This window comes from Euleptes europaea, chromosome 1, assembly GCF_029931775.1.
Source record: "Euleptes europaea isolate rEulEur1 chromosome 1, rEulEur1.hap1, whole genome shotgun sequence".
NCBI lineage: Eukaryota > Metazoa > Chordata > Lepidosauria > Squamata > Sphaerodactylidae > Euleptes > Euleptes europaea.
The window spans coordinates 13,883,310-14,026,269 of NC_079312.1; the positions used below are offsets into that span (position 1 = coordinate 13,883,310).

General features: G+C 45.8%; 5 protein-coding genes and 2 non-coding genes across 7 annotated transcripts; 3 read left to right on the top strand and 4 right to left on the bottom strand.

Annotated features, from left to right (window-relative positions):
• The first annotated feature begins 12,217 nt into the window (after window positions 1-12,217).
• LOC130493536 (zinc finger protein ZFP2-like) lies at window positions 12,218-23,026 on the top strand. Its single transcript, XM_056867315.1, has 9 exons — window positions 12,218-12,250; window positions 13,826-14,013; window positions 16,339-16,393; window positions 17,551-17,631; window positions 18,268-18,474; window positions 18,982-19,004; window positions 19,607-19,719; window positions 20,685-20,717; window positions 21,663-23,026. Exons 1-9 carry the CDS (start codon window positions 12,218-12,220, stop codon window positions 23,024-23,026), a joined length of 2,097 nt encoding a protein of 698 aa, XP_056723293.1.
• A 9,706-nt stretch (window positions 23,027-32,732) lies between these two features.
• On the bottom strand, window positions 32,733-36,459 carry LOC130488505 (zinc finger and SCAN domain-containing protein 31-like). The gene is made up of 3 exons (XM_056862180.1): window positions 35,749-36,459; window positions 33,946-34,072; window positions 32,733-33,608 (listed from the first exon to the last, which is right to left on the bottom strand). Exons 1-3 carry the CDS (start codon window positions 36,457-36,459, stop codon window positions 32,755-32,757), a joined length of 1,692 nt encoding a protein of 563 aa, XP_056718158.1. The 3' UTR covers window positions 32,733-32,754.
• Window positions 36,460-42,141: 5,682 nt separating this feature from the next.
• LOC130493538 (zinc finger and SCAN domain-containing protein 2-like) lies at window positions 42,142-47,241 on the bottom strand. The gene is made up of 3 exons (XM_056867329.1): window positions 47,218-47,241; window positions 43,972-44,092; window positions 42,142-43,007 (listed from the first exon to the last, which is right to left on the bottom strand). Exons 1-3 carry the CDS (start codon window positions 47,239-47,241, stop codon window positions 42,142-42,144), a joined length of 1,011 nt encoding a protein of 336 aa, XP_056723307.1.
• A 1,812-nt stretch (window positions 47,242-49,053) lies between these two features.
• On the bottom strand, window positions 49,054-50,103 carry LOC130493548 (uncharacterized). The gene has a single exon (XM_056867340.1). It carries the CDS (start codon window positions 50,101-50,103, stop codon window positions 49,054-49,056), a length of 1,050 nt encoding a protein of 349 aa, XP_056723318.1.
• A 6,391-nt stretch (window positions 50,104-56,494) lies between these two features.
• On the bottom strand, window positions 56,495-88,810 carry LOC130493559 (zinc finger protein 721-like). The gene is made up of 7 exons (XM_056867351.1): window positions 88,037-88,810; window positions 86,182-86,311; window positions 85,280-85,474; window positions 83,899-84,482; window positions 73,262-73,346; window positions 71,692-72,732; window positions 56,495-57,807 (listed from the first exon to the last, which is right to left on the bottom strand). Exons 1-7 carry the CDS (start codon window positions 88,808-88,810, stop codon window positions 56,570-56,572), a joined length of 4,047 nt encoding a protein of 1,348 aa, XP_056723329.1. The 3' UTR covers window positions 56,495-56,569.
• Window positions 63,172-63,243, top strand: TRNAM-CAU (transfer RNA methionine (anticodon CAU)). Its single transcript has one exon. It is a non-coding gene; the product is annotated as a tRNA-Met (tRNA).
• TRNAE-CUC (transfer RNA glutamic acid (anticodon CUC)) lies at window positions 64,592-64,663 on the top strand. Its single transcript has one exon. It is a non-coding gene; the product is annotated as a tRNA-Glu (tRNA).
• Window positions 88,811-142,960: the final 54,150 nt, after the last annotated feature.

The window sequence follows — 142,960 nt, forward strand, 5'->3', positions numbered from 1 at the left end:
TGGCCACCGACACCATTTTTGAGGAGAATTCAACCATCTTGAAATTGCTGTTGAGGGTAGCGCGGTGGCATCAGGCGATCTTGCCCCCCTCCCCATGCCTTTTTAACACTGTGGTGGGCCTGGCTGGTACAGCACAGAAGAGGAAAGCAAGATTGCCTGTTGCTGCCACGTTGCATGCCCAATCAGGATCAGGCTCTCACAGCAATTTTTAAATGGCCAAATTCTCCTTTGAAATGGCATCAGTAGCCATGGCTAGATTCTAATTTGGCCCTGAATCTGTGGCATCCTCACAAATATATTTTGGATATACTTTGGCGCTACATGTAATAATCTCTGTTTATGATATTTATTTGTTGCCCTCCTTTCCTCAGAAAGGCTGACAGAACTGGCATCTGTAGTGATTACTTTTACCACACGGCAGCCCAATCCAGCACAAATGCCTATCCTTACAGGCATGCCCTCCCTTATCTTTCTTCTCTTACTTCTCTGGCTCTCAGGGCCAAATTACGCATTCAGGTTGTAACAAGTTGGGTTCATTCTCGTGTGAAAACAGTGCTGGGAGAGTTATTTCAGCAAAAATGGGAAAATGGAGGCCGGGGGGTGAGGAGGGGAATAGCCCTTCCTCCCCTCACAACAGTATTCTGAGCCTGTTCAGACTCTCTTTTTAAAAGCCATTCTCCGAAACTGCTGCGTGGCTGTAGGGAATCTGGACCCAGCGCATTAAAAACACACACAAGCAGTTCAGGCTCTCCTATTCTGACCCACCTCTGTCCACCATTTTGGTGCTTGAGGTGGGAAAGGCGGTGCGTGATGCAAAATGAAATCAGTGAAAGCTCCTCTGGAGGGAGGTTTGATTCTCAAAAGTTCATACCCCAAATATCTTGTTCAGCTTTCAGATTACTGAAACAAAGGATCTTAGGGCATCGAGTGGCAAACCTTGTCCTCATCAGCGTGCAGGGTCTGCTCCCCATCACAGCTTGGTATTCATCTGACACTTGGAGCCCTACTCTCCTACTTCTCCCATTTAACTTCTCCACAACTACAAAGGGCCTTCATGATAGTGCGTCTGAACATCTTTCCATTAGAAATCCTTTGGGGCAGATTTAAGAACATCCCTGTGTGCAATTGGACTTGCCCACGTTCGCAGAACCTGTGTGTGTTAAGTGCCATCAAGTCGCTTCCAACTCATGGCGGCCCTATGAATGAAAGTCCTCCAAAATAAGAGAAGGAAGGGAGCCTTGCTCAGATCTTGTAAATTGAAGGCTGTGGCTTCCTTTATAGAGTCAATCCATCTCTTGTTGGGTCTTCCTCTTTTCCTGCAGAACCTACCAGAGACAAGAACCTACGTGCGGCTCCACTGTGTCTATTATGAGTCTCTACGGGAAGCTCATATTGAACTGCTGATAAAAGATATCTTATATCTCCCTGCAAAAGACAAAGTGGCTCTCCTTTTGGATGACTGGCACTCTTGTACCACGGAGAAGGTAGTAAAGTTTCTTTTAGCTGCCATGAGAATTCAAGGAATTAAGCGGAACTTACCCAATGGCTACCATGAATGAATTTTATTAGTTGTATTTTTATACACTAGATATCAATTTTATGGTTGTCATTATAACCAATATGCCAATAAAGGTATTGATATCTTGTTCTCTTAGGTGCTACTGGACTCAAATCTAGCTATCCTACTGCAGACCAACACGGCTACCCCCTGAAACTATCTTCAATTCTCTTGAAGCCTGAAGTACCAGGTAGAAACAAGTCAGGCGTACTGAGACACACACCCGTCCTTCAAACCCAAAGGAAATGAATTCTTACCCACAGAGGTGACATTTTCATAGTTCTCCTGCATAACGTCCCTGTACAAAGCTTTCTGGTGGGGGTCCAGGAGAGCCCACTCCCCGTCGGTGAAATGGACAGCCACCTCCTCAAAAGTCACAGGCCCCTAAAACACCAGAGAACCCCGTTCAGAAGGGAAGGGAAGAAAACGAGGCCTCAGTTTAGACTAGACCTCATTAGGTCTTTCAGCGTCAAACCCGTTGCGGCCGCCCCATTGCAAGCTTTCGAAACAAATGAAGTACAGAAAAATAAAAGACAGTCTTTGAGCAGCTGCAGAGTGTTGTTCACTGAAAACTACACATTACATGGGAATGGGTGGAGGGAAGGCCCAACAATTGTTTTATTAGAGAAAAAGCAGTGTCAAGGAGAGTGATATTGATCACAGGAGTGACAGGAGGGAGGGGAAGCTTAATTTTGTCTCTGCCATCCACTATTCCATTCCAAATCAAGCTCCCTCAAGTTGCTTCTCTACGCCCCCCCCCCCGCCGCCGCCGCCATTTCTGGCATGGCTTCAAACATGTGTGAGGAAAATTACATCACTGAAAGTCAGCTACAAATCAAAAAGCTGTAAGCCTGAGGAATAACATATGTTACAGCTGCTAGCAGGATGTTTCGAGTTGCCGTCTTCAGATAAATAAAGGTTATTCTTTTCTTCAAATATGAAATGTGCTGCTTACATAACACAGCTGTTCCAGATGGTACTGATTCTGCATAAAGAACGAAGACGTTCCAGAAATCTGTCTTTGACAGAGGCTGTTTCCACACGGCATCAGGTGAAACACAGCATCCCCCTGCTATATTTAGGAGTTTCCACATGATGCTGTGCCCTTTCTGAGCGTGGCTTGTGGGTAGGGTTGCCATCTCCAGGATGGAAAATTCCTGGAGATTTGAGGTGCAGCTGCACACAGTGGCAATCAGTTGCCTTGGAGGGCTAGCCATAGAGTCTATGTATAAATACTGAAATTATAATTTATTGGAAGCGCTATGTAAAAGTTAAAATTATTTAAAAGCATTAAAATAGCACAATGGCATTTCCTGAGGTTGATAACTGTAACCTCATACCCAACGCGTTTCGGCCTATGGGGCTTTCATCAGTGGTTAATTAAAACCCTTGTTAAGCCTGCACACATTTACAGAAATACAATAATAAATACAAAGAGTTCAAACCCAACCAGGCATGTGTATATGTTGAAAAATCTATTCCCAATTATTCAAACATCTGGTACAATAGGTTCTAGTTGTACTTTACTAGGTTGATACCTGCACACATAGTATATGAGAGATATATACTAACCAGTACTACTTTGTAGTGCAAAGGCAAGACCACCCAACTTGGACTAATCCAGAAGAGCCACCCCTCCCAGATTCTGAGCCCACAATCACCTTCTCCCTCCCCAGTCACCCCCTGCAATCTCCCTTACCTGGTCCAGCTCTAACCCAGCCGTTTCCCTTCCATATGTTCGGCAGCAATGGAGAAATCTTAAGTAGAAGGATGACTTTCCTTGGCAGCCTGGAAAAGACATTTTGGAAAGCATTTCTTCGTTCACAATCCCGCTGCTCCCCTCTGCTGGAGTCCAACAATGAACTCACAAGGCAGTTTAGATAAATATGGGAATGCAAAGCCCATTGAAATGCTATTGAAATGTAACAATATCAAACCTGATGTAGGTGCAGGCGAGCAAGCACAAAGCAGGCAGAAGAACTCCCTAAACCCACTGGAAATAACCGTAAAATTGCCAACGATCAGGCATTCCCTTCATAGAGAAAGTTGTAAGAATCTTCCTGTTTAGACCTCCAGGTGGCATCTGGAGTTATTCCAGAATTACAATTGATCTCCAGATAGGGTTGCCAGGCTGAGCCTGGCAACTAGTAGGATTGGGAACAGGGACATCACTTTTACCATAGAGTTTCTGGCAACTCCTAGAGTTACCCTATGTCACCTGTTCTTTTTTTTTCTTTCTGGAAGTGACATACTGACACAACACACCAGTGTGTTGTTTTTGTTGATCAGGGAAAAGGCACAGGGAGTAAAAAAAAAATTAACTCTCCTCTCAGTAGGTTGGATCCAAGCCAATGTATGGAATTCATTGTGGCAAGGTGGCCACTGGCTTAGACCGCTGTAGTGAAACTAGGCTTACTTTTCCAAAAGGAAGATAAACCCATGCACCTGGGTGTTTTGATTTGTGTCTTTGTTAAAGGAACACAAGGGGGGAAATGTAGACATTTGTCCCAAGGGTTTGGGAGGCTAGCAATGACCTTGCTGGGTGGTCAAAAAGGACAAGAGTCCAGTAGCACCTTAAAGACTAACAAAAATATTTTCTGGTAGGGTATGAGCTTTCGTGAGCCACAGCTCACTTCTTCAGATACCTGAAGAATAACAGGTATCTGAAGAAGTGAGCTGTAGCTCACGAAAGCTCATACCCTACCAGAAAATATTTTTGTTAGTCTTTAAGGTGCTACTGGACTCTTGCCCTTTTTGACTACTGCAAACAGACTAACACGGCTACCCACTGTGAATTATCTTGCTGGGTGGTTTGCCAAGATTCTTCGAGGTATCTCCTCTGGGCTGTCTGAACCTCACTTCTGTTTCTGACATGTTGTTTCTAAACCTCTGAGACACGTCTAACCTCAACAACGGCTTTCAAGATGTCAGCTTCACAGAAGGCACGTTCTATCAATAGCGGTGGTTACTTGTAGGGCAATAATTATTATTAACCATTGCTGATGTCAGGCTTCCAATTTGTTACCAGCGTATATGTTAATCATTATGCTTTTGTATTTAATAAATAATAAGAAATAATGTGGCTTGGCTGTAAGGAATCGGCATCCACAGAAGTGACCTTAACAGTCACAGTCCATATAAATTCATCGGTGACGGGCGTGTGTAGGCAGGGAGAAAATATTTGTATGTTCTTACCAGATAAGAAAGTTGGAGTTGAACTTAAGTCATTTCCCAGCTCCATTTGCAAAATTTCTGAGGAGAGAAAGGTAAGGGAAAGTAAGAATCCAGGTCCTGTGTATCGTTTTTTAGAACTAGTTTAATTATTTCTAAATCTGTTATCTGTATAATAGCTAATGGTTTTATAAAACAGACCCATGTTCTGCCTCCAAAGATTATTGGAATGACTTAAACAAGGGCATTGGTATGGTGGGCTCCTTACTCAGATGACTTTCAAACCTGTTCCAACCACCACGGCTTTTGTAAAGACTCATCTACTGGATTAGATCATTGGTCCTTCCAGTCCTGCATCCTTGTTTCCAACCGTGATCAACCAAATGCCCCCAAAGCAAAATATGAATAGCCTACTCTCTGCCTTCCAACATATGCTAATGAGAGGTATGCTGCCTCTGAATATGGAAGTTCCATTTAGCAATCACAGCTAATATCCTTTGACAGACCTCTGCACCAATAAAGGCTTTCAGCTAGGGTTGCCGACTCCAGGTTGGGAAATTCCTGGAGACCTGGGGATGGACCCTGGGAGGGCAGGGTATGGGGAGTGGAAGGACCTCTGTGGAGTATAATGCCATAGAGTCCACCCTCCAAAGCAGCCCTTTTATCCAGGGGAACCGATCTCTGGAGATCAGTTGCAATTCCTGGAGATCTCCAGGCCACACCTGGAGGTTGGGTACCCCATTCTCACTTCAGGAATACTTGGAAATGTCACTGGCAGGGTTTCTACACTGTCGGATATAGCATTCTCTAATATCAAGTCCCGATCTTTCACTGTTCAGAAATGTTGAACATCCGTTTCTTTAAAAACAGTAAAACCACACTGTATAAAATAAACACTTTCCTGAAGGCTACAAAACCTGTGATGCAGTGTGAGTGTTAACTCAATCGACCTAAAGTTGAAGCGCACAACTGTTAAACCTGAAAGCGTGACCACGCAGGTAAGACCAGCCAGTATCCAAAAGGGCTGGCAGAATTGTTCAAGGATGGAAACCTGGATTACAAGACAGAAATCTACTGAGAGATTCCATTCTTTCCTCTTCCTCTAGGGAGTGTCCTGTGCCCTTAGATTCAACCTCCTAATGGCTGGACTCACCTTTAAATGCCAGCAGCATGTTTTGTGTGACAATCCTTTTCTGAGAGAAGTGCTTTATCCTCTGTTCCAGCTCCACAAGACCCATTTCAGGTTTAGGGACAACCCCATTATTCCTGATGAAGAAAGAGAGGGAAAGGTAAGAACCAGTCCCACTTATTAGTTAAAATATTTATACCCAGCCCAGTCCATCTTGGGTCCCATTCTGCCACACCCCTAGACTGTTTTCTGTATGGATACTCTTCCTTCACCTTCCTTCCCAAATTGGAAGAGGTTGGGTTTTTTTAGAACACCATGTCTATGCAACATCATCATCCAATCATTTGCCTTCTGGATTTTCACCTGCTTCATTGAGATCTTTCCCAAACCTGCTTGTGTATGATCTTTCCAGGAGAATCGTAGTATAAAATCAAGGTTGACTACAATAGTGGGAGGAAGGATGCTGCTTTCAGGCCCCCTGGCCCACATTGGCATAGGGTTGCCTGGTCCCTCTTCGCTACTGGCGGGAGATTTTTGGGGTAGAGCCTCAGGAGGGCGGGGTTTGGGGAGGGACTTCAATGCCATAGAGTCCAATTGCCCAAGCGGCCATTTTCTCCAGGTGAACTGATCTCTATCGTCTGGAGATCAGTTGTAATAGCAGGAGAGCTCCAGCTAGTACCTGGAGGTTGGCAACCCTACATTGACATCAGTTTTCCTTGGTATCCCCTCACATTTTACACCCTCAACCTATTGGTAGGCTTTTTGGCCAGTATTTTTTACAATAACACTAGAAAGCCAGCATGGTGTAGTAGTTAAGGTGTCGGACTAGGATTTGGGAAACCCAGGCTCAAATCCCCACTCTGCTATGGAAACTTGCATGGTGACCTTGGGCCAGTCTCACACTCTCAGCCTCGACCCTGGCAAGTATTTGGATGGGAGACCTCCGAAGAGTACCAGGAGCTTGACGCAGAGGCAGGCACTGGCAAACCATCTCTGAACATTTCTTGCCTGGAAAACTCTAGGGGGTCGCCATAAATCAGCTGTGACTTGACAGCAAACAAAAAAAATCCTTACACTATAGCAGTGATGGCGAACCTTTTAGAGACCGAGTGCCCAAACTGCAACCCAAAACCCACTTATTCATTGTAAAGTGCCAGCACGGCAATTTAACCTGATTACTGAGGTTTTAGTTTAGAAAAAAAACTCATACGTTAACATCTTATGCTCACAAGCATAAAATGATTCAAACAAAGTAAGGAAAGCAATCCCAAGTGCTTTAATTGATTTAAAATTATTTGGCAGAGAATTCCACGCTTTAAGGATTTCATTTTCAGAACTAACTGTACTATCCTTTGTCATCCATAAAATTAAAATTAAATCATGGCAATGACTGACAAACACCATTTCCCCCATCTGCATTCTCAAAACTCTGCAGGGGGGCTTATTGTTGAGTTGTGCATCTGAGTGGCAAGTCCAAGGCAAAACCTCTCTTTCACAAATAGACACCCCCCCATGCAGTTTTGAGACTCTGGATGGGGTAAATGTGCATCTCAGTGGCAAGTCCAAGGCAAAACCTCTCTTTCACAAATAGACACCCCCCCCATGCAGTTTTGAGACTCTGGATGGGGTAAATGTGCATCTCAGTGGCAAGTCCAAGGCAAAACCTCCCATTCACAAATGGCCAATAACCCCTGTCCTGAGCCCAGGCCTCCCCGGGCCACCTCGGGACTTCCCAGACACCGGCGGGGGCTAGCCACCACCCGCGGGGGGAGAAAAGGAGTCAGGACGGCAGGATAAAAGCCCCTCCCACCTGTCCTTTTCTCCACCCGCCGACAAACCTCCACAGTTGGGCGCCTGGCCGGGGGGGGGAGGGGGGCGAAGCGCCGACGACACCACCCCCAGACAGGAGCCGACCCCCACCACCTACCTTTCCCCCGCAGGTTCCCCAAAGGCAAAAAGGGCAGACGCCCCTGAACCGGCCCAACTGAAGAGGGGTGGGGGGCCTTCTGGCAGGCGGGGAGTCCAGCCCCCCTGACACATGTGTGTGTGTGCACGCGCGCACCCTACTCCTCCACGTGGGCCCCTCCAGAGGGCCGCGGGGGACAGCCGGCCAGCCGGCTGCTGGGAGTGAGAAGGGTGGCTGGGCGGAACACCCTCCGGGGGGGCGGAGGGACACCAGACGCCGAAGGAGGCGCGACAGCGTCAGCGAGCGGAAGCGGCGACGGGCTCCCCTCTTCCGGGCAGCGAGAGGCGAGGAGGCCCGGCTCAACGGCCGGGGAAGGAGCAGCGGGAGGCCCTGATGCGCGCACCCCCTGCAGGGATTTCTCCCCCCACGGCCAGGCCCGGGAGTGGAGCGGGAGGCAGCAGGGAGGGGGGGTTCTCCGCCCCCCCTCGGCTCTGGGCAGGGGGGGATCGGGACCGAGGCTGGGGTGGAAAAATTCGGCAAGGAGTCCAGGAAAGGGGGGCTTTGAACCGAGCGGTTCAAAGCCCCCGCGGCCCAGCTGGGCAGCCGCCTGCCTACAGCCTCCCCCATCCGGGGCGGGGCGGAGCCGGAAAGTCCAGCAGCTGGGAGGAACCATGCGTGCCGGCAGAGAGGGCAACGCGTGCCGGAAGTGGCACGCGTGCCATAGGTTCGCCAACACGGCACTATAGCAACACAGAAACTACTGATTTATTTTTAAAGGTGTCAAGAAGCCCTTCGGTGGCATGGTTCGGAACGGCAGGAACAAGAAGGGTATTTATTCATTCATTTACTCCATTTATACCCTGTGTTTCTCTCCAATGTGGCTTACAATATTTTATCCTCCATTTTACCCTCACAACAACCCTGTGAGGTAGGTTAGGCTAAGGGAGAGTGACTGGCCCAAGGTCACCCAGCAAGCTTCCATGGCAGAGTGGGGATTCGAACCCAGGTCTCCCAGAGTCGTAGTCTGACACTACGACTTCTACACCACACCAGGGAGAGCATGGAGAATACCCCCCCAGTGGATGCTTTGGTGAGAGTGAGAATGTTCTGCATTGGCAATAAGCACACAACGGAGAACCGCTAGCATGTGGAAGCCGCCCAAACAGCTACCTGCTCCAGTCCAGGGAAGTTCCAAAAACAAGCCAAGCAGAGCAACATGCGTCCCGAAAGACAGAAAACATACCTGCTCCTAGTCCTTCTGATGCTCTAGAGGAGACATGGAGAAAGAGAGAAAATCACAGAATGGAGTGGTAAACATTTTGATTTCGCATTAATGGCCAGACTAACTCACTTGCTAAAAATGAACTCTATCGACGAATTTATAATAAAATGGCAACCATTATATGATCATTACTCACGTGCCCTGAATACCTATTAATAACAAAGAGTTTAGAGAATCATTTCAGAAATTATTCAATGAATGTATATAACAAGGTTTGCATGTTTAATACGAATGATGCTATTTTGATATGATGATATCTTAGACTGTGTAAAGCTCGGAAGACGAATTAGATTTGCTTCCCCCCCATCCCTTTTTCTATTTTTTGTATCCTCTTATTAAAAACGAGAGAGAGAGAGAGAGAGAGAGAGAGAGAGAGAGAGAGAGAGAGAGAGAGAGAGAGAGAGAGAGAGAGAGAGAGAGAGAGAGAGAAGAACCTATCAGACATGAACTAAAGACCTCTGTACCTTTCTAAGTGCCTGTACTTACAGACAATGGCAGGAAACCTTGTCAGTTGTACGACCAAACCATACTACACTTCTAATTCAGACTAGATTCAGGAAATTGTTTTTTTTTTTTTTTTAAGGCTGAGATGTTAAATCAGATTAACTGATTTGAAACCTTGGCATCAATTTAAAGTGTGCCCCTGATAATTTGGTTGGCTCTAAGCGATTTTCTGGGCAGTACTTTGCTGTGAAGCTCTTTCTGACCGCTCTAGGAGCTGCAGAAGTTTGTTGCTTCCACTCACGCAAGACTAGTACCTTCCAAAGAGCTGAAAAGCACCTAGCCTCAGAGGAAAGCCCTGCAGAACAGCGAACCGCCTCCCATGATGGACAAAGAGGGTAGAGCAAGGCTACAGAGCCAAGCCACTGATTTTATATGGCTGCTGATGTTCTAGTTATTACTAGTTATTGCTGATTTAGTGTTGCAGGTCTTTTTAATTTGTTTTGATTCTTTCACAATTTGGGTTTCATATTGTTGCAAACCGCTTGTGGCAGAGAGTCGGCATAAAAGCGCTTTAAATTTAAATAAACAAATTTGTAAATAAAAGTTCCCCAGATGTGTTAAGGTTTTTCACCTTTGCAGGTGGTCTCCCACGGTCTTCTGCGTTCATGCCAGGTAGTGAGGTCTTCTCGCCGCTTCTGGAAAAGCTCCCATTTGACCTCGCAATGATTTCTCCGTCCAACAACTCCAGTGTTTTCAATGCGCATTTTTCTTGTTCTTCAATGAACTCCCGCAGCTCCTTCCACTCTTGGATGATAATCTTCCTCTCAGTTTCCGTCTCTCTCTGCAGTCACAGGGGCAAGAGTTTGGGGGAACTTACCACAAGAGGACAGTTTAGTGCCACTGAATGGTCACGATTCTGTGGTAGCATTAAGGTTGCCAGGTCCCTCTTCGCCACTGGCGGGAGGTTTTTGGGGTGGGGTTTGGGGAGGGGAGGGACTTCAATGCCATAGAGTCCAATTGCCAAAGCGGCCATTTTCTCCAGGCGAACTGATCTCTGTACTTTGGAGAGCAGCCGTAATTCCAGGAGTTCCCAAAGCCCCACCTGGAGGTTGGCAACCCAGACGAGCATCCCGAACTCTCACAAGATTACTTCCTCTCATGAGAGTTCAGCCATCCTTTGGGCCAGGGGTCCCCAACGCCATCAGTGAAAGATTTTTGGGGCGGAGCCTGAGGAGGGTGGGGTTTAGTGAGAGGTGGGACTTCAATGCCATAGAGTCCAATTGCCAAAGCAGCCATTTTCTCCAGGGGAACTGATCTCTATCAGCTGGAGATCAGTTGTAATAGCAGGAGATCTCCAGCTAGTACCTGGAGGTTGGCAACCCTACTTTTTGAGCCTGTGAGCACCTGTGGAATTCTGACACAGGGTGGCGGGCACAGCCACAAAACACAGAAAAACCCAGGTTCAGGGCAGGAGAGGGGTAATTTAAAAAAATACACCAGGGAAGAGGAATGAGATAAAATAAAATTAACACAGCTGCCACCATAGTAACAGTGGGGGTTACCGCACTTTGTATTCCCAGCGATGTATTAAGAGTTTGAAAATGTTATAAAAAACATCGCTTTAAAAGGGCTTTTGGATACCACGGCTTATAAATGTTTGGAAGACGTCTTCACAGCTAAAGGGGCCAAACAAAGTGCAAACAGTATTTTTTATAACGTTTTCAAACTCTTAATACATCGGTGGGAATACACAGAAAGTGCGAACAGTATTTTTTATAACATTTTCAAACTCTTAATACACCGCTGGAATACAAGTGCGGTAACCCCCAATGTTTTAAATCTGCATAGCCAATAAGATTTTCAGTGGCCACTTAGAAGCCCTGCTGGGTAAGAGCCCCAACCGACCCCACCCGTTTCCTAAAAACACTTTGTGGGCATCAACAGCAGGCAGCATGGTACCCACGGGTACCACATTGGGGACCCCCTACTTTAGGGAGCGACAGTGGTATTCTTCCGAATCTGCTGTCTGCAGTGATGGCCTCACCTCTCCTCACCGAGGAGCCGGACCACGTTTCCGATCTATGAAGCTGCATGGGGACAGGTGGAGATTAAGCCCCCTTTTTTTCTCCAGCTCTACGCCCCTGATCCAGATCAATCCCCATCAGTGACATTTTTCCAAAACGAATTTACATGTCTAGAGTTCGAATTGTGAAACTTCTGCAGTGACAGAATTTCGGAAGAATGCCCCAGGGGCTTTCGTTCCAAATGGATTCTGGATACTTACCAAAAGCGCCTTGCTTTTTCTGAGATGTCCTTCTTTCATGCCTTCTCCTTCTTTATCCTCGCCGCTTCGTCGCATCTGCAGGTTCAGGGAAACGCAACAAGAAAAGAGCTTTCCCGCCTATATCCAAATTGAATTCTATAGCTGAAACAAATCACTCTTGTGGGAACCAACGCTAAGCACACCGGGGCCGCAAAATTCTGTTCCTCACACAAAAAACGTTTGCTGGAACTGAAGCCTCTCTAAACACAAGCAGGTGCAAAACCTGTTTGTCCTCATTCCTCGTGGGCATGGGGCTCTCTCAAATTCTAAAAAAGGCATTCAGAAGTTTTCAGGGGCTTTGAGAAAATTCTCCCTGCCCGGCCTCCTGTTTCAAAGGCAAAGGGGGGAAAGATGCATCCCACCTTTGAGAAGCCACTCCCGTCCCTCAGTCTTTCCCTCTTGGAATGAACGCAAACAACCTCTTAGCCAGCATCTGCGTGAGCCAGGGGTGTCCTCACCTTCTCTTGCAAGGATTGCATCACCTGGCAATTGCAGAGTTTCCTCCCTCCATGGCTGCTTGTAAATACAGCGTTCCTACAGTCGGCACGGAGATTACCGCTTTTGTTTTCATAATGCATGTAACATCAGAGCCTCCATGTTCAGAGGCAGTGTACCTCTCAATGCCAATTACTAGGAGACACCATCCTGCTCATAAACGGGGTCGCCAATTCTGGCCTGGGAAATTCCTGGAGATTTGGGGGTGGGGCCTATGGAGGGAGGAATTTGGGGAGAGATTTCAACTAGAATCTATGGTACACCATAGAGTTTGCCCGCTGAAGTTGCCATTTTCTCCTGGGGAACTGATCTCTGCAGACTGGAGATCAGTCGTTCCAGGAGAACTCCTGGCCCCACCAGGAGGTTGGCAACCCTACTGATGGGCCTTCCTGGGGTATCTGACTGTCCACTGTGGCGTATACTGGACTAGGTGGACCATTGGTTTGATCCAGCAAGGATGCTTTTTTCATTCCTCCTTTGTTTTTCTGAAGATTTAATTGGACAGGCCAGGACTTAATTATGGCCTCTGGTCTTTTGTTTTACCACTGAATTTACTCACATTCCTCCTGTCAGACTAATAAAATCCCAATCGGCTTTTAAAGAAAGAAAAAATCCTTTAAAAGTTCTTTTTGATTGTTCTGCTTACATCCTCTTTTTAAATAAATAAAATGCTTGCTGATCAAAGTCACTCTCCACATGCTCAAGGGCACACTCCTCTTAGATACTAACTTCAGAGGGTCCAGACCTGTGTTTGAAAACAAACTGGGGGGGGGAGTGTTCTAGTTAATTACGCAAGTCTATGAATTTCTAGTAGATTTCCCCAGGATAGCATGCAGCAGTGGTTAGAGCAGCAGCTAGGAAACGGGTTCAAATCCCCACGCTCTCTCAGTATAATCCACCTCACAGGGGGACATCTTTATTACAGCCAAAGGCAAGCATAACATCAAAAATATACATCCTATGATAAAACTATACAGCTCCTGCTTACAGCATCTCATCCGTGCTGATTAATCTGAAGATTTACCCATAAAACCTTTATTCATCATTAATGCCTTCCTTTTCCAAGACATGAGAGCAGACTTTTGCTACTGAGTGCGAAATAAGAGTCACCCTGTCTTCTTGCAGATATTCTACCAAATAAACCTCAGAGGTGTAAGAGTATACAAACCGAGATAGCAGGGGAGTAATTTAAAAGATTTCTGGCATCATCATAGTATTCACAATGAATCAATATATGTACTAGCGTCTCCACCACATCCATAGAGCAGGAACATTTACGTGTCTCTCTTGGGCAATGAAGAAACCTTCCCAAAAGTACAGCTGACGGAAGGGCATCAAATCAGGCCCTAGAGGAAGGTACCTTGCAGGGTTGTTTTGAGCAGTGGAGAGACGCAAGTTGTCCACCCTGAACGTGGAGGAAGGCTGGGGTAACAATAAGACCGAGCTGTAGTTAGGATGGCTCTATTGAGATTTCCTTCTCCTTCTCCTGCCCCTTCCATACCTTTTGTTCCTACAAGCTGAAACAGCAGAAGGAAGAGAAGCGGCAGATGCCCTCCGTCCTTTGTCTAGATGTCCTCCCCCAAGCCTTAGGGATGGGGGCGTCGCAGCAGCAGCATCATTTGCTTCTGTGGGGGCTCCGGATGCGGCTGGAAAAGTTCTTGGACAACTTGCTTCCCGCCGAACAGCACAAAGAAAGGAGCGATCTGTATCCAAGACCCCAGGATTTTATACAGCCCTCTGGTGGTTGCAGGGCACACTCTGTGTGTGTGTGCAGAAAAGGGCAAGAGTCCAGTAGCACCTTAAAGACTAACAAGAATATTTTCTGGTAGGGTATGAGCTTTCTGGTAGGTATGACAATTAGAATGTCTAATTCTAAGCTGTATCTGAAGAAGTGAGCTGTGGCTCGCGAAAGCTCATACCCTACCAGAAAATATTCTTGTTAGTCTTTAAGGTGCTACTGGACTCTTGCCCTTTTCTACTACTGCAGACAGACTAACACGGCTACCCACTGTGAATTATTTGTGTGTGTGCGTGTGTGTGCCCCCGCAAATCACAGCTGATTTATGGTGACCCAGTAGGATTTTCAAAGCAAGAGACGTTCAGAGCTGGTTTGCAAACTTGGAGCATGAAATTGACTTTTCAAATGGTTGCCAACTCCAGGTTGGGAAATTTCTGGAGATTTGTGGGGGGTACAGTCTGCAGAGGGCATGGTTTGTGGAGGGGAGGAAGAAGAAGAGTTGGATTTTATATGCCGACTTTCTCTACCACTTAAGCAAGAATCAAACCGGCTTACAATCGCCTTCCCCTTCCCCTCCCCTCAACAGACACAACAGCGTTTTCAATGCAAGAGACGTTCAGAGGTGGTTTGCCATTGCCTGCCTCTGAGGATTGACCAGGGACTTCCTTGGTGGTCTCCCGTCCAAATACTAACCAGGGCCCACCCGGGGCCCACCCACCCTATTAGCCTCCGAGATCTGACGAAATCGGGCCATCCTGGTCCAGCCTGGTCAGGGCAGACAATAGATTACAATAGTAGAAAAGAGCAAGAGTCCAGTAGCACCTTAAAGACTAACTAAAATATTTTCTGGTAGGGTACGAGCTTTCGTGAGCCACAGCTCACTTCTTCAGAAAGCTCATACCCTACCAGAAAATATTTTGGTTAGTCTTTAAGGTGCTACTGGACTCTTGCCCTTTTGTATTTGGAGAAGGATAATTCACAGTGGGTAGCCGTGTTAGTCTGTCCGCAGTAGTAGAAAAGGGCAAGAGTCCAGTAGCACCTTCAAGACTAAACAAAAATATTTCCTGGCAGGGTACGAGCTTTCGTGAGCCACAGCTCACTTCTTCAGATACAGCTAGAATGTGAATCCACCTGTCTTTAAGTAGAGGAGAGTGAATCCAGACAAGCATTAGTATGTAAAGGTTAACAGTATGTAAAAGTGAACAGCAGGCGTGATGGGATTAGGGGTGGTCTGCAGGAGAGTCTGTGATGTCCAGGGGAGAGATGGGTGGGGAGAAATCAGCATCGGTAATGAGCCATGAATGGATTACAAGACCAGCAGTTTGCAAAATAAGATCGCAACAGATTTGACCAGGGATTGGACTGGGCTCGCAGCAGAAGTCAGTAGCAGAGGAAGGACGCAAGAGATAACTTAAAAAACCCAAGCAATACCCAGACCAGCCACTAGGTGGCTCTGGCCGCGTTCGCCTTTCCAGGAGGCGAGTTTTGCGCCCACTCCGCGGCTGCCTCTATATGCATCAGCCTCACCCAGCGGGGCTGGTCCTAATCTAGGCAAGATGCTGCATCCGGGGGTCGGCAGATAAGGGACTGGGAAGGGGGGGTGGAGCCTTGCAAAACCCTGACAGCCCCCGGGAAGGGGAGGGGGCGTCTTCGACCCATTGCAATTGCTTGCACTTCAGCCCTATGCCTCGCGAGAGCTTAATGCAGTGCAGAGAGCCACGGATGGGGGGGCTTTAAAAGGTTTTGGCAGCTGCCCCCTTGGTGATGCACGACGTGACTCGGGACGCGGGAGGGCAGGGCTGAGAAATGCAAGCCCGGGACCCTGTTTGGGAAAAGATCCTCTCTCGCAGCCTTCGAGCAGCCGAGAAATTAGCAACCCTTTAAAAAGGAACCGATATGTGACGGTGGCACCTACGCCCCCTCTGCCTTTCGCTCCGGTTCTAGGATCTGGGAGTCGTTAGGAAGAGGAGGCAGCCTGTCCATGCTCAGAGGCAGCCTCGTCCGCCACTGGTTCCAAATCTGAGCCCGGGAAATGAGCAGGCCACTCCAGAGAGGCTAGATAGAGCCAATGCAATTGTCCCCCCTTTACATCTTCCTGTGACCCGCTCAGAAAATACCCTGCCCCAACTGAAATTACCCCACCGTGCTTGGCTGCAAACTGGCATCATCTACCTGCTTAATTTTGGGTCGGCTCCCTCCCTTTGAAGAGAAAATGGCTGAAAGAGAAGCAGCTCAGGTATGGGAATCTTGGGTGCCAAATCACACTTTACGTCTCAAGGAATATTCTCGCAGATGTTTTGCATGTGAATGTGGGATACGTTTGTTTGCCATTGCTTGCATCATGCAGGTATCCTTATCAGGAAGGCGGGGCTGGTTCTAGGGCTAGCTGCCCTTCTACTGTTTGTTTAGGAGTCTCATGTGCTGCTTCTATAGGGAACCTATCTCTCTTTTCTGTCTCACTTGCTTCTTTCCACCCATATGTGGGGAAAGCCGGTATGTGTAGTGCAGGAGTGGGGAACCTTTTTTCTGCCAAGGGCCATTTAGATATTTATAATATCATTCGCTGGCCATACAAAATTATCAACTTAAAATTAGCCTGCTGTACTCTTGGGCAGCCCTAGCAGCTCCATAGATAATGACTCTTCTTCAAGGCAGAAAAAAGGTTCCTTTTCTCGGCAAAACAAACACATCCGCCTTGAATAGAGGCTATTCCTGTCTGCGGGAAGGGGCGGATCACCAGTCTTAGATCCTTCTGAGCTAGAGATCTGCCAGGATCCACAAAGGGCCAGACCAAACGCTTTCGCGGGCCTTATACGGCCCCCGGGCCTGACGTTCCCCACCCCTGGTATAGTGGGTACAGCATTAGGCTGGAATTGATGCTAGGTGGTGAGAATGTCAGACTAAACTGAAAGACCCAGGTTTAAATCTTCACTGTGCCATGGATTTTGGCTGGGTGATCCTGGGCCAGTCGCACACACTCAGCCTAACCTACCTCACAGGGTTGTTATGAAGATAAAATGGAAAAGAGGAAAACAATGTACACTACCTTGGGGCGGCACAGGGAAGAAATGTGGAGTATGTCAAGTGTTGTTTTTTCATCCCTCTGCTGATAGGATGCTTTCTTTGGAAAATCTTGGGAAAGTCATGCTCTGTCAGCCTGACCTGCCTCATAGGGTTGTTGTGAGGATAAAATGGGAGAAAGTATTTACCCTGAGGAGTAAGGGGGGGATGAAGTGGCATTCAGTAGATAAATAAGGATCTTCAAGGTGGCCATCGAAGATATAACAAATCCAAAATCAAGCACAAATTACCCACATTACTACAAAGCTATCAAACCAGTCCGTAAACCAGCTCAGAGACCACAATATTTCACTTAATATAGTTGAAAGGCCTTCTAGAACAAGAAAACATCTGACGGGACTCACTGGAGGTCAGCAACCAAGGTACTTAGAATGGTGCTGATTTCTCCTAATTAACTTTTGCTTGCTTTTCCATCTCCCTCAGACGCCACAGGATCACCTGCCCTGCCTGACAAGCAAAGGAGACATCAAAATGCAGGAAGAAAAGCAAAATGAAGACTTCTTGGTAAGTGTCTGAGGCCCGCCCCTTCAGGGATGTATTTTGTCATACAACACATTGGGTGCTAGGGCATTATATTTTCAAAATAAAATATAGAAATAATTCACTCATGGAACTCACTGCCACAAGATACAGTGAATGCCTTTCGGTGGTGGAAAGTGCCGTCAAGTCGCACCTGACTTATGGCAACCCTGCAGAGTATCCAAGGCAAGAGACATTCAGAGGTGGTTTGCCGGTGCCTCCCTCTGTGGTCCTCCTCAGTTGTCTCCCTACCCAGTAGTGACCACGGACAACCCTGCTTAGCTGGTGTGATCAGGCTAGCCAGGGCCATCCAGGTCAGGGCAAATGCCCCATACATCGCTTTATAAAAGATTAAACAAATTAACAGACGATAAATAGCTGAAAGAGCTATTTTCCATCCTTGCTAGAGCCAGGATATATAAGCCATGATAGCTAAATGGAGCCTCCATGTTCAGAGGTAGTGTGCCTTTGAATATCTGTTTATGGTTTTTTAAATAATTGATAATTATAATCAGTTTTTAATAACTGATAATGATGGCAGAGCATAGAAATCTCAGCATGGGCAATCTGTGTTTTTCCCACTGCTGAGCTTAGCTCCCTCATCCTTTTTTCTCCTGACAGAGGGAAATAGAGGCTGAGAGGGAAAAGGCTGTCATTGACTGGAAGGAAATGCATGACATTCTGGAGGAACTGCAGCAGCTTATGCTAGGCTGGCTGGAAGAGATAAAGAGCTACATTGTCCACCAACAGAAGGAGATCGTCAGGTTTCCTAGGGAGAGCTGCCGTGTCAAGGGACTGGGAAGAGAGAAGAGACAGCAGCTCCTCTTGGTAAGGAATCGACCAGGGGTCCCCAACGTGGTGCCTGCTGGTGATATAGCACCCACCACCACCTTTTCTGGTGGCTGCTAAATGTTTTTAGGAAGTGGGCAGGGCCAGGTAGGGCTTTTGCCCAGCAAGGCTTCTGATTGACTTTTGGAGATTTGACTGGCTGTGCAGATTTTTTTAAAAGTTGCTATGACGGCAGCCGTTTTGTTGCTGCACCCACCATGCTGTGTCAGAATTCCAAATGTGCCCACAGGTTCAAAGAGGTTGGGGACCCCTGGAATAGATGCTTCAAGGCTGTCTGACACACCTGGTAAAGACTCACTTTGGCAAGCAGATGGCAGGGAATAGTTTTGCTCCTGTAAAGACTGCTGTGCGTACAAAAATTTTCCATGGGATCCAACCCATTCTACAGTGTCCAGTAAATCAACGAATGAAATGCATACACAGTCACACAAAAAACACAGGGAGTTCCGCCAGTTCTTAATTTATCTGCTTTCTCTTTCCTTCCAGGATGAGGACAGCTCTAAGTGCAGGTGAGTCCAGTTTAGTTTTTGTTGTTCCTCCTACTTTGTCTGGGCTTGGAACGGCTATTTAGCTGAGATAGCTGAATGGAACCTCCATGTTGAATAGTAGTCTACCTTGGAAGACTACCTGCTTGGGGGGTGAACTACAAGGGCTGTTTTCTTCCTGGCTTGGTTGGGGACTTCCTTGAAGCATCTGCCTGGCCATTTATAGAACCTAGATTTTTGATGAGATGGGAAGGCTCTTATTATGCTTCTCAGTGGTTTTAGAAGCCTAGACAAATTTATAGAAGATCAGTCAATTGGACATGGTGGCTAAATGGTATCTCCATGTGCAGAGGTCTCAGGCAGGAAAGGTATTTCTCATCATCTACTGCCTGGTCTTTTTTAACTGGAGATGCCAGGGATTGAACCTGGAACCTTCTGCATGCCAAGCAGAAGTTCTAACACTGAGCCATGGACCTTTCCCTAAATGAACCTGCCTTTAGCTCAGTTTGGCCCTTGGGTCTCACCCTTTTCACTGGAGATGTTGGGGATTGAAACTGGGACCTTCTGCATGCCAAGCAGAAGTTCTAACGCTGAGCCACAGCCCCTCCCCTTTTTCTCCTTTGCAGAGATGAGATGTTTTCCTTGAAGCCTCAGGTAGATTTGGTGGATCTGAAGCAGAGACTGAACGCTTTCTCTCAGAAAAGGGCTGTTTTGCAGAGGACGCTGCTGGAGTTCAAAGGTAGAGGGGACACTGGCCACCAATATTTCTCCATATGTCTGTAACAAGTTAGGGGACAGAGCCAAGCTGTGGTGGGTGCCTCAGAGATGGACCTGAGGGAGGGGCAAACATCCAAAGCCCTCAAGCTCAGCAGAAAACAACCTGTTCCTCTCTGGATTCTGGCCTCTACTGAGGTTCTGCACCCCCTTGCAGAACCAGCATGGAGTAGTGGTTCAGAGCGGTGGACTCTAATCTGGTGAACCAGGTTTGATTCTGCACTTCTCCACATGAGCGGTGGACTGAGATGGTTTCCTCACACTTGCACATTAAGTCAGCTGGGTGATCTTGGGCTAGTCACAGCTCTCTCTGAACTTTCTCATTCTCACCTACCTCACAAAGTGTCTGTTGTGGGGTGGGGGAGTGAAGGAGATTGTAAGCCGGTTTGATTCTCCTTAAAAGGTTGAGAAAATTGGCATATAAAAACTAACTTTTCTTCTTTCTTTTTCTTCTTCTTCTTCTTCTTTCTTCTACCTTCTACTTTCTTCTTGTTGTTGTACCTGGAGATACTGAGAAGCAGATATGTGATTTGGGAGGCCCCTCGTTTAAATTTTGCCTTTGGCCTCAGGCTAGGCATGCTTTTCTCAGTCCCCCAAATGCAACGTGGGGGACCCCTTTTGGCTTGCCTTGCAGGGGTGTTGTGAAATTACACTGTGAAATTGTTTTGAATTCTGAAAGCAACATAGAATCGGTCAGACCCTGAGACCAGATTCAAGGTAATCCATGGAGGCTGGCTTTTCTGCCTCACAAAAACATTCAGCTGTGACGTTCCCCCGCATCTCACCTGCAGTAAAGCACCCCAGTGGTAGGTGTTCATCAATTGAATGGGCTGTTTGTAAGAACTGGCCCTTCATTTATGTTGCTATGAAGAATCCAGAGAGGAAGAAATCCAAGCCTATGTCCATCTCTTTTGTGCTTTCCTTCTGCAGAGACTCTCCGGCTGGAACTGAAGCTCTATGGAGGTACCTTGTTCTGTAGAATATCAGCAGTGTAACAGTTTTTATTCCCCAAATTCTTCTTCTTCTTGATGAACAGTTAAGAAAAGCTTGGGATGCCCAATTCTAGCAACAATGTTCCATTTATATAAGGAATTTTGATTTCTTACAATCATAGATCAGCCGAGATCTGACGCAGAGATAGAGTCATCAGCACATCTACATACAATAAAATTTCAGAGCCAAATAATAGGCTGATTTCAATAGCACAGCCATAATTAATAAAAAAGACTTAGCCAGCTGCTTCTGTGATGAGCGTATCAAGGCACCTTAAAGGTGGTTTCATTAGAACTCCCTGAGAGGCGGAGGAGCAACATGAAATTCATCAAGCCTGCCTGGAAAATTTGATAAGATCGGAGTTAGAGACCCAATGATATACAGTAAGACATGGTTGACTGTTTCAGCCATATCCAATTGGCAGGAGCAAGCATGTTGAGGATAAGGGATATGTGAATATCTCCCTTATGAAATTGCTAATTGTAACACATTAAAGCAGGCTACAGTGAAGGTTCCAGGATTTAGCAACTCGCTATGCAGAGGCAGGCAATGGCAAACCACTTCTGTAAGTCTCTTCCCTTTAAAACCCTACGGGGTCACCATAAGTCTGCTACGATTGACAGCACAGTTCCCTACCATCAGATAAGTCTATGCCCATAATTTGTCTACTTGAAGGGCTATATCTCAGATTCTATTTATATAGAGTTTTTGAAAGGGGGAATGTTTTGTACCAAATCTGGTCCTCTTTTGTTTTATATCGCAATGGCAGATCTAACACAAATCATGATGTAGCCTCTCAGTTATGTCATTCATGCTTCTACATATCATGTGATTTTTGTGTGTGCGCGGGGAAAAAATATTGTCTCCAATGTCTAAATAAATAATAAATTGGAAATTCCCTCTTTCCTCTCGCAGGAGATGGGCAAATAAACGAGGTGGCGGATAAAAAGCCTCACATAGATCATTCCGAGCGTGAGGAACCCCATGAGAGGCCAACAGGAAAAGCCATGGAGATCATTCCCCTGCATCCCAAAATGCAAGATGCTTTGGACAGCCAGTGTAGTGCAAAGAGAGAGCCAAGAAACTGCCTGAGCAACGGGGAAGAGAATAAATCTTGCCAAGGAAATGACAGGGACCTTGACAGAAACATAGCTCAGGAGAGGGCACTGGGGAACAAGAAACAGAAGATGTGCGGAGAGTGTGGGAAAAGCTTCAGCCAGAGATCTCGCCTCATAAGGCATCAAAGGATCCACACTGGCGAGAAACCGTACAAGTGTTCGGACTGTGGGAAGAGTTTTTGCCAGCCATCCGGCCTCATCGTTCATCGGCGAACCCATACGGGCGAGAGGCCGTACCAATGCTGTCACTGTGAGAAGAGCTTCAGCTTGAACTCTAACCTCATTGCACATGAGAGGACCCACACAGGTGAGAAGCCCTTCAAATGCTCACACTGCGGGAAAGGCTTCAGTCAGCGGTCGGGCCTCCTTGCGCACGAAGGAACCCACCGGGAAGAGAAGCCGTACAAATGCACGGACTGCGGGAAGAGCTTCTGTCGCAGCTCGGATCTTATCGTCCATGTGACAACCCACACGGGGGAGAAGCCTTATAAATGTTCGCACTGTGGGAAGAGTTTTAGTCGGCGGCCAGACCTTATTGTGCATGAGAGGACCCACACAGGAGAGAAACCATATAAATGTCCTGACTGTGGGAAAAGTTTTAGCCAGCGGTCAGGCCTTATAGCCCATGAACGAACCCATGTACAGGAGAAACCGTGCAAATGCAGAATTTGCAATAAGAGTTTTAGCCATAGCTCTCATCTCGCCGTACATGAGACGACACATGTGGAAGAGAAACCATTTAAGTGCCTGGATTGTGGGAAAAGCTTTGGCCGGAAGCCGGATCTCGTAGTACACCAAAGAAACCACACTGGGGAGAAACCGTACGAATGCTCAGATTGTGGGAAATCCTTTAGCCAGAGGCCAAACTTGAGTGCACACGAAAGGACCCACATGGGGGAGAAGCTGTACCCGTGTTCGGATTGTGGGAAGAGTTTCCGCAACAGCTCCAACCTCAGGTCCCACAAGCGGACCCATATTGGGGACAAACCATACAAATGCTCGGTCTGTGAGAAGAGTTTCAAGTGGAGCTCCAACCTCATTGCCCACGAAAGAACCCACACGGGCGAGAAACCCTACAGGTGCTTGGACTGTGGGAAAAGCTTCAAGTGGAGCTCGGATCTTATCAGACACCAGAGAACCCACATGGGGGAGAACTCTTGAAGGGTCCTAATGTAAAGAAAGCCTTTTAAAGTGCTTTCACACAGTGACTTAGAAAACCCAGATTTATTTGTGGGGGAGTAACTTGTTCATATGAGTATTGCCGTATGTATGTCATGCGCAGAGGTGCCTTTTTCAAATTAATGTTGTGGCCGTCGAATTTAAAGAAGAGCCCTAAATTTGGCTTGTTTATTTCAAACCGCTATGTGAATTTTTCGCCGTGCTCATCTCTGCAGCTTCTGGCCATGTCTTTCACTTCTTCCTCTGCTTTCCTCCTTGGATTCCACACTGCTCTGGAACACTCCCTAAACTCACTGGTTCCTTGGTACGCTTCCTTCATTCTACTTGTGGAAGGAAAAATAGGCCTTCTCTTGTGGACAAGAGAAAGGGGAATGCCTCTTCTATAACGGTGCCTGCCTTCTATTATTTATTACAAAAATACAAAAAATAACCTATGCTGAAGGATAATGAAACCCAAATCAAATGACCAACACAATGGCCAAAGCAAAATAATATATTAGAAGCAATGTATTGTGCAAACAAGCCAAATCAGAACAAGCCAATGGAAATTCTTAAGCACTATTAAGTAACTGGCTATATAATAAATTGTGAGGTGCTACACAAAGATCAAAACATAACACAATAATTGGGCATTTTATCAAAAACAAAATATCATGTAATAGGCAGCCTCATGTATACATCCGTCAAAGCATCAATATAATGCGGTGAGTAACAGATAAGTCCTTAATGATGAAAAACAAAGTATTTTGTAGTCAGTACAGAGATTACAGCTAGTAGCTATTTACAGAGCTTATAGCATGTAGGCAGTGAAGACGATAACTTGCAGCTTGAAGCTGGTAGAAAAGACATGGGACTCAGGATTGGTCCACCATTTCAATAAAGCTTCCTCAGTCCAAATAGAAACGCCTTAATAGTCTGCTCACATAGAGTATAGAGAGTCTGTTCAGCAAGATGCATGTATAGTAACAGCTTCTCTTCTTCACATTGCTTCTAATATATTATTTTGTTTTAGCCATTGTGCTGGTCATTTGATTTGGATTCTATTATTTATTGACACGCCTTCTATAAACATTTTTCCCAAATTGTTCCCCAATTAAAGGGCATCTTTTTACTTGACCCAAATGCTTTAATCAACTGATTAATCAATAAAATTTGAAACTAGACATTAGCTGGTTTGATGGCGGAGAGAGAATTTTTGTTGGTGGATGACCAACTTCTGGGCGTGAGCGTTTGTATCTCTCTGTATCAGGAAATTATGTTTAAATATTCCATGCTGCTCCACAAACTTTCCCGCTTGCTCGCTCTTTCTTTCTTTCTTTCTTTCTTTCTTTCTTTCTTTCTTTCTCTCTTTCTTTCTTTCTTTCTTTCTCTCTTTCTTTCTCTCTTTCTTTCTCTCTTTCTTTCTCTCTTTCTTTCTCTCTTTCTTTCTCTCTTTCTCTTTCTCTCTTTCTCTCTTTCTCTCTTTCTCTCTTTCTCTCTTTCTCTCTTTCTCTCTTTCTCTCTTTCTCTTTCTCTCTTTCTCTCTTTCTCTCTTTCTCTCTTTCTCTCTTTCTCTCTTTCTCTCTTTCTCTCTCTTTCTCTCTCTCTCTCTTTCTCTCTCTCTCTCTTTCTCTCTCTCTCTCTCTTCTCTCTTTCTCTCTTTCTCTCTTTCTCTCTTTCTCTCTTTCTCTCTTTCTCTCTTTCTCTCTTTCTCTCTTTCTCTCTTTCTCTCTTTCTCTGATGGACCAAGAGACTGATATGAGACAGCTTCATGTTTTCACTACTTCTGGGCTTGCTGTTCTTTGGACGAAAGGGTATCAACATAAAAATGTATTTATTTATTCAAAACATTTATTAGCCGCCTTTCTACATTGCAGAAAGCCAAGTGGCTTACAATATAAATAAAACAACAATTATTAAAAAAAACACACATAAAAGACCACAATGTACTTTATTGAGAGCAGAACCTGGGTGAAGCCGTGCACTCCATAGCCCCTCAGATCCCGAGGAGAGAGAAATATGGCGCACTAAGGTGCTTTGTTTCCTACCCACCATTCAGCTCCATCACTTTGACTCTCAGTTCCAAGCTCTGATGGGCGTTTCTTCACATTCTCACATGTATCGGCTGCCTCTCCCCAGCTGGTTTGGTTGGGGGTATCGTTCTCTGAGTTCTGATGAGTCCTTGAACAAGAGGTCTGTTGAGCAGTCTGAAGCTTATCGCTGACCCAAAAGTCATTCTGGGCCCTCAGATCATGCAGGGGTCTTCTCAACATCCTCCTTCCTTTCCCCCCCCCTTCATCCCCTTTTTCTTCCTTCCCTTTCCCACCTTCTTGACCTATTTCTACCATTCCTTCCATGTTGTTTCCCCTTTCCATCCCATCCCATTATGGTTGTTCCCTGCCCCTATGTCTTCTCTGTCTCCATCCTCTCTCCCTTACCCCGGACTGAGGGATATCGATAGTGGGCATCTGATACACAGCCACCTGGAAGTAACGTGCTCCCTACAGTGGGGCGAGGTGCTGTCAGGAGGAGTTGTTCATTTAGGAATGATTTTAGACTGTTAATTTTTACAGTACTATATTGATATGTTGTATTGTATTCATTTGATGAGCCTGGTTTCCAACAATAAATTTATTATTGTTGTTATTATTATAATTATTAACTGTGCACACTTTTGGTTGTACAAGTTAGGCCCTTCCCCATCCACAGCTTTATAGGCAAATGTGCCCTCCCCTTCCCCCCACATATCCAATTTGGGCCACAGATAGGAACCGAAGCAGAGACGAGAAAATCGCTTGCCAAAGGCTACTCAGGGAGTTCATGGCTGAGGTAGTTGGGAGCTTTAATTTTTATCATATATTTAATTAATTTATACCCCACCTTTCTCCCCAGTGGGGACCCAAAGCGGCTTACATCGTTTTCCATTTTATAATCACAACTTAGAAGGTTTTAAGAGGGGAGTGGACATGTTCATGGAGGAGAGGGCTATTCATGGCTATTAGTTAAAATGGATACTAGTCATGATGCATGCCTATTCTGTCTAGTATCAGAGGAGCATGCCTATTATCTTGGGTGCTATGGAGCACAGGCAGGATAATGCTGCTGCAGTCGTCTTGTTTGTGGGCTCCCTAGAGGCACCTGGTTGGCCGCTGTGTGAACAGACTGCTGGACTTGATGGGCCTTGGTCTGATCCAGCAGGGCCTTAACAACCCTGTGAGGTAGGTTAGGCTGAAAGAGAGTGACTGGCCCAAGGTCACCCAGCAAGCTTCCAGGGCACGCATGGGGAACCTGTGTTTTCTGGATCCTAGTCCGACACTCTTAACCATGACACCACATTGGCTTTGCTGATTACAGCTTGATCTCTTGACTATAACACGATGCTATTTATTTTATTTGGCCACCTGTATCTTCTGCAGGGTCCAATCCAGTATGGATCCTCTCATGTACCAGAAGTTTGGCCCGCTGAGAGCAGCTCTTGGCACAATAGAAGCACTTGTTCGGCTTCTCACTAGTGTGGATTCTCATGCGGGTCACGAAGCTCCTGCAAACTGGGACAAGAACAGCCTCTTCAAAACAGGAGACAGCGATATTCCGAAATGCGAGCCAGCGTGATGTGGTGGTTAAGAGCAGCGAACTCTAATCTGGTAAACCGGGTTGGTCACTTAGAGGAGGGCAGGGAGCTGTTCCTGTTGGCAGCAGAGGCTCGCAAGAATGGGTTTAAATTACGGGCGGAAAGGTACTGGCTGGATATTAGGATTATTATTTTTTACATTAAGAGTTGTTCGACAGTGGAATCGGCTGCCTAGGGAGGTGGTGAGCTCCCCCTCACTGGCAGTCTTTAAGCAGAGGCTGGACAAACACTTCTCAGGGATGCTCTAGGCTGATCCTTCATTGAGCAGAGGGTTGGACTAGATGGCCTGTATGGCCCCTTCCAGCTCTATGATTCTAAGACCTGAGTCAGCCCAGTTTGACACACTACCCATTGCACCCCTTTGCCTCTCAGTACATTTCCCCATTGCAAAAAAGGAATGTTACACGTCTTGCATTTCTGCCCCTTCCATAGGGTTACCAATTCAGGCTTGGGAAATTCCTGGAAATTTGGGGAAGAACCTAGGGAGGGTAGGGTTTGAGGCAGAGAGGGACCTCAACAAGGTATAATGCCATAGAATCCGTGCGCCAAAGCAGCCATTTTCTTCCTGGGAACTGGTCAGTTGAAACTCTGGGAGATCTCCAGACAGTAGGCAATCCTACTGCCTTCCATGCAACCGTTAAAGAGCTCAGATTTAAAAAGAGGAAATAATGCTGTCTTGAAAGCTAGTGTGGTGTAGTGGCTGAACTAGGTCTGGGTTCAAATCCTCCCTCTGCCATGGAAACCCACAGGGTGAGTCACTCTCCTTGGGCCACTCACAGGGCTGTTGTGAATTTTTTTTTTAAAAGGAAGAGGAGAGGACCATTTATGTTGCCTTCTGCTCCTTGGAGGATACAGATGTACTTACACAAATAATAAATAAAATAATTAAACTACTTCGGAAGCGGGGTGGGGGGGAAATGGGACTATCAGATTCAGTGCTCCAGCATTTGGGAGGCTCTGCAATATAAACCATCAATGCCCTGAATGTTTTTTTTTATTCCCTCTTTTCTCCATCCTTCCCCCCCCCTTCCCCGAAAATGGCTCTTTCGTCCTCCAGTGCACCTTTAAAGTCACCTCTCCTGGCAAGCTCAGCCCCCCCCCCCCCAAGATCCCCAAGGAAAGGGCAGGAGGAGGACCGGAAATGGCTTCACCGGCTTCTCAAATGTCTGGACCTCTCTAGGCATCAGATCGAAACTTTATCGGTGTAACCCCTTGCCGGCGCGTTCTAGCCGCCTTGTCTGATATTTAGAGGAGACGGGGAGGAAAGGAGGGGTGTTAAACCATCTCCCTCTACTTTAGGCGGTGTTGCCAGCTTTGCAGCCAGCCCCATAGCTGCCCCTTCAACAGCATTTTTTAAAAAAGTGATCATAACTTGTATCCCTACAGGGGGAAAAGTTCAGCAGCTGTTTTCTGCCGCTCCTGACCGGGTGCAAAGTGCCCAAAATCTGCCCTGATTGGTTAATTGGTGGTTACTCCTGCCATGTATCTGCATTTTGCTCAGTGCAGTGTTTTTTTAAAAATACTCTATCACAATATTGGTAAGATTTAAAAAAAAGAAGCAGCTAAAACATCTGGGAGAATATACTTTGACTTGACTATTTCCAGAATAGCTACATTTTAAGATGGCACCAGTGAAAAAGCACTCTACACAGAGGACCCTAGATACACTGGCTTCTGCCCATCAGGGACAATATTTTTAATTTCTTTTAAAATGTTTGTTTTTCTTCCCCCGCTTCACCTCTCGCTTCTTTTCCTACTTTTCATGTTCTGCTTGCCAAAAAAAATGAGATTTTCTGCACTCTGTCCTAATGCATTGCTCATTGGATGTCCTATTCTTTGGATTGTGTTGACGACTACAACCTAACCCTCCTTGAGCCTCAGTGAGAAAGGCAGACGATAAATAACATCAATCAGTCCCTGGATTTGCTTGACGTAATGAAGATACACAGATCGATTGGGAATAAAGTCATTTTAAAATTATCATTAAAACATATATCCTTACTAAAGCATCAATTAAAAAAGAAAAATAGCTTCCCTAGGTTGGGATTTTAAGATCCATCATACAAACTTAAGACCTGATTAGCTTACCTTCAGAGTTATGGCAGGGCATTACTAATATTTCCAAAGCACCCTATGAATATTAGAAATGCCTATTTACATAATCCAGCACTTTTCAGCCCTCTTCACAAGATACAGAGGACACAAGTACAAACCGTGTACAGTACATGCTTGATTTTGTTTATGCACATGCTTTGAGCAATTCATAGAATCATAGAGTTGGAAAGGGCCATTCAAGTTCCGTCCAGTGCACGCACAGCTGAATATGTGCTATAAACCACACTTTTATCCACGTACTGGTGCCCAGTTTCAATTGCAAAGTGAATGCACGTTGGCTTTATTACACAGATGTATGTACATACATGCAGGATGTATGTGTGTTCACTGTAACATGGGAACAAGGCTTTTCTCTCCAACAGTAGCCAAATGAGACTGGAAGCTCATAAGCAGGTGTGAAGGGTTATCCCTTGTTTTAAACATCCACTCACCAAAGGCATGTTCTGAATGTGGAGGTTCCATCTAACTATCATTGATGGCCATGAACTGGTTTAATCCGTTGGAAAACTCTCTTAAGCTAGCAGCTTTCGCATACTGGGTTCCCTAAATTCAGGAAATGTAACATAAAGAATGACTCCCTTTTATGTGTCTTGAAACTGTGGCTAAGCAATTCCACCCTGAGCTTTAGTGTTTTGAAGGAGAACGATTCTGGAAGAGAAATTGCTGTAGAAATGATGATATATCAGTTTCAAAAGAACAGATGATCTATCCATTTCAAAAAAGTAGATGTTCTCTTATCCAGCAAGAGAACAGAAATGGCCTTTGGTTAAAGGCAGACTCATTTATCGCAAAACATGGTCACTTTGTTTGGAGGAGGTTTTTAAAGATTTCTGGCATTTTGCTGTTTTGCCCTCTCCCGATTAAGTGAAAAATTATTACATTTTAAAACACCATAAGGACTTCATGACTAATAGCTTTTCAACCAACAGTCTATCCCAACCAACATTGGATGAGCCTCTGTGAGGTCACACAGTGTAAGGGCCGAGGGGGAAAGCTAAGCCATAGAAGGTTGACCTCTGCTTGTCTCAGGCACCAGGATATCAGTTTAGCTGCTGGAAAACTTGCATGCAAAACCCAGGAACAGAAGCAGCAGCAATGCCCTGGTCAGATAATGAATTTGGGAGGCTGAGAAGTGAAAGCGAGTGAACTGTGCACGTTTATTTAGTACATGATTGCATGAAAATTCTTTTAATAGTGCATAGATTCTCTTTTGTATTTGGTTAGCAACATCAAGGCAGAAAAATTGTTTTGTAGTCCTGGTTTGAACATGGGCTGTATTTTTTTAAAAAAGTTTGTTCATAAGTAAACTATTTTTTATCTAGCAAAAGCAAGCGACCAGGGCTGGTTTCCAAGCAAACTCCCTATAAAACGGCTTACAGCAGGGGTGTCAAACATAAGGCCCGTAAGGTCCCCTTGAGACCTCTTATCCAGCCCGTGAGCCAGCCGAAGCAGCCACACATACCCACTCTCGATCTGGGCTGGCAAGGTATGGTCCGGCCCGACCAAGAGGCATTTACGTCATATCCGGCCCTCATAACAATTGAGTTTGACACCTCTGGCTTAGAGTGTTGAAATTCAAGGGGCGCCCCCTCAGCTGTCCAAACGTCTCAGAGAAAGGAATGAGATCTCTCCTTCTGCCATGGAATTTGCAAGTGCAGATGTACGGGTGTGAAAGTTGGACCATGAAGAAAGCTGATTCATTTGGAATGTGGTGTTGGTGGAGAGTTTTACTAATACCATGGAGTGCCAAAAAGACAAATCAGTGGGTTCTGGATCAAATTAAATCTGAACATTCCCTAGAAGCTAAAATAACCATACTGAGGCTATCGTACTTTTGTTGCATTATGAGAAGACAATAATGCTAGGGGAAATTGGAGGCAACGGGAAAAGGGGAAGACCCAACATGAGATCAGTCGTAATTCCAGGAAATCTCCAGGCCCCACCGGGAGGCTTGCTTTATGAGTGTTTAATTTGGGTTAATTTAATATACAATTAATTTAATATACAAAGTGATATTTTGCTGCATTCCTAAAAAGTCCCCTACATATGTAACCATGCTCTCCTTGTGTATGAGAGATGCTCTCCTATGTCTGATTTTCCTGCCTTCGTCATCTAACCCACCCACCCCCAGTACTCAACAATTTTACCCAGGATTCTCTTTCATATGAAACTGCTTTGGACCACATCAAACCATCCATCCTTCTAGCTCATAACTGTTTCCTCTGATAAGCTCTGGATCTCAGGCTGAGAAAGACCTTTCCAGAACTTGCTGCCCAGTCAGAGTTGCCAGGGAGTGAACTTGGAACCTTCTGCGCGCCAAGGACATGCTTTACCACTGAGCTAAGGGCCCCCTTCCTCTCGGCTGGATCTGCAGCCATTTTATGATACAGCCAATGACAGACTCGTTAGTATGACAGCTGATGTGTGCCAAAGGTCCCATGATAGCATGTGGAGTCTGTGAGTGCGCACACACACATCGCAACCTCTCTCTGGGTTGCCTGAACCCTGGACAGAGGGCAGGTTTCCCCTCAGCACACTGTTCCTCAAGCAAGACAGTTTAATTTCCCCCAGGTAGGAAATTTCATTTTGCTGAGGCCCAGGCATGCCAACCTCCAGGTACTAGCTGGAGATCTCCTGCTATTACAACTGATCTCCAGTCAATAGAGATCAGTTCACCTGGAGAAAATGACTGCTTTGGCAATTGGACTCTATGGCATTGAATTCCCTCCCCTCCCAAACCCTGCCCTCCTCAGGCTCCGCCCCAAAAACCTCTCATCAATGGCAAAGAGGGACCTGGCAACACTACTGAGGCCTAAGCCTGCTCAGTCCCCAGGTGCACCCCCTAACCATAGAGAACCCAGCCTGCCCCTTTATTTGCATAGCCTCCTCTGGAATTCGGCTGATTGGTCCGGTTGCAGCATGTCAGAATGATGGAAAGTGGCTTTTGTTTACATATGCAAAAGAAGATGATTTAGCTCTGCCTCCTGCCAAGGGCGGTTCAGCTCCCCTGGGCCCTAGATTCCTCCAGTTACCATCTTCAGTGGAAATTAATCTACACCCCACCTGGATATCCAGCTAGGATGAACACTGATATCTAAATAGGAAATCTCCATGTACAGAAAGAGTATACCTCTGAATTCAAGATGCTTTTTTTTTGGGGGGGGGGGTTAAGGAAACAGACCTGTTGCTTCATATCCTGCTTCTGAGTTTCCAGAAGTGTCCAGCAGCCACTACTGATCACAGATAATGGGACTCGGTGGAGTATGGTCTTCTGCTCCAGGAAGACAGATATTATCAGATAAGCTCACTTTTCAACTAGATCATAACATGGGCTGAATTTTGGTTTCTGAACACACCAGAGCGCTCGCACGACATACCTCTGTGCACGTGATGAATGACAGTCACCATGCACTCAAGTGGCTGTGTGAATAGTTCCCCCGGATTACAAATGCCACAGAATACCAAAAAATGATTATATGGCTTTTGAACAGATTCCTAACAAATAACATTCTACCCACACCTCAGTCAATGCTAACAACAGACCATGTGGTAAAACTGCTCTGGGACAGACTCCAGGGAGGGAATGTTCACATGCTCCTTCCTCACAACAAAAAAGTCTCTGCACATAGAAAGGTAGCATTTCAAGACATTAACTTTTCTCTTTGCCATCTAGATTTCCATGTGCAAGATTTTTTAAATATTTAGTGAAGTATTGAATTATGTAATCCCCGCTCGACTGAAGTGGTACAGTTTAAGAACAGTTTTGCCATCAGATATGCTTTACGCAGGCTGGTTCTGATCCATTGATTGCTACAAATGAAGGTTTTAACTATGCCAAAGCACAGCAAGAATCTTTCCCCTTCCTAGGAATTTTCTGATCTTTAATAATATGCGACCACACCATGTTTCTATTACAGTCAGAATTTTTTTTTAAAAAAATTATATCTTATGCAAATTATTTTTTCCTGTGTAAAATAGATTGCGTTCAAGAAGGCAAACTTGTCTCCACTTGCTGAGCTTGTACAGGACTCCCCTCTTGTCCGGATTCGCTTAAGTTTAAGAAAATTAGATAGCCCACAGTAGCTTTTCCGACAGTGTTGATTTTTATATGGCTTTTTCGGTGTGACGTAAGGCCTGCCCGCTGACTGAATCTTTTCCCGCACTCGGCGCACTTGTATGGTTTCTCCCCCGTGTGAATCCTCACGTGGGTCATGAGGTTGCCCTTCTGACTGAATGTCTTCCCACAGTCCGAGCACTTGTAGGGGTTCTCCCCGGAGTGGATCCTCTTGTGGGCGATGAGGTTCCACTTGCGATTGAAGCTCCTCCCGCAGTCCGAGCATTTGTATGGCGTCTCCCCCTTGTGGATCCGTTTATGCCCCGTCAGGTATCGTTTCTGATTGAAACTCTTCCCGCACTCAGGACACTTGAACCGCCTGTCCCCTGCGTGGGGTCTCTCATGCGCAGCGAGGCTGGAACTCTGAGGAAAGATTTCCCCACAGTGCAAGGATTTAAAGGGCTTCTCATCTACGGGCTTTGTTTCCTGTTTAAGAAGGCTTCCACTTGGTCTGAAGCTTCCTTCACCATTAACACTCGCTTTCAGCTCCTCGCAATTGTGCCTTTTGTTTTCTTTCTCGTGAAAGTCACCCTCCCAAGAGGGGAGAGCTTCGGATATCCTGTTTTCTGCGTCCTTCGCCTCCTTAGTTGCTGCTCCTGGCTGCCCCGAGACCTTCGTTCCTTCCTCGTAATGCTGGAAAACTAAGCCTATTCTCATGGATGCGTCATGTGGTTCTACCTGATCAGAACCTAGCTGACGAAAGGAATCTGCAAACGGCCCGTTGCCTGAAGGAATAAAAACAAAAACTCAGGACAGTGAGATACAAAACCTGACCGGCATAATTCTCTCAACTGGCAAAAAACCAATGGTGGTTGGCAACCCTACAAGAAGGGTATTTGCAGGCGCCCACAGGCACCACGTGGATCCCAAAAAGGTGGGGACCCCTGGTCTATACCATCCACACTGACTTAATGGCCAGGATTTCCAGGTCGAAGCAGCAATACAATTCCAAACAGATTTCAGGCCTAGGATTTATGACGTTTTCAGAAAAGGGAACATTTTTTCTTGGAGAATAGGTCAACTCTTATAAATGGAGCTGCCCTCCACATTAGAAAGCCTTACCCAGAGCACTTCCTTCTTTGCTCAAGTCCTGCTTGGCTACTCTGCAAAGTTGCCGGTTCCAAGTGTTTGACAGAACCTGGTTTGTTTCGGAGGGATTCACAGCCCCCTCTGTGAAAGGTACAGGCACCTGAAAGGATAAATGGGGGGGGGGGAGAGAAAAGGGGAAAAACAAGAAGAAGAGTTGGTTTTTATATCCCGATTTTCTCTACCTTTAAAGAGTCTCAAATTGGCTTACAATCCCCTTCCTCTCCCCACAACAGACACTTTGTGAGGTAGGTGAGGCTGAGAGAGCACGAAGAGAACTGTGTCTAGCCCAAGGTCACCAAGCAGGCTTCATGTAGAGAAGTGGGAAATCAAACCCGGTTCTCCACTACATCAGGGTTGTCATACGGCCTGGGGGCTGGATCTGGCCCCTTGAGAGCTCTTATCCGGCCCGCAAGCCAGCCAGGGCAGCCCCCAGCCAAATAAAATACTATAAAAACATTATTGTTTTAAGCATGTTTGTATTTTAAGTAAAAATTACAGTAAAAAAATAATATTGTTATTTATCTTTTCCTTTGTCTTCTATAAAGTTTGTATCTCTGGTACCTGGCATTTAATTTTACAGTCCACATGGCCTGGCCCGACCCAACCAAGTTACATTTATGTCATATCTGGCCCTCGTAACAAATGAGTTTGACACCCCTGCACTACATCATGCTGGCTCTCTACAACCCACACATTTCAGGTAATGGCCATGATAGAGCCAACGGCTACCTAAGTGATACTTTGGGGACTGTCACTTTTCACTTACTTCTTTGCATAGGGGAAAATTAACTTCTGGAACTTACTGCCACAGGATGTAGTGATGGCCACAAATTTAGATGGCTTTAAAGGAGGATTAGATAAATCTGTGGAGGATAAATCCAATAGTGGCTACTAGCCATGATGCTAACTGGAACCTCCATGTTCAGAGGCAGTGAGCCTATGAATACCAGTTGCTGGAGGAGGGGACCATAGGGGGAGGCAAAAGATGCAACATTTTGAAGCCAGGAGGTAGGGTTGCCAACATCCAGGTGGGGCCTGGAGATTGGCCGGAATTACAACAGATCTCCAGACTACAGAGGTCTGTTCCCCTGGAGGAAACTGCTGTTTGGAAGAATAACCTTATGGCATCATACCCTGCTGAGGTCTCTCTGTTCCCCAAATCCCACCCTCCCCAGGCTCTACCCTTAAATCTCTAGGAATTTCACAACCCGGAGATGGCAATCCTACATAGAGGAACACCCCCACCCGCCCATAACAATTATCACTTAGGTAGCATATAAAACAGTACTGCTTGTCACATCTATGGAACTGAGACATTTAACTGCCTTCGTTCCTTATAAGTAAAACTGCAAAAATATCCACTACTTGTGAAATAACCACAAATTGCGACACCCTATGGTACCTTAGCACTTAAGTTTTGTCCTCTGGGAGGTTGGAACCTACAAATCACGACCATGTCCATGTGGTTATTTGGAAACATCTGAATACACTAGGGTTGCCAACCTCCAGGTGTGGCCTGGAGATCTCCCCCAAGTTAGAACTGACCTCCACACTACAGAGATCAGTTCCCCTGGACAAAATGGTTGTTTTGGAAGGCAGATTCGATGGCATTATACCCCACTGACCTCCACCCCCTTCCTCAAGCCCTGTCCTCCAGCACTGACCTCCATCCCCCAAATCTCTAGGCATTTCCCAACCCAGGGCTGGCAACCCTAGAACACACCCTCACGAGTCTTGGACCTCTTGGGTTCTTCTGGGCAACCGGCTCTCTCTCACCTGTAGTCCCCATCTCTTGCTGTCTCGCCGGCCCATCAGGAAGTCCTCTGCCAGGGCCACAGCCTGGGCGCAGCTCTCCGGCCCGTTCTCCCGGACCCAGCTCTGCATTTCCAGGGGCAGGATGATCAGGAACTGCTCCAGGACCAGCAGCTCCAGGATCTGCTCTTTGGTGCGTCTCTCCGGCTTCAGCCACTGATGGCAAAGCTCCCGGAGCCTGTCGCAAACCTCCTGGGGCCCTTTGGCCTCCTGGTAGCAGAACTGCCGGAACTGCTGGCGCCGCAACTCCAGACGGACGTTGCCCTCGTTCAGAACGTCTCCCTTCGCTTTTGCAAAGGAGTCCAAGCTCCGGTACACCTTGCGGCCTTCTCCGCCGAGGCCTGGCAGGGCTTGGGTCACCCACCCTCCTCTCGACCAATGGGGGGCCTCAGTGACTCCTTTGAAGGAGGCCTGGAAATCCTTTGAGTCGCTCCCTGGCGCGGTCTGAGGCAGTGGTCCCAAATCAGGGGCTTGCACACTCTTGAGGAACTCCTGCCATTGGGCCTCCCAACGCTGCTGCAGCACCCCTTCTTCCGGTTCTCGCTTCACCTGGGGCGGGGGCCCTTTGCTGAGAAAGGTCCCGATGCTTCCAACATGCACCACCTGCGGGCCTTTCTTTGCCTCTCCCTGCATCCCGTCCCACGGTTTGGTGCCGGCTGTCACCTGCTCCTCCATTTCCAGACCTGGTGCCGTTCCCGCCTTTGCGTTCAACCTCTTTGAGGGGCAGCACCCTTGAAATTTCACTCAGCACAGGGCCTGACGTTGGCGGTTGCCTCATCCAGTGCCAAAGGGTGGGCGACGCCCTCTCAGTCTGCAAGAGGTGTTTCTTCTGATAGCGGGAGAGAAAGGAAACATGGTGGAGACCAAATCATTAGAATGACAAGCTAGAACTGGGGGTTTGGGGGTTCAAATCCCCACATGACTGAGTGTCCCTGTGCCAGTCACTTTCTCAGCGTATCCTTCCTCACAATATTTTATATTGTTTTATTGTATTATTATATGTTGTGAGCTGCCATGAGCCCGGCCTCGGAGTGAGGGCAGGATATAAAATGTTCAAAAATAGAGGGTGTTTTTTTTTTAAAAAAAATAACAACCACACCTCAAAGGCATCAAATGTCACAGCTGCACAAAACTGTACACAGCTGAGAGATGGCATAGTACCATGTCTCAGTTTCTGCTGGGTAGTTCAAATCCCCGTAATACTAGCCTCCTTTACAGGGTCATTACAGTGCTTTACCACTACATTTCTGCATCTGTTAAAGCAACAACATCCAAAATGGTGTGGTCAGGAAGTAAGGAACTTCTAGTGTCCCATGAGAAATGAACAAATTAAAGTTAAAGAATGCACCAACAGAGGAGGAGGCCTCTGCATGAGTTACTGTTCTGGCTTTGCCTTCTTCCAATCAGCCTCTGCTTGAGGGCTGGTCGTTTGCTATGCATCAGCCATAACCATGTGATCCCATCAGCCCCACTGCAGGGTCTGCCAGATGAGGGTATCTGGTGCAACTCTGTACGAGTCGCTCTAGGGCTGCACCTTTACAATCAGACTGGCAAGTACTGACGAGGGACTCATGCAGAACACACGGGGGGGGGGGGCAAACGCTTCAGAGGACCACCAATCCTTTCTTCTACACACTCGCGAAGTAAACCTTTACACTTCACAGTGGCTCAATAAAGCTCATACCCTGCCAGAAATTTTGTTAGTCTTTAAGGTGCTACTGGACTCCTGCTCTTTTCTACGGCTAGTGACAGACTAACACGGCTACCCATCGTGATCTGTCTCCATGGAAAGCACCATATTTAGCCGTACAGAATGGAAATCCCATCAACCTTGTAAAGCGTCTCTGCTTAAGGATAGATGGACGTGCACTCCGGCTGTATCTGAAGAAGTGAGCCGCGGCTCACGAAAGCTCAATACCCTGCCAGAAATCTTGTTAGTCTTTAAGGTGCTACTGGATTCCTACTCTTTTCCACTTCTTCCCGTCAGCGAAACCTGAAAAGGAGAGGCTATTTTCCTCCTCCAAAGTTCAGGAAACAACTGCGTTCAATCAATGCCCACATTACTTATTTATTTTTTAAAGCTGGCAACCCATTGCCAGAACCTTGGGCGACAAAAAGACTGCTGTCTAAAAAGAAGAGTCTCTCCAGGCTTAAACTACTCAGCTTTGTTCACGTTATGCAGAAAGTTCAAGGTGCAATCCTGACTCCCGCTCTTCTTTGCATTCGCCTGGTTGCAAAAGGTTATATATATATATATATATATATATATATATATTACTATTATATATATTACTATTATTTATATTTATTTATATTATATTATTATATTACTAAATATTACTATTTATATATATATATTTGGTGGGGGTAGGGGCAACAGCCGCCAAATTTGGGCTCAGATCCACTTCAATCCGCTCCTTCCCTCCTCTGATCTAGCAAGTCTGGCTGGGCCCCTCGGCTATCTTTTGCAAACATCCCCTTCCCCCATACCAGCGGGGTCTCTGTGCGCCCCTTTCCCCCTTGCAATGGATTTTAGCTTTAAATAGCTCTCCACCCCCGGGAAACTCACCTCTTGCAGCAAGCTTAGCTGTGCAAAACACCGTGCATCGCCTAAGGGGGTGGGGACGGCTCCAAAGTCAGTCTCCTCCCCTACCAGAGGGAGGAAAAATACTATTTATATATATTTTAAAACACTTTCCCACCCGGGCTTCCTTAGGAAGGGGGACCGAGGAAGTGGTTTCATTCCTCTGACATTTCCAGGCCTTGCTAGGAAGTTACAGCTCAGCTCGGTAGGATTAACCTATTCAGCTTCCTCTAGCTCTGTTATTTGATGTTGAAGAGGGACGTTCCTAGATCTGCAAAATTCCCAAGTAGGACCAGCTATTCCCAAATTTCCAAAATACCCTCCCCGAATTAAAGTCTTGTATCATTTAGTAGCAACCTGAGCATTTCCATAGTGCCGACTAGTTTAGTTAACGTTCATTTTAATTTGTGCAGTGTTCAATTTAATTACTTCCACCACAATTTTTAAAAACTTATTTTTTATACCCCAACAGATCACAGGATATAAAATCCCTGCATTAGGTCTAGAGCATGCTGAAGACTTGGACTGGGGAATCGTGATCCATCTTTTGCCAAAATGAGCACAGTAAATTGTGTTTGTAATGTCCAAATCAATGTATTACAAGGCAAATTCAAAAAGGAATATCATCAAGAATGCACTTTGATTACTTTATTTATTAGTGATACATTCCTTGATGAGATCAGATGCCATTGTTCTTTTCCTCACAGTATCTTCTTCAGGCTGGTTGCCAACTGACCAGGACATACAGCTTGGCCTGCTCCTGTGCTTCTAAGAAGGGTTTGTTGTGCAGAAATGAGCAGGGCATTCAGTTAAAAAAATTCAGGGAGAAAGCAGTGGGAGAGTATCTACTTTGCATGCAGAAGATCCCCAGTTCAATCCCCAACAAAATGGAACCTCCATGAACAGAGGCAGCATACCTTTCCTGGGGGGGACAATCATAAGGGGAGGCTTTGGCCTGCTTGTAGGCTTTCCAAGTGGCCTCAGGTTGGCCACTGTAGGAAACAGGTGCTAGACTAGATGGCCTGATCCACCCAGCAGGGATTATCTTATGATACAGTTGGCCAAGAATCTGGAATTCGGCTTGTTTGGGAGGGTTTGCTGTGAATCAGGTCCAAAGTTTGGGGATTTTATTATATCCAACTGAGCAAACATTGTCTGGGTTGGGGTACCAGCTGAGAGTTGTCCACTCCTAAAGTAGATTATTGTACTCAGAAGAACTTATGAAGTCAACTTACTGGGTCAAACCATTGGTCTATCAAAGTCAGTGTTGTCTAGTAGGCGTTCCAGGGTCTCAGGATAGGGTTGCCAGCTCCATCTTGGGAAATACCTGGAGATTTTTGGGGCGGAGCCTGAGGAGGGCAGGGTTTGGGGAGGGCCTTCAATGCCATAGAGTTCAATTGCCAAAGTGGCCATTTTCTCCAGGTGAACTGATCTCTATCAGCTGGAGATCAGTTGTAATAGCAGGAGATCTCCAGCTAGTACCTGGAGGTTGGCAACCCTATCAGGAGGAAGCCTTTCACATTACCTACTACCTGATCTTTTTTTAAAACTGGAGGAACTGGGGATTGAACCTGGAACCTTCTGCACACAAGGCAGATACTCCACCACTGAGTCACGGACCCATTCTGGCAACAACATGCAGAAACTCAGGCCTGGAAATTCTAGCTAGTTCAGAGTACAACAGCCTGGCTGTTAAGATGTATAGATGGGAAGGGATGTACTTTGCCTGCCTTTAAGTATCTCCACTGCCTGCTAGCTTGCTTATGAGTACAATCAAAGCCGGGCATTGAAGTACCTCCCCTCCCAAACCCCGCCCTCCTCAGGTTCCGCCCCCAAAACCTCCCACCGGTGGCAAAGAGGGACCCCTTCAATTGTGCGTATAACCTATAAAAGCCATGTGCTCTGTGTCGGATGGATGTGCCCATCTCCATTCATGCAAGGAGATGCCACTGGTGGTTTTTGGCTCACCCAGCTGAAAAACATAAAACTGTTTTCCAGGATCAGATCAAAGGCCCACCTAGTCAAGCAAGCAACCACCCAAATGCACCCAAAACCCACAAGCAAGATGTGAAGACAACTTTCCTCTTAGGTCATTCCAAAAACAATTGGTGTTCAGAGGTAGACCATGGTAGTTTTATCTAGCTACCATGGCTAAGAACTATTCACAGACAGAGTTCATGATACTTTTTATTTATTTATTAAAACACTTTTACCTGGCTTTTCCTCATGATTCAAGGGAGCTTACAATAATAGTTTAAAAACATTTCCCAATTAAAACCAAAATAAAGTTACAAACCCCAAATCTCTCTTTTCCTAATCCCCTAGTGAATATCATTAGTTAATTTCCTTTTCTGTTTCTATAGTCAAATTTCATTGGGGTGCCCACCCCACCCCCCGCCCAATTTCTAATAATATGGGAACAAACAATCTCTTCACCTTCACTTTCTCCAGACCAACCATAATTTTCATTCTAACTGCTTATTTTCTAAACCCCAGTCGCTTCAGATTTTCCACACAGTACTGGTTTATGAAGAAGATTTTTGGTTACCTTATTTTTAAAAAGGCTATATTGACAACTGAATAGCTAACGTAAGTCATAGCGTGGCTTAAGTGTACTTTGAAAGTAGAGTATGTTTTATACACGCACACAAAGATTTTACACAGAATAGTTTATTTAAAAGAAAAACTCGATCGATAATGCAGCATTTCCCCAGGCGCAATGCGATATGGCCTCTCTGTACTCCAGAGTTATGTCAGGTTCCTAACTGAATGCAAGGTCTGATCAGGCTCTTGACATAAGTTCAGGCCAAGTTCTGGCCACAAGTCAAGTCTTTGGTTCCCAGGGTTTTGAAGCTCCTGTGTATACGGTACTTTCGTTTGTGCCACAGCTGCAGAATGTTTTGTCTCCGCTCATGAGAACCACTATCTCGCTGTTGCCTAGCAATGTTTACCTTATTCTTCTGCACTAGTGTTTTTAAGCAAGTAACCTCCTAGAGATCTCTAATGCTAACCTTGCTTGCCTGTGAGCGGTCAGTTCTTTAATTTGCCTGTTAGTTCCTAATAAAGTATTACTGCTTCAGATCTACCTGTCTGGATGAGTTTGCTTGAGGGATACTAGAAGCAGATAAAGTGGCAAAACAGATAAATTACTTTAAATTTGGTATGGGAAAGAGGTATTTTGTCACACTAACACATACCTACCTTGATATATCTAATTACTAGGACACTGTATTTTATAAATCTCCTTAATGAGGGTGGGAGGAGAACTTTAAGATAATATGGTGTTGGGAAATGCCATCAAGTCCCAGACAACTCATGGTGTCCACTCATGGGGCTTCCTATTCAAGAGACAAAGAGGTGGTTTGCCATTGCCTGCCTCTGCATAGCAACCCCAACTGCCTTGGTAGTCTCCCATCCAATTACTAACCACGGCCAACTCTGCTTAGGGTCCAGGATCGGATGGGAGCGGGCTAGCGTGGGCCATCCAGGTCTGGCCAAAGAGAATGTAGCCATAAAGAATTCAGCACACTCAGCTCAATGTCCATCCATTAACCTATTAGACAACCAAACTTTCCTGGGCCCAATTCTCTCGCCTTGACTTGACTGACTGTTCTCATCCACCAGGTAGGCACAGATTGGACTAGCAGTAACAACTCTTGGCCTGGACCCAACTGGCAGCAAAGACAGGCCAAAGCCTCACCTATCGCCACCTCCTGTGTTTCTGCCAGGTTAAGTCCTAGCCAAACACTCCCTGTGAAGTTGTCAGGCCTGTATTAGACAGTTTTTCTGACTCCCGTGTGAGTTTTTTCATGCGAACTAAGGCCCGCTTTCTGACTGAACCTCTTCCCACATTGAGTGCATTTGTATGGTTTCTCACCCGTATGGATCCGCATGTGGGTCACAAGGTTCCCTTTCTGATTGAAGCTCTTCCCGCACTCCGAGCAAACGTAGGGGTTCTCACCCGTGTGGATTCGCTCGTGGATGACAAGCTTGGACCCCTTGGGGAAGCTTTTCCCACAGTGGATGCACATGTAGGGGTTCTCTCCCCTGTGCATCCTCTCGTGGATCATCAGGTAACACTTCCGGTTGAAGCTTCTCCCACAATCTGAGCAGCTGAAAGGCCTCTCGCCCACGTGGGTCTTGATGTGTTCCCGGAAGACGGAACCCTGGCCAAAGTTTTTGCCGCAATAACAGCATCGGTATGGGGCCTCCCCGGCATGGGCTCTCAGATGTTCCTTAAAGCTGGAGCCGTGGCTAAAGCTTTTCCCACAGTGGGTGAAACTGTTCACGTTATTCTCTCCCAGGCGGGTTCTCTCCTGTCTGTGATCAAAGCTGTTTCTGTCATACGACACGTGTAGTTTCTCTCCAGTGTGAACATTCTGGGGTTCCATAAGGTCAGAAGATGCAATTTTTACCTCAGAGTAGGAGACGGCTGGCTGTACTTTAACTCCTTTCCCCTCTTTTGCACAGAAAACAGATTCCTCCACATCCCTCTTCTGATGGTTTCCCTGCTCACTCATTCTTTTCTTATTGTTCTGGAAGTTTTCAACTGTTCCCAAAGATGCCATATTTAGTTTTGTTTGTTCAAGGTCTTCCCGACGCAGGGAAACCCTCTCATTCTCCCACTGCTGTCCATTACCTGCAGGAATTTACATACATTTTACTTGTTTTATTACATTTATAGCCTGCCCCCTCCCCGTGTCCTTTCTTCACAATGGCCCCACATACTTTCCTGAAGCACCTGGCTTTCCTGAAGAAGAATCATAGAATCATAGAGTTGGAAGGGACCACCAGGGTCATCTAGTCCAACCCCCTGCACAATGCAGGAAATTCCAAACTAACTCCCACACACACACACCCAGTGACCCATACTTCATGCCCAGAAGATGGCCAGGGTGCCCTCCCTCTCATAGAAGGTCACAGAATCAGCATTGCTGACAGATGGCCATCTAACCTCTTTTTAAAAACCTCCAGGGAAGGAGAGCTTACCACATCCCGAGGAAGCCTGTTCCACTGAGGAACAGCTCTAACTGTTAGAAAGTTCCTCCTAATGTCTAGACGGAAACTCTTTTGATTTAATTTCATCGTGTTGGTTCTGGTCCGACCTTCTGGAGCAGAAGAAAACAACTCGGCACCCTCCTCTATATGACAGCCCCTCAAGTACTTGAAGATGGTTATCATGTCCCCTCTCAGTCTTCTCCTCTTCAGGCTAAACATCCCCAGCTCCTTCAACCTTTCCTCATAGGACTTGGGTCTCCAGACCCCTCACTATCTTGGTTAGCCTCCTCTAGACCCATTCCAGCTTGTCTGGAGAGTTGGTTATATATGCCGACTTTCTCTACCACTTAAGGGAGACTCAAACCAGCTTACAGTCACCTTCCCTTCCCCTCCCCACAACAGACACCCTGTGAGGTGGGTGAAGCCTGGGGAAGTGCCCATGGGTGCCAAGGTGCCTACAGGAGCCATGTTGGGGAACTGCTGTAAAGACTCTTGCAGTGTAAACACAAGCAACATCAGCTTCACCTATTAAGCCCTGCTCGTGAAACTGAAGGTGGCATGAGCCTACCTTTCCAATGTCCCAAAATCACAGACCCTTTACTTACTTGGCACGGCCACCCCTTCATCATACTCCTGCTTGGATTCCCTGCAGGTCCAAGCATCCGGCAGCAGAACCCGGCCCGCCTCAGAAGAATCTGCAGTTGCCTCCACATATGACACCAGAACCTGGAAGTACAGGAAGGGGAAAAATCATTCAGAGAGGGCAGTGCTGCAACTAAGGGCCGGGGTTCACCCCAATGTGCCTGACCCTTGTCAGTTGATCCCCCCCACACACACACATGCAGTCCAATGGGACAGAAACAAAGGGTGAGGTATCATTCTCATTCAGGTTAGGGCCGCAGAAAGAGAGTTCCAGTGGATAAGGATCTGGAGTTGTGCTCTGAAAGGGCTCTGGGTCAGTCATTAAGGTCTGGTTCCCACATGGAAGAGAAGGCAGAGGGAGCTATGGTTCAGTACTAGACCAAGGGCTTTGCCTGCAGAAGGTCCCAGGTACAATACCCAGTATCTCCAGCTGAAAGGATTAGGAAGCAGGTGATGAAGAAGCTTTTACAAAAATAGGGCAGTAGACATACGATAGCAGCAATCTACAGCAGCGAGGCTTGCTCTTTGACATGTCACCTGTGGCTTTTCTGAGCACCATTCCCAAATGTGGCTATTGCCCTATATTATAGAAGAAGAAGAGCTGGTCTTTATACGCTGACTTTCTCTACCATTTAAGTTAGAATCAAACCTTCCCTTCTCCTCCCCACAACAGACACCCTGTGAGGTTAGGTGGGGCTGAGAGAGTGTGACTAGCCCAAGGTCACCCAGCTGGTTTCGTGTGTAGGAGTGGGGAAACAAATCCAGTTCACCAAATTAGCATCTGCCGCCCATGTGGAGGAGTGGGGAATCAAACTCGGTTCTCCAGATCACATTCCATCACTCCAAACCACTGCTCTTACGCTGGCTATAGGAAAGTGGGCAAGGTCTTTGCTCCATGGGCCTTGTGTTAGCAGGTGGTTCTTATTATATAACAGCTGCTGCCAGAGAAACAGGAAATCCAGACTGAGATGTAGGCCTCATGCAGGGGTGGATATCAATGTGCCTCTTCTGGTTGAGGGTAACTTCAAATACAAGACTCACCGTAAAAGACAATAATGGTAGAAGAAGAGTTGGTTTTTATGTGCTGCCTTTATCTTTTAAGGAGAATCAAACTGGCTTACAATCTCCTTCCCTTCCTCGCCCCACTTCAGACACCCTATAAAGTAGGTGGGGCTGAGAGAGCTCTAAGAGAGCTGTGACTAGCCCAAGGTCACCCAGCAGGCTTCATCTGTAGGAATGGAGAAACCAACCCAGTTCTCCAGCTCATGTGGAAGAGTTGGGGAATCAAACCTGGTTCTCCAGATTGGAGTCCACTGCTCTTAACTATTACACCACACTGGCTCTCAGGCAGGAAAAGTTGAAGGCAGTAGGAAAAGAGGAAGACCAGGCATGAGATGGATTGACTCAATCAAGGAAGCCACAGCCTTCAGTTTGCAAGACCTGAGCAAGGCTGTTAATGATAGGATGTTTTTGGAGGTCAATAATTCATAGGGTCTCCAAAAATCAGAGGCAACTTGAGGGCACTCAACACACACGCAAATGCAAAGACAGCTCTCCATGTGCTGCAGTGAGTCCCACTGACCTATGATGTTTTCGATATTCTCCAGGATACTGATTCTGCCAATAAGGTCATTTCTGTTGGACCGCCTATCAGAAACGGGCTCCTACTACACTTTCTATACCAGTTGCATTTTCTGACGAACATTGTTTTCCAGTCACTCTGTGACCACAATATATGAGGAACATTTAAACAAAAGCATGAACTACCAATACCACTGAGGAAGTAGAGTCCCGACAGTTGTCCCCTTTCAGTTTCTTTTAAAGGGCATTTAAATACTCATTCCTAATACTTCCCGCAACTTCAAAATCCATGTTGTGGTGAAACTTTAAAAGGGGTATTAGGACATTCCAGGCATTAAATCAGCAAGTGGATGATTGGTGCTCATGGGGAGGAGGGGAGTAAAAAATAGACCCATGTGAACAATCAATGCAGAGTATTAAACATGAAGAAATATAGCAGAGATCACCAACATGGTGTCTGTGGGCATCACAGTGCCAAATAACACCTTTCCTGGCACCTCCAAAGTCTTCTAGAAAGTGGGCAGGGTTAGGTAAGATTTTTGCCAAGCTGGCCTTCTAATTGGCTGTGCAGGTTTTTAAAAAAACTGCTTTAGCAGCAACTGCCACCACACCTCAATGATCTTCACTGTGTGACTGTGGGAAGTTGTGTGTAAGCAAGAAAATATTTTTGAGAGTAGTGTTCATTTAAAAAGGCAACCTGTTAAGCAGAGCTTCTTCCTGAAATGTTGAACAGCTCCTATTAGAGCTTCACATAATTTCACTCCATGACATTTTGTAGTTGGCTCCGCCTCCTGAGGCAGCCATTTTGTGGCTGTGGCCACCACTCTGTCAGAATTCCAAAGGTGCCCCCAAACTCAAAAAGGCACCCCCCCAAATATAGAAAACACTCTAAAATTGACATCTCTCTCTCTCTCTCTCTCTCTCTCTCTCTCTCTCTCTCCGAATAATGCTTACCTGGAAGTGAGCCATCCCCCTGAATAAAATGGGACTTACTTCCAAGTAAACATGTATAGGATTGAACAACAATTTGTGTCCTTTGACTTTCTTTCGCCAAGAAAACGACAGACAAGGAAGTCCTTCTTCACCCAAAAGGGGGAGGAGGCGGAATGTTACGCTGACAGAAGAAGGGGTTACTCATCCGACAAAGATGATTGCAAAGGGGTAGCCATGTTAGACTGTCGCAGCAAAATAAAACAAATGTCAACTGGCACCTTCTGGACTAGCAACGTTTATTTCAATAGGAGCTCTGGCAAGTGACTGCTCGCTTCCTCACCTGACAAAGACAATTCTAAAGAGACCTGTTGGAACAGAGAATGTGGATGAAATTACAGACAGACTACAGCCCAATACACAATCTGGACTGGTGATTCTGTGCAATTCAGAAAAAAAGAAAAGACGTTAAAGAGCCTGTTAAATAACCCGTCATCGTGGTCTTCTGCCAATTGCTGTGTTCGGTGAAGGACGCCCCTGATTTTTGACATTGTTTGCACTTTGACACCTACGAACAAAGAAGAAGCGTCACATCAAATGATGCAACGGGCGATTGTCACTGTGAAATCCGATTATGATATTTTTGCAATTATGCCATGCGCAAGGGTTAAAAAGGAAAGCATGGCGCAGTGACATACCCACGCTTCTATATCCCGTGTCATTCTTGGTCAGTAATATCGCTGCTTTATCGCCATTCTGGTTTTGACAATGCCTCTGTGGCTCCTGCGGCTACTACCGTGGAAGTCAGCGAAGATCTGCCGGGCATTGGGCAGAGTTTGGACAACTAACAGCTTGCCATAAAATAGTTCTCCTCCTGCGGGGAATGAAGAGCACAGAAATGTTAATGGGAAGGTGTTGAACCACAAAACAGCTGCCTCTTGACTACACCGCAGGGCCCACAGGAAGCCCTTTCTCTCAGCTTCAGCCCCTCCAACAGCCAACAGGGAAAGGATACTTTAAAGATTGTATTTCCAGCACAGTTTTTGTAACGAACTCACCGGCAACATTTCCATCCAGAGGGGCGTCATCAGCCACGGCTGTCTTCATGGCGAATGAATGAATAAAAATTATATGAAGCGCAAGAGAAAATACACCCCAAGAACAGAATTGTGGAAGAAGAGAAGTGCTTCATGAGTCACAGTTTCAAACACTTTCAGCACCAACACTGTTCGTATCAACTGGCTACCTATGAAGATTCGATAATGTCTCTTTTAAAGTACTTTCTGTATACAGGAGCTAAATCTGTACCATGTTGCAGCTGTCTATGAGAAGCCATAGAAATCAGTTTCTGGGAAATCTGAACAGGAAGCCAATTCAAACGGTAACAAAAAAATGACCATCAAAAAATGCAACCAGCGTAGAAAGACGGCAGAAGTCTGTTCCTGATGGACACCCCATCTGAAATGACGTCACTGCCAGAAAACATTTTTAGCAGATCTTGTGTTCCTTTTTTCCAGAGGTAGGAACTACACAATGTGTTGCGGAAAGAACAGATTCCCCCCCCCCAAATACTTTCTGTCTTGTAGACTTTGCATACTACACACTTTCAGGAAGGATCCATAAGCAATCTCCTTCTTGTGCCGTGTGAAGTAGGCAGCACACAGCAGTGGCCTTTCCTTCCTGTTCACATAGGCAAGGATAGGACCCAGGGACCACTCGGTACGAGGCCGGGGCTATTGAAACCCTTCTTCCTCTGTCACAGCCCAAGTGAAAACCTTGGTCTATTCTAGCTCAGTCTTGACCAGTCTGACCACAATAGGTTCTCTAGTGCCTCAGGCAGAGAAAGGTCTTCCCCAGCACCTGAGACCCCTCAACTGGAAATGCTGAGGATCGAACCTGAGTCCTCCTGGATGCCAAGTAGGGGCTTTAACCACTGAAACTAAACTACTTTCAGTCTGTATTTATTTGTTTATCATTTGTATTTATATCCTGCCCTCATTCCTGGCAAGCCAGGCTCAGGGCGGCTCACAACATAATTATAAAAACATCTATTAAAATCTATATTAAAACATACTTTAAAATTCATATTTCATATTATAATACAACAAGATGGTGTTAATTCCAGCTACAGGGCAGTCCTGATCAGCAGTGAGCCCCAAACCAGTTGGGGGAGGATGGGGAGGCCAGCAATTTGTAATAATGGAAAGACGTGCGGCTACCCTCAGGTGTAGGCCTGGTGGAACAGTTCTGTTTTGCAGGCCATGCGGAACTCATTTAGGTCCCGCAGGGGCCTGATGTTACTTGGTAGACTGTGCCACCAGGCCGGGGCCAGGGCCAGTAGTGTAGTGTAGTGTAGAGATGGCTTCAGGCACAGATGCCCTCCTTCTGTCCCACACAGGATAGCAACAATCCTTGGGTCAGCCCCAGGTCCGGTATGAGATGATCTCTCTAATTGCCACTTGTGTTTGGTCAGGTTTGAATTTTCAAGACTTCGGCTACCCCTCTGGATTGTCAGCGCTTGGACTTTGCAAACATCAAAGCAACTCTGAAAAAATGACGAACATCAAAATCCACCTCACCTCGGCCTCATATTGTGGAGTCTGCAGCTCTTCAAACTCATTAGTGGTCATCTCTCTTGCCTCTTGCTCCCGCTTCTCAGCCTCTTGCTGACCCTTCAATGGGAATTCCTCAGCCAGGGCCACCGCCTGCGCGCAGGACTCGGGGCCACATTCCCGGACCCAGCTCTGCATTTCCTGGGGCAGGACGGTCAGGAACTGCTCCAGGATCAACAGCTCCAAAATCTCCTCCTTCGAGTGCCTCTCCGCGTTCAGCCACCGACGGCAAAGATGTTGGAGCTGCCCATAAACCGCTCTCGGCCCCTCTGCTTCCTGGTAGCAGAGCTGTCTGAAGCGCTGACGCTGCCTCTCCCTCACGACAGCCTCTCTTTGCAAGATGGCTGCCTTCACCTTCCCATAATCCTCTCTGTCTCGATCACTGAGGCTGCTGAAGGCCTGCTCGGCTTCACCGCGGAGGGCTGGCAGGAGGAAGCTCACCCACTTGTCCCGAGGCCAGCGGCATGCCAACACAACTTGCTCAAACGAGGCCAGGAAAGCCTTGGCATCGTCCCATGGCGCCGGCTCCTCACACTTCTGTGCGTTCCCGCACTCAGAGTCAGAGGCCTGCAGTGTCCTCAGAAACTCCTGCCACTGGGCCTCCCAGCGCTGTTGCAACCCCTCCCCTGTGTCGCATTTCACTTGCTCTGGGGCTGCTGCTGTCGGTAACTGTCCAATACTCCTCACGTGTACAACCTGTGGGGCGTTTGCTGTTCCTCCAACACCCAGCCAAAGTTTAGAGGCCACTGTGACCTGTTCCTCCATTTCCAAGCTTCGGGTTTTCCCCCTCACTAATTGGAAGCTTCCTGTCACTCTCCAGTCTAAAAGGGACTTCAGGGGCAGCAGGAAATTCTCCAAGTCAACCAGCAGGAGGCGGTGGCGGTGCTCCACACTGTTGCTAGGATCAAACATGAAAAGCGTCAGAACTGCTGTTTCGTGACAGTTAGAAGCGTCAGCTGAGCACTTTGTCATCCTAGGTTCAAATCTCTCCCCCGACACAATAAATCCATTTTCTAAAGCCAAAATCCACATAACACTTTTCCTACTAAAACCAATCAAAGTAACACAAAACAGACTGCAAACTTTCGAGTTCTTCAGAACATTTCCTCAGGCTGGAGGAAGGGGTGGGGGACACATCTTTCTGTCCCAGTGTCATTCTGCATCTTTATTAATTTATTAATGAATCCTAATTCAGCAACTTCATACCATTATTCTGCCTTGGACATTCTTTAGATCGGCAACAGCATGCCCTGGAAGATTAAAACGATAATTTGCTGGTTTCTGGATGGCTGCTGTGGGAACAGGACTCAGACTTCTGATCCACAGAGCTCTTCTGATCTTAAGGCTAACAGTATAATCCTTTTCAGATTTCTAAACCCTTTGAAATGGTTAAATCATAGTAACTCTGGAAAACCCTCTCTAAAGCAGCCATTTGTAGTTAGAGCACTGGTTCCCTACCAGGGGTCCGTGGACCCCCAGGGGTCCGCGAGAACTAAATTAAGGTCCGCGAAACAAAGTTATAAACCCATAATAAATTAATATTTTCAATTAAAAGTTCTCTATTATAAAAATATATATTCAAATATTATTCTAAGTTTAATGTTTAACTAACAGTTATGATTAAAGTTTACTTTCAAATTCTCGGAATTTTTATTTTGAACCTTGGGGTCCCTGCACCGAACAAAAAAGTCCTAGTGGTCCCTGGTCAAAAAACGGTTGGGAACCACTGGGTTAGAGGCATTGATTTTTGGGTGGTTGTTGGGTTTGTTTTTTGATTGGTGGGCAGGGAGAGTATAACAACTACAACTACAATAATAATTCATTATCATGTATAGTAGTAGAAGAAGAAGACTTGGTTTTTATATGCTGATTTTCTCCACCACTTAAGGAGGACTCAAACTGGCTTATAATCACCTTCCCTTCCCCACAACAGATACCCTGTGAGGTAGGTGGGGCTGAGAACTGTGACTAGCCCAAGATCACCCAGCTGGCTTTCATGTGTATGAGTGAGGAAACCAACCCATTTCACCAGATTAACCTCCTCTGCTCATGTGGAGGATGGGGGGGAATCAAACCTGGTTCTCCAGATCAGAGTCCACTGCTCCAAACCACTGCTCTTAACCACTACACCAAGCTGGCTCTCATCTTTCTCACTGTAACTCAAGATATAATTACAAATATAATAAAAACTTTTTGATCAATTGGTGAGGGGATTACAAGATATGATAACATTTGAATCTAATGGTGAATATTCCTAATAAAATAAAACAATGCAGTTGGGGTGGGGGAAAAGAAAACAAGCAAACATACCTGTTCAGGGCAACAATTCCCATAGGAAAAACTTTATCCCCAAATAAAAGTGCGCTTCTGAGAAGATCCATTACACCGCAGAGTGGCCGAGAATGCCCTCCTCAACAATTACTGCTAAATCCTGGAAGCTTGTAAATAGACCTCAGATAAAGGACTGGAGGGAAAAACTATGGGTATATATGTGGATGGCTAAACTAACAGATTCCCTGCATGGGAAGGATGTAGAAGAATTTAAAATTATGTGGTTAAAAGCCTTCGCATATTGGGATAAGCTGGCAAAAATGAATTTTATTGATACAGGGAACAAGTTGTAGATACAATTTGGGAATATAAATTATTGTTAAAAAAAATTATTAACAAACTGTTTAGACACTTCTCCAGAAGTTCAACACGGTGGTGGGAGGGATTAAAGGTACATTGGTGGAGGGAGGTGGAAACAAAATGGATAAGATGTTTGTAATAAGAATGTAAATACAATGTAATGATTGCATTTTGAATTTTTCTTAACTTTTTTATAGATATAGATCATTCTTATTATGTAGTTTCCGATATTGTTATAATTTTTCTTTTGTATTTGTGTTTGTATTATGTTTTTTTTTTCTTTTTGTTTAAAAATTTAATAAAAATTAAAAAAAAAATCCCATTTTGCTCATGGATTTGATCACGCCTTTTTGTTTTGTTATTTTAAGCCTCAAATCTGAACTGTACATAATTGCCACCGTTTCTTTATTGCTTTCACTGGATAACAGAACTGATTTGCGTGGGTGGGGGAAGATTTAAGAGGGGAGGAAAGTTAGTTGGGCTTCTCTCCCACCAGAAAATCCAGTGTTTTCCTCCCTCCTTTTTGCAACCAGCCTAATCTGCTGCTGCTCTTTCCATGGTGTGTCCCCCCCCTTGCCCCCAAATGCCCCCCAAAACTCACCTCCCTTTGCAAATTTAGCAGGGCACCAGCCCCTCTCCCCGGGGGGAAGCTCCGGCCGCAGCGTCGAGCAAGCGATTCAAAAGTGAGATTCCCACCAGGAAGGAGAGGGAAGAAAGGGCACCGGAAGTGGCTTCACTACACGCGTCTGTGCGGCACTTCCTACGCCCACCCGGGCGCAAGTCGGTGATTTTAACCCTTTGGGAAGTCTCCTAGCCAGTGTGGTTGCGTGGCTTTCCTGCAGAAAGAAGGTTTAATGTGCCACTAGATCTTCAGATTCTTCATTTTATGCTTCCTCTTGAGTTTTCTTGCCCATCTTTTTCGTTTCTGTGAGTTTGGTTTGGCATGGATTGTGTATGCATTGGTGCTTGTAGGTTATCCGGGCCGTGTAGCACTGAAGGACAGTGTCTCTCAGTGTCAAGTGTGTAGGAAGAGTAATATATAGTCAGAAGGGGGTTGAGTGTCTCTCAGTGTCAAGTGTGTAGGAAGAGTAATATATAGTCAGAAGGGGGTTGGGTTTGAGTGTCTCTCAGTGTCAAGTGTGTAGGAAGAGTAATATATAATCAGAAGGGGGTTGGGTTTGAGTGTCTCTCCGTGTCAAGTGTGTAGGAAGAGTAATATATAATCAGAAGGGGGTTGGGTTTGAGTGTCTCTCAGTGTCAAGTGTGTAGGAAGAGTAATATATAGTCAGAAGGGGGTTGGGTTTGAGTGTCTCAGTGTCGTGCGTAGGAAGAGTAATATATAGTCAGAAGGGGGTTGGGTTTGAGTGTCTCTCAGTGTCAAGTGTGTAGGAAGAGTAATATATAGTCAGAAGGGGGTTGGGTTTGAATGTCTCTCAGTGTCAAGTGTGTAGGAAGAGTAATATATAGTCAGAAGGGGGTTGGGTTTGAGTGTCTCTCCGTGTCAAGTGTGTAGGAAGAGTAATATATAATCAGAAGGGGGTTGGGTTTGAGTGTCTCTCAGTGTCAAGTGTGTAGGAAGAGTAATATATAGTCAGAAGGGGGTTGGGTTTGAGTGTCTCAGTGTCGTGCGTAGGAAGAGTAATATATAGTCAGAAGGGGGTTGGGTTTGAGTGTCTCTCAGTGTCAAGTGTGTAGGAAGAGTAATATATAGTCAGAAGGGGGTTGGGTTTGAATGTCTCTCAGTGTCAAGTGTGTAGGAAGAGTAATATATAGTCAGAAGGGGGTTGGGTTTGAGTGTCTCTCAGTGTCAAGTGTGTAGGAAGAGTAATATATAGTCAGAAGGGGGTTGGGTTTGAGCTGAGTCATTGTCCTGTAAGTATCAAGATAATGTGCTAATGAGGGTGTGGTATGTTAATATGGAACCATTGTATTCTGAAGTGATCTGTTAATGTGTGAAATCCAAAGCTAATCTGCACGGCTATTGTGGACTGTAGTCTTTGTTAGTCTGGAGGTTTTCAGGACAATGTGTATAGTATGCATTGTTTCAATTTTATAGAATCATAGAGCTGGAAGGGAACACAAGGGTCATCTAGTCCAACCCCCTGCACAATGCAGGAAAGTCACAACTACATCCCCCACACACATCCCAGTGGCCCCTACTCCATGCCCAGAAGAGGGCCAAGGTGCCCTCCCGCTCATGAACCACCTAAGGTTGTAGAATCAGCATTGCAGACAGATGGCCATCTAGCCTCTGCTTAAAAATCTCCAGGGAAGGAGCACTTACCACCTCTCGAGAAAGTGTGTTCCACTGAGGAACCACTCTAACTTGCTGCAAGCCTGTATTTATTTAGAAAAGTCTGAGGAAAAGTAAAAGCCCAAATCATCGAGACCCTACCTTTACTCACTACCAGTTTTACGGTAGTGCCTAACAGGGACTGATATACGATGGTACTGGTTTTGTGCTGTTCAGTGTAAAAATCATACTAATTCATGAAACCCCATGAATTCTTCACATAGAATCATAGAGTTGGAAGGGGCCTTACTGGGTCATCTTGTTCAACCCCAGCTCAATGCAAGATCAGACTCTCTAGCAACCCTGACAAAGGTTTGACCAGCTGCTGCTTGAAGACTGCCAGTGTTCAGTGGGCCAGAAGGCAACAAATAGGGGGAGCACGAGGTACTCTGGGAAACCCAGGATGCACCACTTTTGGTTCTGCAGAAAAAATAGGGCTGCCAACTCTGGATTGGGGAATTTCTGGAGATTTGGGGAGGTGGAGTCTGAAGAGGGCAGGGTTTGGGGAGCAGAGGGAACTTACAAGGGATACTATGGAGCCCACCCTCCAAATCTGCCCCTCTCTCCAGAGGAACTGATCTCTGTAGTCTGGAGATCCAACTCCCAAACTGGAGTTGGCAAGCCTACTAACACGATACGCAAGTCTGTGTTTCTGGCCTCACAGGTACACCACTATGATGTGACTGCAGGGATCAGCTCAGTATTTTGTTAGCCAAAAACTGGCAATGACCTACCTTTCCCTATTTCCCCCCCTATTCCATTCAAGACCTTTTCAATAGCCATGACTGAGGCTATCGTACTTTGGTCACATTACGAGAAGACAAGAGTCACTGGAAAAGACAATAATGCTAGGAAAAGTTGAAGGCAGCAGGAAAAGAGGAAGACCCAACAGGAGATGAATTGACTCTACAAAGGAAGCCACGGCCCTCAATTTGCAAGACCTGAGCAAGGCTGTTAAAGATAGGACATTTTGGAGGACATTGATTCATAGGGTCTCCACAAGTAGGAAGCAACTTGACAGCACTTAACAATAGCCATGATAGCTAAACAGAACCTCCATGTCCCCTGCAGTATACCTTTGAACATCAACTGCTGAGTGGGGAAGGGAAAATAGAATCAGGGAGAATGCTTTGAGCCTTTAGCATCCTCACCTGTGGGCACCAATACACATGAAGCTGCATTATACTGATTCAGACCATTGGTCCATCAGGTTGGGTTTGTCTACTTAGACTGACAGGAGTCTCTGGTAGAGGTCTTTCACATCACCTACTACCTCATCTTTTCAACTGGAGAAACTGGGGACTGAACCTGAGACCCTCTGCATGCCAAGCAGGTGCTCTGACACAGAGCCATGTCTTCTGGGAGCATTTGGCTGACTACTGTGGAAAACCAGCACACTTCCTTTTACATTGTTAAATAATGGTCAGGCGTTCCGTTCAAGATGTCACAGGTGAAGAAATACACTTTGCTTAAACAAGAGGCTAAATATCCACCTCCCCTCACCTCCAGAGTGGCTTCTCAAAGTGAAAACTCCAGAGGGGTAGCTGTGTTTAGTCTATTGTAGCAAATCAAACCAGAAGTCCGGTGGCATTTTTGAGACTAACATTTATTCCATGGGACTTCTGTTTCATCTCTCTAAGGAAACCCGTTATTCAGACTGAAGAACCATATCAGGCCATGTGGGTTTATATAGAAGATAGTAGGACAGGGATTAGTTCCATTGGATCACCTGACTCCTAGACTAGAAGGACTTTGCCCAGAGATACATGTTGAGCTGAAATGGAAGCAGAACTCATATTTGCGCTCTTATTCTGAACATATGAAGCTGCCTTATACTGAATCAGAGATCCTTGGTCTATCAGAGTCAGTATTGTCTACTCAGACCGGCAGCAGCTCTCCAGGGTTTCAGGAAAATGTCTTTCACATCACCTAGTACCTCATCTTTTCAAATGGAGATGCTGGGGATTGAACCTGGGACCTTCTGCATGACAAGCAGATGCTCTATCACTGAGCCACAGCCCCTCCCCATCCTCTATCCTGTCCCTCTCCCTACACCCTCCAGTGTTATGGTAAGATGGGGACTTCTGACGTGGAACCATGCAAGGTGAGACACTAACATCCACACCCTGAAGATTATTCCCCTTGAAATAATAGCCAACGTTCAGAAGCAGCATAGCTCTGAATACCAGTTGTAAAGGAGGAAGGGATGGGTGGTTTCCTTCCTGCTCCTCTTCTTGGAAGCATCTATATGGCCACTGTGGGAAACAGGATGCTGATTTATGGTTTGATCTATGGTCTTAGCTTCTCTACCCCCTTAATATTTCCTTTTGAGAGAATACATCCTTAGGATAGTAATGAGAACGACAAGGAAGGAGAGGGAAGAAAACACGTGTTGGGGTCTGGATTCCCGAAAGAAATTCCTCCCACTTAAAAAAAAAATACACAGAACAATTAATGACAACTTATGTAATTTTAGTAAGTATGCTGGGTCCCTTTTAATTCTGCCTCCCACAGTCAGTCTGGCATCTCTCTTATGTGGGTTCGTGCATGTGAAATGAGGCTCGACCGCTGAGAGAAGCGTTTCCCACAATCTGAGCACTCATGTGGCTTCTCGCCTGTGTGGACCCTCTGGTGCCTCATGAGGACCGAACTCTGACTGAAGCTCTTCCCGCAGTCCAAGCATTCATAGGGCTTCTCGCCTGTGTGGGTCCTTCGGTGCGTTCGGAGACTCGAGCTGACAATGAAACATTTCCCACAGTCTGGGCACTTATAAGGTCTCTCTCCTGTGTGGGTTCTCTCGTGGGCCACAAGGTTTCCTCTCTGCACAAAGCTTTTCCCACAGTCTGAGCACTGGTAGGGCTTTTCCCCGATATGTATCTGCTGGTGTGTGAGGAGGGCGGAGCTTAAACTGAAGCTTTTGCCACAGTCTGAACATTTATAGGGTTTTTCTCCTGTGTGGGTCTCCTCATGGACTATGAGCCTGGATCTGTGAATAAATGTCTTCCCACACTCGGCACACTTATGCGGCTTCTCTCCCCTATGCGCTCTCTCATGGGCCACTAAAGTCGACCTATCGACAAAGCTTTTCCCGCACTTGGTGCAGCAGTATGGTTTTTGTCCCGTGTGGGTTCTTTTGTGGACAATGAGGCCTGACTGATGAGTGAAGCTCTTCCCACAGTCCAAACACACAAAGGGCTTCTCTCCCGTGTGGGTTCTCTGATGCGCACCGAAACTGGTTTTGTGGCGGAAGAGTTTCCCACAGTCCGGACACGTGTACGGCCGCTCTGCCGTGTGCAGCTTCTGATGTCTGTAGAGATGTGAGCTCAAACGGAACCGTTTCCCACAATGGGCGCACTGAAAAGGTTTTTCTCCCGTGTGGGTCCTCTCATGAGCAACAAGGTTGGATCTATAATGGAAGCTTTTCCCACATTCCAGACATTTGTGGAGTTTGTCAATGATGTTTGTTTCATCACATGGAATGAGGAGAGAGGTCTGACCACATTCAATCCCATGCCCGATCCTCTGGTGCTCATCTGAGTCACTGCAGTCTTTGTAGACCACTGGACAGGAAGAAGATTTCTCAGATCTCTTCTCTGCTGAGTTTCCAAGTTGACTTTCAACATCATCTCCTGGCTGAGGGAACAAGGTCATTCTCTCTTTGGTACATCCTAATGACTTCTCTTGCTTTTTCTCATGCGGTGGCCTTTCCTGTGGTGTAAGCATGTCTTCTGCCTCATTCCAAGACCCATAACCTGAAAACCATAAAATCACAATGTTAACAGAAGATGAAGAGGAAGCTCAGTTACATGACACCCCCAACTTCATCCTGGGGGCTGTAAGATCAGCCGATGAAGGAGACTGGTTTCCAACATGTGCAGGGTCTTTTTAGTTGTGGCTCTACTGCTGTGGAATGTTCTGGAACGTAAGAAGAGCCCTGCTGGAGTGGACCACAGGTCTATCTAGTCCAGGGGTGGGGAACATCAGGCCCGGGGACCATTTAAGGCCCGCAAAATCATTTGGTCTGGCCCTCTGTGGGTCCTGGCAGATCTCTAGCTCAGAAGGATCTAAAACTGGTGAACCGCTCCCTCCCGCTGCCAGGAATAGCCTCTAATCAAGGCAGATGTGAGTTTGTTTTGCTGAGAAAAGGAACCTTTTTCCCCCTTGCAGAAGAGTCATTAGCTATGGAGCTGCTAGGGCTGCCCAAGAAACTGTGTTAACCCTTTCCCACCCGGGCCATGGAGAAACATATTCCCTCTGTACTACAAGAGGGCTGGGGATGGAAGTGGTGACAATGGAGGAGTTAAAGGAGGCAGGGCCAGAATGCGAGGGGGGGAGTGAGTTCTTAGTCAGTGTGTCCTTATTTCATCTCTGCAGGCGGAGGCAGCAGGAGCTGGCTGTAGAATCCAGCCCCGACCATGCAGAGAAGAAGCAACTCCGGCGTGCGGCTAGATGGCTACGGCCAGCTAGTGCAATGCCCGGCTGGTGCAACAGAGTGCTCCACCGATTGGATGCCTGCCTGCTTGCCACGGGGGGATTATCTGGGGCAGATGCCTGTTTGGGGCTTGGTTGGCTAATCTTTAAGTTGGTAATTTTGTACGGCCTGTAAATGATGTTATAAATATCCAAATGGCCCTTGGCGGAAAAAAGGTTCCCCACCCCTGATCTAGTCCAACATCTTGGGTTGGAACCCAACTAGATGCAAAGACTTTCACATGCCGAATGTGACCTTCCCACCACTGCCACAGCCATGGTAGACCAAAATGTCCCCTGAATTCCTCTTTCTGGGGGTTCCCCTCCCCTGCCTCAAGAAGGAAGAAGTGGGAAAATTGTCCTCCACAGGCAGAAGTCCTTGCAACTATAGAAACGTCTGGCCTGGATCCAACCCTCTGTTTTTAACAACAAACCACCAGATGCTTCTAGAAGGTACACAAGTACGGTATGAAGACAACAGCCTGCCCTTGTCTGACCTTCCCATGGGTATCCAAAGGCATACTGCCTTTGAGCATGGAGGTTCCATTTATGGCTCTCAGCCAATGATGGATTTATTCCCTGAAAAGGGAGACATGCTTTTATTGCAAAATGCTGTGGAGCTACTGTAGTGAGAAGAACAATACACTGTATGTGAGAGTTTGTCATTTTCTTTCACCGTACATATTGAAAGCACAGCCTTACTGTTATTATTACTGATGTGAATAATCGCAAGCCACAGCCTAGGGCATTCAGTATTCCTTCACTGAACAGTGCCTAGTGTAGCATTATGCAATAATATTTATTGCACCCTCACTTTCTGTATAATCTTGTTTTTACCTCACTGTCTTTTAATTCTTGTATTCCAGTTTTTTCTATCATTGATGATATACGGTAACTTATTCTGGTTTTTCACTGCACTATTTTCTAAGCTTCGCATTTTACCTTGCGTCTCAGCAAGCAAGTGGACTATAAACATGTTAAATAATTATAATAATTATTAATATGATGGGTTGCAAGCCACATACAGTTGTGTTCCATTTTATTTCATTGTACATAAGAAGAATGTTGGTTTTTATATGCCGACTTTCTCTACCACTTAAGGGAGACTCAAACCGGCTTACAATCACCTTCCCTTCCCCTCCCAACAGACACCCTGTGAGGTAGGTGAGGCTGAGAGAGTGAGACTTGCCTAAGGTCACCCAGCTGGCTTTGTGTGTAGGAGTGGGGAAACAAATCCAGTTCACCAGATTAGCCTCCGCCGCTCATGTGGAGGACTGGGGAATCAAACCTGGTTCTCCAGATCAGAGTCCACCGCTCCAAACCACCGCTCTTAATCACTACACCATGCTGGCTCTTAAGGGCAAATAATAATAGAAGCACCAGATTAACCCTTATTGTTATTATTATTTGCCCTTAAGTCACAGCTGACTCATGGCGACCCTGTAGGGTTTTCAAGGCAAGAGGCAAACGTGGTTTTCTACTGCCTGCCTCTGCATAGCAATCTTGGACTTCCCTGGTGGTCTCCCATCCAAGAATTAACCAAGGGCAAAAACGCATGGTTGCTTTATCCTCCTTTAATCCCTGTTTCAGCCAGGATTCAGCCTAGATCGAACACATGTGCGTTCGATCCTGGCTAAAACAGGGATTAAAGGAGGATAAAGTGACCATGCGTTTTTGCCCCAAGTCAGGATACCCTTATTATTACTTGCAAAGCATCAGCTCAGCTTCCTGCCAGTTTCCTTCACTGTGCGGAGTTGAGATATTATTATTACTTGCAAATGCACCCTGGGCATGCTCCACTCCATGTATGCATGGGAGGTTTTGCTTTGGATTCGCCGCTCTAGATGCACATTTTCCCCATCCGGATTCTCAAAACTCAACAATAAGCCCCCATGGGATGGGGAAAATGTGCATTTGTGTGTGTGTTAAGTGCCGTCAAGTCGCTTCCGACTCATGGCGACCCTATGAATGAAAGTCCTCCAAAATGTCCTGTCTTTGACAGCCTTGCTCAGATCCTGCAAATTGAAGGCTGTGGCTTCCTTTATTGAGTCCATCCATCTCTTGTCGGGTCTTCCTCTTTTCCTGCTGCCTTCAACTTTTCCTAGCATGACTGTCTTTTCCGGTGAAATGTGCATCTACAGAGCGGCAAACCCAAGGCAAAACCTCCCATGCATCTCAGAAGGGAATAAACGCCACCGATTTCGGTGGGGGCTTGCTTGCGGGTAAAGATGCACAGGATCGGGGCTGCCTTCGCTTCAGTTTGGAAAAGAGGAGATATGGGGGGAAAGGGTGGGGTTAAACCCGGGTCTTTCGGCCCACACCCACCTCGCCGCCGCCGCTGCTGCTTGAATCCCAGGTCCGAAACAGACTTTTTAAAAGGGGGGTGATGGCAGTGTCTTGTTCGGGATCCTTCTCGGCTCTTCCCGGTTTCCTCTCCCCCACTTTGCACCCTCAACTGGCTCCAGCCCCTTCATGCACTCAAACCCCACATCATTCACATGGGATGAAGGGGGAGATCGACCCGGATTTTGCACGCATCTGACCTCGGAAGCTCAGCGCCGCGGATTTCCCTCGGGCCGGCCAAAAGAGAGCAAGCCAGCCGCCTCCGCCTCCTCTCTGGAGCCCTCTGCTGGCCGCCGCTTAGGCAAAGCCGCCCCCTTGGCTGCGTTCCGACGACCAAGCGGGAAGCGTGTCTGACCCCCATCCCCGGCCTTCGAGGAACTTCAGTGCTGCTGAAGCTCAAGGGATTCAATGCAAAGTGGAGTTTGCTGTCGGAAGACTTGGGAGACGCTTGCTGCAGATTCTTGCGGGAACGGAACACGTCGGAATCTGCCTCCTCCGGTTCTCTCTTTCCTCCAGTCCTAGGGAAGTCGGTGTAGCAGGCTGGTTATTAATGCTTTGCAGAGGAAGTGGTTTTGTGTGTGTGTGTGTGTGTGTAAAAGAAACGAGAAGAAGAAAGGAGAATCTGATTTGGGGATTGAGAAAAGTGGGCAACCACAAGATCCCAAGACATCAAGCATGGTTACAAGATCCCAAGACATCAAGCATGGTTACAAGATCCCAAGACATCAAGCATGGTTACAAGATCCCAAGACATCAAGCATGATTAACAAGATCCCAAGACATCAAGCATGGTTACAAGATCCCAACACATCAAGCATGGTTACAAGATCCCAAGACATCAAGCATGGTTACAAGATCCCAACACATCAAGCGTGGTTACAAGATCCCAACACATCAAGCATGGTTAACAAGATCCCAACACATCAAGCATGGTTAAACAAGATCCCAACACATCAGGCATGGTTAACAAGATCCCAACACATTAAGCACGGTTAGACAAATCCCTAGAATATATTACTATGGCACAATTAACAGAATACATGAAAGATACACGAAAGAAAGAATACACGAGAACAAAATCATGAGAGATGGAGATCCTTTTATGAATTTATTAAAAACACCAGACAAAAGATCTAATTAAATCAACTTACTACTAGGGGGGAAAAATTAATAATATGGAAGACGGTATTATAAAGAGGGATAGATATTGTTAGATATCAACAAAATGATATGTAAATAATATTATTTTCCCTTTCCCTATTTTTTATCTTGTATATCAACTTATAAATGGGAAAAAATAATAAAAAGAGAAAAGTGGGCAACCCTTCATACACTTCGGAGGGCAATACCAATTAGGGAGGGGCACCACACCTTCCAATTTTGTAGTTGCTGGTGAAGCATGGTCTCTATTTGCCCTTTGGGGAAATGCCCTTGTCAATTTTTTCATAGCTCAGATCACCAAAGTTGACGTCCTTCGGGGATCAGCTTCCAACCTGAATTTCTAAAGTTAAAACTCAAAAGCGTGGGGTGGAGTCAGACACGCTATACCTAATTCACGAAAGCTCATACCCTGCCAGAAAATATTTTTGTTAGTCTTTAAGGTGCTACTGGACTCTTGCTCTGTTCTAATGCTATACCTAGCGTGCATGTGTGTAAGGGCAGCACGTAAACACGAAGGCCTTGTTTGGTGCTCAGCCTGACCCATTGACTCATTGAAACCACGATATATTTTGAACTTTTGAGGCTTGTGTTAGAGGCATGGTTCTAGCCTTAGGTGCAAGGGATCCTGGGTTCAAGTTCTGGCATGCCCATGTTGATCATTGGGAAGTGGGGTCTATACCCCTCCTCATGGTGAGGCTGGACGGTGGGTTCAAGTTCTGGCATGCCCATGTTGATCATTGGGAAGTGGGGTCTATACCCCTCCTCATGGTGAGGCTGGACGGTGGGTTGGCTGTTCCTAGCCAGTAAGGGAGCCCCAGATATCTTCCTTTACCCCGTGACCCACCAATTTTGCTGTCTAGTGATCTGGGAAACAGTGCAGATAGGCCAACCTTTGCACAATGCTTTCTCCTCTGCCCAATTTTTTTAAAAAGGCTCAGTGAGGGAGAGAGTTAAACCTACTTATGTAGAGGAAAACAGATTAGTATTCTGTTTCCCTCACCACTCAGCCACAGACAGACACGTCCAAAGATATCCCTGCGGGCATTCAAATCACCATCTGGCTAACAGCCAGATGTGCTTGCTGATTGCGCCGCAGAGTCGACAGGTTGACAGGAGCCAGAGGAGTTCCTCCCCAGCCAGCCAGCGGAGTGCCGCAGTGGAAGCGTGCTGGGCCCATAACCCAGAGGTCGATGGATCGAATCCATCCTCTGCTATGTGTGGGGCTTCTCCTTTTAGCCTTCAAATATTTCCTTCTGCTCTTTGCCACCCTAAGGCAGCAATTTGCAGTGACGCAGAGGCCTAGACCAGGGTCCATGATGAGCATCCAGGAGTGCCCCCCATTCCCAAGCCAGGCCTGGGAGGACTACTATCGGTGAGAACATACCTGAGACTCTTGTTTTGCTGCCTTCATTTACCCAGTGGGTAGTGCAGAAAGGCTGGCGTTAACTAGGTTGCCAGGTCCTGGCCACGTGGGGTGGGGGACTTCCATCCACGTGGTGATGTCACTTGCCATGTGCCGAGAAGTGACATCAGCATGTCACAGGCAATGCTGTGGCATTTGGGCAAAACTATGGTTTAACCATAGAGTTTTGCCCAAATGCCAGTGTGTCCCCCGTGATGTGTTAGAGTCACTTCCAGGCACACAGGGAGTGATGTCAGTGTGTCGAGATGCTGCCAATGACACCGTCCCAGTTTCCTACCATTTCCCCCCTTCTAGCCAGCTCGATGGTGGGAAGCACCTGCTGGCGGCAGGGGATGCCCCACCGCAAGCAGAGGCTTCGTAAGCTTATGACGTTTTCATGACACCTTCTCCTATGGCAAAATAATAATAATAAAATAAAATAGAGACCTGGCCAGAAAAGTCTCTGCCTGTCCCAGGTGGTCTAGTGCAGGGGTCCCAACGCCTTTCCTGGTGCCCACCAAGTGTTTTTAGAAAGTGAGCAGGGCAAGTGGCGTTTTCTCCAGCAACTCGCTGTGCTGATTTTTTAAAACGTTGCTTAGGCAGAAGCAGGAGCCCCGTGGTGCAGAGTGGTAACCTGCAGTACTGCAGTCAAAAGCTCTGCTCACGACCTGAGTTCGATCCCGACGGAAGTCGGTTTCAGGTAGCTGGCTCGAGGTTGACTCCGCCTTCCATCCTTCCGAGGTCGGTAAAATGAGTACCCAGCTTGCTGGGGGTAAAGGGAAGCTGACTGGGGAAGGCACTGGCAAACCACCCCATAAACAAAGTCTGCCTAGTAAACATCTGCCTAGTAAACAGCATTTTTAAAAAATGTTTAAACACTGATTTTGTTGAAAGTACCAATAAATATATCTTTAATTTTATTGACCATTTACATTTTTATTCCTATGAGTGGTTGTGTAGGTAGGGGCCCCAGTGCACTGCTTTGGCCGGGGGTCTATAAGGCTGTTAAGATGGCCCTGGCTTTCACCGCCATGGCCCGAGTTCGATTCCTGACCAGGGAAGATTTTTGCCCAATGCTGGTGGCTTACCCATCACTTGATTTCTCTACATGGTTGTAGCCTACCAGAAACTGGGGCACAGAAAACACTTCTTTGCCTCTCTCCCTGGTGGTCTAGTGGTCAGGATTCAGCGCTCTCACCGCTGCGGCCCGGGTTCAATTCCCGGTCAGGGAAGGGGCATGTGTCTCGTTTTTCTTCCTCTCTTGCTTCTGCTGATGCATCATCTAGCTTTCCACACAAAAAGTCCTAGAGCAATTGATACTGCATCAGTCTTGTAACCTAACGGTCCTGAGTTCTAGCCTCAGGGAACAGACAGCCTAGCGTGCTTTTCTTGTCTGATTATTGAATTCCTGCGGTGTGGGAGTGGTAGAAAGGGTGTGAGCGGCTTGCCAATTGAGGGGTACGATCCTTGTTTCAAAGCAAGCAGCCTGTGTTCGAATCCCAGACAGGAATATGTTCATGATGTGTAGTGAATGTGGGTTGTCCCTTCTGAAAAAACCTCTGCCACAGTTTTTGCAAACCCTTCTCATGGTCAGCCTGGCCACTGGGGCTGGGAAGGACTGTTGGAAAATCTCCCTTCTGTTGACAGTTGTAGCTAACTGACACTGCCTCTCTCTAGCTCACTTTCTCAAGCCCGTTACACAGTTTTTATTAAAATGAGATAAAAGTTACAGAAGCCTCTTTAAGAAAAAATGATGTTTGTTTTGAATGATTTTATAAATATTTATTAAAACATTTTTTTCTTGAACACTTGATACGGGTGCTATTCAAAATTCCTCCACATTCATAGAATTGGCTGTTAAAGAGGTAGAATATTCTGCACCTGGGATATCAGTGCTGGGATATTACCCCTAAAGAAGCAAGTGGGTTATTTTCCTTTCCCCCCTCCCCAACAAGGACTAACCAGGATAGGGGGCTTCTGGCCAGAATCACTGGGAAGAAGTGTGATGCAGAAGCTAAAAAGGCAAATGAGATCTTGGGCTGCATCAACAGACGTATAGTGTCCAGATCACGCCAAGTGATGGTATCGCTTTACTCTGCTCTGGTTAGACCTCACCTGGAGTATTGTGTTCAGTTTTGGGCACCACAATTTAAGAAGGATGTAGACAAGTTGGAACGTGTCCAGAGGAGGGCAACGAGGATGGTGAGAGGTCTGAAGACCAAGTCCTATGAGGAAAGGTTGAAGGAGCTGGGTGTGTTTAGCCTGAAGAGGAGAAGACTGAGAGGGGATATGATAACCATCTTCAAGTACTTGAAGGGCTGTGATATAGAGGATGCTGCCGAATTTTTTTCTGTTGCCCCAGAAGGTCGGACCAGAACCAACGGGTTGAAATTAAATCAAAAGAGTTTCCGTCTAGACATAAGGAAGAGTTATCTAACAGAGCGTTCCTCAGTGGAACAGGCTTACTCAGGAAGTGGTAAGCTCTCCTTCCCTGGAGGTTTTTAAGAAGAGGCTAGATGGCCATCTGTCAGCAATGCTGATTCTATGACCTTAAGCAGATGAGAAGGAGGGCATCTTGGCCACCTTCTGGGCATGGAGTAGGGGTCACTGGGGGTGTGGGGGGGAAGGTAGTTGTGAATTTCCTGCATTGTGCAGAGGGTTGGACTTGATGACCTTGGTGGTCCCTTCCAACTCTATGATTCTATGATTCTAAGTGGACTCCGAAGACTGGCTTAGCTCTACCTACCAAGAGGCGTTCTGGTCCAACTTGCTAACTGCTGCACCACAGCGTGATTTTCTCAGGACGGGGAAGGTCAAAGGGCAGCAATTGTCACCTCATTCTCTTCACAGAATCTCTTTTCAGCACCTGAGGCAAGCGCCAGACCTCAGTATTCTGTTTTGTCGCAATGCACCTGTGATTTCTCTGTAGCCTGAGCACATTAACCAAAAAAAGGCAAGATATGAACTTAATAAATAATCATCAATAACCAATAACTCACTTTAGGCTAGAAAAGAGCAAGAGTCCAGTAGCACCTTAAAGACTAACAAAAATATTTTCTGGCAGGGTATGAGCTTTCGTGAGCCACAGCTCACTTCTTCAAATACTTCAGATGGTATCTGAAGAAGTGAGCTGTGGCTCAAGAAAGCTCATACCCTGCCAGAAAATATTTTTGTTAGTCTGTAAGGTGCTACTGGACTCTTGCTCTTTTCTACTACTGCAGACAGACTTACACGGCTACCCACTGTGAATTATCTTCACTTAGGCTGTAATAGAAAGGAAGGATCAGAAGGGTTTTTCATAAAAGCAATTATTTGAATAAAAATAAGCATACAGTGGGAAACCAGTGTAAAAACTCCTTCCAGCTAAATGTCCAAAAGTATGCACTGTCAGGAAAAAGGGTCCTTTTGTGACACAGGCCAGGCAGTGATCCCTTTGCTGGTTTGCTTTCTCCTGGGGCCTCTCAAACACCCTTTTCCCATCACCTTAGGCAGGCAGGCACCGCTGCACAATTTTGCTCTTGTGGACAGATGCATCCCCTAACTCTTGCTGACCGACGGCAAGCGGGTCTCTCTGTGTACTATATCCGCCTGAGGCTTACCAAACATTTCTCATTTGGGAAGGAGAGAGCAGCTGTCAGCCAACTCGAAAAGGGAGACTGTTTTTCTCCTAACAGAAAGATAAGACTGAATTCAAAATGAACGCTACATTTTTCAATGGAACGACACCCCTAAGATGCAAATATAACATCAGAACAAAGAGGCACCCTGCAGCAAACTCCTATCCTGGAGCATCTCGTATCCTGTGATCACTTCACGGTCGAGAGGGAAGCAATTTAACTTCCATCTGGAACTGTAAGAGGGAGTTTTTAACCATCGGTTGTTCAGCTAGGGGATCTGTTGGCTTTCAGAGCTGTTTTTACTGCTGTTGGCTGGTTTCTGTCTGCCTTTTATTGCGTCCCTTTTGATGCTGCCCTTTTATTGCCGGTTGGATGGTTTACAGCCGGCATTTCATGGCTGCCCTTTTATTGTCGCTAGGAATTATAGGTCTGCGTTTTATGGCTGCTGTTTGAGGTCATTGAAAATTTATGTGGTTTTATCTGCTTTTGATGCAAACTGCCTGTGAGCTTCCTCCCCGTAAGGTGGTATATACAACAATTTAAACCCACAAATAAGACATTTCCATCTCTCTGTCTGATACCCCTTTTGTACTTGGTTTATATTTGCTGCCCGTGGAGATGGGAGGAAGGAGGAATAGAAAAAGGAAGGAAGGAAAAAATGGCAGAACAGGAAAAGGGAAGGAAAAACGAGGAAACAGAAGAGGAAAAGAGAAAAAAGGAGAAACAATAGAACAAGAAAGAGGAAGCACAGAAAGAAAAAGGGAAGAACAGGAAACAGGAAAGAAGGGGAAATGACATTGAAAGAGAGGTTTTAAGCCTCCCCTCATAACATTTTCTTGACCTGAATTAGCCCCCATTGGTATGTTGTCTGCGCTGCTCTGAGTGGCAGAGGGACATAAATAAAGAAAAAATTGCTGCTGGCCTCTGCACCTCTATGTCACTTCTGGGTACAACCCGGAGGTTACAATGGGTATCTCTAGGGCCGAAAACGCGTGGCTGCTTTGTCCCGTGAATCTCCTGGGCAGATAGCGATTCTCCTCAGTCAACACACATGGCCGTCTCCGGCCTGCTTCTGATACTTCCCCGTGTTTTCCTGTTCTTGGTTTATCGCGACTTTAAACTAAAACACACTGCAAAAGTGAGAGCTTGCAGGAGCATTGAAGCATCCGGGTCGGCTCCCCAACCGGAAGAAGCTGCTTGGCTGGCCTGACAGCGGCAGCATCAGTGGCGGCACCTTTCAGCCCCTGGACCCCAACACCCTCACTCTTCCCCTCTCCCACCTGCAGCCTCCACCCACCGGCGGCTTCACCTCACCTCACCAGGGCGGTGGCAGCTCCTTCTGCCAGTTGCGGCCGCCTCCACCCACCCAGCTTCCCCTCACCTCGCAGGGGCGACTGCAGAGCACCTTCTGCCAGTCACCGCTGCCTCCACCTGCCGCTGGCTTCCCTCGCCTCCACCTGGGGGATGGCGTGGTGGAGGAGCGCAAAGCGCAGGTGACTCCTTGCCATACATTAAAAACTTTTAATTCGGGTTCATCAAACATGTGACAACACAGGAAGAAAGTAAGTAGGATCAAGCCATGTGTGAATGGCCTAGGAATCACCAAAAACTCCATGGTTTTACCATAGGGTTTCTGGTGATTCCTAGGGCTACTCATTGCCACTTCCAGGTTGCACCTGGAAGTGACATAGTGACATCATAAGGCCCCCATGCCCCACCCCCCAATCCTCCCACTGGTTGTCAAGCTCAGCATGGCAACCTTACTAGGGTTGCCAGCCTCCAAGGGACTAGCTGGAGATCTCCTGCCACTACAACTGATCTCCAGCCAACAGAGATCAGTGCACCTGGAGATAATGGCCACTTTGGCCATTGGACTCTATGGCATTGAACCCCCTCCCCTCCCCAAACCCCACCCTCCTCAGGCTCCACCCCAAAAATCTCCAGGGATTTCCCAAGCTGGAGCTGGTAGCCCTAAGGAGGCGGTCAGTCATTAGCTACTGGATTATCAGCCCATAACAGACCTTCCCTCTAGGCATGCCTGCATCTCTTAGCTAGTGACTGCTCCCACATCTGGCAGTAGATGGCACTGAAGTCCCTCCCCTCCCCAAACCTCGCCCTCCTCTGGCTCCGCCCCAAAAATCTCCAGGTGTTACCCAACCCAGAGCTGGCAACCCTAAACCTTACCCATTGGGGAAACTTATAGGTAGTCCATTTATAGATGTAAGCTTTTCCAACTGAATAAATAGCAGCTCCGCAGGGATATTACAGGTTGAGAAACAGATTTGTGGGGGGAAGCTTAATGCTCCCCATGCACCAAATTGAGTCCCTATGTATCTAAGAATTATTTCAACCCAGCAGTCCCAGTGCATATCTGGTTTGACACAACCCACAAACAGCATGGAGCTAGGTCCAGGACTTGCATACTTTGCATAATTTGAAAGAAATATTATTAGCTCCAGAGGTAAACAGACATGCAAGAATACACAACACTTAAAGAATATCAGAATTCAGTTTATAGCTGTTAGTTGCTGCTAGACTTACATTCAGCAGACTTCTTTGGAACAGTCTTCGGGGGGAAATAAATAAATAAAATGAACCAGTTATGAAATAATGATCTGAAAGATCTTCTTGCAAGCTAAAAATAGCAAATTGCACTCAATGACTGACAATCATTGCTATTTGTGATATAAATTGCGGGGAGAAGCTGGCATGGTAAGGCCTGATCTCATCAGATCTCAGAAGCTAAGCAAGGTCGGTTTTGGATGAGGGACCACTGAAGAGGACTTTGCAGGGAAATCATAGAATCAAAGAGTTGGAAGGGGCCATACAGGCCATCTAGTCCACCCCCTGCTTAATGCATGATCAGCCTACTAGGCAATGGCAAACCCCCTCAGCTTCTTACTTGCCTTAAAAGCCCCTTGCTGGGGTTGCTATAAGTCAGTTGAAACTTGACGACACTTACATATGTGATATAAACTGGGTGGTCAGTTAGGAAAGCAGCAAAACCAGCCCCCCTTGCAAATGAGGCAGGGGTTTCTCTTCAGACTTGGTGTCCCCCGCCCCAAATATGCAGGAAAAATAGATTTTGTACATTAACTTGACCCCCCCCCAACTGTCTGCTGAGGACTGAGCATGTTCCAGGAGGCATGGAATGGTGACATTAGTTGGGAGTCCATTGTGGGGAGGAGGGGGAGAGAAGGGAAATGGGGTAACTGGGCTGCTGATCTCTCTGAAAGCTTACAGAATCCCAAAGGAGGATAATTTTGTCACGGGTGGGTGTGAAATTTCCACTTTGTTTATTCCCCACCTCTGTGATTCCTTGTTAGGCCACAGTTAATAATAAACTTCAAGAACAAGTATATATTGTATAAGAGTCAAAGCACAGACAAGGTCAGGGTTTCTACAGACAAGGTCAGGTTCAGGGAATCCCCTAAGTATGCAGAAAAATATTCACTTGCAAATTTCACAAGGAACACTCCTCCAGATTCATAGGGGATAGGTCCATCAATGGCTACTAGCCATGGTGACTAGAGGGAACCTCCACATTCAGACGCAGTCAACCTCTGAATCCCTATGCCAGGAGGCAACATCAGGGGAAAGCCTCAGCCTGTATGCCTTGCTGTTGGCCCTTCAGAGTAACTGGTTGGCCGGTGTGAAACAGGATTATGGACCAGATGAACCACTGGTCGGATCCAGCAGGGCTCTTCTTATATTCTTATGAGGTAAACCAAGTAAACGGCCTGGTGAGCATGCGCACTGCCCTCAGAATTGTTGAGAGCAAGGGAAAAGGGCTGGAAAGAAACTGGCCTTCTCATGCCTTTAAGGCAGGGTTCCCCAATGTGATGCCCATGGACGCCATGGCACCCGCCAATACCTTTCCTGGTGCTCCCCAAGTATTTTTTAGAAAGTGGGTGGGGCCAGATGGGGATGCTGTCTAGTAGGGCTTTTGATTAGCCATTGGAGAACTGATTGTGCAGATTAAAATAATATTGCTTCGGTGGCAGCTGCCATACAGTGTTGGTTTTATTCTCTCCATCACTCTTTCCTAGTGCATTTTTAAAAATTATTCCTCTTCTCCTGTACTTGGATTTCCTCTGTATATATATGTGTGTGCAGCTCCGCCTCCCATGATGGCCATTTTGTGGCTACGCCCACCACACTGTGTCTGAATTCCAAAGGTGTCCACAGGCCCAAAAGGTTGGGGACCCCTTGCTTTAAGGGTTTATAATATTTTGGAAGAGGAGATCTGAGTTAGGAGGGGTCGCTTTTCCAGTCATTCCCTCCTCCCTATGATTCCTCATCTCCCCCCAAGTTTATTAATTATAAAATAACTTAATGGGACATTCCTACAATTGTGTCACTAATACTGTTGTAAGACACTAATTGGGATAGAACAGCCTAAAAATTAAATAAATAATTATTATTTATTAATGGCATTTATGAATGTGTGGGATGATGTGTCCTGTACTGTATTTTTCTAAAATATAGTATTTTAAAATAATTAAAACTCTGCTTAAATGAAAGAAAATTCAAAAACCAGAACTGAAGCTTCCTCCCCTCCCCCTCGATCCACAGCATGTGGATAAACTGTTAGAGGGTCCTTTTCTCCTTAGAGTGAGTTCTCTCGTGCGATGTGAGGCTACCTTTCTGACTGAACCTCTTCCCACAGTCTGTACACTGGTACGGTTTCTCTCCTGTGTGGATTCGCACATGAATCGTGAGGTTTCCCTTCTGGCGGAAGCGTTTCCCACAGTGTGAGCATGGATACGGGTTCTCATCCGTGTGGATTCTCTCGTGTATCACAAGGTTGGACTTCTGAGAGAAGGTCTTCCCACAATGAGAACATTTATAGGGGTCTTCCTCCGTGTGGAGTCTCTTGTGCGCCATGAGGTCACATTTTCGACTGAAGCTCCTCCAGCAGTCAGAACACTTAAAGGGTTTCTCTCCTGTGTGGGTCTGTTCATGTATACTCAGATTGCACCTCTGCGAGAAGCTTTTCCCACAGTCAGAACATTTGAAAGGTTTCTCTCCCGTGTGGATTCTTACGTGTTTCCGAAAGACAGAGCTACGAGTGAAGACTTTCTCACAGTGTGGGCACCTATACACATTCTCCCCGGTGTGGATTCTCTCGTGCGCTGTAAGGCTTGAGCTGTGGTAGAAGGTCAGCCCACAGTCTGCGCACACATAGGGTTTGTCTCCTGCGTGGATTTTCTCGTGTGCCCTGAGATTGGAGCTGTGGGTAAAGCTTCTCCCACAGTCAGAGCACTCGTATGGCTTCTCTCCTGTGTGGGTCCTTTCATGTACTAGGAGGTTTGTGCTTCGGCTGAAGCTCTTGCCACACTCTGAGCACTTATATCGTTTCACTCCCAAGTGCGTTCTTTGGCATTTCAGAAGGCCTGATTTCTGTTTGAAGTTTCCTTCTTCATCAGCACTTGTTTCTAGTCCCTCACAATCATGGTTTCGGGGTCCATCCCTATCTAAATTACAGAGATGTGCTGGATCCACACCCTCCGTTGGAAAATGTCCCCCCTCGCTGTCTGGGGCTTGCTGACTCCTGAGCCTTGTTGCCTGCTTGCAAGACCGGGGAAGGTTGCTCCTTTCCACCGAGGCATCACTTGGTCCTGCAGGTTCAGTAACTTCCTCCTGAAGACTATTTCTCAGATTCTGGTGCACCTGCCCAACACCTGCAAGATAAAGGAGAGAACTATGAGAATCAAACCTCCAGCTCAAGACCAGACCTCAGATGGAGAGAGCAGTAAAATTAAGTATTAGGGAACTCATTTGGAAGGGCCATGTATAGACAGAGTTGCCATGTGCCTGCCAGCATTGCAATGGCTGACAGGAGAAGAAATTTTTTTTAAAGTAGGTGACAGCATGGCAATACTTCCAGGTAAATCCAGAAATGCCATCACATCTCTCTAGTAATTGCAGGAAACTCTATGGTAAAACCATAGAGATTTGGCTATCCCTAGAGAGGACTGGCATCACAGCCAGGTTTCCTCCACAAGGGGCATCAGAGCTCTCTAGGAATCACCAACTCTTCTATGGGTTTACCATAGTTTTCGCTAATTCCTAGAGAGGTGTGAGGTCACTTCCACATGAAAGTACATTACTGTTGTTTTCTGCAACAGCCCCCCTCCCCAAGATCTGTGTGGTGGAAGCTGACTTAGGGAACTGGCTGCTCTGAACAGTTCAGACAAAACAGATCCTTACCTGTTAAACTCGGATTGTCATCTGGATCCGACAGAACCTGTCCTGCCTTAGCGGAATTCACACCCTTCTCTAAAATCCCCCGCACCTGAAAAGGGCAGCAAGAAAACCATTCAGATATGGGTAAGCATTTTGATAAGGGTCAGGTCCTGTCCCAAACAGCCCAGGCTTTTCAACTTTGCTCTTCGATCTATTTTGATTGATTTTTTTAAACACAATATTATATAGTTTTTCTTTCCATTTTAGCATTGTTGAACTAGTATGTGGTGGTGGTAAGTGCTGTCAAGTCACAACTGGCTTCTGGCGACCCTGTGGGGCTTTCAAGACGAGAGACATTTGGACATTTGGTTTGCCATTGCCTGCTTCTGCGTAGCAACCCTGGTGGTCTTCCATCCAAGTACTAACCACAGCAAACCCTGCTTAGATTTCAAGGCCTAACAAGATTGGTCCATCACGGTCACATTTATCCATTAATCAGAAAAAAATCATCCCACACTTCCATTAATGGAAATTTTATGTGGGATCCGACCCAATGACTAGTCCCCAGATGATGCTGTGAGTGGCCTGGCCAAGCAGGGATTTGAACCCAGGCCTTCCTGGGGGTTTCAATGTCCCTGTCTGCCCCTAATCTAGTTACTGTTGATCCTCTCAAGGAGTTTCCTGACTCCTTGGTGCAGTCGGCGTTCTGTTACCTGTAGCCTTCTTGCCATTTCTCGCCCCGTCTCCTTGCACGATTTGGCGCCTGGGAGTGCCTGTTTCTCCATGTCCAGTTGTGGGACTGCCCCCTTCTCTTCAGACATTTTCTCTTCGATTTATGTTCTCAAATCCACCATCTCTCGGTTTGAAGGGGAGGGAATCCCTCACCTCTGCCATCCTCAGCAATGCAATGCAAGCAGGGTTGCACTAAAGGAATGTGATGCCCCTGCTTCCCCCCACACTTCTGTGCCTCCCCCCAAGTTGTGCTCCTGCACTTCAGTGGACCCAAAGAAAGAGTGTGGGAAGAAAATTGGGAATTTGAAGCCAGAGGGAAGAATTGGCAAACATCTCCCTCCTATCGTCCACAGACAGAAAGCCGTTCATTGGAACGGGCGCTGTTGCGCCAATGGAGTGGCACCTTCGGATCCACGCCTAAGTCAGAAGAGGCTGGCAGACGAGTCTCTCTGGTGATGGGGAAATTACAAATTTTATCTGGGTCCAAAGAAGCGGGAAAAGTTCTCTAGTCAAACAAGACAGTGTGGCGATATTCCTAGTCAGCATGACGTGCACCTCCTCCTAGTAAAGGAAAAAATGTTAGGAACACTTAACAGAGAAGTCGAATTTCTGTCTCAGGCTGCCAATCAGTAATCCCATGAGATCATTCTGGCATATGCGTACATAAGAGGGGAACCCATCCTCCAACCTTGGCCTCACAGGCCTGACCCTTTGCTCCCTTTATTTATTCATTGTATTCACTTCCTTTATATCTGGCCTTTCTCCCCAACAGTGGCTTACATGGGTCTCCTCCAGTTTTTCCTCACAATGCTACTCCAGATTCACAGACAGCGCTATCAGTGGCTACTAGCCATGGAGACTAAAGATAACCTCCATGTTCAGAGGTAGTCAACCTCTGAATCCCAGGCGATGCCTCAGCATCTGGAAGAAGAAGAAGAGTTGGTTTTTATATGCCGACTTTCTCTACCACTTAAGGAAGAATCAAACTGGCTTACAATTGCCTTCCCTTCCCCTCCCCACAACAGTAGGTGGGGCTGAGAGAGCTCTAAGAGAGCTGTGATTGGCCCAAGGTCACCCAGGTGGCTTCATGTGGAGGAGTGGGGAAACCAGCCCGGTTCGCCAGATTAGCCTGTGCCGCTCATGTGGAGGAGTGGGGAATCAAACCCGGTTCTCCGGATCAGAGTCCAACACTCCAAACCACTGCTCTTAGCCACTACACCACACTGGCTCTATGCCCAGTACCAGGAGACAATGTCCTGTTGGTGGCCCTTCAGAGGAAGTGATTGGGCCACTGTGTGAGACAGGATGCTGGACTAGAGCTACAGCTAGTGGGAATAGCGGATGCTCTTGGCTCACCTGCCTTCTCTGAGACTGGCAGGAGGATTGGACAGCATCTTTCTGGGAGACTTCAAAAGCTGGAGCCAGCCCAGATGTGGAGCCACATGCTGCTGGACACTCATAAGCAAGACGTAAAGGCAACGGTGGTCTGGGGCTATTTGCCCCAGAAATTGGTACTCTGAGATACACTGCCTCTACACATGGTCGCTCTGTAGCGCCCATGGCCAATTGCTTTTGTTGACAACCGGCGCTAATTGCTCATAGACCAATCTTGCCACAGATTTCTTGTTTAAAGCATACACAGTGGCAAACAATTCCAACCAAAAGAAACAGGGAGGTGGAGAAAAATCAAAGAGATTCCCGAAGACCAAATAAGAAATAACTTTGCAGAGCCAAATGTGTGAAGTGGAACATGCCTCTCTGCTACAACACAGCTAGGTATCATTCTAAAATGTTTTTTTTTTTTGTTAATTGCTTTTGTTAATTGCTTCTAATCGATTCACCCCTCAGTCCGCCAACGTGCATACAACTTAAAAGGTAAAGGTCGTCCCCTGGGCAAGCACCAGGTCATTCCTGACCCATGGGGTGATGTCACATCCTGACATTTACTAGGCAGACTTCGTTTACGGGGTGGTTTGCCAGTGCCTTCCCCAGTCATCTACACTTTACCCCCAGCAAGCTGGGTCCTCATTTGACCGACCTCGGAAGGATGGAAGGCTGAGTCAACCTTGAGCCGCCTACCTGAAACTGACTCCCTTTGGGATAGAACTCAGGTCGTGAGCAGAGCTTGGACTGCAGTACTGCAGCTTACCACTCTGCGCATACAACTTAAGTGACCTGCAAAACACTGTGAGAGATCTGTCCAAACAGGGTGACCGCTGCCTTAAAATAAAGTCATGCCTTCCTCGTTTCCTTTTATCCACTACCAACTGGCAGCCACCAAACCGCCACCCTTTCCTCTGTGATCTCCTTCGCCATGCCTTCGAGAGAATCCAGAAATGTCACTGTAATGCATTGCTTTTCTGGAATATCCAGAGTGTCTTTGGAAACCAGCCTGTATTCCCCCCCTCCCATTCTCATATCACCCCCCCCCCCCAAAGATCTTAGGCATCCTTGTCCCCCGCCCCGGGACCTGGCTATACTGGATCACTCTCTTGCAAACAGGGAATCCTGCCTTTTACAGTTGTGCATTCTCTGGATTAGCTTGGATCTTGTCATGCAAACTCACCTCTTTTGGATTGGGGTGGGTGAGACAATAATGCAAAAACACACCCCCTTCCCAGTTTCTTTTCAGGGCAAATTCAAAAGCCAGGGACCCATCAGGGCTGGAGAGAGGAGTGGATCAGAAGGGTGGCTGTTCTAGCCATGTCCCGACTGGCATTATTGTTTTCCACGACCCTCTCAGACCTTTCTAGGAAGCGGAGCCGAACTCAGTGGATTTAACCTGTTAGGGCATCTCTCAGCTGCTGGGGAGGTCTGGGAAAAGTCTATATGCCTGGATCGTATTTTAGGATTTTCTCTGAGGGAGACGGACTCTTTTCTCCTGGCAGGGCGTCTTGAAACCTCTTTTGCACCCAACTGGGGTGCAGTTGACACACACAAACCCCATTCCATTTTTAGAAATTCCAGGGGGAGACATAGGGTTGCCAACTCTGAAATGGGAAATACCTGGAGATTTGGGGTTGCAACCTGGGAAGGGTGGGATTTGGGGAGGGAAGGGACCTCCCTGGGGTATGCTGCCATAGAATTCACTCTCCAAAGCAACCATTTTCTCTGTATGCTGGACATCAATTGCATTCCTGGGAGATCTCCAGGCCTTTCCTAGAGGTTGGCAGCCCTTAAGTAGCCATGTTGGTAAATCGGCTGCAGACACTCCCCCGAAAAGAGTCTTGAGGTGCCTTAAAAACAAAAAAGGCATCTTTTGGGGAATATTGTACCATTCATGGACTTGTTTAAGATTAATTAAGAGATATATACCCAGAAGATTTCAACACCAATTTGAATTGCATAGAGACTGCATCAAACTTACATATTGCATCAAACTTACATATTGTATATATTCTCTAAGATTTATGTTTATGTATCCCACTGTGTTCTGCAGATGTTATATGTTTTAACACTAATAAGCATTTTGATACTTTTGTACTTGGAGACTCCTGTGCAATTTTTCCTAACCTACGGTACTAGCACGGAGGTGCCTTCTTTTTGGATTGCAACCTCCAGGTAGTAGCTGGAGATCTCCTGCTCTTACAACTGATCTCCAGCCGACAGAGATCAGTTCACCTGGAGAAAATGGCAGCTTTGGCAATTGCACTCTATGGCATTGAAGTCCCTCCCCTCCCCAAACCCCGCCCTCCTCAGGCTCTGCCCCAAAAACCTCCCGCTGGTAGCGAAGAGGGACTTGGCAACCCTAGTTGCCAACCTGCAGGCTAATCTCTACCTGACAGGCTTCAGATGACCTGGAGAAAATGGCAGCTTCAGAGGGCAACTCTATGCCATATGGCATCATATTCCTCCTGACCTCCCGCCACGCCCCAAATTCCACCCTCCCCAGGCTCCACCCCCAAATCTCCAGGAATTTCCCAACCCAGAGTTGGCAACCCTATATCACAGGTTTGTCGCCGTACAAATGAATAAAAGGACACAAATTGAACATGGGTATTTCTAACTGTTGGCTGAGAATTCATCATGCATCTCCCAAAGCGGGCTCTAGTAGGCTAGGAAAACTTGTGTTTCAATAAAAGCCTCATTCTCTAAGTAACAAGAGATTCCTTTCGGTATTCATGGCTTGCTTTATTATGGATTGTGTTTATACCTTTAAAAAACGATTTGATTGTATTATTTTTACTGTGTGGGTTGCCTCAGGCCAGCCTCTGGAAAAGCAGCATATAAATTCAATGCATAGATAAAATAAGATGTCCATTTGAAGATTTTTTTGGTTACAGATCAGGGGCTTCTCTAATCCATCGGCAGGAAACAGCATTTAATTTGCAGGCAGAATTATGGCTACGTTGAGCAGGGGGTGGACTAGATGGCCTGTATAGCCCCTTCCAAATCTAAGATTATACTGCAGCTAAATTATTCCACATAGAGGTGGAATAATTATTCCACATAGATGTGCATAAAACCGGCTGTCTGCACTCCTAGGACTGGCTCAGTCCTTCTTCAGGCTGATGCCACCTAACAAAGAAGACGGGCGGCCTGGCCCACAGCTTTTCTGTTCCCTAGAGGTGGGTCCCAGCAGCAGGCCCTGCTAATGTCACCACAGCTACCTAAATCTGACCTTGAAGTCTGCTCCTGAGAAGAAAGATTGCCATGGCAAAGCACTCCCATTCTGGAGAAGGCCAGGAAGACAAAACCCTCTTAAACACTTTTCAACAGAGGCTGGCGGCTGAGGAAATGACAGCAACTACTGTAGTGCCCACCTAAAAAGGTACTTTACCTATGGCACTATGGAATGCCCCTGTGTAGATAAATACCCCAGAAAGCTTTGCTTTCCTCCATTTCCCCTTTCCTGTTTTGCAGTTCATTTCTCTTCCTGCTTGTTAATCGAGCAATGTCAGCATAAGCATCACACACACTAACTGTGCCTTAATGTTGCCAAGCAAGGGACACTCGCTCCTCTTAGCTGCAGAGCTAGTTCAATCTAGAATTGCTTGTCTATTATTTGCTAAGATCACACCATAGAAATGTATCAACTGAATATTGCCTGTACTATTCTGTATAAAGCAACTGCCTTCAGAACGGGCAGTGTGATTTTCTCTGGTTATTCTAGGGTGGAGAGAAGGGACTTCCCCTCTCTCTGTAACTCTGGGCTGGTTAGAGTTTTGATCCCGGCTCTGTACTGTTTAAGTTGTACGATTGAATAATAAAGCTGTTAAAAAAGGACTTCTGATCTCCAGTGCACTATCTGTGATCTGATCTAATCTAGATAGTGTTTCCAGGCGCAACACTACTCAGCACTTGGCTCTCCATCCTGGCTTGACCTTGACAGGGTGCTGCCCAGGCTGACCATGAGGGGAGGGTGGCAAAAGGTTTTTGAAGCTATATGCCCTGTTTCTCCCCCCATCACAAATACAGGTTCCTCCAGGTTTGACCCAAGCCCTCTTGTGCCCAAAGGAAGTATTGTGTCCCCTTAGGAGAAAGGGAGAGTCTGACCCACTGAGATGAGTTACATTAAAGCCACCAAGTACATTCTGTGGCCACTGCCAGGACCGTTAGCTTTTATGGTTGTATGGGGACAGGGGGCTTACAGTGTTCTGAGAACAGCTTCTAGGGTGCCATTCCACTTACCTGGTCTATAGGCGGAAGAGGGTCTTTTCAGCCAGAATCCCTCACAGCCTGTGGAACTCCCTGCCCCATGACCTATCAAGTGCTGCCAGTTCTGATCTTCCTGACATCTGTCACGACTTTTTCTTTTAAATATTCCAAAAGAGCCAAAAGATCAGGCTAGCCTGGGCCATCCAGATCAGGATCCGAAATAATAACACAGAGACAAATCCCAAATTTTTCATGGAACCATATGATTGCCCTCCTCTCCCTATGAAGTATTTCCAAAGCAAGGTACTTTAAAAAATGAAGTCTTTATGTATGGAAGTAACAGGTATATGACTTTAAGAACGTTACTTGCCAGAGGGTGATTAAGTGTCTAACCTTGATTGGTGGGGGAGGTTTTTTAAGGCACCTGCCTCGGCTTGGAAAAAAACGCTTTTTCTTCCCTTCTTTTTCGACAGCCTCTACCAGTTAGTGGAATTATTTTCTTTGCTTGTTTTAAATGGAGAACGTTGCTTTTATCTTTTTGAAAATAAACCTTGTTTTATAAAAGTAACGAGAGGAGCCGTGCGTGTTGTGGTGCAACTTTCCCGGGGGAGAACCAAAGGCCAATGAAATAAGGTTTGGACAAAGAAGAGCTTTCAACCTTGTAGTCAAAGGAGCTGTACCTTGCCCAGGGGGGGCCTGGAAGGGCTGTTATCAGCATTCCAAACCCGGACAAGAGGTTGCTGGCTCATACATGGTGGCAGGGAAGGAGACCCTGGATGTGTTCGTACTGCAGCAGCTGTGAGTAGCTCTGAGGATTAACAAGCAAAGCAAGTTTGTTTTTTGTTTTTACTTGTCTTCCTAGTAAAGTTAACATGAGTTTGGGTCAAGGGGGTTCGCTATCTGGCAACTCGTCTGACCAAGTGATTTATAAAACAGAGGCTATTGGGCTGTCTAGCTGTACTAAAGAATTTTTTCCTGAATCACCCTTGAAGCCACAATTCAGCATTGAAGATGATCTGCAGGGCCTAGGAACGAGTATGTTGGACTATAGAGAATTGCCAAGTGTTTCTCAGAGACGGGAGCTGTATTTGAAAACAGACCCATGTTTATGGCAGAGTGCAACACGAAATAGAATAAAGGAAGATTACGTGGGCACCTCACTTAAACAACTACAGTCTTCAGATAGTGCACAGCCAGCAGGTAATGGAGTTAACCCAATGTCATCTGCAGTCCCTCAGGACCCGCATTCTCCAGCAGTGCCACCAGCAGCACCAATGGATCAGCTATGTACTTTGCTAGCTCAGTTTCTTGGGCAAAATGGACAACAGATGAATATGCTCCAGACTCATCTCATCCAGAACCAGGTGATAGATGGTCCCGTCTAAAGTTCCCAGAGCTGAGGTCAGGTGAAGATATTTCAGCTTTTTTTGCCCTGTTTGAAGTAACAGCAAAGGACTATGGTCTCCCTGAGAGAGAGTATATGGGAGTACTTAGACGCTTTCGTGCTGCCAACCTGAGACCAGAAGAGTCTTACAGTGCATTTGTGAGCAGAGTTCACAGAATGTGTGTAAGGTGGGCAGAAAGTGCACAGGCACACACATTTCAAGATCTGCTGGAGTCGATAGTACGAGAACAAATTTTTCAAGCCATTCCTCAAGAGCATGCAGTTTTAGCTCGGGCCCAGAGACCTATGAATACACAAATACTTGCAGAGGTGTTAGATGAAGTTGCTGCTGCAAGTCAACCTTTACAGTCCAAGCGCTTTGGGTTTATTAGGTCTGAGAGGGATTGGCCACCCCTGCCCCCACGACAGACAAGAACTAAAGAGTACCAGCAAAGACCATCAACTCCAATTCCCAGACAACGCTTTTTAGCACAAGCAGAGGCTTTGGGTCAGGAACAGAAGGAACACATCAGCCTTATGCCAACAGTGGGAGTTTGTTATCACTGTAAGCAAGGGGGACATATTCGAGCTCGATGCCCTTTATTGGTGAAAAAGGGTGTTTCGCAGCAACCAAGGATCCATCGAATTGCAAGTCAGCCACTGACACAGCTGGCAAATCAAGACCAACATCAAGAAAAGCAAAGGGAGACAGAACATCAAGAGAGTCTTGCAACAGCCCCCTTAGGAGAAGCACTTCAAACCCAGATGATATGTAAGCAAAGACCTGGGGGAAGTAGTGACTGGCCCGCTAGAGAAGTGCAATTAGGAAGAGAACAGCAAAGCCAGTCCCAGGGTACAGTCCAACTATCAGAAGATAGAATTGAGGTGAACCGCATTGATTTGTCTACTGTCCCTAAAAAACCCATTTCATGCTATATCAGCCAAGAACAAGCTGAATGGTGCTCTAAAAAGAGAACCGTCTATGTAGAGGTACAAGAGAAGGCTCTCCTTGGGACAGTGGAGCTGATATGTCATCTATTTGTGAAACCACATTTCATGATTTAGGGCTAAAACCAGATGGGAAGGTAGAAATTCGAACTTATGATGCCCAGCCTAAAGAGCAGCTTGTTACTTATGCTAAGGTCACGGTAGGGGACTGGACTGATGATATTCCATTGCTGGTTCATCAAGGAGATGATCCTGCCTTTTTGCTAGGGATGGATGTCCATTTTAAAATGTCAAAAGCAGGGGAATGCATTAGGCAGTTCCCAGTGGTTACTAGAAGCAAGGCTAGGGTTGTTGAGATGCAAGGTCCAAGTCAGAGTGAGGAGAGCCCACTACTATATACTCAGCAGGAGAAGGCAGGAGAACAGGGAGTGAGGGAGCAAGCTTTACAGCAGTTAGATCAAAGTGACCAGTCTCCGTTTGAGACTGAAAGTATGGCTCAATCTGCGGAATATGATTCACAAGTCTTTAGGAATTTGCTAAAGACATCTTTAGATCTACAACAATGTCGTGAAACTGCTGAGAAAGTTAATTTGCCACTGGATAAACCTGGAGACAGTAAGATATTTTGGCACAATGATCTTCTTTATAGAGAGTTTATACCTAAAAGGAATAGATCATTGTTACAGTCACAAAAGCAATTAATAGTTCCTGAGCCCTTTAGAAGAGAAGTCTTAAGACTTGCCCATGACCTACCATTGTCTGGGCATTTTGGATTTAAGAGGACTCTTGCTAAGGTCACTTCAGCATTCTATTGGCCTGGAATAAGTAAGGATACTAAAGAGTATGTAAATTCATGTGAAACATGCCAAAAGGTAGGATACTCCTCCGACCATATAAAGACATCATTGGGAAAGATCCCGATTGTACAAGTGCCATTTTCAGAAATACAGATTGATGTCCAAGGACCTTTCCCCCCTACTAGATCAGGGAAGAAGTTCATTCTTGTTATTATAGATCGGGCAACCTGCTTCCCTGCAGCTATCCCTTTAAGGGTTGTTACTGCAACGAGTGTTGCCAGGACATTGTTAGAATTCTTTGCCAACTTTGGTTTTCCAAGGGTCATCATTAGTGATAGATCATCTGTGTTTGTAAGTAATCTAATGCAGAAGCTTTATGAGTTGGCAGGAGTGACTCAACAGCTTAGTGCAGTTTATCACCCACAATCTCATGGACAGATAGAAAAATGGGGAGGGACCTTGACACTTATGTTAAAAGCCTTTTGCCTAGAACATCATGGCAACTGGGATGAGGCGGTTCCATTCCTGGTCAGTGCATATCAGGATGCAGTGCACCCATCTCTTGGGGGCTATACACCCAATGAATTGGTGTTTGGAAGGAAGTTACCAGGTGTTTTGGAACTGCTGAAAGCAAGTTGGGAAGGAGTTTGGGTCCCTGAAGCATCACAGTCTGTGGCAGAGTACTTTAATAAATTACAACAGACCCTACAAAAAATACGCCAGATTGCCCATCAAGCTCTCACAGAGGCTAGAGAGAAACAAAAGGTATATTTTGACAAAACAGCTAAGCCTAGGGCTCTGCAAGTAGGAGACTGGGCTCTGCTTTTAAGCCCTGAAAATGTGGGGAAGTTAGAACTACATTGGACTGGACCTTTTAAGGTTGTGCGGGACTGTGGAAATGGAAATTATGAGATTACAGATCCCGAGAGGGGTCTCCTCTTTGTACATATTAATCGTTTGAAAATGGAGTTAACCCAATGTCATCTGCAGTCCCTCAGGACCCGCATTCTCCAGCAGTGACACGGTACAACTGAGAGCTGTGATACTGTCACATAGCTTAGACCTAAAGAATGTTACACTCCAAGATCTTAGGGGTTCCCAGTCTACATGGATTTATCTGAGTTAAATATCCAGCCATAGGAATTTCCTTGCAGTCAGAGTTTTTCTATGGCTTTCCCCCCAGAATGGATTCTCCGATGCACCCGAAGCCCCGAGCTATGCCCGAAATTCTTCCCACAGTCAGAGCACGTGTACGACTTCTCTCCCTTGTGGCTGATCTCGTGGGCCAGCAGGCACGACTTCTGGATGAAGCTTCGGCCACAGTCTGAGCACTTGTAGGGTTTCTCTCCTGTGTGAATCCTCTCGTGCGTCAGGAGTCCCGAGCGGGTTGTGAACCTCTTCCCGCACGTCGAGCACATGTACGGTTTCTCGCCCGTGTGGGTCCGTACGTGCGCCCGAAGGGTTGAACCCTTGCCGAAGCTCCTCCCACAGTCTGAACATTTGTGTGGTTTCTCGCCGGTGTGGGTCCTCTCGTGTGCCTTGAGGTTACAGCGATGCTTGAAGCTCCTTCCGCAGTGGCAGTGGTGAAGTCGGGGCAGACCTTTGACATCTTCCCACCGGACGTTACCTCCCCTGCTGGGAAGAGCTCCCTCCGTGTTCTTCTCTGACCTGGGCCCCTGCTGTCCCCCGTGTCGTGTTTCCTCTTCATAGCAGCGGGAAGCCTTGCCTCTTCTCAGTGAGGGATCTTGTAGCTCCCGTGGCTGAAGATGGTACCCCTCAAGCGCTCCTGCATGAACAGACAGACACTCCTGAGGAAAAAAATTAACCACTCTGGCTAAGATAGGGTTTACACATACAGCTAGGGTTGCCAACTTCTGACGGGGAAATCTCTGGAGATTGGGGGGGGTCAAGCCTGGGGAGAGCGGAGTTTGGGATGAGGAGGGACCTCAGTAGGGTATAACGCCATAGAGTTCACCTCCCAAAGCAGCCATTTTCTCCAGGGGAAGTGATATCTCCCCCCCTTCTTAGAAGATGCCTGCCATTCAAACTCCCTCACGTTTTCCCCAGAGGGCAACAAGCACCAGTTTATGGCACTCAAATGTATATTGCTCTTGAATATGAAGGTTCTATCCACCACTATGCCCACTAAGACCTCTCTTCCCTGAATTTGTCTAATCCCCTTGCAAAGCAACCTGATGAGGGAGAGACTAAATGCTTTTCCTTCTAGCAGGGAGCATACATGGGATTTCATCCCTGAGACATTCTCTGGAATTCCAAAGAAGCGTGTTCCCACTGAATTTGCATGGTTTTGCTCACCTGTGTGGATTTTCTCATGCACCGTGAGGCTCGAGCTATGAGAGAAGCTCCTCCCACAATAGGAACATTTATGGAGTTTCTCTCCTGGATGGATTGCCTTGTTTGCCACAAGGGTTGGGGTTAGGCTGGGAACTGCCTCCTGGTATGGCACCTTCTCAACAGAGTGGAATTTTTGATGGTCAGGAATTCCAGGGCTCCATCGGGGGTCGCCAAGTGTCAATTCTCCTTTGCACATAATATTTTGCTGAACCTCATTTTTTTCCATACCAGAGTCACCTTCCCAATAAGGAACGGATTCAGCCACGTTTTCTTCTGGATCCTGTCCCTCTTCCTTCTCAGAACTTTGCTGAATCTCCTCATAATACTGGTAGACATGGCCTCTTTCCAGCAACTCCTCTTTCAACAGCACAGAACTTCCCTGATGGAGATCCTCCATCCCATTTGCACATCCCTGCTGGTCACCTGCAGAACAAAAACAAAAACTGCATTGATAAGTAGGGTTTCCATTTGCCTGCTGCTGACAAGGGAACTCCCAAATGGTTTCCCCCTGTCCTCCACTGGCACTGACTGTGGTAGTGGTGGGGAAATGGGTGTGTGTGTGTGTGTGTGTGAAACAGTATACTGTGATGTTAGTTCTGGCTGTATAATTGGAAGTGACGTCACTGCATCATGGGACACTCTAGGATTCACCCCAAACTCTATGGTTCTTACCATAGAGTTTTGGGTGAATCCTAGAGTGTCTTGTGACATGTTAATGTCACTTCTGGTTAATGTCACTTCTGGGTTGTTGCTTGGAGTATAGGCAAGATAAAAATGTGATAGAATTATTTTTTCTTGGTTACTCATTGAGATTATGGGGCACTTATCTGACTCCTCTGCATGGCTTTTTTCAGTGGCAGGATTATTTTGAAGGCCTGACACAAAACCTTGTATGTTATCTTTCTACTCTCCTCACATTCTGAATCGTTTTAAAACATTTGTTTGGTGTAGAGCACGGATTTACTCTAGCCTCTTCCTCTTTTGTTTTGCTTTCCATATGACGTTACAGTTTTTAAAATAAACCCATGGCTTTCTTCAAAACTAAGATTTTTATTTTTAAATTGCTGTTTTAAAGTATTCTGACTGTTAAAAAAATAACACCGAGCAGTTCAGCAGCCACAACGCCTTACCAAGCGAGACTCCATCTCCTTTCTGACGTTGCTTGGCTACCTTGCCGAGTGCACTTTTCCAGGTGTCAGGTGGCGGAATCTGGTCGGTCTCAGAGGAATCCGCACCCACTATCCCCAAAGACAACAAAACCTAAACGGAAAGAAAACTTTTCAGGCAAGCGAGGGCCTACAGTCCTTTCTCTGTGTCTGGTACAAACTCCTCCGTCCCACCCTCCCTGCTATCTTATGTAGGGTTGCCAGACTCCATTTGGGGCCTGGACCTCTCCTGGAATGACAACAGGGATCAGTTCTCCTAGAGACGATGGCTGCTTTGGAGGGTGGATTGTATGGCATTATACTTCACTGAAGTACTTCTCCTCCCCAAAACTTGCCCTCCCCAGGCCCCTTCCCCCAAATCTCCAGGAGCTTCCTAACCTGGGGATAGAAATCCTAGATACATGGAATCACTTGAGTCCTGAAAGAAACATTCATATCTGTAGTGGAATATTGCAGAAGATGATTGAGATATCAAGCAGATAGTGGTGAACCACAGGTTTCTCCTTCTGTGCCAGAGATTGCTTCCTTTGACAGCATCAGACTGGAAGGGATTACTGATGCTGAGGTTCTCTCTAAAAACACACCTTTTTCTTAAGCTAATGCACTTTCGGGAGTAAGGGGAGTTACACACCTGGCATTAGAATGCAGGGAGTTGCCTTGTCTCTCTGTCTTGGAGCAACCCCCCTCCCAAGGTTAGGCATTAGACTATCACACACACGTTATAGTCTATAAGTTAAGGAGGGCTACTTTTTTCCCTTGGAACCTCATCTCAGACTAAGCCCCTGAACTTTGGCCGACATCCAGGAGTCCAGCTGCTGCTAATGTCGGGTTTCCAGCAAGTGAAAGGGGCATGGATATACTTTCCTGTTATTCTCTATTTACGTTTGTAGTTTGTAAAAAATAAAACTGTTTTCCTTCTAGCACTGGTGTGCTCGTTGCTTTTGAAATTCCTGGTGGAAAAACAACCGTTTGCCTATTAAACGTGAAGGTAGTCCCCTGTGCAAGCACCGGGTCACTACTGATCATTTGGGTGAGGTCACATCCCCACGTTTACTAGGCAGACTGTGTTTACGGATGGCTTGCCACTGCCTTCCCCAGACGTCTATATTTGACCCCCAGCAACCCCCAGGGAGGGGGCTGTGGTTTAGTGGCAGAGCATCTGCTTGGCACGCAGAAGGTCCCAGGTTCAATCCCCGGCATCTCCAGTTAAAGGGACTAGGCAAGTAGGTGATGTGAAAGACCTCTGCCTGAGACCCTGGAGAGCTGCCGCCGGTCTGAGCAGGCAATACTGACTTTGATGGACCAAGGGTCTAATTCAGTGTAAGGCAGTTTTCATGTGTTCATGTGTACTCATTTTACCAACCTCAGAAGTCTGAAAGGCTGAGTCAACCTTGAGCCGGCTTCCTAAATCAAACTCGGGTCGTGAGCAGAGCTTGGACTGCAGTACTGCAGCTTACCACTCTGCGCCACGGAGCTCTTGCTTCCCTATTGGCAACACAATATCTTATTTTTGAAATGACATGGTAGTGGGCTTGTAGCCCTGGGCTGGTTCCCCCCCCCCCCCCGTCATTCCCATTTTCCATATCTCACACACCCGGGCCAAATTTCCAGACTTTGCAAATTAGGGCGTTTTTGCAAAATTGCTGCAGTGCCCCCGTGTCATTTCTGGTTGGAACCGAAAGTCACGTAGACACGCTGGCACAATGCCACCGCTCCAGGCCCTGACCCAAATTGCTCCCGGGGTTTGCCAGACTGCAACCTGTCTGTCTGGAAAAGGAAATAAAGGACCCACTGAAGGGCTAGCATCAAAACTTCATACCTGACCTTCCCGTTTCAGGGCATTCTGCTTCAACAAGTAATCCTCGGCCAGGACTACCGCCTGCACACAAGACTCGGGGCCCCGTTCCCGGACCCAGCTCTGCATTTCCTGGGGCAGGACGGTCAGGAACTGCTCCAGGATCAGCAGCTCCAAGATCTCCTCCTTGGAGTGCCTCTCCGCTTTCAGCCACTGATGGCAAAGGTGCTGGAGTCTTCCATACACCACTCTCGGCCCCTCCACTTCCTGGTAGCAGAACTGCCTGAAGTGCTGGCGCTGCTTCTCCCTCACGACAGCTTCTCTTTGCAAGATGGCCGCCTTCACCTTCCCATAATCCTCTCTGTCTCGGGCGCCGAGGCTGCTGAAGGCCTGCTCAGCTTCCCCACTGAGGGCCGGCAAGAGGAGGGTTACCCACTTGTCACGAGGCCACTGACATGCTGAGGCAACTTGCTCGAAGGAGGCCAGGAAAGCCTTAGCATCGTCCCATGGCGTAGGTTCAGTTGCCATCCGTGGATTCCCCCATCCGAAGTCAGGGGTTTGCAGCGTCCTCAGGAACTCCTGCCACTGAGCTTCCCAGCGCTGTTGCAGCAGTTCCTGTGGTTCACTTTTTATCGCCATCTGTAACTCTCCAATAGTACCTGTGTGGACCACCTGTTGGGCTTTGACTCCTGCCCGTAACTTGTAGCCAGGTGCCTTCTGGGCCTCCTTTTCCAGCTCTGTGGCCATCATTGTCCCCTCCTCTACGGACATGTTCACCTCCACGCTCAAGGTCTCCATCACTCAGTCCACAGGTGGAAGGAGGAACGTTTGGCTTCTGAAGGGCTCTGTTTTGAATCAAGCACCCAATCGCTCCGAGAATCTCTTGCAAAATGGCTGTTCGCTTGTAAACAGAGGTGGGTGGGTAAAGGGGTCCCCAGGGAAGAGAGAGAGGCTTCGTCTCTGAGGGGAAAAGAAAATGGACATGGGAGAGAATATTGAAAAGGGAGCATCCTGCCTTAGCCAACGCACCCGAACCTACCCATTCTCTCAAGTCAAGCTTGGAGGACCTGCTTCAGATGCCCTCTCCATCTGAAGTGAGACAGACGGCAGCCAGGGAAAGGGCCTTCTCGGTTCTGGCCCCAAAAGTCTGGAACTTTTTTATTAGGGACCCCAAGGCTACATTGTCAGTGGCAAGATTTGTTTCAATCCTGATATCCCTCCAACACTAGATATATGCTGCTCAAGATCAATTGAGCAAGGAGCTTCTAAGGGATAAAAGGAAAGGAACTTTCTTACGTTCGTATGAACTCCCTCCCCAGTGAGATTTGTCTATCTCCCTCTATTGTTATCTTCCACCAGGGGGGAAGGATTTTTGTTTGTTTCGTTCGGAATACCCCAGTAATAGTTATTGGCCCTCCTCCGCTCGTGTAGTGTTTTTGTGCATATGTTTTTATTGAATTGTTTAAATATTCCATTTACACACATTTCAACTGTTTAACATCTTACATTGTGTTGCTATTCACCACCTTGGGGACCCTCTTTGAGTGGAAAGGCAGCACAGAAATGTTTTTAATAAATAAAATGCATATCCCTGCCTTTGCAAAAATGCCTGAATCGTTAGTTTTCAAGTAAAGTGGGAAGCAGATGAATAGGAGATCCCTCACGTTCTGAATGGTAGAAGGCCAAGGGACAGCTCCCTGCTAATAAGCTTATAAAGTATATAATGCTTTTTCAAGTGTTCAAAGTACTCGTTACCTCAGAAATCCTTACAACAGTTCTGTCAGGTAGGACAGCACTACTATTTTTGTACTACAGAAGGGGTGGAGAGGCTTATGTATGGAAATCAGCAGGTGAATCTTTCCACATCATGGAGATAAGATCCCCTGGTGAATAACATGGTCATTAACATGGTCTGTTAAAGGAACAGGACAATTTTTTCCCTCCACGTGGTTGACAACCCTATAGCATGGCCTTACACACCACATGTCCTTCCCATTTTATGGGATAAGGGAGTTTAAGAGTAAAAAAAAGTAGGTGGAGCATCACTTAGAGGATTAGGGCATAGGGATAGGACAAATCCTAATAAGGATTATTCATTTCATCATTCTTTCTACCTATATCTAAATGTTTAACCAACGATTCCCTAAGAGGCTAGCAATACTTAAAGCCACGCCATGTCACTATAAAATAAAATCACTATGAACAGCTGGAGGTGACATGATTTATAATCCTTCAAATTCAACGTTCAGTTCTCTCACTCTCTTTATAAGGGGGGCAGCAGCAGGTAGCTGGGAATTCTCCAAATTGGGGACCACCACTAAAACCCTTTCTAGGAGATGACAGATTTGTCACTGATGACTGAAAAAGGGTCTGACCTTAGTGTGTGTGCATGTGAGGGAAATCATACAGGAACAGGCGTTCCCCACTAAAGCAAAACCCTTCAAACCAGACCCTGAAATATACATAAGGTATAAACCTACATAAGGCTCAAGGGAGCCTTGTACCTCTAACAAAAGTTTTCACAACCAGCAAATGTAAGTTGATGAGGAGTCTCCAGATTCAGTCATAGAGAAAACCTTTACCTGGTGAATCTCTGCCAGTTGGCCAGCTGTGAAAAGCACAGGAACCCTGCCAGGGAAAATCAAACAGTGGCAACCTAAGGCTGCCAACTAACCAGAAAATACCCAACCCATTCTGCTCTTCTGTCTTTGACGTTAAGTTAAGCCATCGGCCAAAATCAGCTGGAGATTTCCTCACACAGAGCCCCAAAAGATGTTTAATGCCGCATCTCCACAGGCAGAGCTACAGAGGCCGGGGGCAAACCCTGGCAACCTTTGCATGTGTGCAACTGGAAACTTCAGTGTCAGCTTCCCCCAGAATAGGAGTATATTTCAACTTCAGAAGAGGGGCTGCTTTGGGGAGGCAGCCTGCCCTGCTTAGATTTCGCAACCCACCTCTTCCCTACCTGTCCAGCAATGCTTATTCATTTCTTCTGCCTCTCCGCTTGAAGACACCCCCTTCCACTCACCTCTCCCTGCAGGGTAGGCACTGCCCCACCTGCCTGGCCTGGACAATTGTGGCAATGCAGTTTCTAGCTTTCTCTCCCTCCCCACCAAGCAAGAGAAATTCAGCAGCCAATTCCCCACCGGGGATACAGCAAGGGTGGGAAAAGGACAGGAAGAGGCTTCTGTTTACAGCCAAGGATTACCCCCCCTTTTAAACCCAAGAGGTCCACCCAACCCACATTTCTGGTTCTGATAACAATTCTCCATTTGAGGGGCAAGAGCGGTGGAATTATATAGGAATCCATAGCCAAAAACCTTTTATTTTTAATGCCGTCAAGTCGCAGCTGATTTATGGCGACTCTGTAGGCTTTGCAAGGCGAGAGACGTTCAGAGGTGGGTTTGCCGGTGCCTTCCTTTGCACAGCAACCCTGGAATTCCTTGGTGGTCTCCCCATCAAATACTAACCAGGGCCGACCCTGTTTAGCTTCCCAGATTTGATAAGATTGGGCCAGCCTGGACCATACAGGTCAGGATCTGAAGACTACAAGTAAACTAAACAGAGATGGGTTTTTTTTTTAATTCCAACACTCATCCACCACACCAAATGATGTGCCTTCCTCCACCCCCAGGCACAGACTCAAGAATCACTGCTGAGATTCAAAGCTCATACCCTACCAGAAAATATTTTTGTTAGTCTTTAAGGTGCTACTGGACTCTTGCCCTTTTTGACTGCTGAGATTCAAATAGGGTTACCCCCAGCCTAGAGAAAACATGTCCTGTCCTTTGAATAGAGGCTCGGTGTGTGAAAATGGGCACTTTACACTTTTTTACAGACTCATAGAGTTGGAAGGGGCCTTACAGGCCATCTAGTCCAACCCCCTGCTCAATGCAGGATCAGCCTAGAGCATCCCTAACAAGTGCTTGTTCCAGCCTCTGCTTAAAGACTGCCAGTGAGGGGGAGCTCACCACCTCCCTAAGGCAGCCGATTCCACTGTCGAACAACTCTTACTGTAAAAAAACTTTTCTTAATATCCAGCCGGTACCTTTCCACCTGCAATTTAAACCCATTATTGTGAGTCCTATCCTCTGCTGCCACGAGGAACAGCTCCCTGCCCTCCTCTAAGCGACAACCCTGCAAATGCTTAAAGAGAGCAATCATGTCCCCCCTCAACCTCCTCTCCTCCAGACTAAACCTTCTGCACTCCCTCAGCCTTTCCTCATAAAGGCTTGGTCTCCAGGCCTCTGATCATCCTCATCGCTTAATACTTTTTATGGCATTAAGTTCAAGATTGTCATCATCTTCTGCGTGACATCCCAGAACCTCTGTTTAGGGGACAGGATACTTTGATTTCAGGCAGATGGCAATGCTAAGGCCCAAGTTCAAATCTTCACTCAGCTAGGAAGTTCACTGGATGATCTTGGGCAACTCTCTGTCCAAGATACCTCACAAGGCTGTTGTCAAAATAAAATGGGAGAAGGGGGGATTATGTCAAAAGCTGCCATTTATTGAATACATTTACACCCAACTTTTCCACGCAAAGCGGCTTACGAATCAAAGAACCTAGGACCACAGTGTGTGTGTTAGGGGGCACTCTAACCACTATGGCATGCAAATTTATCACTTGAGTCTCTCTCCCCCCCTTATTTTGTTTTGGGGAGGGAATAGTCAGACAAGCTTTCATGGTTGAGCATTTTAAAAAAAGGAAGTAAAACCATTGTTTTATACCCTTAGAGACTGAGGTGGATGGAAGTTCAACAGGCAAAACCACTCCCAACCTTCCCTGGAGGTTTTTAAGAAGAGGTTAGATGGCCATCTGTCAGCAATGCTGATTCTGTGACCTTAGGCAGATGATGAGAGGGAGGGCATCTTGGCCATCTTCTGGTCACTAGGGGTATGTGGGGGGGAGGTAGTTGTGAATTTCCTGCATTGTGCAGGGGGTTGGACTAGATGACCCTGGTGGTCTCTTCCAACTCTATGATTCTATGATCTCCATGCTTTAATTTCTTCTTCTCCTGAGGCTCTTTTGGGGAGGGGGGTCGTGAGAGAGAGAGAGAGAGAGAAGTCTGCCAAAAAAAGACCCATTTTTTTCCTGCAATCGAATGGTTCCTAACTGCATTTTAACATCATTCCAAGAAAGGTTTCCAGCTGCTCTTCTCCCAACTGCAATTGAGAACCGGAAGTCATGGTAGAGAACTATCAAGACTGCAGCCCTTTGTGGTTCACAGCCGGATTCCCCCCTCCTTTACGTTTCTAGGCCTCTCTAGGAATCAGGGCCGAACTCAGTGTGTTTAACCCCTGCTGCTGCCATGGTTCTGCTTTACAGGAGGTGGATTGACTGTGCCTTGTGTGTTATATGTGGATAGACTCCTTAACAGATTGCTTCAAATCAAATAATGCCTAATAGGTGTTTATGTGGAAAAAAAACCCAACCCCAATCCTGGAAGGGAAGCTGTGTTACTCTGTTGCAGCGGAAACAGGACAGGAATTTTGTGCAAAGCTTAGAGCGGGATTTGTTGGTCGTTGGGGAGGGGTGGGCATTGGCCTCCTGTTTTATTTTTGAACAATATTCAGACTTTAAGGGCGACAACGCATGGTCGCTTTAGCCTCCTTTATTCCCTGTTTCAGCCAGGATCGAACGCACGTGCACAGGAGAATTACACAACTTTAAGGTTGACAATGAGGAAATTGAAATCGTCCAAGACTTTCGATTCCTCGGCTCCACCATCAACCCAAAGGGAGACTGCAGCCAAGAAATCAGAAGGAGATTGAGACTGGGAAGGGCAGCCATGGAGGAGCTAGAAAAGATTTTGAAGTGTAAGGATGTGTCACTGGCCACCAAGACTAGATTAATTCATGCCATCGTATTCCCTATTACTATGTATGGGTGTGAAAGCTGGACAGTGAAGAAAGCTGATAGGAAGAAAATAGATTCCTTTGAAATGTGGTGTGGAGGAGAGTGTTACGGATTCCGTGGACTGCCAAAAAAACAAATCAGTGGGTTATAGATCAAATCAAGCCTGAACTGACCCTAGAAGCTAAAATGACTAAACTGAGGCTATCGTATTTTGGTCACGTCATGAGACGACAGGAGTCACTGGAAAAGACAGTCATGCTAGGAAAAGTTGAGGGCAGCAGGAAAAGAGGAAGACCCAACAAGAGATGGATTGACTCAAAAAAGGAAGCCACAGCCTTCAATTTGCAAGATCTGAGCAAGGCTGTCAAAGATAGGACATTCTGGAGGACTTTCATTCATAGGGTCGCCGTGAGTCGGAAGCGACTTGACGGCACTTAACACACACATACACACAAAGAGACCATGCGTTTTCCGCCTAAGGCAGTTTGGACCAGACATGGAGATTGCATAGTATAGCCAACAGGCCTGGAGAATGTCCCTTGAATAGAGACCTGATGTGTAGAAATGGGCAGCTGAAGCTTCTCAGGGCAGGCAGGGAGGGAAATAACATTGTAAAATGAGATCCCATTAAACCTCTGTTAAGGGGGACAGGATTTTTCTTTTCCCCAGGCAGTTGGCAACTCTAGAAGTAAACAAGATGTGAATGGTTTATTTAATTTTATTTATAGCCTGCTTTTCTCACTAAGACTCAAGGGCGGATTACAGAGTACACAGAAAGTTGTGGGTTCAAGTCTCATCTCAGCCAGTTGACTGGAGGAGTTACATTCTTTTTTTCAAATGTAAATATTCTCTCCTGCAAGTTATCCTTATTTCTCCCCCCTTCAAATGATATTAACTCACATCTCTCATATACTTGAGGAAGTTCTATACTCAGACTAAAGCGGTGCTTATTATGAGAATTAGAAGGCTTGTGTAGATTAGGGTTGCTAACTGAGCCTTCATTCTCTCCAACCTCCAGGTAGTAGCTGGAGATCTCCTGCTATTACAACTGATCTCCAGCTGATCACTACAGCACAAGGATCGGCACTGTGTTATTGAAGTTAAGCTGTGGCAATCATTTTGTGGCTGGCTCCACCTCCTGCAGCAGCCATTTTTGTGGCAGCCATTTTGTTGCTGCACCCACCATAAAGGTAAAGGTCCCCTGTGCAAGCACCGGGCCATTCCTGACCCATGGGGTGACGTCACATCCTGACGTTTACTAGGCAGACTTTGTTTTACGGGGTGGTTTGCCAGTGCCTTCCCCAGTCATCTTCCCTTTACCCCCAGCAAGCCGGGTACTCATTTTACCGACCTCAGAAGGATGGAAGGCGGAGTCAACCTGGAGCCGGCTACCTGAAACCCACTTCCATCGGGATCGAACTCAGGTTGTGAGCAGAGCTTGGACTGTAGTACTGCAGCTTACCACTCTGCTCCACGGGGCTCATAGCACCTATCATGCCATGTCAGAATTCCAAATGTACCCGCACGATCAAATACATTGGGGGCCCCTGCGCTATTGCATTGTGGCGGAGTGGGGGGTAGGTAGAATTTCCCAGTCGATTAATAGCCACTACCCCACCCACACACACACAGAGAGACACATGACAATTCTTTGTAGGTCCCCTAAAACATAACACTAACATATTAGGGTTGCCAACTCTAGCTTTGGAAATTCCTGGAGATTTACAGGTGGTACCTGGGGAGTGGTCCTGACCTGGATGACCCAGGCTAGCCTGATCTCGTCAGATCTCAGAAGCCAAGCAGAGTCAGCTTGGATGGGTAGGGTTGCCAGGTTCTACACTATTCGCTGCCAGTGGGAGGTTTTAGGGGCGGAGCCTGAGGAAGGATGGGCTTGGGGAGGGATGAGACTTGAATGCCATCGATTCCAATTGCTGAAGCAGCCATTTTCTCCAGGTGAACTGATCTCTGTCAGCTGGAGATCAGTTGTAATAGCAGTAGATCTCCAGCTAGTACCTGGAGGTTGGCAACCCTGTGGATGGGAGACCACCAAGGAATACCAGGGTCTCTAGGCAGAGGCAAGCAATGGAAAACCACCTCTGTTAGTCTCTTGCCTTGAAAGCCCTACTGGGTTGCCATAAATCAGCTGTGACTTGACGGCACTTTACATACACACACATTTGGGGAGGGTGGAGTTTGGGGTGGGAAGGGAATTTAGCAGCTCACTTCCCACCCCTACCCCAAATATGTCTCCCTCCTGGGGAACTGATCTGTCCCATCTGGAGAGCATTATGGGAGGCCCCACCTGGAGGTTGGCAACCCTACATGACATTCAAGGGCATTCCCCAGGTCTGCTGGGCTGTTCCCATGAAAGTCAGAGCCTCCGCCTGAGTCTGTACAGACAACCAAAGTCCCTTAATCTGGTCAGGCAGAGAGAGAAATTTGCCCCATACTCTGTTTTCAAATAGGAGGCAAAGGAATTATTTGTAACCACCCGACGTCTGGGCATAATAGAGTCCGGGTGGCCTCTGGAAAACATGTGCTTGTGGAGAAAGAATTCGTCGTTGGTGAAGCCGCCTCCTAATTTCTTTTTTCTTTTTTTTCCCTTGCTACTTTGATTCGTTTGTTCTGCTGGCTTTTATGGACCAATATATTTTAATTGGTTTTTTATGCTGTTGGCTGCTGTTTAACTATTTATGATTCTGTGTTGAGAGGTTTTAATGATGGCAGTCTTATTGTTTTTTATGGACGCTGCCTCGGAACACCTCTTGGCTGGGAGTCGTTTTATGAGATAAATGAGAAGACCGCCTGCTGATATTCAAAAGCAGACATCCCGCTGGGCAGAAGAAGGAGATATGATTTTTTTTTAATTATTGCTGTGATTTTGTTCTATACCAGAGCATGCCATCTTAAATAAATAAATCTGCTGTCAAAGAATGGAACAGATTTTAAGTTCACATTTACTGGTAATGCAGAAGAGGGATGGAAAGAGGTCGAGAGAGGATTTGAGGTCCCTGCCCGTCTCCTCATAATTGGAAACACGGATTGCGTGCTTTTGCTCTGGAGCAAGGCATCAATAATTTATATCTTATATTTGCACACAGGGGATGTGGATTGGTATAGTATAGCCTGCCTTCTCAGATCTTGGAAGCTAAGCAGGGTTGCTACTTGGATGGGGGGCCACCGAGGAAGGCAATGGCAGAGGAAGGCAATGGCAAACCACCTCTGCTTCTCACTTGCCTTGAAAGCCCCTTGCTGGGGTTTGCCATAAGTTGGTTGTGATTTGACTTGACTGCACCCACACACACATATATATATGGCAACCCAGTAAGGGGCTTTCAAGGCAGAGTGGTTTGCCATGATAAGTGTCAACCTGAACAAGAGAATGCAGGCACTTTTGGCAGCCAGGATTCTTTTAAGCAAAAAATCAGAAATCTAGAGATCTAGCAGACTTGAGGAATAGGGTTGCCAACTTCCAGATGGGACCTGGAGATATCCTGGAACAAACAAATGTTTTCCAGACTGCAGAGATCAGTTCCCTTGGAGATAATGGCAGCTTCTGAGGGTGGGTTCTATGACATCATATCCCTGCTGAGCTTAGGGTTTCCAGCCTCCAGGTAGTAGCTGGAGATCTCCTGCTATTAAAACTGATCTCCAGCTGATAGAGATCAGTTCACCTGGAGAAAATGGCCGCTTTGGCAATTGGACTCTATGGCATTGAAGTCCCTCTCCAAACCCCACCCTCCTCAGGCTCTGCCCCAAAAACCTCCCGCTGGTGGCGAAGAGAAACCTGGCAAACCTAGCTGAACTCCCTCCCTTCCCCAAACCAGACCCTCCCCAGGCTGAACCCCCCAAATCTCCAGGGCTTTCCTAAGCCAGAGTTGGCAACCTAGGAATGGGTTATAAAACTCGGGATTCAAGGGAGAAGGGATAATGTTTCCTGCTTTTTTATGGGTAAAAGAGAGACATAAACCACATGGCTGAAGATTAATAGCCTCTTGGCCCAATTCGCAGAGAGAGGTAGATCTGCTGTGTATGCTGAAGCCTCTCCGCTATTTCTATTGCATTTTCTTTTTTGTATTGTAAGCCACTTTGGACTTCCATTGAGGAGAAAAGCAAGATATGAATAAATAAGTAAATAAATAATTCACCGAAAGCTTCTTTGGAATAGGAACCCGAGTATGCATTATGAGGTAGGGTCGATAGTGTTGGTTCTGAGGACAGTATGGTATTGCTGAATTGATGCAGTATTTAAAACTTTAAAATTCAAAGAAAGTACACAAAGTTGAAACACATGTATTTACCCACAAACTTCCCACTCCTGCTTCTTGATCATAGAGTGGGAAGGGGCCATAGCAGCCATCTAGTCCAACCCCCTGCTCAATGCAGGATCAGCCTAGAGCATCCCTGACAAGTGTTTGTCCAGCCACTCATTGAAGACTGCCAGTGAGGGGGGAGCTCACCATCTCCCTAAGTAGCTGATTCCACCGTTGAACAACTCTTACTGTAATGACCTAATATTTCCCTATTTTTTTCTAATATATTTTTTCCTAATATGGTCATGTCATAGTTCCAAGTATCTGGTGGGGATAGGGTCGCCAGCCTCCAGGTGGGACCTGAAGATCTCCCAGAATTACAACTGATCCCCAGACTACAGAAAAAACGACTGCTTTGGAGGGTGAATTCTATGATGTATACCCCACTGAAGTTCCTTCCCAAATGCCACCCTCCCCAGGCTCCGCTCCCAAATCTCCAGGAATTTCTCAACCCACAGTTGGCAACCCTCCCTGCTATCTTCTTATGCCTCCCTCCCTGCCCGAACTCCATCTTCACCAGGTGCCGCCCCCAAATCTCCAGGAATTTCCCAAGCCAGAGTTGGCAACGCTAGGGGGAATGTTGATCTCTGAAGTGGTTCCTTCTAGTCAAGACAGCCAGTGTGGTATACTGGTCGAAGGAGGAGGAGGAGAAGAAGAGTTGGTTTTTATACCCCGCTTTTCTCTACCTTGTGTGTGTGTTAAGCGCCGTTAAGTCGCTTCCGACTCATGGCGACCCTATGAATGAAAGCCCTCCAAAATGTCCTGTCTTTGACAGCCTTGCTCAGATCTTGCAAATTGAAGGCTGTGGCTTCCTTTATTGAGTCCATCCATCTCTTGTTGGGTCTTCCTCTTTTCCTGCTGCCCTCAACTTTTCCTAGCATGACTGTCTTTTCCAGTGATTCTTGTCGTCTCATGACATGACATTCTCTACCTTAAGGAGGCTCAAAGCGGTTTACTATCACAATCCCTTCCTCTCCCCACACACAGGCACTTTGTGGGGTAGGTGGGGCTGAGAGAGATCTGAAGAAACTGTAACTGGGTCAAGGTCACCCAACAGGCTTAATGTGGAGTGGGGAATCGAACCCGGTTCTCCAGATTAGAGTCCACCACTCTTAACCACTACACCTCGCTGGCTTTCTGTGTTGGACTAGAAAGGAGGAAATCCAGTGAAATTCCTCCTCATCCTTGAAGCTGCTGATGGGTCTCCATGGTCCAGTCCCTTTCTCTCAGCCTAACCTACTTCACAGGGATGTTGTTAGGATAAGATGGAGGAACAGCAAACCATGTAAGCTGCCCAGAAGGGCAGGATAAAAACATTTTCAAATGTGGGTACTGTAGGCTTCCCGCATTCCAGAGTCAGTTGGAATAAGGAATTAGGTTTTCAAATAAGGATTTAGGTAGGTCTCTGATAAGGAAACCGGATTTTTCCCATTTGAAGAGAAGAAAAAAGATACACACTTTTGAAAAAATTGTACTATTTATTTAGAGAGCTGTGCAGAGGGGAGAAGATCTTACCAGAGAAACTAATATCCCCACAGTCACATAATCACAACATACATAAGAACATAAGAAAGGCCCTGCTGGATCAGACCAAGGCCCAACAAGTCCAGCAGTCTGTTCACACAGTGGCCAACCTGGTGCCTGTAGGAAGCCACAAACAAGACGACTGCAGCAGCACCGTCCTGCCTGCGTTCCACCGCACCCAAAATAATAGGCATGCTCCTCTGATACTAGAGAGAATAGGTATGCAGCATGACTAGTATCCATTCTAACTAATAGCCATGAATACCCCTCTCCTCCATGAATATGTCCACTCCCCTCTTAAAGCCCTCCAAGTGGGCACAAGTTCATACAAGTCAGTCGAAAACAAGCATGCCCTGAGTGGGATGTGTTTTTGTGCCAGAAAGGCACAAAAGGTTGACATCTATCCTTAGCTTGGCCATTTATAAAAAACTTTCCAAGAGAGGCAAATAGATAGCCTTTGTGCCGGGCTCCACACTTATCTTCCTTGACCCATCCACAACCAACAGACTGTGCCATACATAGTGCAGCCAGACTGTCTGCTATGGTCGGAGGTCTCCGGCTGGCAGGTCTGGTTGCCCACCCCTGCTGTCGTAGGCCAACCTGAGCTGCCCTCCTCCTCTGAGGAAGAGGAGGAGTGGGAACCTGGGCCCGTTCCTCCAATGACTGCACTGGAACAGCAGGAACGGGCATCAGAGCCACCAAGGCCCATGGCAGGGGATGAGGGCTGCTCATTCTGGCAGCAAACAGAACAGCAAGAAGAGCAGGACTCCTCGCCTGCAAGTTCTCCCAAGCCGGCTGAGAAGCAGAGAATCAAGGCCCGGCTTCAATTAAGGGAACGAAGGCAAAAGGCCAGGTGGGCCTTGAGAGATAGAGCAAAGACAATCAAGCCTAATCAGGGAGGAGTGGAAAATGCTGGAACCGCAAGGCTGATAAAAGGCCAGGCAGATTGCCAGAGCTCTTGTGGGTTCAACACATGTTGAAGGCCATTGACTGAAAGAAGCTCCAGCAACCGAAGTCATCCCAGTCAACCCCGGCGTGCAAGCTGATGCCTGATCTGAGAGACAAGGAGATTGGACTGGTAAGTGCCTCTACTCCTTTACCTGCTAACTACCTTGGTCTAGCCCGGTCCACGGGAAGAGAAAAGCCTGCGTCAGGCTCTGGTCAACGCAGTACTCCCATTGCTGTTGTTGAAACCAGAGGCCAGCCTTGGGCCTGGTTACTGCCTGCACGCTACACTCCTGCCTGAGTACGACACCTGCTTGGAGAGAAAATAAAAAACAAAATCATCAGCACTGTGTGTGCCATGAAGTCACTTCTGAGGGAAATGTAGGATAGCTTTACCATAGAGTTCGGTGACGGTGATTCCTAGAGCTACCCTACATCACTTTCTGGTTTTCCCTGGAAGTGACGACCCAGCACACACAGTGCCCTTTCCCCTGAAGCTCCTGCTGTTTGCTAGGCAAAACATTTTTGTGGAAGCAGTCTCTGTTGAGTTCCTTCTGACCTCTCTGTTCTCAAGGAACATGCAGCTATTTTGAAGTGGCTTCAGTTGAAGGCTTTGGGTAACAGGCCTACGTTTTGTGCCCTGTGTGGCTTCAAGACCCGGAACCAGCTTGCATAGGAAGATAGTACTTTATTACATTTGCTGTTTTTAGATGTCTCCCACATACGGCTGCCAGGTGCCCTCCTGTGCCGAGCAAACTCCCATCTTCCCACTCCACTGCCCAAAACTGAATCCAGTTGCAGCCCCTCCTGTGACGCTCGAGCTGGCTCGTGGGCCGGACAAGAGCTCTCAAGGGGCCAGATTCAGCCCTTGGGCCTTATGTTTGATACCCCTGCTTTAGACTCTCAATTGGATGAGGGAGATGGATTCGGGGAAATGCGACAAAGGTCAGGCTAGAAGAAAACTCTGGACACTCCCTGCCGCACTTTGCCACATCCTGCCCCGGCCCCTTCCCTTGTGCTGTGCTGAAGCGGCCGAGGGAAAGCCGCTGGGCCTGACTCTGCTCACCTGGCCTTCCGGGAGGACAGTGTTATGATGTATCCGTAAGTGGCCCTGCATGCCTGATGTGGTGAGGTGTCCTTTCACTTTCCCCCGGCTGATCACTCTCCCGCACAGAAGGCAATCCACTAACCGGGGATCCTCTTCCTTGGTGCGGAAGTGCTCCCACACCGAAGACGTGCGGGGTTTCCCTCTCCCCGGATAGGGAGCGGTAAGGACAGAGGAGCGTGCCAGAAGAGTGGGGGGAAGAGACTGAGGGGGTTCGTCCTGTTTCCTTGTGTCCCCCAAGAGACGTTTGGTGCCGCTAGGAAAGCTTCTCTGACATGTCGAGCACTGGTATAAGTTCTCCCCCGTGTGAATCCTTTCACAGGTTCTACGTTCAGTAGAACTGCAGATGTTTCCCACACGTTTGGAATACAAATGTAGTTTCTCACCAGCGTGAGTTCTCTTGTGCCCTCTGAGGTCTGAGCTCTGGGAGCTTTTCCCACAGTCACAATGTTGGACGATTTGGCAGACCCTGGTTTCTTCCCAATCCAAAACACCCTTGGCAACAGCTTCATGTAAACTGTCCCCTGTTTTGGTCCTCTCTGGTCCCTGCTGTCCCCCAGTTCTCATTCCCTCCTCGCAATACTGGAACGTATTGCACCTTTCCCGTGTCGCAACGTCCGGTACCCCTTGCTTAGGACCAGCCTGATGAACATTATCCAGTTTTCTCACATGTGCTTGACCGTCATCTGCAGGAATAAAGAGGGCCACATGTCCTGTTTGGAGTAATTTTTCCAAACAATCAACAATATTTAAAAATATGTCACTCAGGAAGATGAAATGGAAAAGAGTGGTGTTTAACTAGTACCAAGTTTGTGTCTCACTTTATTTTAGACTTTTTTTTTAAATAAGAGGAATGTAACAAAGCTGGATTTGAGTCCAGCAGCACCTCAGAAGAAGAAAAAGAGTTGATTTTTATATGCCGACTTTCTCTACCACTTAAGGAAGAATCAAACCAGCTTACAATCACCTTCCCTCCCCACAACAGACACCTTGTGAGGTAGCTGGGGCTGAGAGAGTGTGACTAGCCCAAGGTCACCCTGCTGACTTCATGTGTAGGAGTGGGGAAACAAATCCAGTTCACCAGATTAGCCTCTGCCACTCATGTGGAGGAGTGGGGAATCAAACTCGGTTCTCCAGATCAGGGTCCACCGCTCCAACCACCGCTCTTAACCACTACACCATGCTGGCTCAGAGACCAACAAGATTGTCCCAGGTACACGTTTTCAAGAGTCAAACCTCCCTTCATCAGATACACATCAGACGTGTATCTGACGAAGGGAGAATTTATTTTTTGAGGTATAAGCTTTCGAGAGTCAAAGCGCCCTTCATCAGATACAAGTTGGATGAAAGGAGCGTTGACTCTCGAAAGCTTATACCCCCCCCCCAAAAAAAAATCTTCTTGGCCTCTAAGGTACTGCTGTACTTGAATGTAGTTGTTCTACTGCAAACCAACATGGGTACCCTCTGAAACCATAACTAAGCTGAAACAGATGGTACCAGTGAAATACACACTGGAGCCTTTGGAGATGACAAACAGAGGTTTGAGGTACACAGGGCAGGAATTCAGGAAATTAATTCTTCTGGCCCTCAATCACCAACTGAGCATCAACAATTTAGCCAAAGCTTCTTTGGAACAGGTAAGGACTACATCCCGAGGTAGGGTCAATGTCACAAACTATTCCTTTTAGTGAGGCCAAGTTCTCGCTCCGTTAAAAAATAATAACAATAGAAACAACACAACATTCCAACACAATGTATTCTTACCCAGCAACCTGTCCTCTCCGTCCCACAGTCGCTTAGCTTTTGTGTGAAGGAGCCGAATATCTGATGGTGGAATCTCGTCTCCCTCAGAAGGAATCACAGCCACCCCCTGTGAACTTTCTGGGACCTGAAACAGCAGTAAACACCCCATGGCAAGTGAGCAGAGTTTCCAGACAGCACAATCGGCGATTCTCCCACCCCACAAATCAAAATTCCTGGCGGCTCAACGGGCTACAGCAGGGGTGGGGGTAGGGTTGCCAACTAGCTGGAGATCTCCTGCTATTACAACTGATCTCCAGCTGATAGAGATCAGTTCTCCTGGAGAAAATGGCCGCTTTGGCAATCGGACCCTATGGAATTGAAGCCCCTCCCCACACCCTGCCCTCCTCAGGCTCTGCCCCCAAAACCTCCTGCCGGTGGCAAAGAGGGACCTGGCAACGCCAGGTGGGGGGCAGACCCCTCCTACTCCAAGACCACTTATTTCCCTAAGGTATCTTTTTGCTTTTTGCTTGCTTTTTGTTTTGTAGTGTTACTACAGGCATAGACGGTTTTAAAGGGGGATTAGACAGATTCACGGAGGCAAGGTCAACCTCTGATTACAGTGCCAGGAGGAAACATCACGGAAAGGCCACGACCTCTATGCCCTTTTGCTGGATCTCCAGAGGAAGTGGTTGGGTCACTTCGTGAGACAGGATGCTGGACTAAATGGACCACTGGTCTGATCCAGCAGGGTTCTTCTTAAGTTTACAGCCCAGGTGATCCTTTGATCCAATTTTTCGATAAGCAATATAAAAACTAGATGATGGACACCTGGGATAGCAAGTGAACCTCTTAAACACTGGTTCTCTTAAAATAATACTAGCCCCATTTAAATATCACCAGTCAAGGACTGGGAAATCACTGGTTGTCTAAATCCATGGTCGGTCTTTGCAAAGGAATCTGGGACCCTTTGAAGTACAGTATCAACATCAAATCCTCTCACCTGCTCTTTTGGCCTCCTCGCTTCTTTCTGTTTCAACAGGAAATCTTCTGCCAGGGCCACTGCCTGGATGCAGGTCTCGGGGCCATGTTCCCGGACCCAGCTCTGCATTTCCTGGGGCAGGACGGTCAGGAACTGCTCCAGGATCAGCAGCTCCAAGATCTCCTCCTTTGAGTGCCTCTCCGCTTTCAGCCACTGACGGCAAAGTTCACGGAGCTGCCCATAAACTGCTCTAGGCCCCTCTGCTTCTTGGTAGCAGAGCTGTCTGAAGAACTGACGTTGTTTCTCCCTCGCAATGGCCGCCACTTGCAAGATGGCCGCCTTCACCTTCCCATAATCTTCTCTGTCCCGCACACTGAGGCCGCTGAAGGCCTGCTCGGCTTCTCCACTGAGAGCTGGCAAGAGGAGGGTCACCCACTTACCACGAGGCCATCGACATGCCAATGCAACGTGTTCAAAGGAGGCCAGGAAAGCCTTAGCATCCTCCCATGGTGTGGACTCCTCATACATCTGAACCTTCCCCCATTCTAAGTCGGGGGTCTGCAGTGACCCCAGGAAATCCTGCCATTGGGTCTCCCAGTGCTGTTGCAACCCTTCTTCTGGTTCCATTTTAATATGTTGTGGAGATGCTGTCATCTGTAATTCCACAATATTCTCTACGTGTGCGATTTGTGGAGCTTTTTTGCTTTCCATTTCTGCCCACAAGGTGATGGCGTCGGTATTCTCCTCCTCCTTCACCAGCCGTGGGACTATTGCTGCCCCCTCCTCTACAGACAAGTTCACCTCCATCTCTACACTCAAGTTATCCATAGTCCAGTTGAAACAATGGGAGCTAAGGCAACTCCTAACATATGGGTCGTTGCCTTCAGTTATGTCTGAATTGTAGCCCTCCCTCCTTTTCTCCAGTCATCACATCTCTTTTCAGAGGTGAAGGCAGTTTCTCTATGAAAAGAAGTGGTTCTAGTTAGAGATATGGGATTTCTTATGTCAGGAGAGGAAGACTCCCTGCCCTAGGAGGTGGTGATGGCTGCCAACTTGGAAGGCTTTAAGAGGGGAGTGGACATGTTCATGGAGGAGAGGGCTATTCATGGCTACTAGTTAAAATGGATACTAATGATGCATACCTACTAGGACTGTCGATTCGGTTCGCCCCGAACCGAAAAACAGCCGAATTTCCCCCGATTTGGCGGTTTTGTTTGGAACAAACCGAATTTTAAAAAAGGCGGGAAAACGACAAGCCGAATTTGGCGACTTCAGGCGATTGCCAAATACATTTGGCAGGTTTGGCATTCCCTGAACCTGCCTTTTCCCGCCTTTAAAGACCCACCGCCCACTTTCCCGGGAGTCCTGGGAAACCGGGTGGTGTGTCTTTAAACTGCTCCGTGCTGCCTGGGCAGGCAGCGCGGAGCAGTTTAAAGACCCCCCTGCCCCCCTTCCAGGGACACCCGGGAAACCGGGCGGTGTGTCTTTAAACTGCTCCTCGCTGCGGAGCAGTTTAACCCCCCCCCCGTCTTTATTCGGCCAAATTGATTCGGGAATGCCGAATCTCATGCCAAATTCCCCGGATCCGACTCAAGGGAGTTCAGACTTCGGCATTTCCCGAATCAAAATGGGCTGAATTTTGCCGAATCCGAATTTTGCCGAATTTTTTTTTCAACAGCCCTAATACCTACTCTCTCCATGATCAGAAGAGCATGCTGAATATATTAGGTGCTGTGGAACACAGGCAGGATGGTGCTGCTGCAGTTGTCTTGTTTGTGGGCTTCCTAGAGGCACCTAGTTGACCACTGTGTAAACAGACTGCTGGAGTTGATGGACCTTGGTCTGATTCAGCATGGCTTTTCTTATGTTCTTAAGTTCTAAGACATATGCAACATATTTATTTAATTATTAGGATTGGGGGGGGGGTCACCACTCACCCAAGGGGTCTCACTGTGACTTACAACACTTAACATTATAATGAATAAGTTAAAAACCAACACATCAAATTAAAATATATGACTCACCCCTGTACTCCTGTCAACCCAGCCCAGAGCATCTGGTTAACCACCAAAGGCTAACTAGAACAATTTGGCCTTACAAGCCCTGAGGAAATGAAGCAAGACCTGGAGGGCGTGGGTGTCATCAGAGAGCAAGTTCCACGGGGTAGGGGCCATCACTGAGAAAGCCCTTCCCCTGGTAACAGCTAAGCAAACCATCCTGTGAGGGAACATACAGAGAGAAGGAGACTCTGCCTCAGACACAGAAACAAATCTTCCCATTTTCTATTGCCAGATGTGGGAGCAGTCACTAGCCTAGAGGGAAGGTCTGTTATGGGCTGATAATCCAGTAGCTAATGACTGACCCCTCCTTAGGGCTACCAGCTCCAGCTTGGGAAATCCCTGGAGATTTTTGGGGTGGAGCCTGAGGAGGGTGGGGTTTGGGGAGGGGAAGGGCTTCAATGCCATGGAGTCCAATTGCCAAAGCAGCCATTTTCTCCAAGTGAACTGATCTCTATCAGCTGGAGGTCAGTTGTAATAGCAGGAGATCTCCAGCTAGTACCTGGAGGCTGGCAACCCTCCCCCTTGCCCAGGCAATGAATGCCATTTACAGGGAACTGGAAGCAAAGTCCCCAGGGCATATGTACACTCAGAGATTTAATATTTACATGTGGGGGGGGGGAAACTTGAAATATGAACAGCAAATATTTAAAAAGCACCCTTAAAAAGCATCCAACAGACGAGCAATTTGCTAGGGGCAAGAACCAGAAAATAGGGACAGTGTTGCCAATCATCTGAGGGGGAAAATGCCCTGCCCCTTTAACAGATGCTCACTGTGTGGAAATGGACAGCTGAAGCTTTTCACAACAGGAAAAGTAAATCACATCAGCTGGTAAAATGACATCCCATTAAACCTCTGTTAAAGTGGCAGGCAAGAGTCACTGGAAAGGACAATAACGCTAGGAAAAGTTGAAGGCAGCAGGAAAAGAGGAACAAAAGAACATAAGAAAGGCCCTGCTGGATCAGACTAAGGCCATCAAGTCCAGCAGTCTGTTCACACAGTGGCCAGCCAGGTGTCTCTAGGAAGCCACAAACAAGAGGTCTGCAGCAGCACCATCCTGCCTGTGTTCCACCACACCCAAAATAATAGGCATGCTCCTCTGATACTAGAGAGAATAGGTATGCAGCATGACTAGTATCCATTCTAACTAAATAAGAACATAAGAAACGCCCTGCTGGATCAGACCAAGGCCCATCAAGTCCAGCAGTCTGTTCACATGGGAAGACCCAACATGAGATGGATTGACACTATAAAGCAAGCCAAGGCCCTCAGTTTGCAAGACCTGAGCAAGGCTAGGGTTGCCAGGTCCTCTTCGCAACCGGCAGGAGGTTTTTGGGGCGGAGCCTGAGGAGGGCGGGGTTTGGGGAGGGAAGGGACTTCAACGCCGTTCAGAAAGACTCAGAAAGATTCACCACAGACGCTGATCAAGCCTTTTAGACTTACTGGCAGAATAGACGTCTTTTCCAATATAGGTCACATTGGTACACGGAAATTCTTGAAGCTTGAGGAAAGCTCTGAAATGGGGACTTTACCGGAAGCCCATTGTGGTTGAAAAGTGTTCTGTGCTCATTGTTACTATTACCTTTGTGGATTGTTAATTTATTCGCACCTGGAATATCCTTGTATATTTATTCTGTATTCTGCTGCACAATTGTTGCTTTTTGCTCTGCTGTCAACATCTGTGGATGTGCTTAAGTGAGTTTTTTCAGAATACAATTGTTAGCCTATGCTGTTCTTGTGCTTTATTGAGTCTACACAAGTACAGGTTTTGATTTTTTCACCCCCTGGAGGTTGGCAACCCTAAGATCAGTTGTAATAGGAGGTCTCCAGCTAGTACCTGGAGGCTGGCAACCCTAGCCGTTAACGACAGGACCTTTTGGAGGGCATTGATTCATAGGGTCGCCGTGAGTCAGAGGAGACTTGACAGCACTTAACACACAAAAAGGGACGTTTTTTCTGCAGGTTGCTGGCAACCCTAACACCGGGAAAGTCCCTAGCAAATGTAAACAGCAGGAGTGTCTGGTTAGTTCAGCAAGAGGCACTTGGATGGGTCGGGAGATCGTCTTCTGGAAGGCAAAGCAATGATTTCTCATCCCCCTCCTCAATCCCCCTCTTTGCAGATTCTGCCTTTCCTGCAATTTTGTTCTTTCCCTCTCCTCAGATTTGTCCCCCCCACCCACTTCCACCGCAAGCCCCCTTTTCACTCACCTTTCCTGGCAGGGTTTAGCTATGCAGTGCAGTTTCCCCTAACCCAGGGCCAACTTCGTACATCAGCTGTTTTGCCCCTCCTTGTGGGGAAGAAAAGTAGCTTCCTCTGTAATTTTATAATACATCCTCGCTCACATTTCCTGGTCTCTCTAGGACTCAAGAGATGAACTCGGCACATTTAACCTCTGCATGGGCTCATTGTAAAACCGTGCACACCCTTGTGAGAGGTGCCAGAGAGTCTGGCCTGGAATATTCACAGTAGAAATCTTCCAGCCTTTCTGTTCAGTATGCAATTTCCACCTTCAGTTTGGTTTTTAAAAAATCTGGCATCTCAAAGTGAGAGTCTTTCCGTATGTGCAGAATGTCTTCCAAGCAGAAAAGGGCAAAGTGTTTCTGAGGACATGCAGAGTGCCTTTTTGTGCAGGGAACCAGTTTCTTTTTTAACTAAGGGGGGGAAACACCCCTGACCTAACAGTGAAGAGGGACCTAGCAACCCTAGCCTATGCTGATCTCTTTTCGACACCAGGCCAAAACATTTCTATTCGCCCAAGCTTTTAACTCCCTTTTAATGTGTGTTTAGTCTGGAAAATAGTTATTTTAAGCTGTTCAGTGGCCTATGTTCTTATAGCCTATGTTTTTATGCTGTGGCTGGGTTTATAATGATGGATTTTAATTAACAGCTTTTAATGTTTTATTTTTATTATTTTTATTTTGTAAACTGCCTGGAGCAGGTTCCTTGTAGAGGCAGCCTAATGTTTTTTGTTTTTTGTTTTACAAACCTTCTCCTCTGGAAATGATGGCCACCAATCATCTTAATAAAACCATGACAAGGGAGTAAATTCATACGGCAGCAGGTGTTCCTTGAGAAAGGCCCTTAATTTAAACCATTTTACATTCCACCACACTCAATGAAAAACACTTCAAAGGAGGTAACCCATTCAGCTTTCCGATAAGAACCGGCAGCATAAAAATCGTTTAAAAAAACAGCACCGCAGCCCCCTGATTTAAAGCCAGCAATAAAACTGGCAGAAAGAGAACAGGAGAGATAAAATGCAGCGGTGACTCTAAGCAACAATAAAAATGACGGACGAGTGCGCAGAAATAAAAGAGGGCTGGATGAATAACATCGCGAAAGGCTCGGGGCGATAAAGATGTCTTTCCCTGGCACCTAAAAGATGGCGGGTTCTCCACCAGGCCGTTTCGTTGTTTTATAGGTCAAAAACCAGCTCTTCACAGTGGAACACTGAAAAACCCCGGTGAGACGTGATCAGTTTCACCAATCCCAGTCAATTCATTCGTGGCTGTAGAGCTTCCAAATGCTTTTCGTAGGCATCTTCACGTGTAACCCTCTGCAGAACTCTAGCCTGCCTGTTAGGTAAAGGTAAAGATCCCCTGTGCAAGCACCGGGTCATTCCTGACCCATGGGGTGACGTCACATCCCGACGTTTACTAGGCAGTCTGTGTTTACGGAGTGGTTTGCCAGTGCCTTCCCCAGTCATCTTCCCTTTACCCCCAGCAGCAAGCTGGGTACTCATTTTACCGACCTCGGAAGGATAGAAGGCTGAGTCAACCTTGAGCCGGCTACCTGAAACCAACTTCTGTCGGGATCGAACTCAGGTCAGGTCGTGAGCAGAGCTGGGACGGCTTTTTTTGTGAGGTACTTGCCAGTACCAAGCACCAGCATCTTTTCGGGGGCTCTCCGAAATTCAGATCCTTGTACACTAGCCAGCCCCACTCAGCCCAGAGCAAGAGAGTAGTAGAAGAAGAAGAGTTGGTTTTTATATGCCAACTTTTCTACCACTTAAGGAAGAATCAAACTGGCTTACAATCCCCTTCCCCTCCCCACAACAGACAACCTGTGAGGCAGGTGGAGCTAAGGGAGTGTGACTTGCCCAAGGTCACCCAGCTGCCTTCGTGTGTAGGAGTGGGGAAACAAATCCAGTTCACCAGATTAGCCTCCATCGCTCATGTAGTGGAGTGGGGAATCAGACCCAGTTCTCCAGATCAGAGTCCACAACTCCAAATCATCACTCTTTAAAAAAAAACAACAGTTTTTTATTATTTTCCATAATATTATAATAAAACATTTCAACAATTGATAAAAATCATCAACCAAAGGAAAAAATATATAATATTGTTGAAAGTACATTTTATCATTTAGTAAAAATTAAAACTTCCCCTTCACCCCCCCTCCATCTTATTATAAATTTATGTACTCTTTTGTATAAAAAGTCTAATCCTAATATTATCTTATACAATTAAATATAGTTTCTTTGATCACCATCAATTAGATTATAGTTATGTACCATTTCAAATATAGATTTCATTATTTCAAATTAACCATAATATGGTAATTGTAACTTTTAATTATTAGGTATTATTTATAATAATAAAAAATGGATTAGATCAATGAATAACCTTTGAACATCCCCATTTGAAATTCATTTTCGCAGTAAACCCTCCACGCCTCCCATTTACCCATAAATTGTACATTGTCTTTTTGGTTTATCAATGCAGTAAGTTTAGCCATTTCCATCAGTTTTAGCATCTTTTGTATCCAGTCTTTTTTGTCTGGAATTTCCATTGTTCCAAACCACCACTCTTAACCACTACACCACGCTGGCTCTCCCAGGAACAATGGGGGAGGGGAACTGGTGGGAATCGGTCCGATCTGTTGGCAACAGAGGATAGGATTCGCAATAATGGGTTTAAATTGTGGGCAGAAAGGTACCAGCTAGATGTTAGGAAAACCTTTTTTTACAGTTGTTCAACAGTGGAATCAGCTACCTTGGGAGGTGGTGAGCTCCCCCTCACTGGCAGTCTTCAAGGAGTGGCTGGACAAACACTTGTCAGGGATGTGGTGATGGCTGCCAGCTTGGAGGGCTTTAAGAGGGGAGTGGACATATTCATGGAGGAGAGGGGTATTCATGGCTGTTAGTTAGAATGGATATTAGTCATGCTGCATACCTATTCTCTCTAGTATCAGAGGAGCATGTCTATTATTTTGGGTGCGGTGGAGCACAGGAAGGATGGTGCTGCTGCAGTCGTCTTGTTTGGGGGCTCCCTAGAGGCACCTGGTTGGCCACTGTGTGAACAGACTGCTGGACTTGATGGGCCTTGGTCTGATCCAGCAGGGCCTTTCTTATGTTCTAGGCTGATCCTGCATTGAGCAGGGAGTTGGACTGGATGGCCTGTATGTCCCCTTCCAACTCCGCAATTCTGTGACATGATTACTTCAGCCCATAGCCGACTACACTGCATGAGTCAATAGAATTTATGGCTTCATTGTCTCATGTTACTTATGTGTCATAAAGGATAGCTACAGTTACAGTCCGAAGGAGGATATCGAAACAGGATACTAGCCGGCAAACCTGTCACTGTTTTATGTTATCAACACTTTTGCTTTTTGTGTTTGCTCATAACTTGTGTGCTGTAATACATGTTTGCAATTTAATTGAACCTTTGATGTTACTATCATTTTGTAATACTTTGGCGTAGCTACAAGTGATTAGATAAACACCTTGTAAGCTCTGGTGCTTTGCACATTTTTTTCTCTGTCTCCTATCGGACGTTTCCCCCCCCCCTTTTTCTCTAATACTGGTGCCTTGTTTCTTTTTTAACAAAACAGCACTGATGTTACCAATGTGTCCATCACCATGGCAGGAGACGGCTTCCCCAGGAAAGAGCAGCAGCAGCCACATAAAGATAAACAGAGCTAGAGAGGCTATTTCTGTCAGAAAGGATATGAGCACATGGAACTGCCTTATACTGAATCAGACCCTCGATCCATCAAGGTCAGTATTGTCTACGCAGACCAGCAGCAACTTACTATAGTTTCAGGTAGAGGTCTTTCACATCCCCCTACTGCTTGATCCTTTTAACTGGAGATACCGGAGATTGAACCTGGGACCTTCTGTGTGCCAAGTAGAGGCTCTTTCATTGAGCTATGCCCACCCCCTGCATAAAAATCTAATAGGACCCCCAACTTGCAGGTGTTTAACTTCTTTAAAGAAGAACTGTCCCCTCTAAAGAACAGCACAAACTCCAATGCCCTGCTCAGCTATCCTGCCCTCAACAGTAAACCCATCTTGATCTCCTGTTTCTTTAGCTCCTTACAGACTCTCGGTACCTGTTTGGAACATTCACATCCTAACCAAGATAAGAAGAATCATAGAATCATAGAGTTGGGAGGGACCACCAGGGTCATCTAGTCCAACCCCCTGCACAATGTAGGAAATTCACATCTATCTCCCCACACACACACACAGTGACCCCTACTCCATGTCCAGAAAATGGCCAAAAAAAACCCTTCAGGATCCCTGGCCAGTCTGGCCTGGAGGAAAAGTGCTTCTTGATCCCAAAGTGGCGATCAGCAAGAAAGGGCCACAAGAGCCAAACACTAATGCAACCCTTCCTGCCCTTCCTCTCATGATCTGCCTAAGTTCACAGAATCAGCATTGCTGACAGATGGCCATCTAGCCTCTGCTTAAAAGCCTCCAAAGAAAAGTACAACTGGATGCCATCAGCATAATAATATCACATTCCCCAGAGTTTAATGGAGATGTTAAAAGGGACAAGATAAAACCCTCTGACATGCTGTAGTTTACATGTCATGGGTCAGAGCCGTAGTCCCTCAGCCACACCTTCTGGAAGAGTCTTCTCAGATAGAAACAGAACCTCCGCAGTGCGATGCCTCCAGACCCCAAGGATTCAAACAGGCAATCCAGAAAGATACCTCAGTATCGAAAGCTGCTGAAAGGTCCAGGACATTCTACTGGCAAAGGCCTCTAACCAAGGTAGTTTCAAGGCCAGAGTTGGGTGGAAAGCTTGACTGAAATAGGGCTAGAAAATCCCTTGGAATTAAGGAGTGCCCCCCCCCAACCTGGAGCACTGTGCCCAAAAATGAACTGGACAGGAGTTGGAGGGCTTCTTGAAGCAATCTCTCACACCTGCCTCCTTGCCGGTAATGCATAGATTTACCGCTCCCCCTGCTTCCACATGGAACAACCTCGTTTTGTTTCATTCTTACGCTGTTTTATTGGATGCAGTATATTGTTTCTAGAGCAACACGCTCTAATTTTGTCAGCCTGTTTTATTGCCTGTATTATCCTGCTCTGATTGCATTGGTTGGTTGGTTTTTTAATTTGGGTGATCTGGCTTGGGAGAGAAGGCAGCATGGTATAGCCCTGTCTCTCGGAAGCTAAGCAAGGTTGGTACTTGGATGGGCGACCCCCAAGGAAGGCTCTGAAGAGGAAGGCAATGGCAAACCTCCTCTGAAGAGGAAGGCAATGGCTTCTCACTTGCTTTGAAAGCCCCCGGCTGGGGTGGCCATGAACACATGAAGCAGTCTCGTACTGGATCAGACCCTTGGTCCCGCAAAGTCAGTATTGTCTACTCAAACCGGCAGTGGCTCTCCAGGGTCTCAGACCGAGGTCTTTCCCATCACCTGCTTGCCTGGTCCCTTTAACTGGAGATGCTGGGGATTGAACCAGGGACCTTCTGCATGCCAAGCAGATGCTCTACCACTGAGCCACGGCCCCTCCCCCTAAGTCAGTTGCAACTTGATGGCACTTTACACATACACCATCTGCCTTGAGGCTCAGTGAGAAAGATGGAGTATAACTGACGTAAGTAAGCAAATCAATCAATCACACAAGTCTTGAGCAAACATATGGTCGGGCCTGCCCCGTTTTTATAGGCAATAAAGGCCAAGCGGCATTTGGATCAGAAAATCTTTGTTTTTCTAGCAGCTTGTTTTCGTTGTATATTTTATTTCATGAGTTTGTAGTCATCGCTGTATTCATTTTCATTGCAGTTGCTTGCCAGAGAAAACATGTTAATGGATGTCACCAATTTCCATTCAATGGGAACAAAACGTCCACAGATTAGATCTTTCACTGAGCGATGCCCCTAGCCCCATTGCCAGACAATTAGGAAAAAGGGACACTGTTTTAAAGGCAGCTAGTATTTTTCCGGCTATAGCAGGACATTCTCAAAAATATTTTCAAACTCTGTTTTTGTTTTCATTGTAAAGCCACTCATCAATACAAATATGACACTGGTGGCTGACATTAGCAGTTTTACATTAATAAATCGACTCCTTCCCGGCCAACCATAGAAACGGGTGAAGACGCTCCTAAACCTCCCTGTTCTTTCCCGAAAACAGCTGCTCGCCCCCGCCATACATTTGCAGGGAATTTTTTTAAACTTAGGAAAAACCCTGTTCTTCTCCTTTAACAAAGCCCAAGCTTGAAAGAACAGCAAGTTATTCACAAACCAACGTTATGATGATAAACGCCTTAGATTTTTCTTATGAGCGCCATTTGCTTGGAAAGGGATGGTCTCTGTGTGTTGAAAAGTGCTGTCAAATCGCAGTCGATTTTTAGAGACCTCGTAGAGTTATATATATATATATTTGTATGAGTGGGATTCAGTTAGTCCTACACTGCAGGTCGCGGAACTTCTCACTGGAGGATGCACTCTTCGCCCCTGGAGGGAAAGGGGTAATCAGTCCTTTGACTGAAAAGAAGAAAGAAGTTCGTATCGAAAGAAGTTCATTTATTTCAGTGTCAAGTGAAAACCTTGTATCCCAGCCAAAGATCACTCAATGTTACCTTTTTTTAATTTAAAAGCAGTATGACCACTCTTGAAATGATTAAACATTAATAAATCTATATACTCTTATTATAATTAGACAACTTGGCTCCATAAAAAAACTATAGACCATTTACATATAATCATTAATGACCAGTCATAAATGATCCCTTGTTCAGGGTAGGATTGCTAGGTCCCTCCTGGCAACCAGCAAGAGCTTCACGGAAATGGGGCTGGGGGTGGCGATCCGTGTGCCCAGCATGATGACGTCACTTCCGGACTGATGTGGAAGCGCCAGCATAGCACTGGGGACACTTTAGCACTCTCCCGCCAAAAAACTCTATGGTTTCCATAGTTTTTTTGGGGGGGGAGTGCTAGAGTGTCCCCCAGTGCTTCCACTTCAACCTAAAAGTGACATCGCTCCCCCTTTCTCCTGGCCTGCTTCTGCCCACCCACCAACCAACTGAAGGGCCTGCCATTACTTGGAAACTGGGAAACTTGTTTAATACAAGTCAGTTTCTCCATTTTTGCTGCCCATCACATTTTAATTCAATGTTCACTCTGTCCTGCTACTGTCCTAGATTTCTACTCTATGGCCTCTTTGGTGCCGTTGATACATTCATTAAAAATGAACTCACACTAACATTGACCTTTGGGGGAAAGACCACGCAAGATGCATTTCTGATCTTGGGTCCATTTATTGCATAAACCTGTTTTGCGACCCTATTCCAGATCCTTGAAACTTGGGCAAAGCCACCAGTAATATCCAAAGCCTGTCTCATTCACATTACATTTCCAGCTCACGTGCACAAAAATACTGACCTATAAATTCTGTTCAGTTATGAGTTGTGTCGTCGGTTGAACTATCTGATTGAACAGGATGGTTGGAAAACATCCATGTCAGTTAAATCTCATCCGATACTTCCCCTGCCCGCCCCCCCACTGCAACCTCCATGAAAACAATGCAATTCCCCCTCCTTGACCCGGGGCCAGGATGAAATTCAAAAGTGGCTTTCCCACCAGTTGTAAGGAAGGGAAGCGGCTTCTCAGTTCATTTCGCAATACCTCCTCTCTCACGTTTTTGGTCTCCCTCCTAGACAGACCCGAGCTCCAGTTTTTTTGTTTTTTTTGCAAGCCAGGGGACATGTGGGGTATAGGTAGAGAGGCGAGTTTCAGGAAAGGACATAAGATTGTTATCTCACTGCAGATGCTAATTTTCTGCTCCCAAGCATTTATCCTCTATTCAAGCAGATTCCAATATGCATGGTACCTTTGCATCCTTTATAAGCATCCTTTACAACACCCCTCCCACCTTTCGAAGGGGATAAAAAGGGATGTGATGTCCATTCCTATTCATGTCTGACGAAGAGAGCTTTTACTCTTGAAAGCTTATACCCTGAAAACCTTTTTGGTCTCTGGGGTGCTACTGGACTTTAATGGTTATTCCTCTCTAAGCCTGGCTTGGCCAGGAAAGGACTGTCTATAAATCTAATAAATGAAATCATCGTCATTATTATTTACTCAATTTCTATCCCACCTTTCCCAACCAAAGTCCGGCTCAGGGCGACTTACAACCAGGAAATATAGTAAAATACAACAATTCCATCTTGATCATAAAATGCAGTATATACTAAAAACCCGTTATTTAAATTCTACAACTGAACAATTCTGTAAGCTGATGGCGCCTGTCAAATCAATTGCTGTAACTGGGTAAACCCATCAAGGAGCGGGAGAAGAAGGGGACAGGAAATATGGAAGGGGAATAAACGATCAAAACCACAAAAATGGGGACAAGATAGGGATAGGGTAGGATAGGATAGGAAGTGGGTAAGGGAGGCCAGCTAAGATAGAGCCATTGTTGCGTTCAAGCATAGGCAAGGCCCTGCGGAACTGACGGAGGTTCTACTACAGACTAACAAGGCAACCCTATGAAAATAGTTTCAAGAAGGTGGCTGTGTTGATCCACCTGCAGTAGGAGCTAGATTCAAGACCAGTCGCCCCTTAGGGAACTACACGATTTGGGGGGCAAAAGCTTTTGAGAGTCAAAGCTCCCTTTGTCAGATACCAGGTAGCTTTGCTAAAGGCAAAGTTTGGGTTTGGGTTTCATCTGGGTGGAAGGGGGAGGTGGAGGAATTGTTTGGGGGCTATTGTTGCCAATTGGCCCGGAGAAAAAGTCCTGTCTTTTTAATAGTGGCTTAAAGTATGGAAAGCACTGACCTGGATGGCCCAGGCTAGCCTGAACTCGTCAGATCCCAGAAGCTAAGCAGGGTCAGCTCTGGTTAGTATTTCGATGGGAGACCACCAAGGAATACCAGGGTTGCTGTGCAGAGGAAGGCACTGGCAAACCACCTCTGTTAGTCTCTTGCCATGAAAACCCCCAAAAGGGGTTGCCATAAGTCGGCTGCGACTTGATGGCACTTTACACACAAAGTATGGAAATAGGAAGTTGACGCTTTTCATGGCATGGAGGCAAATTTATTATTATTATTTTTAATCTGTATCCTACCTATCTTTACAAGGGCCAGCAAGACAGCTAACAATTTAAAACACACATAATAAAATAACATTTTAGAACCATTGAAATCAAGCTTGTTTGCCCCCCCTAGGGTTGCCAACCTCCAGGTAGTAGCTGGAGATCTCCTGCAATTACAACTGATCTCCAGTCAATAGAGATTAGTTCACTGCTTTGGCCATTGGACTCTATGGCATTGAAGTTTGGAGGGGGAGTGACCTCAATGCCATAGAGTCCAATGGCCAAAGTGGCCATTTTCTCCAGGGGAACTGATCTCTGTCACCTGGAGATCAGTTGTAATAGCGGGAGATCTCCAGCCTTCACCAAGAGGTTGGCAACCCTAATTATAACTGATCTGCAGGGAAAAGAAATTAGTGTCCCTGGAGAAAATGGCAGCTTCAGAGGATGGATTCTGTGATATCATGTCCCTGTTGAGCTCTCTCCCCTCTTCAAATTCGGTGCTCCCTCAGGCTCTGTTCCCATGTCTCCAGGAAGTTGGCAACCCTGTTTGACAGCTCTAATGGGTTGGTGATCCAGGTTTGAATCCCCATTCTATCATGGAAGCTCACTGGGTAACCCTGAGCCAGTCACATGCTCTCAGCTTAACCTACCTCACAGGGACAGGGTGGTTGTGTGGATACAATGGAGGAGTGGAGAGCAACTTTGTAAGATGCTTTGGGTCCCAATTGTGGAGAAAAGTGGGGTAAAAATAAAAAACCTATGCATTATATTGGGGGATCTATAACATCCCTCTGTCCTTACCTGGATGGCCCAGGCTAGCCTGATCTCGTCAGATCTCAGAAGCTAAGCAGGATCAGCCCTGGTTAGTATTTGAATTTGGATGGGAGACCACCAAGGAATACCAGGGTTGCTGTGCAGAGGAAGGCACGGGCAAACCACCTCTGTTAGTCTCTTGCCTTGAAAACCTTCTGGGGTTGCCATAAATCAACTATGACTTGATGGCACTTTACACACCCACTCATTTCCCTGTGCCACTTTTTTCCAATCAACCCCTTCCCTGAGCTCCTTTAATCTGTGGTGTGTGTGTGGTGGGGTGGGGTAGATTTTCAATCAAATAAATATTGAGGGATCTAATTGTGTATCCCTGTCACATGTCATTTGGGCCCTTACTCCCAATTAATTATGGCTAAGACGACAGAAGACGTAGAAGCTTTCAGGTAAATGAGGTTTCTTAGAACCCTTACAGCCCATTCCTGAGCTGACGGCGTAGGGGGACGGCGTGGAAGAGGCGCCCTTTCATGGCTTTCCCCCCTTCAAGCAGGGCTTTTTGCCCCATAGGGAACAAAATGATTTGGATAAATTCTCTGCAGCTGTGTGGAAATCTTTTTCCTGAGCGGAGTTCCTCTTAAGTCTAATGAACAGACTGTATGGTAAACTATTCTTCAAATGTGAAGGGTGAAATGAACCATAATTTAACAATGCATTTTTGTCTATGTTCTTTTTATAGGGGCGCACTCCCAGTTTGTAATTGTATGAGAAATAGCTCACTGTATCATTATTTTGTATGTTGGCACATTGTTTAGTAGAAGTAAGAAAGTACCTCGAGAGTAGTAAAATTAATTAGCATTCTAGTGGCTGCGTACTGATAATTTTTCCTTAGGGGTTTTTGCATAGTACCTGGAGGCTGGCAACACTACGGACCTTCCATGTTCCTCCCTAGGGTTGCCAGGTCTGCCCTGGCAACTGGCAGGAGCTTTCTGGAGTTGGAGCAATGCAACCTGGAAGTGATATGGACGCTCTATCAATCTCCTCTGAAAACTCTATTAAAATCATTTAAAAAATTTTTTTGGGGGGGGGGAGTGCTAGAGCGTCCGTATCATTTCCCAGTTTACCCAGACGTGAGAATCGCTCTCCCCTTCAGCTGGCCCTCTTCTGCCCACCGACCACTTTGGGGGCAGCTCGGTCGCTTGGCGGGCATTTGCTTGCTAATACCGGACATTTGGCAAGCCTATCTCTGCCCCCTTGAAGGACTTTCTCCTCCCATATTGTACCAGTTAAGATTCTCTCCTTAATCGGAGACTTCCGGTGGTGCCGTTGGAGAGAGCACTCCATTTCCCCAGGTTGTCCTGGGAGAAATCCAAGTTTGCGTTATTTTTGGGGTACATAGATACCCCAATCCGACCCTTGCAAGTGGGTTGGAAAGCAGGAACTCCCTGCAGCCCGCAAACGCGGTTTGACCTCCTAGGTACTCTGAGGGGGCTTTTTTAAGCCCCTCGGAGTCCTAGACGCCGGTCCTGCGAGGGCACTAGGGAAGGACATCGCCAAAACGCAACTTTGGCAGCAAGCTCTACCCTCCACCGCCTTAATACCAACATAAGGACTACATAAAGAAAAGAACCTCACCTCTTGACACCCAAGTGAGTACAAAAGAACTCTTCGTCTACTTACTAGAAATTTGAACAGACGGGGGGCGGATAAGAATATTTCTGGGACCCCCACCCCTCCATAATCCGAACTGAAAAGGTTTGATCTGAGTTAGTCATCGGGATTAGCGACAGGAGCCTTATCGGATCGATCAGCCTAAACCATAACAAAGAGTCGGAAGGATACCTTTTAGACTGACAAGAATTATCACCAATGAGAAGGTCCGAAGGAAGGGGAGGGTGATCTCTCTTCCTGATTTTCCGGCGAATTCCTGCCACGTTTGCAGTAAGGGAGTGCCTGGAACGGAAGACTCTCTATAACACCCTCTCTATCATTGGAACTAAAACAACAGGAAGTAGCTGCGGGACTGAATATCCGTCGCACTCGAGTTACTTTCAAATCATTCCTGAAGGAATAACCATCGAGAAGAGGCGATAGAAGGTCTGCAGCACTAGCAACTTCCTGTTTACTTCCTGATTAACCCGATCTAGAGCGACCGAAAAAACTCACTGGTATTTTAAAACTTTAAAATGCAATTTTAAAGCCAATTTCGACTCTTTTCAACCCGAAAAAATTATTAGGCTGATCTTTGAACTATCATCTTTTAACCAGCACCTTAAAGGCCCTGTCGGTAGACATGTATTTTACCAGCTTTTTTTGAATGTAAATGTCTCGACCCCGCTCTGGCTCACTACACAGCCCTGCCTATACTAAACTAAGGGACTCTTTACAAACCTCGACCATGGAAAAAAAGTTACAGGATATGCTAACTAAACAAACTGAGGCAACAAATAAACAGTTTGAACAGATGTCTACACAGATGGCACAGTTGACTTCTATGATGACAAATCTTGGTCAAGCATCCCAAGCTATTAATCAGAAGTTGGATGTGGTCACTGGAGACTTGAAAGAAGTAAAAACTCAAATGATTGTTATGAAGACAGATATGCAAGCGATGGATGTATCAATTAAGAAAGTGATGGATGAGCACAAGGACACAAAGAAAAAATTAACAAGCCAAGAAAAACAGATTGAAACAATACAAGCGGATCAGATGGCGGCAAAAAATCAAATGGCAATGATGGAGATGAGAGTGAGAGAGACCAATCTTCGTATACGCAATTTTCCAGATATGATGGGAGACAATAAAGAATCTGCAATACCAAATTTGGCCTACTTATTTCAGATAGATGAACAAGAATTAAAACAAGCCATTAATAGAATATACAGGATACCACTACCTGCTAGAATGAGAAGATCTAAGCCAAGAGATTTGATGATAGTGTTTTATGACACCAGAGTTAAAGATAAGATTATGAAGATTCATTATGAAAATCCAGTGTCAGCAGGAGATTCCTCTCTTATACTATTGAAGGATATTCCAAGGCATCTACTTTCACAGAGGAATAACTACAAAGACTTTGTGTCTATACTGAAAGCTAATGGTATCAAATACCGTTGGATTATGCCACAAGGTCTGGCTTTCACCTATAAGGAAGTGAAAACGACAATTCTATCCCAAGCAGATGTGGGGAAATTTCTGAGAAAATACAAAATGGACCTTAAAGAATTACCTGGAGAGAAGGAGGAAGAAGAAGAGGAAGAAGAAGAGGTACAGGGTGCAGAAGGTGGTACCAAATTATAGACTTTTTATTTTGCTAAAAAACACTACATTATGGCAAAAGCAATTTCTTGGAATGTAAATGGACTGAATGAGAAAACTAAAAGGGCCAGAATCTTCAAATATCTACAGAAATATAAATACTCCCTAATTTGCCTACAAGAAACCCATATAGCTTCAAAGCATAAAAAATACTTGGAGAAACAGGTGCTTGGACAAGCATTTATTGCTTCTGCTAAAACTAAAACAAAGGGAGTGGTAATCTATGCCCACCCCAGTCTCTGTCCAGAACTAGTATATAAAGACAATGAAGGAAGAATTGTAATTATCAGAATTAAAATATTGGGACAAAGGACAATAGTGGTTGGAATCTATGCACCCAATGAAGGGAAAAAATCCTTCTATGAAAAATTACACGACCTGATAGCCCAGTACGCAAAAGACCAAATTTTATTGATGGGCGACTTCAATGGAATTATTCTCCCATCTCTGGACAAAAAATCAAAAGCAAAAGATATCAATGATGGATGCTTGCCTAAAACTTTCTTTGCCATGGCTTCAGAATTAGAATTACAAGACATTTGGAGAACAATGAATACAACAGCTAAAGAATACACCTTTTATTCAGCAAGACATGATTCACACTCCAGAATCGATATGATATGGGCCAGTAAATCAACTTTCACGCAACTACGTAAAATTCATATTTTACCTAGAACTTTTTCTGATCACAATCCTGTTACCTTTGATTGGAACAATAAACAAGCATTTAGATGGCGAATGAACGATAAACTGTTAAAAGACAACAAGATAAAAAAGGAATTACAGGTTTTAATGAAAGACTTTTTTGAAATTAACCTTAATGGGGAAACTTCTTTAAATACAGTTTGGGACGCATTCAAAGCTGTTCTGAGAGGTTTTATGATACAGAAACACTCGGCCTGGAAGAAGACTCAAATGCAATTTACAAACAATATACTTTGGAATTTACAAAAATTGGAGCAGAAATTGGTAATGGTAACACAGGAAGAGGAGAGAAGAGAAATTCAAATACAGATTTCTGCATCTAAACACCAATTAAATTTGGTAATAATGGAGGAAATGAATAAAAATCTGAAACTTGCTAAACAAAAGTATTTTGAATATGCAAATAAACCAGGAAAATTTTTAGCAACACAACTGAAGGACTCATTTCAAAAGAAGATTATAACAAAAATCCAAACTGCTAAAGGACCAGTTTATTCAACTACAGAAATTCAGAAAGAATTTGTTTCATTTTACTCTAAGTTATATCAGAAAGAAAATACTCCAAAACAGAAAATAGATAAATTTCTAAACTCAATACAGATGAAAGCTTTGTCAATGACCCAGAGAGAATGTATTGAAGCTCCAGTAACAAGGGAAGAAATACAAGAAGCAATACTGAGACAAAAAACGGATAAAACACCTGGACCAGATGGAATTACTGCACTATTTTATAGAACATTTAGTGACAATTTAGTTGGATTTTTTGGTTCACTTTACAATGCAATTTTGGACGAGGGAACATCCCCGGAGACTTGGTCACACGCATTTATATCACTGATACCCAAAGAAGGAAGAGATCCAGAAAAAACATCTAATTACAGACCTATATCGCTCTTAAATGTGGATTACAAAATTTTTGCTTCGGTTTTGGCATGTAGGATAAAGCAATTTATTAAGGATCTTATACATGAGGACCAAGCAGGTTTTATACCAGGAAGGCAAATAAAAGACAATGTAAGAATTTTACTAGATTCACTGGAATATTATGACCAGAATATTCAACAAACTGCGGCTTTTGTATTTTTGGATGCAGAAAAAGCCTTTGATATGGTCTCTTGGAACTCCTTGAAACGGATTTTGGATAAATTGAACTTTGGAGATCGTTTTCAGAAAGGTATATCGGCTATTTATACCTCCCAACAAGCTAAAATTTTGGTTAATGAATCAATGTCAGATAACTGCCAAATCACGAAAGGGACTAGACAGGGCTGTCCCTTGTCTCCACTTTTATTTTTGTTGGTGTTGGAACCGCTATGTGTGAAACTAAGAAGTATGGAGGACATCCGCGGGCTAAGAATTAAAAAACATGAATTTAAGTTGAGAGCATTCGCGGATGACCTACTGCTAATTTTGGAAAACCCAACACAGTCAATGAATATACTTCAGGAGACTTTGGATGATTTTGGAAAAGTATCAGGCTTTAAAGTGAATCAAGAAAAAACAAAGATAATATTTAAAAATTTATCGGAAATACAACAACAGGAATTTATATCATATACTGGCTGGGAGAAAGCTAACAAAGTTAAATACCTGGGAATTTGGATTACTGCAAAGAATAAAGATCTGTTAACCAACAATTACCTCAAGTTATGGGGTAAGATTAAAACTGATATGATTATATGGTCAAACAAAAAATTGTCATTAATGGGACGTATCTCAACGATCCAAATGAATGTCTTACCGAGGATGCTCTTCTTATTCCAAAATTTACCAATAATATCACAAACTAAATATTTTGAAACTTGGAGGAAAGACATTTCAAACTTCATCTGGCAAGGAAAAAAACCAAGGACTGCTTATAAATACTTGGTGGATCTAAAAACTAGAGGAGGTTTAGCACTGCCTAATTTTCAACTCTATGCTGAAGCGGTAGCTTTAGTATGGCTAAAAGACTGGATGAATTTGTCAAATGTACGTTTGTTAGACTTGGAAGGTTATAATAACTTAAGTGGATGGCATGGTTATTTGTGGTATGATAAAATTAAATTACAAGCAACATTTCGTAATCATATAATCAGGTCCTCTCTACTTCGTATCTGGATGAGATATAAACACATTTTGGAACCAGAAACACCGATGTGGATATCGCCCCAAGAAATGCTAACTTTGCGCCCACTTAGACCAGACAAATTTATTACTTATCAAGATCTAATTAATTGGGAAGGAAAGAAATGCTCACTAAAAGACTTTCAACTTCTTAAGGATGATTTACAATGGCTTCAATACTACCAAATCAAATCAGTTTTTGTACAAGATGCAAAAAAAGGTTTCTCTAAAGAAAAATCTCCTTTTCAAAGGATTTTACTAGACAATAATACAAAGCTGATTTCTAAAATGTATAATCTCCTTTTAACAATATACTGTGAGCAGGACACGATTAAACCAACTATGATCGATTGGGCTCAAAATGTGGGACATGATATTGTTTTAAATAAATGGGAAAGATTATGGTCTAAAGATTTAAAAGGAATAAAAGCACAGTCAGTGCGAGAAAACATTTATAAAATGATATATAGATGGTATCTAACACCCAAGAAAATTGCAAAGATTTATAAAACGATGTCCCCTACTTGTTGGAAATGTAACAAAGAAATTGGTTCCTTTTACCACATGTGGTGGACCTGTGACAAAGCCAAAGACTTCTGGGACATGATCTATAATGAATTGAGACTAATACTACAAAAGAATATACCCAAAACACCAGAAATGATGTTATTGAGTATGATTCCAGACGACTTAGCAACACAAAGAACTTTTTTGATTTATGCCACAACAGCTGCGAGACTGCTTTATGCAGCGAAATGGAAAGGGCTAGAAACTCCCGAGAAAAAAGACTGGATTGTTAAAATGTTTGAAGTGGCAGAAATGGCAAAACTCACAGCTATTCTAAATGAAGAAAATGACGTTCGGTTTTTGGGGGAATGGGGGGCGTGGATGCATTACTGTGAATATGAGTTAAAATTGGGAAGAATGGAAGAATATTTTCTAATCTGATCCAGAGGACTATTTTTGATTTTTTTAATATTGAATAAGCATAATTATATTTACTAACAGATTATGGTTTTTTATATATGGTATTGATATTTTATTAAGATTAGATTACCTATGACGGGATGAACTTTTTATTAAGAGGCAGATAGAGGTGAAGGGGAAGTCAAAAAATTTTCCATTTCTTTTTTTCTTTTTTCTTTTCTCTTTTTTATTATATGATATGGAATTATAACAACTTTAGGTTAGAATTGAAATTTGATATTGTTATAGATGTTGTTTAATGCAATGGAAAATTTCTATCATAAAACCCAATAAAATTTATTTTAAAAAAAAAAAGATTCTCTCCTTAATCCCTGCTTTCTGTGCTTCAGCCTCTAGAGGTGAGGTGGGTGGCAACCAGTGTCAGGGCTTTTTCAGTGGTGGCACCTCATCTGTATAATGCCCTCCTCCTTGAGGATTTCCTGCTGCTTACCTTACTGTCCTTTAGGCACCAGGCCAAAAATGTTTTTGCCTGTGCTTTTAACTGAAGGGTTCCATCTTTTAAAAGCTGTTTTAATAGTCATTTCTTGTCCAAGGACTATTTTAAGAATACTATTTTAAGCTGCTGTTTTTATCCTTGGTTTTATGGCTTGTTGTAATATTGGTAATTTTATGTTTGTTTTTATTATTTGTATTATTTTGTATGTTTTTTTACTTTTTGAACTGCCTCAAGCAGGTCCTTGGAGATGCAGCATATATCTTCTGGAAAAAAATAAATAAATTCTGCACTTGTGGAATGGTTGACTGAAGAGGTTTTGGGTCACACTCCTGGGTTTATATTTTAGCCTGTGCTGATAATCTCTTCACAAATACGTTTCATTTGTTCCTGCAACAAAGTATTATGCATGATGGTTCCCCAAATGCTATACAGAATATTGAATACTGCAGTTAAATTGACCTTTCTTTCTTTTGGGAATTTAATTCAGTCCCCTTGATTTAAATCAGCCACCCTGCTATTTAATTGGCTAAACTTTATATTGTTTTCCAAAATCCCATACGGTTATAAGTATAGGGGGGGAATATTTTTTAAGCAAGGGGCACGTAGCATGCTTGCTGAAATATTCAAGGCCAATTCGTAAAAGCGACAGAATTTTATTTGGAACATTAATTCCGAGGCTGATGCGGAAGCAGAGGAAGGATCCAGCTGTGAGCTGGATTCGTCCATGTTTTTTTTATGAAGGAAAAATTAGTCTTGCATTTTTAATGCTGGCTCTATAGCATGCAAAAAGGTTTCTCTCCCTTCCCACACGAACACACATGCACACCCAGTCTCGATTCCACTGAAAAAAGCGATTGCAAAGGAGAGCAGACTCCCCACACCACAAAAATAAAGGTCTGGAACCCCCTCCCATCGGCATAGCAAAGATTACTGCCCGAGCCCCCCCCTTCACCCCAGTAGATGTTGCTGGAGGCTTTTTCTCCATCTGCCATATGCTGTCTTTGCTCCGCAACAGCTAATTTTATGCGAGTCTATATCACCATCTTGCTTTTTGAGCCCCCGAAGTGGCTCGCAGGAATCAGGAGACAATACAAATTACAATTGAAATTCAATAAAAAACAGTCTCGAGGGCGATGATTTTTCAGCTGGCTGTTTCTTTTCTCTGATGGTCTGCTTGAAGCCAGTGGGAAACAGGAATGGGGGGGGGGGCAGTGGCACTGACTCTCAATCAGAGCTGGATAGAAGCATGAGAATCTAAGACGAAGAAGATTGGCCAGGGATACTGGAGGATTTTTTTGGCCATCTTCTGGGCATGGAGTAGGGGTCACTGGGGTGTGGGGGGAGGTAGTTGTGAATTTCTTGCATTTCGTGCAGGGGGTTGGACTAGATGACCCTGGAGGTACCTTCTAACTCTTATGATTCTAAGAAGAAGAGTTGTTTTTTATACCCCGATTTTCTCTGCCTTTACGGAGACTCAAACCGGCTTACATTTGCCTTCCCTTCCTCTCCCCACAACAGACACCTTGTGAGGCAGGTGAGGCTGAGAGAGTTCGGAGAGAACTGTGACTAGCCCAAGGTCACCCAGCAGGCCTCATGTGGAGGAGCAGGAAATCAAACCCGGTTCTCCAGATAAGAGTCCACCGCTAGGGTTACCAGCTCTGGGTTGGCAAATACGTGGGGCATTTTGGGGACAGAGCCTGAGGAGGGCAGGGTTTGAGGAGGGGAGGGACTTCAATGTAGGGTTGCCAAACACCAGGTATTAGATGGAGATCTACAACTGATCTCCAGCTAGGGTAGCCAGGTCCCTCTTCGCTATCGGTGGGAGATTTTTGGGGTGAAGCCTGAGGAGGGCGTGGTTTGGGAGGGGAGAGAGTTAAATGCCATAGAGTCCAATTGCCAAAGCAGCCATTTTCTCTAGGTGAACTGATCTCTATCGGCTGGAGATCAGTTGTAATAGCAGGAGATCTTCTGCTATGACCTGGAGGTTGGCAACCCTATCTTCAGCCGACAGAGTTCCGTTCACCTGGAGAAAATGGCCTATTAGGCAATCAGACTCTATGGCATTGAAGTCCCTCCCCAAACCCCACCTTGAAAATCTCCAGGTATTTCCCAACCCAGAGCTGGACACCCTTTGCCTTAGACCATTTGTTTTGTTTACACTGTTTTCCAGTTTTGTAGCTGTAGTCCTAATTCCTGCTGTGCTGTTTTTGGGAGGTCTTTGTTGTTGATTTGATTTGGGTCTTTATAAATTATAATCTGAGTCACAGAGAGAAAGACGGACTATAAATGTAAATGAATAAATAAGTACATAAAAATGAATAAGAAAATAAAAAAGCGCACAAGTGAAATCCAAGGGCCCTGAAGAGAACGCAGCACCTTGAACAAGGAAAATTCTTGCCACTCTCACTAACAACACATTTCAACAAGGCATTGAAATATGTTGGCAATTTTTTTTTTGCCAAGGGCAAAAATATGGGGAGTGTTTTAACAAGATGGGGAACCAGAAACAGGAGTTCTCCTGGGTAAACAGGGACAAGTGAGAGCATCTTAAACTGATGCTGTTTGTTTTAAATAAGCGGGCCCATGCTTTAGCCAAGCCCCAGACTTTTCCAATTTTAATTAGTCCTCACATCTGGAAATCGTTAAGCAAAGGCTCCCCACAGAAAGCAAACCTGCCTTAATGAAGCATTGTGTTCAAGTTTGCAGGACACAGGTATTTAATGTCTCTTAATAGTGGGGTTTATGAATCGTAAATAGGCGTTGTTGGCCTCCTTTAACAGCCAAAATGGTTACATTTTTGGGTCACCTATTTAAATACTGAGGTGGTGGCAGCATATGGTTTTTAAAGGCTTGGATCTTGCAGCTGGGTACAGGAGGGGCGGCCTTCCTGGGAATGCTGGAACCAATTGCTGCTGGGACGTACTCTGCGCATGTTCAGAGGATTCCCCTCCACCACACCGTTGTTAGCATTTTCTGGGTCCCATCGTTTTAGGGCGGCCAACCTCCCGCTGGGACTTGCAGATCAACTGATCTCCAGACTACTGAGATCACTTTTCCTGGAGAAAATAGCTGCTTTGGAGGGTCGACTCTATGGCATTATATCCCATTGAGATTCATCCATAATTTTGCAATGTAGAGATGGCAATCAGAGCAGAATGTGTTGATTCTTGATGTCTGGCTGTGCTCCCTCGTCCACTTTCTGAGCCATGGCCAGTTCAGAGATGGTTGAGGTGCCATTTATAGGGATGCCAGCTCTGGGTTGGGAAATACCTGGAGATCTTGAGGGTGGAGCCTGGAGAAGGTGGGGTTTGGGTGGGACCTCAGCAGGGTATAATGCCATAGAGTCCACCCTCCAAAGCAGCCATTTTCTCTAGGGGAACGGATCTTGGTCATCTGGAGATCAATTGTAATAGAGGGAGATCTCCCGGTACCACCTGGAGGTTGGCAACCTTAGGTGCCAAGCCATCAGACGAGGACTTAAGCCACCAAAAGGTCCCCGTAAAACAAAGATTTCCTCTGACTGACTTTCCTGATGCTTCAGAGACACAAAATTATCACACAGCCGTGGGTGTTTGCTGCAGAAGGGTTGAAAGAAACTGCCTCGCTTATTTTTATTTCTCAATCCATCATTTATTTATGTGTTTAATTTATTTAAAATATTTATTAGGAGACTTTCTCCCTTGTGGAGTTCAAGGTGGCCCACAATGTCAACAAAAAAACTATAAAAAAGCACAGTAAAAGCCATATAAATAAAACAATATTTATAGAAACACACAAAAGGTCACAATTTTAAAACTACAATGAGGACTGCCAACGAATAAAAACCAACTCAGTCAAAGGCAGCTCTAAATAAAACTGTCTTCAATGGCCTCCTGGAAATTGACAGTCAAGGGGCCAGGGGCATCTCCTTCCATTTCTAATACCCTTTTCTTGAGAAGGCTTGAGGCAGAAGACAAAAAAAAAGAAAAGAAAAGTCAGCAATAAACACAGATTTTTTAAAAAGCAGTAAACTTCCAGCAAACGTTAAAACCACCAAATGTCCTCCTGAGTGAAATTTTATAGAACGGTATAAACACTGGTCGAAGCAAAGTGAAGTCATTTGTTTAGTAGAACAAGAATAAAGGTACAATTATTGATTATAGCAAAATGAATATTTTTTATTTTTTATGGGAATAAGATACACTTTTTTGTGTGTGGTAACCATGATGTAATTCCTTTTTATGCTGAATCGCTACTACTATTTTTTAACAAATGTATTCTACCCGCAGACGGTCCCCTATCCCTTCCCTTCTTTCCTTTTGTACCCCTCTTTTTGAAAATAAATAAATAAATATTTTTAAAAATGTCCTCCTGAGCAAATCTGTTTTGCACGTTCTGTGGAACAACAGTAGGGTCCCAGACCCTTGTTCATTAGTGGTATTGACGGAACAAAATGTAGGCTAGACACTTTGCTTTACTTTTCAAATCTGCAAAACATGTACAAGTTTTACTTTCCCAGCTATGTTCTCACTGTCCCATCCTTGGGGAAGACATACTTTGAATAGATGGACGGATGCCCAGAAAAATCTCAGAACAAGTTGATTTAACACTTTACAGTTTTGATACATATATTTCTGTGGGAAATGTCTTCTAAGCTCAGGGAAGGTTTTGGTATGGTCGTGTGGGTTTCACATAACTGGGCTTATATAAGATAGCCACACCTCAAACACCCCTCTCTCAGAAATGGGTTGCATGAGGGTATCTAATCTTTCTGAAAGTGCTTTGGTGAGAATCTCATAAACTATATTTTATCTTTTAATCTTAAAATAGATAGGAGAAGAAGAAGAGTTGGTTTTTATATGCCAACTTTCTCTACCACTTCAGGACAATTCAAACTCAAGAAAACTCAAACCTTACCTTCCCCTCCCCACAACAGACACCCTGTGAGGTAGGTGGGGCTGAGAGAGTTGTGACTAGCCCAAGGTCACCAAGCTGGCTTTACGTGTAGGAGTGGGGAAACAAATCCAGTTCACCAGATTAGCCTCCGCTGCTCATGTGGAGGAGTGGGGGAATCAAACCCAGTTCTCCAGATCAGAGTCCACCACTCCAAACCACCGTTCTTCACCACTACACCACGCTGGCTCTCAAGGGAAGCCATGTATATCTGTCTGTTTCTGATTTCATTCATATAGACAAGTATCCTTTGTATAATTGGGATTCTTTCAAATTTACTTATTTCAAGAACGATTAGATTGCTTTTAAATAAAAACCTTAAAAGATAAACATGAGTGATCTTTAGCTGGGATACAAGGTTTTCACTTGACACCTGGAATAAACTTCTGTCAAGTGAAAACCTTGTATCCCAGCTGAAGATCACTCATGTTTATCTTTTAAGATTTTTATTTAAAAGCAATCTAATCACTCTCTCACATCTCTTCTGTCAGAGGGCTGTTAACCCACAGAAACTGGGTAGCCATTTCAATATAGCCCTGTGATTTTTGTGGTTAATGCATTGCTTTGGAACAAGCAAAGGAAGGGTTCCGTTACAATGGGGCCACCGCAGAAAATGCCTTGGTGTACGCAGCCACTGATCTTCAGGCTTTGCTCAGATGCTGTTGCTGTGAGACATATCAGGAGAGGCAGTCCTGGAGATATGTGGGACCAATGCAATGAAAGGCTTTATAAGTGATACTTCCCACTGGGCTATGCAACGTATTGTTTCTGCTGCGGATTTCCCAATATTGTGCTGCCAAGTCTATCTTCAAGAAGATCCCAAGCTTAGAAGAGCTTCTCTGGCAAGGGAGTTCTGATTTGCTTCCTGTGTTTTGTTTTCAAAACACTGCTTTTCAGCCAAAAAAAGTCCACTCCCAAAGCAGTTAGCAAGAATTGGAATGTAATCCAAATGACAATTAAAGTCCAATACAACATGTTGGCTTCTCAGCTGGCACAGTGCCTGGATTCTTCGGCTGCCCCTCCAGTCTTATAAATAGTGTTCGGAAGGAGGAGAGCTTTCCACCAACTTCCTGACTTCCCTCTGATGGAAATATTTATGGGGCTTTGTTTCACACAGAGGTGACCATTCCAGCCATCAATAGGATTTGTTACCACACATGGAAAGAGCAGTCCCATGCCACCATGTCAAAAGCTACCATGGATGAAGAGGAGCTAGATTTGAGTCCAGTAGCACCTTAAAGGCCAACAAGATTTCCAGGGTATAAGCTTTGCATCATATCTGGGGGTTTATCTAACTTGCCACCACAAGTTAGATGTAATGTCTAGTTTGGTTCAGTTCCTTGCTCACTGTGAAGCTCATAGCATGGCCTTGGGCCTGTTGTATTTAAATTATCTCGCAAAGTAGTCATGAAGATAAAAAGGTGAAGGGGAGAATCACATATGTCACATCCATAATCTTTACCTCATTTTCCTACAGACGTCCTCTATATAAAGCCAACCAAACTTTACTGATACCATCAAAAGTCACAGGCTTGGTTCAGATGTCATGCAAACCACAGTTTAACTAAAATAAAACAGAAATGGTTTATGATAGTTAGGAATTGCATATTATAAAGACTCCTAGAAGCTAGATAGAAGAATGCCTTAGAAATTAAGATTATAGTTTTTAAGAGAAATATAAACAGAATATGGATCATCTGAATTGTTTAATCAGAATATAATTACGGAATAGACGGTTGAAATACGGTAATAAAGCAATGTTATACCCAGACCAGAGAAAGGCACGTGAATGGTAGTGTAATCTTAATGGGTTAGGTTGAGTGTAAGTGATTTTGTATGGTGTATGTATTGTGTGTATTGCGTGTATTATGTTTGCTTTGATGTTTGCACTGATGTTGTAAGTTTAAAATAAAAAAATAAAAATAAAACAGAAATAAAATGGCATCTTTTATTTTATTTATTTTGCTATATTTATAATTCACCTTTCTCAATGAACCTCAAGGAGGATTACACAGTGTAAATTGGGGTGATCGATAGGATATCTAATAAGCAATGTAATAAGACCAGCATTACAGCAACCAGAAAGAAGTATAGCTAAGACTAACCAATAAGACTAACTTATTCTAGCCTAAGCTTTCATGCGTCAGAGCACACTTCATCAGATGCATCTGAAAAAGGAAGATCTGACTCACAAAAACTTCTGCTGGAATAAACTTGGTTAGTCTTAAGAGACGCCTTTTGACTTCTGTTTTATCTTTGTGTGGTAGTTGTTAATTGGAGAACAGGAACCAAAACAGCTGTTAAGATCCTTCGATTGACTTGGGATAATAAAATGCTGCCCCTTTGATTACAATTTTAACAGCAAGTCTCTCCGACAGCCCATTAGATGGATATCAAGTTTTATATGAACCAGCTGGATAGTAAGTTCTACATTTACAAGGACTTTATGAGCTCCGCTTTTCTATTCCAATCGCATAGCCTTTCAGTATTTCATTTAGTATTAAATTGAATCTTGGGAACACTGAGAGGCATTTTCTAAAATTATTCCTCAAGCGTCATCGCATGGGTTTCTTAAGGTGTGTGTATGTGTGCTTTGTAATTTGCCTTTTTACAAAATGTCACTGTTGCTATTTAGGGACATTTCCATCAGTCACAAAATAACATCCCTAATGTCTTTTTACTGGCATTCTCTTGTTCTTTTTTCTCACAAGGTACGGTTGAGTATGAAAGAATGGCCGAAATGTCAACAATAAGTGAAAGCAGAGAAGAAGCAGTCAGTCAGGAATGTGAGTACTTTGAACTTCCTAAGCAAGAGTTCAGTACTGCCCTGAATGAGTCTGACGGTTAGCATTTATCTAATAAATATGGAAACATCTGAATTTTGACAAGTTGCCTTAAAAGCTGCTTCTGTAAGTTTGTGTCTGTGAGGGTTTTGGCTCCCACTGAAGGATTTCGACTCAGAAACTCACTGTATACATGTATCTGTGTAAATTTATGATATTAAATCTGTCAGTTTCGTTGTAACACAGGAGTTTATCGTGCTTGCAAAGCACAGCTTTGCAATCCAAAACCATGGATCTTTCCAACAGTATTCTATGGCTTGAATCTGTGAAAGACGGTTTAAAGGAATAGTTATACTTGAGTTAGAGGCAGTATGGGGTAGTGGGTGGAGTAGGAATTGGGACACTGAGTTCAAATTCTCACTCAACCATGACTCGTGGATACCTTTTGGCACATCAACCCTTGAAGAGGCCACGGCTCAATGGCAGAGCACATTCCTTACACGGTGAATATCAGAGGATCGCTTTATGAGAGTTTTCTTTCTTTCCTTCAAGCAATTTATATCCGACCTTATCACCGCTGACTCAAAGTGGCTAACAACATAACACCCAGTTGCATGGATGCAAAAGGTTTAGTCCAGTAACAGGATTTTAAGAATGCAGATTGCAGATTTAAAGGTGTGCCGACTTTTAAAGGCAAATACACATAATTTTAAAATGCACATACTTTTTTTAAAATCAGAATGAAAACAGCAGCTAATATACTTCCAGTGGGGCAATTTCTCGCCAGAGGAAATCCTGGAACGTGTAGGGGTTGTAGAGAAATTATACAAAGTTCGCAGTGTGTTCCCACAATCTAGGGCAATAGCCAGCAGTCTACGCTGCACTTAGGATATCAGGTAGCAAAAGACCTTTCACTGCTTGAAACCCTACAGGAGCCTCCGCCAACCAGAACACAGAAAACTGGACCAATGATATGCAAGTCTCAGGGTTATTTTTGAAGTTTAGCTTGGAAAGAAGGCGGCTGAGGGGAGACATGAAATTATGCATGGTTTGGAGAGAGTGGACAGGGAGAGGTTTTTCTCCTTCTCCCTTAATACTGGAACGCGGGGGTCATCTGCTGAAGCTGGAGGGTGAGAGATTCAAAACAGATAAAAGGAAGTATTTTTTCACCCAACGCAGTTAAATCGTGGAACTCCCTGCCACAGGATGTGGTGATGGCTGTCAACTTGGAAGGCTTTAAGAGAGGAGTGGACATGTTCATGGAGGAGAGGGGTATTCATGGCTATTAGTTAGAATGGATACTAGTCATGCTGCATACCTATTCTCTCTAGTATCAGAGGAGCAGGCCTATTATCTTGGGTGCGGTGGAGCACAGGCAGGACGGTGCTGCTGCAGTCGTCTTGTTTGGGGCTTCCTGGAGGCACCTGGTTGGCCACTGTGTGAGCAGACGGCTGGACTTGATGGGCCTTGGTCTGATCCAGCAGGGCTTTTCTTATGTTCTTATGAAAATAAAATGGAGGGAAAACCACATATGTTGTTTTGAGTTCCTCAGAGGAAGAGTGGGGTGAAAATACAAGTCTAAAACAGGCGGAAACTGAAGCTCGCATGTCAGTGTGAGCCGCTTGACATTCCCAGATGCCAGAGACATCAGCCAAAAATGGAAAAGAGGCAATTTGTCAGCCAGCCAATCTGCCGCAGACCCCACAGCAAAGTTTAAAGAAAATGTTTGAAGGCCTCTACTTAAAACTGTCACAGAAATAAGATTTGGTTTCCCCTCCCCAGATCTCCTAAGGATATTGAAAAGCCACAGTGATGTGGCTGAATTATACAAACAGTGATTAAACTTTTCTGAGCCTGCAGCTCAAAGAGTTGAATACATTGGGATGGATGCTTTCCTCACACCGGAGTCTGCGTGACCGTGCATTTTGCTCACTGAGCAGAATTTTTCTATCACAAACGTAAGGCTGTAGCTAGCCATTTCCAAGATCAGCTGGGATGAGTTTTGTACAAACGGAAGTAAATGGTTCTTAATATTTGGCCACAAATGCCCCAACCATGACTGAACACCTTGGACTTGAAGCCAAATGGCAGCGCAGGCAAGGAGCATTGTGGGCATAACCTCCATTTGTATGATTGTGACTACCTGAGACAATCAAGTTTCTCCCTCTACCTTGTACGTGGTGTAGTGGTCAAGAGCAGTGGTTTGGAGCGGTGGACTCTGATCTGGAGAACCAGGTTTGATTCCCCCATTCCTCCACACGAGCGGCGGACACTAATCTGGTGAACTGGTTGGTTTCCCCATTCCTCCACATGAAGCCAGCTGGGGGACCTTGGGCTAGTCACACTCTCTCAGCCCCACCTACCTCACAGGGTGCCTGTTGTGGGGAGGGGAAGGGGAGGTGATTGTAAGCTGGTTTGATTCTTCCTTAAGTGGAATTCCCGGTATCTTTAGTTAAAAAGATCAGGTAGTAGATTATGTGAAAGACCTCTGCCTGAGCACCTGGAGTACCACTGTGAGTCCAAGTAGACAAGGCTGACCTGGCTAGACAAGGAATAAGGAAGCTTCATGAGTTCCCCTGATGGTCCATGTGCTGGACCACCGGTGCATATTCTATAGGGGGCAGGACAAGTTTGGAATTGTTTCAATTGATGAACTTCGAGTGTATTCATACCGCCTCACCCCTTATACTAGAATCACCAACTAACACAGAACATCAGCAGCCCTTACAAATCTACCTGGCCACTATGGTAATCTTCAGAGACCCTGATTTGGGTGCCCCAGCCTTCTGAGCTAGAAAAGATTCTTAGGTGTAAGGACGTGTCGCTGGCAACCAAGATCAAGTTAATTTATGCCATCGTATTCTCAATTACTATGTATGGGTGAGAAAGCTGCACAATGAAGAAAGCTGGCAGAAAGTAGATTCCTTTGAAATGTGGTGTTGGAGGAGAGTGTTACTGATACCGAGGACAGCCAAAAAGACAAATAAGTGGGCTCTAGATCAAGCCTGAACTGTTCCTAGAAGCTAAAATGACTAAATTGAGGTTATCGTTCTTTGTTCACATTATGAGAAGACAGAAGTCACTGGAAAAGACAATAATGCTAGGAAAAGTTGAAGGCAGCAGGAAGAGGGGAAGAGCCAATATGAGATGGATTGACTCTATAAAGGAAGCCATGGTCCTCAGTTTGCAAGACCTGAGCAAGGCTGTTAACGATAGGACGTTTTGGAAGTAATTGATTCATAGGGTCGCCATGAGTCGGAACATGATGGCACTTAACACATACATATCAAATTTTCCAATAATGATGAAACATTTTGGAGCGGGAAAGGGGGAGCTTTGTACCTCTGAATCATCCTAGACTCAAGAACACAGACCTGGCACATTTAATTTTTTTCTCCTTTTCTTTTTATTAGGATTTTAAATATTAAAATTAAGTACAATACCCACATAGTAACAGCCCATGGAAAAAATAACATAAAAATAAGATTGATTACAGCTAATAATCTCTACACAGCTAATACAGCCGAATAGGGAAGGTGAGCGAGAATCAGATGAAAAAAACAGTCAAACTTATTTAGCTCTAGGTTATAGTTTTATTTGCAAAAGAAATTAACAAAAGATAACCAACAAGAAGCAAATGTTTGCCATTTCTTCCTTCCTTTTCTGTATATACTCCATTATTTTAAGACATTTCTGCAATCTTCCATTCCTTCAAGAGAAGATATCGGGAGGGCACCATTTTGCATGCACCTACGGAGGTAAACTTTCCAATAATGTTGTAGCCACAGGGAGATAACATATCTGTCTTGGGATTGTTCTAGCCTTGAGAACACAGACTTGGATTCTTATGACAGAAACATTTTTAAAAAATTCATTACAGGCAATTCTTATTTCATAGAGGTAGCCATGTTCATCTGTTGCAGCAACAAACAATGAAAGAGGCTTGTGGCGCCTTAAAGACTTAATATTTTTTTTAACACTGCTGCCAACTTTACCATCCTTCAGCAAAAGGAGTGTAACCACTGGATGTATCTCATCAAATGAGGGCAACATAGAGTTGCCAACCTCCAGGTAGTAGCTGGCGATCTCCCGCTATTACAACTGATTTCCACCTGATAGAGATCAGTTCACCTGGAGAAAATGGCTGCTTTGGCCATTGGACTCTATGGCATTGAAGTCCCGCCCTCCCCAAACCCCCGCCCTCCTCAGGCTCCACTCCAAAAACCTCCCGCTGGTGGCAAATAGGGACCTGGCAACCCTAGGACAAAACATTTTGACTATCTGATGAAGCAGGATGTAGTCCATAAAAGCTTGGGCCATAGCATAGAGGAGGCGATGCCCCCCCCCTCCTGCTCACTCAGGGCTGGGGATCAGAGTGGGCCCATTCACTGCCCCAATGACACAAGCGGCCACTTGAGAATCCCAAAAAGCTGGGGGCGGGGAGCTGTGTGGAAGACGGTGGCAGGTACATCCTTTAAAAAGGATGTAGACAAGCTGGAACGTGTCCAGAGGAGAGCAACGAGGATGGTGAGGGGTCTGGAGACCAAGTCCTATGAGGAAAGGTTGAAGGAGCTGGGTATGTTTAGCCTGAAGAGAAGACTGAGAGGGGATATGATAACCATGTTCCAGTACTTTAAGGGCTGTCATATAGTGGATGATGCCGAGTTGTTTTCTGTTGCCCCTGCAGATCGGACCAGAACCAACTGGTTGAAATTAAATCAAAAGAGTTTCCGTCTAGACATTAGGAAGAATTTTCTAACAGTTAGAGAGGTTAATCAGTGGAACAGGCTTCCTCGGAAGGTGGTAAGTTCTCCTTCCCTGGAAGTTTCTAAGCAGATGCTAGATGGCCATCTGTCAGCAATGCTGATTCGATGACCTTAGGCAGATCATGAGAGGGAGGGCATCTTCTGGGCATGGACTAGGGGTCACTGGGGGTGTAGGGGGAGGTAGTTGTGAATTTCCTGCATTGTTCAGGGGGTTGGACTGGATGACCCTGGTGGTCCCTTCCAACTCCATGATTCTTCTGTGATTCTATGAGGTACAGCTTGTGCTCACTTTCCATCATTGGTGCTGCCAACACCGGGGGGAGGGGGTCACAGAGGGGGAGCTGAGGTTTTTCCTATTCATCCCATTTTGGATCTTACTGGGGCAGCCCAAGAAAAGGCCCTCAACTGCGGGGGGGGGGGGCATGGAACCAGGAAGCTGTAAGCGAGGCACTATTGCCTCAGGAGGAACAGCGGAGCTATCGCAAGGCCCTATGGGGGAGGGAGACTGAATGATTGCCTTAGACATTACCTAGGCCAGAGATGTTGCTTTGGCTTGTAAGGTTGAGCGGCCACAACAGCCATTGAATCATTTCCTACGGAGTTCTCTCAGTAGTCTCGATGACGTTTGGTTGAACTCCAAGAAAGGAAAATGACAGCAGACGTCCTACACAGCTGGGTCTTGCAGAGCAGACAAAGAGAGAATTATCAGTCCTAGCCCCATCGATACTCTTGAATTCCAAGCCCTCCTTCACCAAGATACTGTCCCCAGCTCCCTGGATGCATAAGCCCGCTAAAAGACTGCACACCCACCTGCTTACTTTTCCAGATGGGGAAGGAGGAACACATGAAGCTACCTTACACTGAATCAAACCCTCGGTCCATCAAAGTCAGTATTGACTACTCAGCCTGGCAGCGGCTCTCCTGGGTCTCAGGCAAAGAAGGTCTTTCACATCACCTACTTGCCTGGTCCCTTTAGCTGGAGATGCCGGGGATTGAACCTGGGACAGTCTGTATGCCAAGCAGATTCTCTACCACTGAGCCACAGTCCCTCCCCCTCCAGGAAGACTGGGGCATCAACCCAGAATGTGCACGAGTGAAAGAATAGCCTCAAACATCTACAGTGGAGAGCTAAAGGGTTCATAATTTCCACCAGGGAGGTCCATACCCCACAAAGAAATAAAAATGGGTGGCTGGTGGAGAATCGCAGAAGGACGCAGAAAGGGGTAGAAGTTCATGCAGTTATTGGTACCCTGGAAGAAAAGGGTTCCTATTCTAGAAAGAGCGCACAACTACTCCTGGACTGGGCAATAAGGGCACTGAATGAAGCCTGTCTCGTGGCCCATTTCTTTTGACTCCTCTCTTCCAAGATGTAAGCGAACACTGCTGCACCTGCCATACTTTACAGACCGTCACATCCTGGGGACCCTCAAAAGTCCCAGTAAGTCCCCTTTGTTTGCAGAAAACCACTTGGAAAGGACAGCCATATAACAGAGAATCTTAGAAGAATATTAGAGTAGGGAAATACATAGGAAGCTCCGGATCGCTGAGGAAAGACATCTCGATACAGCGGCGGAAAGAGCTCTTCTACCCATCTGATCTGGACTTAAGGGCTACTGGCAGACTTCTCCAAGCCCCCAAAATAAAGACAAAAGTGCGTTTGCCACCCCACATGGAAAATTCAAGTTTATAATGTCTCTGGACTTATCGGGGGTCACTGCTGTATTTCTACACCTTGCTATATTTCTACACTATTCGCTGTTGCTTGTACTGATGACACTGTGGCTTATACTGACAATGATTTTTCCAGGCATAACACAAGGCACAGGTTTTAACCTTTAAAGCCCTGATCAGTTAGGGACTGGGGGATCCTAAGGCCTGCACACTCCCATGAAGTTGTGCCTGTAATTATAAGATCTTCACTGGAGGTCTTTTCCCATTGCCTGCCACCTAAATGGCATGGTGTGATTAAGGAAGTGTCTTCCTCAGGAGGCTCCCCTGGTACACTCATAGAATCATAGAGGTGGAAGGGGCCATACAGGCCATCTAGTCCAACCATCTGCTCAATGCAAAATCAGCCTAGTGCTCCGTGAAACATCTCCTAGTGCTCTATGAAGAGATTGGAAAGAAAAATACTACTGTCATCCAGTTTAGTATATAGGTGCTAGGTGAAAATTAGTGCTCCGTGGCAAATTTCTCTCCTGAAAAGTGCGCCATGACTCAAAAAGTTTGGGAAACTCTAGCCTAGAGCATCCCTGACAAGTGTTTGTCCAGCTGCTGCTTAAAGGCTGCCAGTGAGGAGGAGCTCACCACCTCCCTAGGTAGTCGATTCCATTGTCAAACTCTTACTGTAAAAAAAATTTTCCCTAATATCCAGCCAGTACCTTTCCGCTCATAATTTAAACCCAACGCTCCTTCTGGTTCCAGGCATAGATGTCCCTCACTTATTTGCATGTATCCTACGACTTCACTCAGCCTCCCCTACCTCACAAGGAGTCTGTCGGGGGGAGAGGAAGGGAAGGAGATTGTAAGCCGGTTTAATGCTCCTTAAAAGGTAGAGAAAACCAGTATAATTTAAAAAAAACCCAACTCTTCTCTTCACCCAGCAAAGCCTGAAACCTCACTCTGGCCTAAGGAGACTACCTCCAAAATCATTGGCTCTCCAGCTTAAAAGGGAGAAAGTTTTCAAGCTTTGCTATGAGAAATGGCAGGATACATGCCGCTGTTTTTCATTATGGTTTTGCTGCTTATTATTGCTGTGCTTTTATTGGAGTTGCTTTAATTATGTTTTATAATGTTATTACTGTTTCTATTTAAGGATTCGTGAGAAGTTTATAGGTGGGAATTCATTTGTACTTTTATTGTATTTCGTGGCTGTCTTGGACATTTTAGCGGGAAGGTGTAGTAAAGCTATTTTTAAATTAAATAAATTATGCTCAGTATGGGGTGGGGGAGAACACCTTCACCAGCCGCAACAACTCTGGTGGCCATTCATGGGACAAGTTTACACAGCAAGTCTTCCTAGAGAGACACCAGACACTGGACTAGAATCCAAGGCCGGGGTTGGCCAACCTTTTTGAGCCTGCATTTGGAATTCTGACCCGGAACGGTGGGTACAGCAAGAAAATGGCTGCCACAAAATGGCTGCCGCAGGAGACAGAGCCAGTCACAAAATGGCTGCCACAGCTTAACTTCAGTCACACAGTGCAGATCCCTGTGCTGTGGTGGCAGCTGCTACCAAAGCAACATTAAAAAAAAAATCTGCACAGCCAATCAGATCTCCAGTAGACAGTCAAAAGCCCTACCTGATCCCGTCCACTTCCTAAAAACAATTGGTGGGTGCCAGAAAAATGCATTGGCAGACAACGTGGAGCCCATGGACACCATGTTGGAGACCCGTGACCTAAGGTCTTGGGTAGGATGAGGAGACGTAGAATCTGTTCTCGAGCCGGTGCCAATGATAGAAGTTACATTCCTTCACAGACAAGGGGGGGAATTTCTAAGCCTGTCAGGATCCTGCCGCCAATTTATACCTCACTTTTCAACCATGGCCAGTCTTCCTTCAACTGATGGAAGTACAGCACGCATCCAACTGGCTTTTTGGGGAACCAAGAAAAAATTGATTCGAAGCCCAATTCTATGGAGACTCTTCTTTGAGAAATCTGCCCCACTCCAGAGAGCGATACCCCCACAAGAATCAGAGGGTGCAGAACATTTCACATTACAGAGCAAAACTAACTGTGGAAAACAAAGCCAACCGAGTGTGGGCCTGCCATGTTTGTGCAGAATGACCTACCACTCTGTTTCACCAGATGATGGACTATAGCCCCTTCAGTGAATGCTGGTATAGTAAAGTACTACTTGTTCCTTCTTACCCTTTAGGTTCAACATCACCCACTGGAAGGAGAAATACACATATATGGGAACACTGTATCTTGAATACACAAGAATGGGGACAACTCAATTCCCTTGAGAAATGGTGTTGGGCATGGATTCCAAGCTCCTACTTGTTCACCCTATGCCAGAGAACAAACGGCCCCGTCACATGAACACATGAAGCTGCCTTATACTGAATCAGACCCTTGGTCCATCCAAGTCAGTATCGTCTGCTCAGACTGGCAGCGGCTCTCCAGGGTCTCAGGCAGAGGTCTTTCACATCACCTACTTGCCTAGTACCTTTAACTGGAGATGCCGGGGATTGAGCCTGGAACCTTCTGCATGCCAAGCAGATGTTCTACCACTGAGCCACAGCCCCTCCCCGTCCCCCATGGCTGATCCAGCTGGTTCAGTGGCAGAGGTGACCATAGGCAAGGACACCACAAAATGAGACAGCAGAGTCATCCCAGG

Bases quoted from the DNA above. Each gene is read 5' to 3' on its own strand.
- LOC130493538 (XM_056867329.1), bottom strand. From the start codon at position 47,241: ATGACACGGGATATAGAAGCGTGG. The intron at 44,093-47,217 runs GTATGTCACTGC...CTGTACTTCCAG, and splicing joins CACGGGATATAGAAGCGTGG to GTTCTGGTGTCATATGTGGA. The intron at 43,008-43,971 runs GTAAGTAAAGGG...AAATTCCTGCAG, and splicing joins TGAAGGGGTGGCCGTGCCAA to GTAATGGACAGCAGTGGGAG.
- LOC130493548 (XM_056867340.1), bottom strand. From the start codon at position 50,103: ATGACAAAGTGCTCAGCTGACGCTTCTAACTGTCACGAAACAGCAGTT.
- LOC130488505 (XM_056862180.1), bottom strand. From the start codon at position 36,459: ATGGAGGAGCAGGTGACAGCCGGCACCAAACCGTGGGACGGGATGCAG. The intron at 34,073-35,748 runs GTGAGAGAGAGC...TTATCCTTTCAG, and splicing joins GCAAGAGATGGGGACTACAG to GTGCCTGTACCTTTCACAGA. The intron at 33,609-33,945 runs GTAAGGCTTTCT...TTATTCCTTCAG, and splicing joins CAAAGAAGGAAGTGCTCTGG to GCAACGGGCCGTTTGCAGAT.
- LOC130493536 (XM_056867315.1), top strand. From the start codon at position 12,218: ATGAACGCAAACAACCTCTTAGCCAGCATCTGC. The intron at 18,475-18,981 runs GTAAGGAATCGA...CTTTCCTTCCAG, and splicing joins AGAGACAGCAGCTCCTCTTG to GATGAGGACAGCTCTAAGTG. The intron at 20,718-21,662 runs GTACCTTGTTCT...TTCCTCTCGCAG, and splicing joins GGAACTGAAGCTCTATGGAG to GAGATGGGCAAATAAACGAG.
- LOC130493559 (XM_056867351.1), bottom strand. From the start codon at position 88,810: ATGGAGACCTTGAGCGTGGAGGTGAACATGTCCGTAGAGGAGGGGACA. The intron at 84,483-85,279 runs GTATGGAAAAAA...CTGTTCATGCAG, and splicing joins TTATTGGGAAGGTGACTCTG to GAGCGCTTGAGGGGTACCAT. The intron at 73,347-83,898 runs GTGCATCGGAGA...TGCCCTTTTCAG, and splicing joins GGCATAGCTCGGGGCTTCGG to GTGCGGGGGATTTTAGAGAA.